The following is a 120,332-nucleotide window of genomic DNA, read 5'->3' on the forward strand; positions in this document are numbered from 1 at the left end:
GTTTTTGTTGTTGTAAGCAATTCCTCCTCTCAGCTTTGTGTCAATGAGGAGATAGGTTTATTTAGTCAGTAATTTCCACTGCAGAAAAGCTTGAGCCCAGATTGCCCAGCAAAAGCAATATGTTCTGTTTTATTTTTATATTACATTATATTTATTTTAATTGCAGTCTCCATCTGGTCAAAGATAGCACTAGGCATGGCAGTTGAAGAAAAGAAACAAAGAGATGTCTAACCATGATAATAGCTGAGATTATTATTTAAAAAATTGTCCAGGGGTGCTACAACCTCTGGGCATGAGGCAAAAAAAAACAATAACCTTCATTCAGAGAGCTCTAGAAAGATGCTGGAGAGTGCGGTGCAGAGAAGTGGACTAAACCCGGACTCCTGGGTCCCCTGAGTGGCACCGGGTGGACTCTCGCATCCAGCCCACACCTGGAGCAAGTTCTGGGACAGCATGGGCCACGGCGTGAAGTGATACCCGTAACCCCTAAGCTAGCTTGAGCTCTCATTATTTCCAGAGCAGTTTCAGCAGGACATTAACACACAGTTTCAACCACATTTTATTAATAAACTTTAGAACAGACCCCATGGGAGGGGTCATTTTTTCCTCATATCAGATGTTTTGTAAAACTCTGCTGACAATTGGAGGTCTCCCAGAGGAAGCTTTATATATGCCTTATATTATGTCAATGATTTAGTGTGTAGAAACTAAATCCTAAAATTGGATGCTTGCAGTGACTGGCGGGCACTCAGCTTCCAGGTTAGGATGCTATTATGAAGGGTTATTGGAGATGCTTAACCTTTATTCTTGCTGTTAGGTCTGAACAAATGACCTGAAACCTATATGATTTTATTAACCAGTGTCATCCCCAATAAATTCAATTAAAAAAAAAGAAATACCTGTAAAAAGAATGGGAAAGGGGTGGGCTGGAAGATTGATTTAGTAAAGATTACCTAAATTAATTTAGCTGGGGATAGACAATCTGGACAAGGTGAGTATATACTTGATTTCCTTATATTGAATCAAAAGAATATTTATTTTTAAAAAGTCTGAACAAATGATGGGACTCAAGGGGCGGGTTTACACAGGAAAGTTTGCCAAAAATGAGTGGGTGGTGACATTTCCCTGACTATAATCCATTCCTTCTCCTCCTCCTCCTCCTTGCAGTCTATCACTTAGGACAGTTTATGTTTCAGAAAACAGAAACCCATTTGAAAACTGACTTAATCAAATAATGGAATTCGTTGGCTCGCATACTGATAGATGCAGGGGTGCGTGGCTTTCTGTGTGGTTTGCTGCAGATGCAGCAGGGGTTCCGTTGATGTAAAAGCCCTTTTCCCACCTTTGGTGTCAGACCTTTCCTTCAGGCGGGTCCCAGGCTCGGGTTCCAGGCATGGTGTCACAGCTCTGAGCACCACTCTCTTTCTCCACGCCAGTCAGAAAAGGAGAAGGCGTATTTCCTAGTCTCTAATTAAGCCAAGAAAGCATTTGTCCCTGAAACCTTAAGGAAAAAATCTCCTTGTATTTTATTGGTCCAATTTGGGCACTTACTCACCTCTAAGCCTGTCCTTGTGCCCGGGAAATGGTGGATGGCCTTTGCAGATTAGCTGAAACTTATCAGAGCTCACCCCTGGAACAGAGTGGGGTCATTTCCATTGGGAGTGGGGCTTTTCCCCAAAGGAAATCTGGGACGTTATCATCACAGAAGAGGAGGAAATGGATACAGGCAGTCAAATCCCAGGTACCTACTATAATATTCAGAGCCATAATGAGTACCGCTGCCCATTCCCTGCCCTAAGTGAGCCCTTTCACCTGACAGTTATTACTCTTGATGCCAATTTCAACATATTTTCCAGAATAATGAAAGAATACATACAACAATAAGAGGCAGAAAAGGACAACTGGTATTCATCAGGTGGGAACTCTGTGTCCTGTGAGGTCTGACCGGAATTGTTCTTGACAGAGCATGCTACAACAAGGAGGAAGGATTTAATAATTAGAATCAAGGCTGTCCCAGACACAGCTGATGCTCCACCCTCTTACCAGGCACTGGGGCCTTTCCCCAGCTGCTGTGAGTGTGGACTGCTAACAGCTTCCATTCATCCCATTCTCCAGGGGATTTGCTATTGGCTGATGAGATCTGCTTTGCCCAGGGAGTTGGCCCTGACTCCCTCCCTTCCCACCCAGCCAATCACTGACTAATGAAATACAAAAGTCCCACCCCCTTTCCTAAAGCTAAGACAAAGCTGTGTTGCTCCCTACGCGTCTGGCCAAGGTTGGACATTAGCTGCGACCACGTCCTCATTCGGCTCTGTCCCCTCCTTCTGATTCCCTCACTCCCTATGGCTTCTTCCTGAAGAGCAGCCCCTCGATAAATTACACCACCCAATCTGTGACTCAGGCTCTGGTTCTAGAGAACTTGACTTAACCCAGGGACCGCTGGGTACAGAACAGGAGAAAACAAAGCACAAACTTACAAACACATGGGAGTTTAGAGCCTTGGTTCAAGGTGGGTTTGGTGAACTAATGGGCTATAAGAATTAGAAGGTGCTTGAAATAATCAGGACTTCACTGTCTCTACGTTACAGATACACCCACCCCCAACACTGAAGTGACTTAACTGCAAAAGGAAGGATGTGTTACAAAGAACTGCGGTGCCACTGTGGACCCAAGGGCTGCCAGCCAGCCTCAGTGGAAGGCCACCCACCGTATCGAGAGGAGTCTCTCCTCTGCTCCGTTTCATCTCTGTACCTCTTTCATCGTTTTCTGCTCCTCTCCCCAGCCACGTGGGAGGAAAACACAGTCACTCCAGAGCTCTGAACATTTCTCTGTTGTGTCCTGGAGTGTGGACTGGACTCCAGTGTCCCAGTGTTTTGTTCCAAGAGAAGAAATTTGATTGGGCCACCTGTATCACATAAGCCCTGACCAATCAATTGTATCCAGGAAGCAAAGGCTTGGGGTGGAAGTAGCACTGTGCAGACACATCCTAGAAGCCTGTCTTGCGGTCACATGCAAGAGAAGAGACACTTCTCTAAGAAAGGCCATTGGTCAGACAATATTACAGGTTTAGACTACGCTAAGGAGAGTAGCATGCCCAGAGGGTATCATTTCATGAACTCTACCACCCTGAAGATGATTTCTAGCTCTGTCCTAATCACAACAGTTATTAATGATGGAGGCAGTGGACTGATTGAATTTAGGGGACACTTCCAGCTGGGAGGGATAGCTAATACTTAAGTGATGAAACAGGGATATTGACAGAGTTTGGTAGATTTAAATAGTGCCCCAAACAATAAGATTATAGGCAAGGGGATAAATAAAGAATCTTGAATGAAGTTAATGACTTATTTTTTTGTTAATAATAAGATGGGAGAAACATGACTTGACAGTGGTTAATAAAAAAATAGAACCTAGGAATCCTAGTGGACCCTGAGCTGGTTGTAGCATGACTGGGCTCCTGACAAAGGTTTCACCGTCTCAGGCCACACTTAGCAGAACTGACTCACAGCAGAGCAGGCGCCCGGGCTGTGGGAGAAAGCAGACCCTGTTGTGCTCTGCACTTGTCGGAGGTGCGTTCGATTCCAGGCTCCATACTTGGCGGCCTTTGAAACCCAAACTCAAAAAGTTGGAGGAATGCATATTTGTTTAGCGCCTACCACTTACTAGACACTATAGACAGATTTTAAAATGCATCCCCCAGATTAGATAGGTCATCTGGAAATATCATCTTATGAGAAATGGAACCAAGAATGTTCTGACCCAAGGAGAGAAGATTTCTGGAAGTGACAGGATAGCTGGGTTCAGATATTCAGTAGGTCATCATAGAGAAGAAGAAATAAGTCTTGTCTTTGCTATTCAAGAGTGTAAAGAAGCACAGGAAGTGCTGAGTGGAGAAAGGCAGAGACAAGTTTGTGCTGGAAAGGAAGGAGGCTGCTAACGTTTAGGGATGTGCTATGTGAAGGAATAGGCTTTCTTCTCAAAAGCCTTCAGTCCCTTCATGTGTCCGAGACTAAAGACTATCAATTATAACGCTGGCTACCATTTATTGAATACACTCATCCCTTGGTATCTGTGGGGATTGGTTCCAAGATCCTCCTCAGATACCAAATCTGCAGATGTTCAAGTTCCTTGTGTAAAATGGTATAGTACGTATAACCTACACTTGCCCTCCATATCCTTTAAATCATCCTTAGATTGTCTGTAATACCTAATACAATGTAAATTTTACATAAATAGTTATACTGTATTATTCAGGGAACAATGGGAAAAAAAAGTATGTACACTTCAGTGCAGAGGCAACCGCTGTAGGCTTAATTACACAGGGTCAGTGTTTGGTTTTTACAGATCGTTTGTTTGTTGTTTTTACAGAGTTCCACTGCTAAAATATTAGAGTTTGGACCAGATAATTTTAGGTGTTATTTTAGTCCTGCACATTGAAGCTTAAAAAGCAACAGCAGAAGAAAACACTGTAGATCTGAGAGCGGTCTCAGTGCAAACATTGGCACCGGCAGGAACCGCAGAAAACCCTGGGTCAGTAATATGTTTGTGTAAAAGATGCCTCAATACCTTCCCCACCGACCTGCCGGCCCCGGCCTGAGAAAGTCATATCTGACTTCTAGAGGTTCAACAGCGGCAGGCTGGCACAGCCTGGAACTGTGCAGTCTGGGTTTTCCCCGTGAACCTCACCAACTTTCTGTCTGGGATGGAAGAGAGAGAACATTGTCCCACGCGCCTGCTGAATTTGAAGGAGGTGCTTTTTACGTTTGTGCCGTTTCTATACAAGGGAGACACCGTTTTTGGTGAGTAATTTGTGCAATTCTGGCAGCGCCTCCTCCATCTTCCTGGCTGGTATTTGCAAGTATAAATATGGTTAATGATATACCATTCCTGCCAGATGGTCAACAGGAACTACATGGATTCAGATATGGGAGCATCAGACAAATGCTTGATTCCTTTGACTGAGACTCAAACATCAAGCTACTTTTAGAAACGAATTTACTTCTGAGGATTCATCACCATGAGAGAAGTGCACAGAAGTGACCAGTGCAGGAAAATGAAACAAGAATGAGCTCAGCCCAGGCCACACGCTCTTCTCCCCAGGGGAGGTAACTGGCCTCTCGCCTGTCAGGGCTGGTCCAGGTCTGAGGACTCCGCTCGTGTGCTCTGTCTGGGATACCTGTTAGCAGGAAGGCTGCAGAGAGGTAACGTGCATTTCCTCTGCAATCTTCCCCATGTTGACTTATTTTGTGTATAGAACTGTACTGCCTCAGTGGAACTGCCGAGAAGCTTTCCCCGATCATTTTCACAGCCTCCACGGTCACCACTGCATTTCTCTTGTAAAGCCACCCTTTGCGGTGGGCTGAGCGTTCTGTCTGGTGATGCCCAGAGGTGTCACTCCTTTCCTTTCACTCCTCAGTGTGCACACTGAGTCTCCACAGCACGTGCCCACCCATTTGGAGGCTGGTCCTCCCAGCCTCTCTCCCCGCCTCTGTCACTCGATTATTGATAGTGCTCCTTGAGCGGTCACCACCCACACTGGCCCGTCTAGTTCCACACTCTGAACACTTTCTCGCTCTACAAGACGGCCACTTCTTCCCACTTGCCCAGAAAGCAGCCGGCTCTTGCTCAGAAGGGCTGGTCTCTTGAAAGAACATCATCCTAACCTTCAGAACTAAATTTTATGGGTGAGTTTTTTTGTTTGCTTGTTTGTTTTCTAACTGTTAAAGCATCACTTGGCTGTGGTGAAGGCAGATGTACTTCAAGGGCTATAAGCAAAGTGTAGAAACACGACTGTGTGTGTTTATTGCCTACTCCTTACAGGCTCCAAGCGAGAATCACTTAGAGTTAGGCAAGGGGGTAGAATACTGAGAGAGTTTTATGGAAGAAAGGATTTGCAGAGGATATGGAACAGAGTTCCAGTGGAAGAGGGTTAAGGAAGAAAACCACAACTCGTTTTCTACAAAGATTAAAGGGAGCCACTTGCGGACTCTGGAGGAGTTCAAAGACGTTTAAAGGCTGGCCTCCCTTTCTTTGAGTATCATTTTCCTTTGCGCAGGTTTTCCAAGCAATCCACCTGGCTGACCTTGCGGCTCCGTCATCCACGTGGAGGTCTCTGGCAAAGTCCAAGGAGCTATAAACACAAAAGTATAAATAAGAACTCTGGGAATAGAGCGTCAGCTCCCAAGCTATGAACACATTCGGTAAATTCTGCAACATTACTGAAAAGCCCTGGCAGGCCTCCTGGCCCTGACCTTGCTGGGTCTGATCATCGCTGTAAATGCACCTGTGTAACCAGCAGCCCAGTCAACAGCCTCGTCCAGGGGAAAGATATCTGCCCACCTTCTCTTCATTCCTCTGTCCCTAGGTCTGTCCTGAGACGTCACTGTCAGGCCTTGGGAATTACAGTATCTCGCTGCCTTATTAGTAGTGCAATCAGCACGAATGCATATCTTGTGTGTTTGTGTGTGTGTGCATGTCACACAGTGATTCTGCCCATAGCCAGCATTTTCCTTTCTCCTGTCCCCACCCCCTGCCCCACAGGGCCATCCCCGCGCTGCCTGGAATCCAGGTCCAGCCTTGGAAACAGCCGCGCATCTCAGGGCAGAGGCTGCTCGGCTACACTCTTCATCTTGAGCAAGGACACCTTTCATTTCAAGAAAGGGAAGACGTTTTATATCCCCCTGAATTCGAATAATGAAATATTTTTTGTAAACCTGGAAATTAAAGTGTAGACAATACATGTCCTTTGATTTCCTTTTACTAATCCTCAGAGGTGAACCCGGGAACAGTTGTCACTATGGCTCCTGGCCCGGAGGCACTGAAACTCGACCGATAGCAACACCAAGCGGGGCGGTCTGGAGTCTTTAAGGGTTCCCTCCCACTTCCTCCAACCCTCCATCTACTGCCGCCTCTTTTACCCTGTCTATAGTGACTTTGAGGGCGGTAAGAAGCATTTTGAGGTGACACTCGAGCAGCTGTGTGGTCTGGAATGTATTATAATATTATGTCTCAATTACAATAGTCTTTGGTTGGTGCGGGTGGCAAGCAGAGCCCGGTGCAGCCTAGGAGCGCACTGCCATCTCCTGGAAAGCCCTCAACACACGAGGCCTGCCGTCATGGCTCCTCCAGGGTCCCCAGTTGGAAAACAAAGCCTTGGGCACGGCCTGTCTTTCGCACCAAATATCTGCATGCACAGAGCCATCTTTACCTGCCCCTCCCAACTGGAATGTGCCAATTCCTGCAGGGATCGAAAAGGTGTTGCAATTGGCATCTTAATTAAAAACAAGTAACTAGGTTGGGGAGGCCACTGGTGCTGAGTCTCCTGCCTTCTGCTCCCAAGGTTGGCAACAGACGCTGCTTCCTATAAATGAGCGCCTGGCGCTGGGAAAATCCTGCCCTCGGGATCTTCGGAAGAAGCTGTGGCCTTATTTACACCGTTAAGGACGGTATCAGGGACCTTGAGGCAGAAGTCACCTGCTCAGGCTGAGCCTCAGAGAGGGGACAGCCCCGAGTTCTTCAGCCCCTTTGCTCCGTAGCAATTGTTTATTGAGATCCCACCTTATAGGCGAGCTGGGATAACTAATGACATATATTCAGACAGCACTGGTTCCACAGGAAAACCCATATGAGTTTCTTCTGTTTAAACACATGGCCTAGGCAGGCCTGTCTTTAGCACCAAATACCTTCTCCTGCTACTTCCAGCTGGAATGTGCCTTCGAGGCACAGTGGGTTTTCTAAAGCACAGCTTTACTGGTTAGGGTGGGTTCATGGTCAGGCTTTGGCTAGAGCAAAATGCATTCGGGAAGATACCTGTCCCATCATGGACAAGAATGGGTTATCGGATTTCTCTACCGACAGCTTTCCTTTGAAATACCAGATACATGATTGATGGTCTGCATAAAGATACATAAGAAAATATTCACGCTAACTGACTTCACTGGCTTCAGTTAATTAACTGGATTGCTTAAATTCAACCAGTGCCCCTCTAAATCAGTGGTTCTTATCTTTTGGAAGACATTTTGAAAAAAATCTAAAAACTGACATATTGTTTCCCCAAAAGAGTGCATACAGGTGGTAGGGTGTGATTTAATAGAGTCTGTGGGGCTTCATTGCCACCATTGCCAAAGCCAAAGCGATCTACATAACACTCACTTAAAGATGACTTTTCAGCTAGACTTCTTTGTAAGCCTAGGTTTAGAGCTTTGGGCCTCTGGCTACCTTGGGCAGAGGTAGGACCCACTGGAATGTTTGCAAATGAGCTGACCCTTGGGTTTTACCAACAAGGTATGGCCAAGGGTATTTCCCCTTCCCTTCCATTTGCTGGTCTCATATTGCAAGCGGGTTTAAATGTTCATCCATTGAAAATCCCAGATCCACAAGGGCACACATCTGAACAGCTCTGATAACACCTTGCTTTAGCCTGGTTCCAGGAAAACAAAGCTCAGTCAAGGGTTCTGCCACTGCACCTGTCCGGACGTATTCTTTGTCTTTGCCCCTGGGGAGCAACGCTAATGAAAGTGATTTGGAAACACAGCCTTCCACATGGCACGAAAATCAGACATCACCTCTTCTGACAAGTCACAGGCGTAGCCCTGCAACCCTCTCGGGGCACTCCAGTGTCTGAATCAAGGTGCAACCCTCATGGTGCAAAAGTGAGATCAATTGCACGAACTACATTAAAATAGTAAAATACAGGATTGAGTCTGGGCATCTAACCCATCGCTTGAGCCTTTGGCCCCTTATTTCATTTGTATCATCAGCTCCTGGAAGGAAGCCTGTTGTCCTCCCTTCCGAATCTGTTGGCAGAGGCTGTGCGGCCACATGTGCAGTTTCTGATTGGAGCTTCCAAAGAAGTTTTCACCCTCCAGCTTTTCTTCTGTCTGGGGACTCACGCTTGTTTCTTTCTCTGAAAGTGATGGGAATGGCCGAGACTCATATTTATAGAGGTTTTTTTGGCGGGGGGGATTTCATCAGTTTAAACCTCATCTTTTCCCAGTTAGCAGATGGGAACACTGAAGCACACATAGATGAAAATAATGAACACAAACCTGGCACATAGTAGTAATAATAACAGGTAAGTACTGATTGGTTCTTGTGTATCACATCATGTACATTATCTCATTTACTCTCAACAACCCTATAAAAAGGTACAGTTATGATCCCTTCTTTTCAGGTTATTTGACACAAAATTTGCAAGTTGAAAGAAGATCCAGTTAGTTAATGCTGCAATAATGCTGTGTAACAAACAACCACAAACTCTCAGGGGCGTACCACAGTGAGCACACTTAGGCCATGGGTCCCTGGGCTTGCAGGAGGCTGGCTGATTCAGCTAGGGCGGTCCTGTTCCGTGTGTCTTCCATCCTTCTTGGACCAGTGGGCTAGGTAGCACACGTTCTTCCCATGGTGGTGGCAGAGAGGAAAACAGCAAAGTAAAACACAGGAGGCTACTTAAGTCTTAGGCTAGGAACTAGCTCAGGGACACTTCCACCTGTATAAAAATTAGCTAAAGCAAGTCACATGGGTAAGCCCAAAGTCAAGCATGAAACCACGTCAAAGTGAATGTAAGGAAGGGTGAAGAACTAGAATCCAAAGTAGGTAAGAGGCAGAGCTGGAATTTGAACAGAGGCAGCCTGGCTTTAAAACCCACGTTCTTAAGTACATTCTATCATGGAGACTTAACAAAGGGCCACTCTTGTTACCTTAAAAACTCAGCTGTCCTCCAAACACTGGGTGGATTAATGTAGACAAACAAATGAGAATAGGAGAGGGAAACTATTAATAAGATGACATGATAGAAGAAGAAATTAGACAGGGAAAAAAGTAACTGTGGCAATAAATCATGATTAACCAATGTTCACTGTTTACAGAATACTTTGCTCGTATTTTAGGTCACCATTTCAGAGCGCATGAGCAGAATATCCCACTTTATCCTCTGAGCATCGGTATTGTCATGTGTCCAGTGTTTTGGGACTCAAAGTCACTTTCAAGTAGTAGTTTGGGCAATGTACCCCTTTGTAGTGGTGTGCCTAACTTTAGATAGGTCAGGGTCACTTGGAGAGGGTGCAGGGACCCTGCACATCCGGGTCTTATCTTCCAAGGAGCAGCAGATCTGTTGATGTGGCCCGTGTATCTGTGTTTTAAAATGCTTTCCAGGTGTGGATACACTGAACAAAGGGATGATTCACATCCGGGGTAGGACAGAATGGGGCTGTATGAGATTTCATCGTGCTACTCAGAAGGGTGTGCAATTTTAAAACTTGTGAATTATTTATTTCTGGAATTTTCCACTCAATATTTTTGGACTGCGGTTGACTGCAGGTAACTGAAACAGTAGAAAGCAAAACCACATACAAGGTGGGGGCGGCGACTGCTGTACTTCCTAAATTTTCAAGAGCATCAAATTACCTAGGGATTCTGTTAAACCTAAGCTCTGATGCCCAAGAATTTGAATTTTAAACAAGTTTTCACATAAGAACGATGTTACTGGTCCGTGAATAACACTGGCCAGTCGGGGCCTAGAGGAGAAAAGAAGAAGCGCTCAGGAGCGCTCAGGAGTGCAGGGAAATGGGGGTCAGGGCCAGAGGAGCCCCTCCAGACCCGCCACCCACGTCTCCCGCCAGATCAGACACAAGTCTGTGTTTATCTGATTTCACAGATCGCACTGGAAGGACAATTTTTATTTGAAATAAGAATTCTGCTGCAAAACAAGTCTTTGAAGCAACCGCATTACAGAAAGCAGTCAACCTTTTAAGTGATAGACTTGCAAACCTAATTATAAAATAAATGTCATAGGGTAAATTAGCATACGTGCCGGGAAAAGCTGGTGGATATTATATATTTTTTTAACTCCTATGAAGCTTTACCAAGTTTCCATGTTGAATGAAATTTTGAAACACTGGATTGGAATGAAGGTTGTGACCAGAGCCCCGATTTAAAGTCAGAAAACAAACCCTAAGTTGGGACTGACTCTTCAACGTGACAACTTTGCATTTTCTCCTTCCTGTCTGAAACTAGATGGCTCCTTGTTTTTTTCATACTGGCCCCCTTCCGGCCCCATGGACCTGAAAGGCCATTTTCAGCACTGGTCTGTTAGACCTTTCCAGGTGGAAATGAAACAAAGGTGACTTCAGACACATTCTCATGACCTAGTCACCCCACAGTTCTCCTACTCAGCCGCTCAGTAACGTCAACCATCCTTTTTAAACACCATGTTCAAAGAGACCTCACGTGGACTCTTTGTGAACACCTGTAATTTCTATCCCTTTGTTTTCATTTCTATGGCCACCAACTCAAGTCTATTCAATTTGTATCTTCAACTTAAGTATATTTTCTGAACTGTTTGCCTCAGATTTGTCCCCTTCAACTTTCCAATTCTAACTCATCTTTCCAGTCTAATCTTTACACAACACGTATTTATTTACTCTCCCTATGCAAAAACATGGGTTCTCCCGCTGACTCTAGGGATGATGTCCAAACTCCTGTCTCACATTCAGGACCTTTAACCACCTGATTCCAGCTTGACTTTCTACCTCAACTTCTTAGGATCCTCCACCTAGTCAACCGGGCTTTGTTTTCTGGGGGGACAGGGGTCAATCCCATGAATAGACACTACTCTTTGCCTCCTTTGTGTTTCTGTGCTTGCTTCTGCACCACCTATGTAAAGAGAAAAGACCCTTTTCAACCTTTGATTTGCATCATTATTTTAGGGCTGGCTTGCACAAATGTAGTTTTAGAAAAAAATTCTCAGAAAAAGAACTTACTAAGGGCTCCATGGGAAAAGGAATATACAGGTAAGAAAGGAGATAATATACTTCCCATTTAAGCTCTTTGGAGCTTTACTATTATTATTATTATTATTATTATTATTATTATTTTAAATAAACGACTCCTGGGAAAGAAAGAAAATTCATTTTTCAGGGTAGCTAAGAAAAGACTATGCTTGGTTGCAGCAGAGTGGAAAACTGTTATAAGTGGCTATTATTTTCTCGTAGTCTTTTCATAACACCAAATACTTTAAAGTTTACAAGTCTGTAAAGGCTCATCTTTTTTACTGTGTTTCAGTAGAAACCAAACTGGAAATGCATGTGTTTTCCTAAAGTAAAAGTCTGATCTGGAACAGGATACCTCATGTTCTGGAATAATAACGTCTTCCAGGGAAGAATACGTCTGTCCATATGACATTGTGATCCCTAGGCACATTCTGAAAGGTAAAGCACAGCACTAGTTGTATTAAAGATCATTTTAGAATATCAAGAATTTCCTAAATACTGTGTTTTGAAAATAATTCCCAAAGGACGTTATCTTCCACTGGGCTCCCTAGATGTAGACCCAGAAGTAAGGATTCATGTACAAATGGTTCATTCAGGAGGTGCTCCCAAGAGACATCGGTGAGGGAGTGGGGGGCCCTGGGACAGGGAAAAGGGGAAGCCACACACGGCTGCAACCTCAGTGGCAGCGCTTTGGAGGGTAACTTCAACCTTATCCCATGGGATCTCTGGAACACGAGCTGCACTTCAGAGTTTTCCCCAACTCACTGCAAAGGGACTGGGCTTCCCTACTCCTGGACCCATCAGTTACCATCCAGACAGCAGCCGGGGTTTCTGGTGGTGGCCACAGGCAAGGCATGTGCAGTCAGCCAAGGGCGGTCATTAGAGAGACAGAGTCGCATATGTGTGAGCTGTGGGAGGCTGAAAACATGTCAAGGACAGAGAGAGGCGACAGAAGCGGCCTGAAAGATCTGGATGAAGCACAGGCAGTGGGCACCAGACAGCGCTTCTGACCTCCTAGAACCAGAGGATTTCTCTCCCAAGAATTTATCTGACCAAGCAATAGTGATTAAGAACAGAATGACCGTGGGCATGCTGTTCACTTTCTCTTTGTTTCAGCTCCTTCACCAAATAAGTAAAAATACCTAACCCAGGGTTCTTAGGAGTATTACACAAGGTAATATACATACAAGTATTTTGATCACTACCTATAGTAATGGAAACTAATAAGGATTAATTTTAGGGTTTTTAAAACTCATGTTTAGGATCACAGTTTTAACAGTTAGGCAGTAGGCTTTTTTATTGCCATAATAAATTTATGCCTGATTCAAATTATCTGCAGAAGGTGAGAATAACACTGGGGTGCTATGAAGAACATCGTTTCCGGAACATCAAGAGATTGGTAGACTGCATAAGAAAAGGAAGGGAAGTAGGAGCTTGGTCATACATAGTGGAAACAAAAAAAAACACCTCATTTTGACACTAATGTAGAAAAAAGTTGGATCTACGAGCTTGGATACCATTTGAATTCATCATTTTGCATCATTTTAAACTCTAAATTTGCCTATAAGTCAAGAAGATCTAGATCTTTTATAGGACTAGCTATGAAGAAAAGCACCGGCAGAGTTTGGTGGAAGGAAAGAAATAGTAATGGAAAATGCAGTATATTCAAACTTTCTAAAAAAATTAAAGGCATCAGAGTCACCTTTATTCGCACTGAGATAATATTATGTTGACCCGTATAAAATCACCAATACTTGGACATTTTTGAACTATGAAAATAGCAATTTCATCTGATTCAACCTAATCCATAAAGCCTGTTGGGAGACAGTGTCTTATGGGCCTCTCTTGCTCTCACACTTGCTGCTGGTAATGCTAAAATACAAGCAAGGTCCTGGCCACTCTTTACGGGGCCCATTTCTCAGAGTTGCATTTATAGCCAGGAAGGAACTGTGAGTGATGAGGAAATGTCTCCTTGGACCAGGCTTGCTTACTGCTTGCTGTAAAAACAGTGATGCCCTTGAGCCCAGTGTTTCTCTCCTGTAACACAATTCGCTGCTTTTGCAGGTACTACCTGGGCTCTCACATCACCTGCTTGGAGCTTGGGAGCAAGGGGACTCAATGTAAACACCCTGACGCTTGTGCTGAGTACTGGACTATGAGTAATAATGCCCTTTGTCTCTGACTCAGGGGTTGCATACCCATGGAACAGCAATGAACTAACTTCTTAGCTTTAAAGTAGGGTAAAGTCAAATCTCAGACCGCAAAAAGCTACAACATAGAATAATCTCAAATTGTTTTAGCTGTATTGTTGTGAAATTTTCCCAAACTATTGCCATTGAAGACCAGGAAGTGGAAAACATCCTTAAAAAAAAGATCAGTGTGGCCATTCATCATCACCTATCTATCTTTGTCCTTAGCTCCTTTCCCAGAAAATTTAAAAAACACGTCATGGTCCATGGTCTTCCATACTCTTTGAGCCATGTGAACCCCCCTGAGAAAGTTATGATCGTGTCTTAGACTCTTGGAAGAAGCTGTGTGGGAGGTTTCATGTAAGCTAACCACTTGCCTTCCTATCTGTTCCCTCCAACTTCATTCGGCCATGGGCTCAATCTTTAGACATGAGTTAAGTTTTGTAAGTCAGCACTCCTATAGTACTCAGAGGCCAAGTTGTTGGGATACTGCCTTAGAAACCAAAACACAGGCTAGATTCAGGCTCATAACCTGGCTCCATAGGCACAGCTCCCCGCTTTCTTCTTCAAAATGACCTCGGTGGCCATGTCCCTTTTCTCCCCTCCTAGGCCTGCCATTGCTGAAACCCGCCCCTTGTCTCCTGACAATGCTACTGTTGTGGAGTTGGCATTTTTATGTAAATAGCTGCTCTCTGATTCATTAAGCCTCATTGCCTCTGACATTTTCCTTTTTGACCCTTATCAGCCGCACTTGGGCAAAATGCAAAGAAATAGAAAGAACAAAGAAAGGCAATAAAAGGGTTACAACCAAGGAGTGTATTGTGTCCGTGACCAACAAGGAAACTTGGAAATGGGTGACTGAACACCCAAGGATGCCCTGTCACTCAATCAGCGCTACAACATTTGTTCAAAGCCTGACGAGTGCTTAGCACCATTTCAAGGTGTCACATGGAGATACATAGAAAATGACAGTCATAGATGCTACTTTAAGAACACTTGCAGTTTAATAGACAAGATAGCACAATTAAATGCCTGTAGACATGTAAGCATATAATTTGGCCCTTGCTTACCTCTCTAATTACTCCTTATTTCTGTTCATAGCACCTGTCACAAGCTGTGCTGTTTAGCTTATTTACCTGTGTTCCGGATTACTATGGCCCCCTGAGCTGAGATTTGCCTGATAGGCAACACTGTGTCCATTCCAATTGTTTATGGCCAGCACCTCCGGTCTCACCCCCTAAACTCACCTGAATAGAAGTTCCAAGAGGACGGGGGCTATGTCTGCCTCATTCAGCATTGTAACCCCAGAGCTTAGCAAAATCTACATAATAGATTGTCCAAAAAATATTTGCACAAATAAGCAAATAAATAAAATCAGCAAGATATATAGAGATTATACAACTTATCTTCTGATTGCTGCTACTAACTCAGTAACACAAAATTAAGTGCAAACCTGGTTCAAAGGCATAACAAAATTTTCAAAGAATTTAAATAGGAAAAAAAATCTCCCAACCCCAGGACAGCTTCCCTAAAACTGACTGTGGGTGCAGATGTGAGCACAGCCAAGATCAGCCACGCTGGTCCTAACTGACTGATGGATGCATGAGTCTTTGAACTTTAGAGAGGTTAGGTTTGCAGCATTATGGCAGCAATAACTAATATTATACTCTTCAAAAGTAATAAAAAATTACTTATCAGCAAAACAAACATTACAATTCAAACACGATTTATCTTTATTGAAATGGTATTTTTATTTACATTATTTATTTCCTCTATGACCACAGAGAAACACCTTCTCTGCAAGCACATCATGCCGTCGGGGCTGAGCAGGCCTGGGAGGGGTGGACTCAGAAAAGAGACATGAAGGCCACTAGCAGGCTCAGCGCCACAGTGGTAGACGTCACCCTCCCAGCGCTGTTCGAGTGCCAGTATTTGGCATACACGTCATCCAGGATGGAAAGCACAGCCTCCATGGTCTCCTCGCAGGTGTCCTGAATCTGATCTTCAGGCAGAACAAACTGATATGTACCATTGTCCCTCAGCTCAAAGGTGTATGCGAAGGGGATCCCAATGTCCTTAGCCCAGTCTCTTGAAGACCCTGAGAGGGCATCTACCAATGAAACCATGAAGGCAGAGTTAGAAATTGTATAGTGAAAGCACAGATTTCTGTCAGCCATCCCAGGAGTACAGGTTCAATCCAGAGAAATAAACAACTCCTTCATGTGAGGGTCTCACGGCTAGCTGTCTCCTCCCTCTCCTTGATGTGAAGCCTCTGGAGGGTGGGAATGGCTCTTGTCTGGCCTCCCTGTCTCCCTCCGCCAGGCCCCTCTACCCCCACAGCTCTGAGGATTATGCCTGGCACATAGCAGAGGTTTAGGCAAAGTTTCTCAGCTGAATCAAAGGCTGGAAAATCTAATATTTTAAGACAAGAGTAAACTGACATATAAAGGAACAGAAACAAAATGGCCATCAGGAAAAATATCATGTAAATACTATCTAGGTGGTCATCTGGTGGGTGGGGGAAATGGTGATAGGTGTTGAGGAAAAGGAGTGTGCACTTCTTCCAACTAAGTTATGTCTTTTCTTTTTCTTTTTTGGATCTTTTCTCCAGGCCCCACCTGCTCTGCTTGATGAGCCTGATGGGTTCTTTGGGAACTGAATCAACAGACCAAAGCTCATTGGAAAACGTCCTTCACATTAACCCTTGTGCCTTCTCCCTGCCAGCTCTTTTTAACTGAAGCCAGAGGGAGTTCTGGTCTTAGCCAGTGTACTAATTTTTTTCTTTGAGCTCACACCTTATCCCTGGAGAGCATAATTCTGGATTCGCACAGACTCCCTTTTATCTACGGCCATTTTGATTTGTAAAACTTCCTGTTGATCCTGGGAACTCTCTTCTCCCTTTCCTGCCTGCCCCCCTCCCCAAAGTCCACTGACTTCTTTGGTGCCTTGGATACTATTGAAGAGGTGAAAAAAAGATACTTACATAAAATATCTGCACTCGCTCCAACTCTATAATTGGTTCCATGCTTTGCTTTCAGTGCATTTGCTGCCTTCTGTCCAACTTGGATCTGGAGGTGGGAAATGCAGAGACAGATATCTGGTGTTAAAAATAAAACCAGCAATCCAGAGGGACTGGTATTTTGTCCAAATCCATCTTAGGAGTTCCAGACCAGCTTTCGCACTTCCTGTTGCACATCTATACCAAGGTAGCCCGCTGGTACTTCAGACTCAACACACTCAAGCCCAGTAAGTGCGGGATTTTCACATTTCTGGCTTATCATGTTCCTCCAGAAAATGAAAAATCATCTTTGATTCTTCTTCTTTCAAATAGTTAGCAAGTTGTAGTTCCAGAGCTGTCACCCTATTTCAGTCTCATCACCTCTGAAATGGACTATTGTCACCTTCTAAGGTGGTGGGTTACAGCCCTGGCCTGTGTACAGGAGGAGGGAGCCTGGGGTGGGATATGAGGCTGATATGGGAAGAATTCAAATGGAAAGAATCTGAGCCCCTAAAACATTAGAATTCTTACAGCTATTCCAATTTCCGAGCTGTTTAGAACAAGGCTATATATAGTTATGTTTCCCCTGCACAGTGATTGCCAAGTTGTCTGTCACACAGCACAATATTTATCATGATTTCTACACATGTATGGTTTTGTAAATACATAGAGATTAATTACCAGACTCAGTGGTTGTAAATAACACTAGAAATGGAAACCTCCTTGCAGAGTTCGCTCGACTGTGTCTTTGTGCGCTCTATCGAAGCTCACCCCCAGAACTAAAACCACTGCTGGCTGGCTTCAGTTAGGTTCAGACCAGGCGGGATCATTTTTACACTGTCTTTGTGTTGAAAATTCTTAAAATGACTGTTTATGCTAACTCTTTAGTACCTGAGACTGTAAGAGACACCGAATTAAAGAATCTTTCTCAATTCAGTTTGCCAGTTGCTGCCTATAATGCTAAAAGTTTGTCTGTCATAGAACAAACACTTCAAAAATTTATATGGAATTATAAACGACCCCGAATAGCTGCTGCAGTTTTAAGAAAGAAGAGTAAAGTAGGAGGGATCACAATACCCGACACTAAACTATACTACAAGGCCACTGTAATCAAAACAGCCTGGTACTGGCATAAAAACAGGCACATGGACCAATGGAACAGAACAGAGAGCCCAGAAATAACCCCAAGTCTCTATGGTCAATTAATATTTGACAAAGGAGGCAGCAACATTAAATGGAATAAAAATAGCCTCTTCAACAAATGGTGTTGGGAGAACTGGACAGCCACGTGCAAAAAAAATGAAACTTGAGCACCAACTTACACCATATACAAAAATAAATTCAAGGTGGATAAAAGACTTAAATATAAAACGTGACACCATTAAAGTCCTAGAGGAGAACGTAGGTAGGAAAATCTCAGATATTTCACGAAGAAACTTTCTTACTGACGTGTCCCCTAGAGCAAGGGACATAAAGGAAAGAATAAACAAATGGGATTTCATCAAAATTAAAAGCTTCTACACAGCTAAAGAAAACAGTATCAAAATTGAAAGAGAACCAACTGTATGGGAAAACATATTTTCCAATGATACCTCAGACAAGGGTTTAATCTCCAAAATATATAAAGAACTTACATGATTGCACTCTAAGAAGACAAGGAATCCAATTAAAAAGTGGGCAAAGGACTTGAACAGACACTTCTCCAAGGAGGACATACAGAAAATCCAAAGACACATGAAACGATGTTCAATATCGCTAGTTATCAGAGAGATGCAAATTAAAACCACAATGAGATACCACTTCACACCAGACAGAATGGCCATCATAAACAAAGCAACAAACAACAAGTGTTGGAGAGGTTGTGGAGAAAAGGGGACCCTAGTGCATTGCTGGTGGGACTGCAGACTGGTACAACCACTATGGAAAGCAGTATGGAACTTCCTCAGAAAACTAAAAATGGATCTGCCTTTTGACCCAGCAATTCCACTGCTGGGACTCTATCCTAAGAACACTAAAACACCAATTCAAAAGAACCTATGCATCCCAATGTTCATAGCAGCACAATTTACAATAGCTAGATGCTGGAAGCAACCAAGATACCCATCAGTAAATGAATGGATCAAAAAACTATGGTACATTTACACAATGGAATTCTATGCAGCAGAAAGAAAGAAGGAGCTCCTATCCTTTGCAACAGCGTGGATGGAGCTGGAAAACATTATGCTTAGCGAAACAAGCCAGTCAGTGAAAGACAAATACCATATGATCTCACCTTTAACAGGAACCTAAATAACAAAACAAAGAAACAAGCAAAATATAACCAAAGTCACTGAAATAGAGGACAGGCTGACGGTGACCAGAGGGGAGAGAAGAGGGAATTTAAGGGGACAGTGGGAAGGGTTCACAGGAACAAACTTAAAGGACACATGGTCATAAGCTAAGGGGAGGGTGGTAATTGGAGGGAAGTGGGGAGGGTGGGAGGGGGGACTAGATTGGGAGTAAAAAGGAGAAAACTGTATTTGAACAATGATTAAAAAAAAAGTTTGTCTGTCATTCCCATTTTAGTTACCTTCCAATAACTTCCAATAATGGTGACGTCACAGCTCCAGGCCTCTCCTGCCTTCTTGCCCCCTCTGGCCTGTGGCCAGCAGCCTCTACCCAGATGGCCAATTAGCAGCAGAAGACTCTCTAACCTTTCGATCTTGCAAAATGGTCACATAGTATCTGTTTTGCTGAACCAAGAAAGGAATGAAATTCCCTAGAAAAATACTGGAATATTTGGGACTCTTTTTTCTGCTAGTGGAGAGCCCGTCTAATCAAAGATCTACAGTGGCCTGTCTTTGGTGGTTCATGTATGTTTGTCACAGATCCCATTAAGTAGGAAGTAAACATCCGTGACAAATATCACAAACCGAAGAATAAGGAGGGTTCTGGGTCTGTCAGCTGAAATCTCTGTCTCTGCAGACTTTTTAAATGAAGAAATGGAACCCAGGGCTAAGAAATGGGGGGGAACTAGGACACAGTGCAATGAGCATCAAGACTGATGACGGTTCCCGGAAGGTGTAAACACCCCCTGAGCCAGTGCGAGGTGGTCTGAGGAATGTAACCCCTGGAGTCTGAAGGTATCGGTTCCAGCCTCGGTTCCTCCATTCGCTGTCCACAGGAGCTCTGGTGATGTAGAAAACTCAAGGTCTCGATTTCTACATCTCCAAAGGGAGCTTGTTGTATTGTCATGAGGGTCAGATGACATAATGACTGTAAAACCCTCTTGTAAATTACAAAGTCCAAGGCAAATATTAGTTATTTCACATAGCTTGCAAAATGATCACGTAGTACAAATGTCCAAAAACTTTGCAAGAGGGTGAGGGTACCACTACATATTTTTGACTACTGGGGAAAAGACCACCCTCAGGAAATCTCTGTGGTGCTTTTCAGTTTTGTGCCCAGACGTGTGTTTTATGGGCCCCGCTCCAGTGGAAGAGGGGCAGGATGGGCCAGAGAACCCGTGGGTCCCAGTCCTCTGTGACCTTAATTAAGAACAGAATAAGGTCAGTCTCCATCCATCCCAGCAGGTGTTGATAATGAAGAGTTTCTTTTAAAAAATAAAAGCATAAAATAACAAGTGATGGTCAGAATGTGGAAAAATTGGACCCCTTGCGCACTGTTGGAAATTAAAAGATGGTGCAACTGCCATCAAAAACAGTTTGGTGGTTCCTTGAAAAATTAAAAATAGAATGGCCATACGATGCATCCACTTTTGCTTATATACTCAAAAGAATTAAAAGTGGGATCTCGGGAGATAGTGTACACGTATGTTCACAGAAGCATTTTTTGAAATGGCCAAAAGGTGGGAACAAGTCAAATGCCCACTGATAGATAACAAAGGAAATGTGCTCTCTACATACAATGTAAGATTATTTACCCTTAAAATAGAAGGAACTTCGGATACGATACAACATGAATGGACCTTGAGAACCTTATGCTGAGTGAGATGAACCAGTCATGAAAAGACAGCTGCTGTGTGGTCCCACTGACATGAGGCATCGAGAGTGGCCGAACTCATAGAAAGAGAAAGCAGAATGGCTATTTCCAGAGGCAGGGGGACAGGGATTGTGGTTTAGTGGGTATAGAGTTTCCATTATGCAAGATAAAAAAGTCTCAAAGATTGGTTGCATAATAATGTGAATATTCTGAACAGTCTGCTTAAGAGTAGTTGAGAAGGTAAATTTTATGTTATATATGTTTTACTACAATTAAAAGTTTAAAAAGTATTTTTTTTAAAGACACAAATATTACAACCCTAAATTTACTCTCTCTTTGACGTGTGCCTGCTGCTCTCCGGTTCACACAAGGGCAGGGAGCCTGGTCATTTCAGCAACTCTGCCCACGATGGGCAAGCTAAACACAGCTTCAGGGGAAGGACCCGGATGAGATGAGGGTCACTTTTCCTGTCCGGCCTTGGGTTTCACTGGCATTTCCCCTTACAAATACTCCTAGCAAATACTAGAGGCAGCGTTTGGAAGAAAATAAAGCATTGTGTTTAGCAGAGAAGAGAGCAGATATGATTTAGCCGTGTTATATTAGATATGCCGATTTCCACTAACAGCTGGCAGGTTCTTTAACGCACGGTTCAAAAGCTATAATTGCTGAACGGAGCTTCAAGAGAATTTACAAAAATGAGAGCACGTTCCTGCAGATTATTAACATAATCATCTCATTTATATTATAGATGAATACCTAAGATGTCTCCCAACTTGACATTTTATGAAACAGGTAGTTAATTAATGTAGGTAAAGCAGCATTTAACCTGCAACCTTCCCAGCAGGTGGCTGGCAAGGTGCAAAAAGTGGGAGAAATACAAAGGAAGAACTGAGAACAAAAGCAGGGCTGAGGCCAAAAATCTGGGGAATGGAAATCAGGGAAAGGAAAGCTGGGACCCTATTGAGCCTTCCCTAAAGCCTCGGGTGCTCTGGTCTTACCAGCTCCTCGTGGTTACTGGATTTATTTTTTGTGTAGCCATAAGGCGTGAGAATGAGCTGCCCATAAGAGTGTATGGTCAGGAAGCAGAGAACGTCCTCTTTCTTGCTCTCTATGAGGCCGGAGACAGCTTTCGTCTCAGGTTCCGACACGGGGCCGGCCCCGCAGAATGTTTCATCGAGGCAGTTTTTAGATGCGCCGATACCTGGAACACACAGGAAGCGGCAGAGAAGGCACCATGATCTCAGTGGGGGACTGACACAGGGGAGGGAGTCATCCTCACTCAAGGCCACTGGGGGTGGGGCTGGGGCTTAACCTCGCTTGTCTTGAAGTTAGTTCTGGATACGTGAGTCAACTTGGGTCCTCATTCGAGGAGGAACTCAGATAGGCAGAAGGGCTGATGTTCGGGTTTAGAAATGAACTCCAGGGCTTCCATGGCCCAGGAAGGAAGGTGTAAAATGGAATGGCATTTTCAGTCATCGTTAACTTGAGCTTGTGGTGGGCCATGAAACAAATAGCTGGGAACCAGTTCTCAGGCTCCTAATGTCAGACTCCAACAAAGTCTTCCTGGCCTCAGTGTCTCTATCGCTGTCTTACTGGTTTGAGTCTCCTTAGAGCTCTTTTGCGAGTGCTGAAGTCACCTCTCCTCCTCACCAATAATAGAGAGCCCGCCAGCTGAGCCCCTGGTTACACGCTGGGCCTGTGGTCAGCCCCTCCTAAGCGGCATCTCATTGAATCCCCACAACAACCTCCTGGGAAGATGGTATCACTCTGGGCCCATCTTTTAAATGAGAGAAAACAAAAATGGGGAAGTGAAGTAATTTTTCCAAGATTCACACAGCCTGTATATCTGAATTTTAACCCTTGCTATCTGGTTTTTAACCAGACCATTCTTAGCCATTCCTACTGCTTCATTTCCTTCCAGTTCCCTGCGCACATTGAGGACAAGACTGTGTTTGCCGTGTTCACCTCTGCTCCCCTGCTGTGAAATAGCGTGCAGGGAGAATTCTCTGCTTTTTCTTCTTTTTGTGATAATTCATATATTTCAGGACAAAGTGATGCATTTCAAACATGTTCACATTGGCTTAGGTCTTCTTGGCCCTAGCTGAGCCAGCCTCCCTTGAAGAGACTCCTGCACTTGCGTGTTGCTGCTTTTTAATACCATCCCTTTAGAGGGAACACACAGGCCAGGAACCCCAGCCAGCTGTACAAAATTAGATGTTTATTTTCAAAAGTTGTATCTCTGGTAATTCACCTCTTTTCTGGCTTTTCAGGTCCATGTTCCCCCCACCCCCCATCAATTTATCTACTAAACTTGTACTTACTACACCAGGATGAGTTGAAATTTCGATTGAGATCTGTCCCAAAACACGCACCATCATCATGGGATGAACGGGACTTCCTCCAAAGCCGGTCCTGCGCAGGGGAACACAGGGGGGTCGCCATTCTAAGTTCTCATAAATCACAATGTTAGGAGTGATGGGTGGTCCTCAGGTATAAAAAGTCATTCCTAGGATTGTCTAGAAGAACTTGCCCTTAACACGATGAACGTTATGCATGCACTTTTTAGTCTTGCAGACAGTCTACCAACCCCCAGTCACAGAAGCAATGTAAACCCTCATACTGGGGGAAGTAGTCTGGCTTTTTTTCTCGAGCAGATTAGCAGTGCCTGGTGGATGTGATCAGGGAAAGCTTCAGAGAACCATTTTTTAGGTCCAAGTGATACAGGATGAAAGGGAAATAGCTTGGCAGATGGAACGAGGCTGTTCCAGATGCACCAGGGACAGTCTCTGCACCACTCTGGAAGCAGAAGACTGATGCGTGGAGATGAGGATAAAGACAGGTTTCGCCAGACATGTGCAGAGGGAGGGACTGCATTTGCGTGCTGGGCAAAAGGCTGTTGCAGAGCTAGGGGGTCCCATGAAGGGCCTTGGGTGAGGGGGAGTGTTGGGGGAGGGGGAAGAATGCATACTCTCTAGAAACACGGGCTCTTATTTGTTGGGTTACATGATTTAGAAACACTCATGAGGGGGAATTGTTTGCTAAATGAAAAGCTTTAGGAGATGTGTGCTCCCTATGTGAATGATCACAATGACAAACGAAGGCTGGGTTTGTACGTATCCATCATGTGGGTCCCTAGTGCTCCTGGGGGTGGACATGGGGAGATGTAGGAATTTTACATGCATATATTCCTGAGCAGGTGGCAGGCAACCCACAGACTTTAAGGAGATGCAGTTGGAGAAAACATGTCTGTCTGGAAAGCTGGGAACATGTCAAAAACAAAATCAGACACAAATGTGCTGGACTTCAACTCTAAAAAAGGCCTCTTCAATACTGAGCTTCAATTGTTGGCTTAAATATGTTAGGCTGAGCTTTATCCCAAACAGGGTTTCTTTTTTTACGTGACCACAAAACGTTTTATAGCTGCGATGACTGAGGTCAGGAAAAATGAACTGCAGTCAAGATCTAGTCTATGAAGTCATCCCAGAACCAAGTTCAATGTACTCACAGTTGTCCAAGTATAAATATAGCCATCTATGTTAAGAACCGGAAGCACATAGAAGTCCAGGTACGTAAGGAGCCTTCTTATCCTTGAGTTGTCTCGATAGTTTTGTAGAATCTGGACATTTAAGAGAGAACCAGTTGGAATCATCCTGGGAAGAGGTCTTTTCTCGCCTTAATTTTTAAATGATTTCATTTCCTCCTCAGGAATGACCATAGCCTCCACTCTCCATCCCCCACCCTCCAACCCACCTCAGGTGCCTCTTGTTTGGGGTGCTGATCCTCAAACTTCAGGATGCATCAAAATCTCCTGGAGGACTTGTTATAGTACAAATTGCCTGGCTCCAGCCCCTCCCCCCCAACTCCCCCACCCCTAATTCACTAGGTCTGAGGTGGTGAGGCGGAGCCTGACAACTGGCATTTCTAACAAGATCCCAATTACATTGATGCTTCCAGGAACCACTTGAGAACTACTCTTTGTGGGTTCAGTTCCTTATGTTTGGGTTTCTGAAAGGACTGACACACAAAAATATTTGACTTTTGAAGGTTCTTTGTTCCCTCAAGGGAAGGAGATAGGTCATTTGCAAAAATTCATTGTGCTATGTATTTTCCATATGGTAATCTCTTAATCCACACAACAGACCTCTGAAGTGGCCATTTTCTACTCCTTTTACAAATGAAAAACTAGGGCTCTTAGTGTCAGAAAATTTGCTCAAGACTATTTGAAAGAGGCGGAGCCAGGGTTCACTCATCTCTGACCTCCAAGACGTATTTTCTTTTACATTGGGATATGGTTGTCTTCCACTAAAAATAATTTTGAAAGCACTGGGAAGAGATCAGAATACCTCACAGCTCAGTGAAGATACTTATTAATTCCATTTCCCTTGGGGAGGAGGAGTAGCTCAGTAGAGAGTTACCATGCCAACATGTCAATGAAGCAGCCTTCCTCCACGACCAAGACGTGGCAGGTGATTTGTGGTTAACCATTACGAGGAAGCTGAAGACACTTACTTCTTTCACAAACCACTGGCAGAAAGCAGGGGCAATCCATTCCCTGGCGTGAATTCCACAGTCCATCCAAATGATCTTCTTGGTGTTGTCGGATGGTTGGCTGATCTGGAGGGAACATCTGTGCTCCGTTACCAAGCACACACTTATTATTGTAAGCCACTGTGTAAAGTTATCAGGCTTTTTCTTTCCCTAGAGGTCCCTTCCTTACTCCACTGGGTGGTTTCAAGCATGAGGCAAGGATGCTGGCAGAGATACACACCAATATGACCCTCCCTCAGCTACTCTTGTTCTCCTATGAGTGATCCCAGCTGTTGTGCTTAGGACCACAGGCTGACTCCCCATGCCCCCACCAAAAGCCACGTAGGGAAACTGGAGACTGGGTTATCCCCACAGCTATGCTATTATTTGGCTGTGTGACCTTGTATAAGTTACTTCACTTCTCTGGGTCTTGGTTTCCTTAACCACACCATGAAAGAACTGAAAAATGAATGGGCTGTGATTGAGGCATGAGTGGGAGATTTTCCCTGACACAGTCTGCCCTCTCTCATCTCTGTGTGAACAGCGGAGGCACCCAGACCTCACAGAGCCAGCCGCTCAGTCAAAATGTCTAAGGTCCTGTCCAGCTCCATCATTCATGATTCTAAGTTCCTCAGTCTCAGTGGGAAGGAGGGAGGCCCAGCGTGGAGGCAACAAAGGTATAAACTCTTCTGTTTCCGGGCCTTTCTGTTTTTAAGCCCAGCTATTCCCAGTTCTCTTTACTCGAGACCTTGATTTCACCCAGATGATTAACATATAACCCTTTGCAAGTTTTGAATTTTAAAAGCCCATTTGGGGGGTAGAAAAGGCAGGGGTGTTTTCTTGTTTGTGTGTGTGTTGGTATTTTTGCACCGCCTCTTTTAACTTTGTCTACATTTCTACTCGAGCCCCTGAATAGCAAACAAATACCATGGGAGAGGGAGACCCCTCTTGCCCAGAAACGCAATTCTCAGCCTTTTCATTCACCTTCAAATAATACATGGGCCGAGTCTCGTAGGTCATTCCTAGGAAATGCTGTGTCACCACATCTGGGTACTTCTCGCTTATCTGGCTCATCCACTGATAGATCTGAAATAGCCAGGGAAGACCGCAGTTATCCATCAGAAGATTGTTTGCTCGCCTCTAATTAAGATAACTGCTTCTTTCATTAAGATAATGAACTCTGTACTCTTTGCTCTGTGTTACAACAGCTGTGTGCTAAACAAGCTAGAACACAAAACCAGTGAATTATTACCGCCCCCCCCCCCCCCCATTTTCTCTACAGATCGACTCTGCCGTAAGTCTTAGGACACCTTGTCTATCTTTACAGAGAAGTTACTGAGAATTAACAATTTCCACTGATCACACTTCAGAAACATTACACAATACATCCTTCAAAAGGCCACCAGACTTAGCTTCCATGTGACACCCAGTCATGCCAGAAATTTAATGAAGGCTTGTTTTATGGGATCTTCTTCCATCTTTATGAATCTCAACAATATTTTTTGCTAACGTCCGTGGTTCCAAGTTTAGAAAAAAGGTGGGTAAGCCCTTCATAGAATATGCCAACAGACGCTTAAATCAAGCTCCAGTCAATCATTTTGATTAAACCGGGCAGACCCGAATGGATGCTGATTTAATTGCAAGGCTCACACCAGGCTTAGAAAAGAAGGGTCTTACATTTTTGCCCGCAAGTCAGTAATGTGGGGCTCTGAGAGAGTGGCTGGGATGAGGGAGTTCACGAACATAAGACATCACACAGTGGTCAGGATGTGATGGGATGCCTGCCATACCTTCAAATCTTTCTTGTACTATTTGAAAAAAAATTCTGGAAAATATTAACATGTTCCCAAATATTGAGAATAACTGGTAAATCCTGTTTGGAGGGCAACGTGTACATTTATATAAATAATTTAGATGTGTATACTCTTTAAACCAGCAATTCTATTTTAAAAAATGTTCACTTCAAATAGTTTTGCATAATGTCACACATGCACCCACTCACACCTACTTATTTGCATAGATAGTACTTAATTTAATTTTTTATTGTAATTAGTTCTAGAAATCACCAAACATATCTTAGTAGCAATACAAATATTTCTTTGAAAGAATTGTTTTTCCCTTAAGAACTGCTGAGGCTGTCTCTTGCATGCATCCCACAAGAAATATCACATTTTCCGTGAAATGTGATTGAGTCAGAAGGTTTCTCCTCCCCGCCTCACACACCCATGTACACACTGGCCGTGCCCTGCTTAAACTGGCTAAGAACTTGATAAACAAGAGTAAAGGTTAATTCCGGTCCATGTTCACACTAGCATGACCGGTTAGGGTGTTCTTTTCTTCTTTGTGTTGTTGGTTTGCATTTTTTTATTTCATAGCACCAGCATCTGTAGCTCCAGTGGTGCTGGTCAGGGGTAGGAAGGGTAATGTTTGGGAATTCTTGACCTCAGTGACTAGGCAGATCTCCACCTCATATTTTGAGCCTCCCCGGTGGGCGGATAGTAACAGTGAACCGTCCCCACACGGTCTACAGTAAGTGACGCCCACCACCACCCCTCACCATGTATTCTCCCTCACCTCCTCCATGCGGTGGTACTTGTTATAAGAATAGGTCTCCAGGCTCCTCCATGGAGTCACTGTCGTGTCCACAAGCTTTTGTGTCTGCTGCACCAGTGATCTGCAAAGGCAGGAAGGCAGATGAAAGGCCGGGAAGAAACTGGGGTGTCAGGAGGATGGGAAGGTGGATGTAGACGGTAGCGGAAAGCCGTATGCATGACACCTAGAGGATAAAAGCCATTTATCTCCTTTAGGTGAATACTCTTCTCCCAGGTTATTCTTTTTTTTTCTGAAGATTTTGTTACACAGACTAAATTACACTTTTATTATAACCCAGAAAAGAGGCATAAAACATTTATCAGTCCATGTGTAAGAATGTTGTCTCTCTGATTTGGACTACAAAGAGCAAAACGAATATTTACATTGTAAGGTCACTAGGAAATGATTTCACTGCGTCTTTGGAATGGGAGAGGAGAGGGGACAGCCAATGAGAAGGACATCCTTTCCGCCCTCCCTTCTTCCTCATTCCTCACACCAGTGTCCTGCCTGTCACGCCCTGCCGGGAGGTGAGATCACGGGAGATGCTGTCACAACAGGGCTGGGACCAGCCGTGGTCATTGTCAGAGCAGCCCTGTTCCCTCCTTCGTTAGGTCAGCGAATGCTTGGGCCTCTCCTTATCCCAGTTCCCTTCTCGGTGGTGGGAAATGGGTACATGGAGGAGCAGGGCTGGGGGGCTGCAAGATGTATGAGTGTGTTGTCTCCTGAGCCCGTGTTGAATGACTGTATCCATGTCCCATGCAAAAAAAAGTGAACAGTCTGGAATTTGAATGAAAACCTCTGATATTAAAACTGCTGATCTCTTTCACATGAAGTCAAACACAACACTTAACCCGCACACATCTGGGTACTCAGCTCAGGCAGCGTTTAAACCATGTCCTTAGTGAAGGCAGATCCCTGTTTCGGTGCAGTTTCTCAGGTGCTGCCGAATGCAGGGAGAGAAGGAGGGAAAAGTAGCTCATCTGCTAACGTATCACTAGCCCCATGTCACCGATCAAATGAAAAGATTATTATACTTTGGGTATTCTTTTAGAATAAGAATTCATAAAATGTCTAACAGAGAAAATGATCCTTTAGGGTACATTATTAATACATACTGAAGATCAAAGATTGATGAAATTTTGATGTGTGCAAAAGCAAAATAAAACCCTAATGAATATTGAGGCAACCTTTGTGTTTTACATACTTCGTAAGAAATCGTTTCATAAGTATTTCATGACAGCAAAATATTTTCAAAAATTTTTCCCCTGCTTACAAAATGAACATGCATATATCAGAAAGTTTAAAAAGTACAGAGAGGAGAAAATAGGAAAGAGAAAGGAGATCATCAATAATCTCACCTTCCTGAGTTGACCACTGTTGGTATTTTGGCCTATTTCCTGTCAGTCTTTTGTCTGTGCATATTTTTTTTCTTAAACAGTACAGATTATATCTATATTTAATTGTGTATTAACTCCTTTATATTCTGTATTCTACCAGAGACATTTCGTCAAAGCCATAAAAACTCTTTATAAACATTATATTTAATGACTAATATTTAATTGTAAGTATATATTATATAGTATCATTTATTTAAATATTATCACCTGTGCTGGATATTAAAGCTATTTTCCTTTTTCATCTTTGGGGTTTATTTGTTGTGTTTTTTCTTTTTCTATTTTAAATAATTCTGGACTTAATTACTTTTTGCATAAATCTTTATACTCACTTCTGATTATTTCCTTGAGTTATATTCCAGGAAGAAGAATTAGTAAGTTAAAGAGAATGAACACTTTCAAGGCATCTGACTCATCCTGCTAAGTCCCAAATGATTCTACAAAATTACACTGTAATTGGGAGTAGGCAATATATATGAGTCCACTTTACGAGAAAGATTACAAAACTTGTGATCTCTCTTAGCTGATTTTCTCCACTATTGTTACACAACTCCTAGTGAGTAAACAATATAAAAATGACAGCTAATTTACATTTTGAGTCGGTAAGAGCCATATAAAAGTGAACATTATTGTATATCAGTAAGTGGTAATAAAATGAAAACAGCCCATTAGGATCAGGGCTAGCAGGTGGGGAGAGTTCTCGTCAGGCGCAGTCACAGGGCTCTCCAATGGACGCCGTCTTCATGGAGTTCCACTGCCTGAGCTGAATCGCTTCTGCGATTTAACCTGGGCACGGCGGTCATTATTTTAAATAAAAGTTTCAATGCATCTTCATTGTAGAACTTGCAAAATGAAGAATAGTCAGTTGAGGGAAAGGAAAAAAATCACCAACAAAGATACCAATTACCACGTTGGTACATAGTTTTTCTTGTATGTGTGCCATTTCTAAGTGTGCCATTACATTTTGTATCCCGCATCTTTCCTTTAGCACAAAACATGTATTTTCCCATGCTATTAAAATCTTATCATAATCATTATTTTAAAGGATGAATAATATTCCATTAATATATATGTCAGTATTTACACAACCTAATATGGTACTTTTAGGTTGTTTCCAAACATTGTAATATTTAATACAATATTTATGTCATCAATGAGGCTGCATCTCAGTGCATAGATTCTTTCCATGATTTTATTTATTTTTTTAGTCTAGATTTCCAGAAACAGGAATACTAGGTCAAAAAATGTGTAAGTTTTAAGACTCTTGATATTTTTAAAGAGGATGATATTTTTTTCCAATCAAAGCCTTTTGCACACTATAGGAGTCTTTGTCTCTAGTTTACAAATGAATAGTTTTATCAGGGAAGATAAATGTAGTATTTGTATAAAACCAAGTAAACTAATGGGAAAAACTAAGAAGGTGATGTTCAAACAGGTTTTGACATCACAAAAAAGTCCTGGGCTTTCTTTACGTATCTGACATCAGACCATCTGTGAAGCTAAGGGCATGTTCAGGTCACACAGGGGTGTGGGCAAAAAATCTTGCTCTGTGAGAGCAGTTAATTGCAAGATTCTTTTAACCTGAAGAAAAAGAGGAAATACTTTGTAACTACATATGCTTGATGAGATGTATCAAATGAGCAAAATATTGAGTTACGTATGAACAAGAGAAGAGAAACTTTATATGGTAACTACACTATACACAGAGAGAGACACATATTCAGAGTTTTAAGTAATAATTCATTATGAATACGGAAAGAACACAAAAATTGGCAAATGACATGAACGTGCAACTGATAAACTAGTAAAATGAGTAATAAACAAGACAAAATGCTTAACCTTATTAGAAATCAGCAAAATGCAAAATAAGTCATCTGTTGGTATTTTTCACTTACTAAATTGGCAAACACGTAACATTTATACACTGTCTTTGGAAGTATAGACGGACACGCCTTTTCTAGAGGGCAATTTGGCAATGTGCAGGAAGATTCTTAAAATTTTTTCAGTTCCTGGCCTAGCAATTACAATTTTCACCACTTATATTAAGAAAATGATCAAAACTTTGCAAGAAATATTACTGTAGCTGGATGCTTATCATGGTATTATTTGTGAAAATGACAAAGTAGAAATCAAATAAATGCCCCTTCAAGTAACAATAATGTGTCATAAATGAATTATCAATGTCATAGAAAAAGTTTTATCACATAATTTAACTGGAAATTTTTGGCCAGAGTACTATATACATAATTAGCTGGCTAGGTAGCTATTTAGAAATGTTAACAGTAATGGCCTCTTTGTGATATTATTTGGTGTTTTTAGATACTTTAAGCATTTTTTCTTGATAATTAGAATAATGCGATTTACTAATAAGAAACAATATAAATGAGGGACAGAATTTTTACTGTAATTTCCTTTTTCAATCACAAAACATGACACTTCTATTGGTATTTATCATATATGGTGGCAGAAAATGTTTATTACTCATCTATTCAAAGATTATTTGAGTAACGTTTAATGATAAGAGTTCAGTGATCTTCCTTGTTCTCATCCTACAGTAGTGTGTGGGGATAAGAATAGAGGAACCCCCCCCCCCCTGCATTTATCTTGAGAAAACTTTTCCATTTGGACAATGTAAATCATGACAGTCAGCCCCTCTTCCCACTTCCCACTCACCTATGATGTCCCAGCCCGCTATGGACCAGCATCCCCAAGAGGCAAAGGGTCCCAAGCAGAGGCTTCATTCTTCTGCAGACAGGGCCAGGGAGTCCTGGGCCTGTCCTGCAGGTCCATGGATGAAGTGTCTCTGGGAACGCACCCAGGGGTTGGCTCCCGCAATAAAGATAAGATAAGCCAATCAGTGGATGTCTCAGCAGAATCACACGTGAGCAGTGGCTTCCTTAACTCCATCATGTCCTCAAACAGCTTTTCTACCATTGGATTCTACCATTTGATTTTTCACTTCTCCTATAAAACCGAACTTACACAAGCCCTTGGCTCCACCAGAAACGAGTTCCTTCTCTGTTTCCAGGAATCCACATCACCTGTACTCAGGAGCTGACCACTCCCACTGTTCGCTCCACAAGTTCGCTGGACATAATAGGTCATGTGTCTTCTGCTCTGGTCATGGTGAATATGATTATTATTCAAGATCTCAATTCCCCTCTGAATCTAAGACTTCACTTGGGATCAAATGCCTTCTCTTGTTCGGAGAGACCACATCACCAGCTTTTCAAACAAAACCATGCATCTCCAAATAGGTGCAGTGAAAACTTTTAAAATCCTTTCTCATGTGGATTTTCCCGCATGCTCCTCCCACATGAAGGACTCTCTCAGACAACCCACCACATAGTCGGACAAACCCAGGATATCCCTGAATCCCAAACCAGCAAAAGGAAAGGCTCAGGTTAGAATTACTGCTGAAAGTCTAACTGACCAATACAAAAGTTGGTGCAGAGAAGGCAAGGATTTGAACAGAGTCCTTGGCATTTGATGGTCCAGTCTAAATTCTTTGCCCTATAATCATTCATTCATTCATTCATCTATCCACTCATCCTACAAAAATGCAATGGGTACTTACTCTATACCAGGCACTTGTACGAAGATGAATACATACTAAGATGAATGAGGCAAACAGAATCTCAGCTGTGATGAAACTCACAGTAGAGTGAACAATAAACAACTATACAAAAAATAATATAATTTTAAGTAGAAGGAATCAAATTAAGGTGTTAGGGGGTGTTTGTGGGCGAGAATATATTGAGATAGAGTGGTCTCTCCTGACTATGATGATTTTTTATTTAAGTTCTAAATGATGTAATTAAAGCAAAAGGTTGTAGAAAAAGAGTTGTCGGCAAAGGGGGAAGCATCTGTAGGAATCCTAGGAAAGAAATGAGCTTAACGTGATCAAGGAACTGGAAGAAAGCCAGTGTTTGAGTGAAGTGGGAGCAAGAGACAGAGTGATGAAAGATGAACCCAGGGAGAGAGACAAGAGCCAGATCTTACAGAAGCCATGGGTCCTAGTCCAGACTTTGGATTTTACTCTAGGACATCAGTGAAAAGGTTTTGGATTTGTATTTTAAAGGATTATGCTGGATGCTAGATAGAGAGAAGACAAGAGAAGGACAAGAATGGAAACAGAAAGACCAACTGGGCGCTGGCTGTTGTGGCTCAGTAGATTGAGCGCCAGCCTATGAACTAAAGGGTCACCGGTTCAATTCCCAGTCAGGGCACATGCCTGAGTTGTGGGCCAGGTCCCCAGTGGGGGGCACATGAGAGGCAACCACACATTGATGTTTCTTTCCCTCTCCGTTTCCCTCCCTTCCCCTCAGTTTAAAAATAAATAAATATGCCCTGGCTGGTGTGGCTCAGTGGATTCAGCACCAGCCTGTGAACCACAGGGTCACTGGTTCAATTCCCAGTCAGGGCACATGCCTGGGTTGCAGACCTGGTCCCCAGTAGGGGGAGTGTGAAAGGCAACCACACATTGATGTTTCTCTCCCTCCCTCTCTTTCTTCTTCCCTTCCCCTCTTTAAAAATAAATTAAATGTTTAAAAAAATACAAATAAATAAATATAATCTTTTTTTTTTAAAAAGACCAGCTGGGAAGATAACATTCCAGGGGAGAGATGATGGAGATTCAGGCCAACCAGTCATGGTGAAATGTTGAGACTTGGTCACATTGAGAATTTATTTTAGACGTGGGCACAATGAATTTGCTTGTGGAATGAATATGAAATGTGAGGAAACTAGGAAACTCGAGAACACCTCCTAGATTTGGGGGCCAAGAAATTGAGTGAATCGTGGTGACATTTTATGAAATGGGGAAAATCGAGGGGTAAATAGGCTTAAGCGCATGAAAAGTCAGGAATTCTCTTGAGCCATGATAAGGTTGAGATGCTTATCAGACACCCAGAGGATTGTCGTGAGGACAGCCACAACAGCAGGCTGGCTCTCAGAGGGAAGCGGAGCAAGGTGCATAAATGTGTGACTTCAGCACATAAGAGATGATGTTCAAAGCCACACGGAGCTTATCTGGCATGTGAGCTCATTTAGAAGGAAAGAACAAAGGCTGGTCCCTGAGTCGTTCTAATGTGTAGAGGTCTTGGCGGAAGAGAGGAATGAGCCACGGAAACTGAGAAAGAGCAGCCAGTGAGGTAGGTGGGGAGACGAGAGACTGTTGTGCCCCAGAAGCTGAGTGAGAAAAGCATTTGAAGAAAGTGAGAGTTACCAGCGGGATGAAATGACCCAAAGTTGAGTCAGATGACTGATAACTAGCGATCTCAACTGGCCACAGTACAGAGGTCCCTGGAGACCTCGAAAGCAGCAGTTGAAGTCAGCATGCATGTGGCATGTGGCAGGTGGCAGGTGGCATGTGGCAGGGACGGAAGCCTGACTGGAGCTGGTTAATGAAGGAAAGGGAAGTGAGAGAGTGGAGGCAGTGAGGGTAGAAGACCTTGTCAGCATGAGTTAATGACATTTCAAAGGGAACTGCATCACTATGATCTTCCATTGTCCTCTTGGGATACTGTCATTTGGAAATCTTGAACTTGCATTATGACGATGTTCAGAACAGGGGTAAGATGCAACACACACGACACTCTTCCTTTTAACCAAGTTTTGGGACAGAGCAGCCCCCTCACTATTCTTAACTATGAAGCAAGGGTTTTAATGGAGCCGAGGGCTCCACAGAAGATGAATGGAACACAGGAGTTGAGGGTGTTTTCTTTTCATTCTCCTGCTCATGAATGGGACCAAGACAGACTCAGAGCAAAGGGGAGGGTGGGTAGTTTAAATAAAAAGCAAGACTACAATAGGCTTCCCTCTCAACAGATATGTAATCCCATGTAGCTATTCTGAAGAAAAAGAACATAAATAAAAATAAATATGTGCAAATGCACAGTCAAATAATACATACAAATTGTTAGTAGAAAGCTGCAAATCATTTTTTAAATATGTTGTGAGGACATTTGGCATTACAACACAGGATTTTTCTAACAGTCACTGATAATTGGATATTCTTCAATCCCCATGTCCAATTTCACTATAATACATGGTCTCCTGCCAGCCCACCGTCCAAAGATTATCTTTCCGCAGCCTTATGGAATGCGAGCAGTAACCCGGAGAACTCGGGGCCAGTGAACTGGAACCATGAGCTCCTCACTAACAAGGGTGAATTATTATCACATCATTCCTGGTGATTAGATTATTCCTTATCATTGTGTTTTATAGCTTTCTAGTTAGTCATCTCAACACAATTTATTCACAATAATAGTGTTTTTTATTATTGCTGTTTTATAGTTCCTATAGCAGTAAAATTTATTCTCAACCCTATTACTACAATAATCAACTACTAATGGAATTCTTGTTTTTATTTGATTGTGTTTTAAAGCCATAACAATAAAATTTACTCCCCAAAATATTACTGCAAGTTTTACGTTCTCTCAGCTACTTGAGAGAATGCTGCAAACACATGTGGTTCTTTGAGCCACATGAGAGAAGGCTTGCCAACATGTAAATATTGTTCTAGGGGGGAAAAAGGGAATTGGTTCCCATTAAGGTGAGACCCATGTTTTTTGCTAGAGTAGGTAATAGGATGAAAGAAATAAATGGGCCTTAGAGACTGCTGATTTAGAGGAAGATTAAATTCTAATTGGCAGGAATATTTGTTTGAAAAATCAACCTCTTTTAATTACCTGCCAAGCCCTAGACAATTCCACCATCTTTATCCTCCAAAATAATGTGCTCTCAAAATGATGCCCATGATTCCTCATGGCCAGTTGCCATATTAGTTGGAGAGAGGCTGCTGTGAAACATTACTAAAGGCCAGGGTCATTTTGAAACTAAACAGTTTCAGGGACTTCAGAGTTGGAAGGCACACAGCCAAACCAGCTCACCATCTCTGCTGCTCCTTAGCTGTTCGCACTGACCCTGAACCCAAGGACATTGCAATAAACTTCATCACCTGCCATGTACCTTTATACCTCGAACACTGAGTCAAAGAGCTGGGACATGAATTACAATCCTTCTAGGGGAGCAAAGTGCCAACAGAACTCAAGGAAGAGATGTGTCAGACAGCAGAAATTCGGGTGTGGTGAAGAACGTGGCCTCAGATGTATAACAGGTTGACTTAAGATCACAGGCATGGATGGCAGCAGACTGGGTGGAGATATAAGCTGATTGTCACTCAGAGATCATGGCTTGTGTAGCAGAACAGTCAAAATTTTGATTTGGTTTCTCAGGCAATACAGGTTTTTGTTCTGACAGAAAGAAGCTCCAGAGATTGCAGCTACTATCTAAGGCAATAAATGAGTGGATCTCTGGATGCATGGATGGATGCATGAATCTCCGTCTTGTTCCTGTCAGATGGCACAAACCCATTGGCTAGAGCTAGCCTCTCGCATACACAGGTAGGCGCTTAGCTTCCTGCGACCATCTGCTCCCTTTGCTGAGCTGTGGCAGCTGGGGCAGTGCGCCCACTGAGATCTGCTTTCAGGAAAGAAACTGATGACATTCTTTCTCTGGCTGTTGGTGCCTTCAGGATCTGACTCAATATTCAAGCTGAGACTAGGGGCTACCTAGACGTCCCCTAATGACTGAGGACGGAATTGGTCGAGCACAAGGACTCATCACTGTACCTTGGCAGGATTCTTCTCTGAGCAACCTTCTTGGACCTGCACCACGGTCTGAGGTTCTTCCTACCCAGTCCTCTTCTCCCCACTCCCTTTAACAGGTGTCAAGCCCCATGTCACGGTCTGAAGGTCCCCTTTGCCTCCTCTATCTTCCTCTCCCTTTCATCTTTCACAAAGACTACCCCCTGTAAGTCTCTTCCACTTCCAAAGCCATCTCAGCATCTGCTACTCGACAATCCAACCAACACACCAACTAGAGTCCAGAACCAATGAAAATAAGTAAATAGGGTGAATATGGTTGGCTTCAAGTCAGACGGATCTTTCTGGACTTTGTGGATAATTAGATGTGAAAAACAAAAATTACTTTGGAAGAACAGGGGTAATCCTACATGTCCAGGACTTATCAGTTTCCAAAACACAGCTGGGTTTCGAACTATAGAAAAATCACACACTAGCTAAATAGCATGCCATGCTAGTTGGCTTTTAAAAAAAAAGTGTCTTCTATCTGTTTGTTTGCCCTGCCTAGCATGTTCATAGTATGTCAGGGTCCTCAACCTTTTGTAGAGATGATAAACTTTGCTGGTTTTATTTATTTTTTGGGGGGTGCAGAAGTATCTTCTATTTATAATAGATCATCAAAGACGAAAGAGGAACAGGGAAGAAATACATGCTCTCTATCACCAGGAGTGCGAGTGGGAGGAGACTGGAGGGGTACCAGAGAGGAGCTTCGATTTCCTCCAGAAACCCCAGCGACCTGCCTGCAGTGGGGAGGCGGGCATAGAGCCAAGGCGTTGGAAGGGAATTAACTTGGGAATTAGCCCTTTGGATACTCTTCCCTCTCTTCCAGTTGGATAACCTCTAGTTTTCAAAGAGAACACTTCTGATTCATCACCCTATGAAAACTTGGTAAAGAGAATTATCATTCTGAGGCTCTGCTTCTATCAATCCCTCAAAGACATTTCAAGGGAAGGCAAAGGATCAGGAACAACCTAAGTGCCTGTCAGCAGATGACTGGATAAGGAAGATATGTGGATGCATGTTATTCAACCACAAGCAAGAAGGACGTCTGCCACTTGTCACAACGTGGATAGGCCCTGAGGGTATTATGCTAAATGAGGTAAGTCGGAGAGAGAAAGAGAATGATCTCACTTATATGTGGAATCTATGAACCAAACTCCAAGAAACAGAGAGTAGAAGGATGATTACCAGGGGGTGGGGGTGGGGATATTGGGGAGATGTTGGTCAAAAGAATAAACTTCCAGTTAAAAAACGAATAAGTTCTGGGGGGCTAATGTACACCATGGGGATTATAGTTGATGATACTGTGTTCTATAAAGCTGCTAAGAGAATAGATCTGGAGTGTTTTCACCACACCAAAAAATAAAAATAAAAAAGGCAATTATGTGACATGATAGAGGTGCCATGTGACAATCATCTTACAATATACACATGTATCAAATCAACACATTGTTCACCATAAACTTACACAACGTTGTATGTAAGTTATATACATATATATGTCAGCTGGATAAAACTGGAAAAGTATGTAAAGGAAAGAAAATGCAATTAGAACAGGCTTCCTTCTCTGGATTTTGCCTGGTTTCCTTGCCCTACACCTTCTCATTTCTGAGTACTATATTTAGCAAGATCATTGTAGATTATTACAGTCATTGTCAGAACCCTGGTGCAATATCAGGTGGACCAAGTGCAGAGCGCAGGGTTAGAAATAGAAGCCTTGGGTTCCAATTCTGGTCCCAGCATGTACCAGCCATGTGATTTGGGGCAACCCTCACCTGTCCTTCAAAAGCAGTTACACCTGCCTGGCCTCCCACCTGTGGAGCATATTGAGTGAAATCATGTATGTGAAATCCCTCTGAAGAGTGTAAAAAACATCACAAATATATGGTATAATTACCACTGACACTAATAACAAGGATCTGTAACTAGATTATAGTTCTCCACAGGATTATTACTTTCAGGTGTACAGCAACGTGGTCCTATTGGCTTTTACTAGCATTTCCTCAGCACTCAGGAGGAATGCCCCGTTCCTACTGCATTTGCCCTCCTCTCAGCCCGGGGCCTCCCTCTCTGAGAGGACTGGCTCTCTCTCCATTCGTCAGAATGATGGTAGAAACTTTGTTTTGGTGGCCGCATTGATTCCCAATCCCTAGAACAGAGCCTGGCACATAGTAGATATGTGGTAAGTATATGGTGAATGAGTGAGCACTCTATGCATAATTATACCATGTAAGAGTGGCATTAGAAACTCTCCACAAACCATCTATTCCTAATCCACAACTTTCCCTCATTTTTTTTAGCTGCAAGTGACAGAAGCACCTCGGGCAAATCAGTTCATCTCTCTGAGCCTTTTGCCTCTTCCTCTATAAACTGAGGATGAAAATACTTCCCTTATGAGGCTACTAGGAGGGGTACAATAAGTCAACAAGTACATGTAAATTGCATAGCATAGTAGGTCACTAACTTGGTTTCATTCTAGAGTCACCTGGTGAGTTTTTCCTGCACCTCCCCAGACCAATTACATTACAACTTCTGACCAGGAGGCCTGGACATCAGCATTTTTATCTTGCCACAGTTGAGTCTAATGGGCACTCAGGTTTTCGAAACTCCAGCACCCATTGCCTGTTATCTTGGGGATGCCAAATAAAATTGAGCCTTGATTGTTATTTTTCTAACCCAGGCTCCGTCAAAGTGCAGATCTCTCTGAGCAGGCCGTGCTGAGGCCCACCATGTCTTACCTCAGGTTGTGTCTTACCTCTCAAAGCAAGTTCTGTCTTCATCTCCTCTGGGCTGTCTGAAGTACTAGCTCTGAGGTCATAGCTCTTCTCTGAAACTACTTCAGCCCTGATCTCCTCTCCATCTGAAGTCACTGTTACACTTCCTATGTCTTGCTCCGTCCTTTAACATTTAGTTTGCAAGCATTTTGTGTCTGTCAGGTTGGCCTATCTCCCCCGCCTCCAGCCCAGTGCTGGGGATTCCCAACAACAGACACTGGAAAAGGATAATTTTTTTAAAAACACAAAATCAAGATTTTACATAAAATGAGTACAAGTCAAAGATTTTCTTTTAATGCACTGATTAATGAGAGATCCAATTAGATGTCACAACCAGTTCAAACAAGAATTCAAAGTCCTATATATAGGTGACAAGGAATGTTGAAATGAATTTATGAAAACATGCAAAGTTCATCACTTATATTCCACTGAACATCATTCATCTGTATTTCTATGGACTAGAGTCATTTGGATTATTACTTATTTTCTACAATGTACAAAATTGTCAAACAGATCCAAGACAACGAAAGACAGAGGTTACCCTGAGTAGTGCTCTAGACATTGTTGAGACTTTCCATTGCTGATGACCTGTAATGTTTGTGGTCCATTACTTAGCCCTTCACAATTTTTTCTGACAACGCTCCGTGTATTTCTGGTCTACTGATTATTGGGACAGATAGAAGGGCTAAATGAAAGCCAAGTAAGAAGCTTCGCTTAGTTAGGAATTTGAGTGAGATAAATTCAGCTAATGGTACCTTCAAATAACTGTAACCAAGGTGAAGCCTGAAACCAAACTTTATCTGCAGTAGCTCTGACTTTTGAGACATCTGCACACATTTTTACTGATAAGGAGGTCAAACTTCTAGTGTTGCTTGGAAAGTCATCATCACCAAGCGTGCAAGCTGGGCAGGAAAGGAAGTGTGAACTAAGGAGCTCATTCAAGTCTGTGAAAGGGATGGAGAAACATTACAGAAGGAACTCATGATCTAACAGAAAGTTCTTTAGGTACTTGCTTATGTAATACCTCGGGTCACTTTCCCATTGACGCTGAATGGTGGTTACTTTCATCCCTGCTTTTGCCATGAAGGAACTGAAATTCCAACGGGCAATGGGATTTGCCCAACCAAGGGAAGGGATTTGAACCAGACCCATCTTGGCCAATATCCATCCTCTTTCCCATAGTTTAAGGTTGCAGATTAAGCTAGTTAATTTATGTTACATCCAAGAACCTCCCAAACTTCCTTCTTTCTGAAGCTGTAGTTTTACTCTGGGAAGGTTTCGATTTATTCTGGGAGATTCAGCAACGACATGACATTTTATTTTGGTCACCAATTTCACCAATATTTTACAAATTGCTTTTAAATATCTGAATATTTTACAGCTGTACCTCTAACTTCCTCCATTTTTTATGAAGCTAAATTATTCTAAATGTAATCACTTTCCGCAGGCATTGTGCAAGTGCAGGAAAAGGTATTATAAAGTACCCAAAACCTGGTAGGTGGTGATGCTAGAGTTGAGCACGTGGATTGAAGATCTGTGTGTTGCCTTATTTCTAAGAGTCTGATTAGCAGATCAAGCACAGTTGCGCGGTGAGGGAAGCTCAGCCTCAAAGCCTTCTTTGGGGAGCACATGTGACAGGAGCCCTTCGCTGGAGAAGTGGACCTGGTTCCCAACACTGCTGTTAAACTTGGGTGTTTCTTCTACGTCTTTAAAACCAAGTACCCAAGTCAGAGGGAAAACTGCAATTTTACTTCTGAACTCTGTTCACGACTTTTCCCCAGCAATGAGAGCGCTGCTAATAATTGATACCTTGTTTCACAACTGACGGCTTCACAGCATCCACGCTTTCTTGCCGCACTCAGTCGCTGTGCGGGATTGTGTTGAAATGGCGCAGCTCACTTAGTCTCATGCGATGTAGCATTCGACTGGGGAAACCTGGCTGGGGTACACGGATTCTTAAAATTGATAATAACAAAATAAATATGGCCTGTTGGTTGTTACAGATATACATGGATGTTAAGACTGACTTAGTTTTCTAAAACCCATTTAGTCAACAGCGTTCATTCTAAAATGTATTAGTATCAGTCTAATGTTATTCACCAGTCACTTAAATTTTTTTTTAAATTGTTCAGTTACAGTTGTCTCCATTTCTTCCCCCCATTACTCTCCCCTGCTCTACTCCCTCCCCTTCCCCACCATCCATTTTCAATCTTCACCACCCTCACCCCATCGTCTTTGCCATGGGTCCTTTATACCTGTTCCTTGACGTGACCCTTCCCTTTCTTTCCCACGTTATGCCCTCCCCCTCCCCCCTGGTCACTGTCATTTTGTTCTTTATTCCCATGTCTCTGGTTCTATTTTGCTCACTTGTTTGTTTTGTTAATTAGGTTCCACTTATAGGTGAGATCATATGGTATTCGTCTTTTACCACCTGGCTTATTTCAGTGATACAAGTATTTAGGGGTATATTTCCTCAGAGCTTGCCAAAGTAGAATTCATAGGTCTATACCGTATTTTTTGGACTATAAGATGCACTTTTTTACCACATTTTTGCTTCAAAAATTTTCCCCCTATTTTCCTTTTCTAAAACCTAGGTGTGTCTTAGAGCCCCAAAAATACAGTAATTCCTTTGTGGAAAATTGAACTAATTTGTACATGACGAGACTTCTGTGACAGTCTCCTAAAGTATCTACCTGCAGCCACTCTTTCTCCCCTCCAATCTGTTCTCTACCCTGATCCCAGAGAAAGCTTCCCAGATCCCAACATTGCTCATGTCTTCCCATGAATTCACATTGGTTGAAAGGTTAGGACAATCTCCTTGTCATTCCCTACAGGAGCCGTGTGGTCTGACCCTCCCATATAACCCTGCCCCAGTCTAGATCAGGGCCACTCTCCCCTTCGTACTGCAACTCATTCCTTTTTCCAGGAGATTCCCCTGGCCCCTCCCACTCCTAACCAGGTTACATCTTCCTGTTATATGCTTTCCTACTAGCACCAATCAAGGGTCCCATACAGCACTAATTAAGGCTGCAATTTTATGTTCATTGATGTGATGATTTGGTTATGGTCCATCTCTGACTTTAAACTATAAGCTCCACGAAAGCAGGGATCTGCCTCTTTCTGTTCATCACTGTATTCCCAGTGCCCAGCACAACTTTGGGCCCAAGAGGGATGCCCAGTAATTGCTGAATTCATAACTGTGTGAATAGTCACCAGTTATACACAAATGCAGTGGTAGCCCCTACAGTTTTATCTGTTTATTTGCTCGTTTGGTTTTTTTGAGCTTTTTTGTTGTTGCTGTTGCTGGGTTTAGAAGATCACATCTTAAAAATGGGAGGGAAGAGGCATAAACTGAGCAAGACCTTTGTAGAATATTTTCACATGATCTCATCTAATCCTCCTAATCTTTGAGGTACAATAGATATTATTTTTCTGATTTTACAGAGATGAATCTGAGACTTAGAGATATTACACAAGACACCACAAGGAAACAGCAGAGTGAACCCAGGTTTGCTTTTAACCGCTGGACTTGGCACTGGAGACCTTGCTCAGTCATCAGGCTGGGAAGTCATCTCCCGCGTGATCTTTGAAGCCAACATTAACATGCATTTCTCCAATCACTGCTACTGATAAAAAGTTTCCACATGTGATCAATTATTGTTTGTGGTTAAGCCATAAGTTTCCTTTGCCAATTATTGATGCAGGGAACAAATAGCCACAAGTCCTCCAGTTCCCTGATTTCACAGGTTTGGTAGTGCCCTTCCTCCCCACGTGGACTCTGAGATTGATCATGTGACTCTTTTGGCCATGGAACAGTAGCCAATATGATGCAAGCAGACACAAGAAAAGCACTAGTATATGGTGGTTTGCCCTCCGGTTGCACTTGGAACTTTCCTGCCACACATGAGCAAACCCTGATGAGACTTTCAGATGGTGAGAGCAGGTGCCCCCAGTGCTCCAGCCAACAGCTAGCCGGCCCGCAGAGGCAGGACCACCTAAAGGGCCCCAGACGCCTGGGTAAGCTGGCAGAGAACAGCAGGAGGACCACTGAGCCAGGCAAATTCCCAATCCAGGGACTCGTGTACTAAAGGGGTGGTCATCACTTTAAGCCACTACATTTTGAATACTGATTTTATAAATATATCGTTTCTTTATTTTTAGTAGTAAGTTTCTATTATATGTTGATCCTATAATTTTCTCATTCTGAGAGAAATGTGTCATATTTCTTAGATTTATTCTATCAAATTATGTAAGATGTGTAATTTAACAGACACATAACTCTTCTTCACAGGTGGAAGGAATGCACTCTTTGGCTTTCTTTTAATTTTGACACCATTTAACCCACTAATTCATTTGGAATTTAATGAAATTTTAAGAATGAGGCATGACTTAATTATTTTTCTCCACATTAATATCCAATAGTGACATTCTTTATCATTTAATAACTCCTTTTTCAACTGTTATATTACTTCTTGATTTCCAGGTATTAATTTCATATAACAATATTGGCCATATTCTCTGAAATTGCTATGGCATTCGGTGATCTTTTCTTTATATAATTTAATACCATATTTTATTACAAATTTATCATTAATTAATATAAAATATATAGGATATGAAGTTTATAAAAGTTGTTTACTTACAGCATTATAATTAATGGAGGCTCTTTATGCTCCACAGATAGTTCCTCTCTGCTGCATTTCCATTGCCTTCGCACCTTCTGCCTGGCTCCTCCACAGAAGAAGCTCTGCTTTCTCTTCTAGCTATTTGTGTCATTCTGATCACTCTCTTTCTGACATAAACTCTTTGAGAGCAGAAATAATATATATTTCCCCTTTGTTCAGTGTTTTCCACAGAGATGTTCAGTCCCTACTTGTTATAGTGATGTGAATTATCCCAGCAGACGTGAGTCCTTAATGCATCTTCTTGAACCTGTGGGTGTTCCTTATTCGTGAAGTTTCCAAAACTATACAAACCTCTTTTTGTCCTGCCTGGTATTATCTAAATGGAATATCTGCAAAATAGAAAGGAGAACTCTTGAGTAGCTCAAGAAAAAAAGAACCTATTAAAACAGGCACCTAAATTTAACTGATTGGGATGTCAATGGAAATAGGTTCTAGGTTCTAATTGTTAGCAAATAAATGAATGCAAGACTTGTTTTCAGGTCCGTACCCCCTGCTGGACAATACCCAGGCCCAGGGCATGCAAAAATAATTTGGGTATGGTCCCTGCTTTTGAAACCAAGATGATAAGAGTATCAAAACTATGAGAGCTGGACATCTCATTTCAACTAGTTTAAAGAAAAAATGACTGTAAGAATTTAATGTCAGCATAATCATTAAAAAAATCTCATTTTAATACCTGTTCCCTTTCCCCATGCAGAAATCTGTTTTTCAAGTACAATCTATTTGCTATTGAAGGTTTTCTCTTCCTCCTTCTTCTTGATGATGGGAGGTCCCTGCCAGATTGTGAGGAATGCACTGAGAAGTAGAACTTTCAGGCCAGAAGCACATGTGGACTTGCCAAGGTCACGACTCAGCTCTACCTCAACCCTAATGCTCCCCACAAACACTCCACTCCCATGGCCTCACCCCAAATTGTTTCCCCATTATGGCATGAGCCACCTCTCAAATCCTACCCAGTCCCACCCTCACGAGGCATTGTGTCAATAAGGCTCCTGCCAGCACCCTTAACATCTTTACCACATGCTACACCCAACCCCGCAAACCTTCGAGTCACTCTGGACTATTTATTTCATCTACCTCCTTTCCTTCTCTACCCTGTCTTCTGAAAGCCACGGAAGAAGTCTCACAACTGCCATATGGTTGATGCTTATTCAAAGAGTGTTTATTGAGCACTTACTGTCACCGAAAACAGTAAAGGACACTATACAAGACTCAGAAGAATACAACAGTAAACACTTCTCTAAATGCCCCTTCATGGAGAATAGTACTATTCCTGGTGGAATATCCCCAAAGGAAGTTATTAGTAAGACTACTATAATTTAAAAATGATTCATCATACTTCTTCTTGATTTCTTAGCAACTGTAGAGGGGATGTTGTTGCCTCTGACAAGGTGATCATGCTTTGAGAAGCACTGAGTAGCACTGAGTAGGAAATATCACAAGAGTAAGCAGTTACTAGAGTTGGCCGGTGTAAAGAACTGTTGGGCAGTGTTGACCTACGAGATGAGCTGGGTTAGAGCTGGACGGAGCACTGGGATAGAGGCCTGCACAAGGGCAAAGGCTGACCATGGGGCTTGAAATCAGGAGCTCATGGATGGCAGGGCTTAAGGACAATTGGTGTGGAGTATCTGCCGGAGAGTCATGAAAAAGACAGCTTTTGCTCTCCTTCTACTTAGTGGATGCATGCCTTTCGTTCCTAAATTATTGCTTAGACAAAGAAAGTCACTTGATCTTCCTTTTTTTCCTTTTGGTAGACATAAAATACTTAAATAAAACAGGATTTTACTCTTCCTTTTCTTCTCCTTGTATGTCCATACATTTTGCCATTACTAATGAGCACATCCATTCAAGGTAGTGGATACTTGATACATCTGAGCGGGCAATTTAATGCTTAAGAAAAGGAAGATCCCCCGGGGGTGGAGGGGGATGTGCATCATCAGTCTGAACACATGAAAGATGTATGTTGAAAAATCAAGGCCCATGCCCAAATGTTCAGTATGTTTTTTTGTCTTAAATCCATTCCCGCACAAGAAATATGATTCCAACTAAGTTGAAGACTATTCTTAAGAAATGTGAAAGTTGCCAACTAGTGATGGAGCTGCTAGAATTCTTTTCCCAATACTTCAACGTATTTCTTGGACGGGAAAGTAAGAGCAAATCCGAGCTTCTTTGGAAGCATGCTCAGACTCGGCAGTAGTGATATCAGGCAGTGTCTCATACATGGAGGCCTGTATGAAAGACAGGGCACAGGTGATGCAAACACAGAGCCACCAGAAGGGCAGCCGAGTAGAGCATATCTGACCTTGATGGGACATTGGAGTCGTGGTGTGAGCCTTACCAATCCATCAGACCTGCTTGGTAACCTAACCATAAGGAATGACAGTGTCCTCGCTGAAGTGACGAATGCCCAAGAACACAGCACGCTGCCCTTTCTGTGCTCTATGAGGGCTGTGACGGCTCTCACCCTCTGTGATGCGGGTCTTCTCCACAGACTGCTCCAGACCGCCCATTTTTAGAAGCACCAACAGCTTCAAGAAAAGTTTCTAAAAATCAGAGACTATACATCTGTACATATTGAAATGATAGAATCTTTCTTAATTGCAGAAGAATGCAAGAAATTAGGCATAGAAGTTCATTCTTCTTACTTTTAATTCCAAGTTTCTAACAGTCAACGGCACTTTCAAAGTGAGTTCTCTATGCTCATTTCTACCTAGATAATAAAGTGAATCATTTACCAAATGTGCCCATTTTCAGCCAGACTGACATCTATTTCAACAATATTTTATTTTCAGTTTTGTTTCCCACCCCCAGGGAGTGGGAGCAAGTACTCTTTAGGTAGAATGTGTGTGTGTGTGTGTACGTTTTTTTTTTAAGTTTCTTTAATGAGTCTCATGGACAATTCTAGAAGGCCCACAATGGCACCTATTTTCTGTGCAATGCAATTTGTAGCCTTTCTTTTCACTGAAAGATATCTAGAATGATCTAACTTTACCGACTGAATAAATGCGTCTGCGCACTCACCCTGGGCTGGGCCCAGTTCTCGGGCTGCACTTCCTAAGTCAAGCCTCAGGTCGCCTGTGTGTGTGGTCCCCAGTTTCCTTTCCAGCTCCTTAAACCTGACAGCGCATAATTAGAGTTCTGTTCCTTTGGTTCAAAACAACCAGAGGCTTTGTTCCTTGTTAAAAAAAATGCAAACAGTACTGAACAAATAACACGGTCATTTTAATTTTTCTGCCATTTAACCCAGGAGTATGAATGCTTTCCAAGAAATGGGTTTTGATTAGGGGAGGGAGAAGAACCCCAGGATCTGAAGGGTGGGGAGAAAAACAGGCAGGTCTGGAACAATGGGGACTCTTCAGCTTCCTTTCACTTCTCTCCTTCTCAGTGTTGCTTCTCCAAGTGTGGTCCCTTAGCAAATGCTATTGAAATCACATACAGATTACAAAACATAAGAGACAAGTAGAAAATCTATGTGTGATTCACTGCTACCAGTACCACTCCCATAAACCTAGTATTTTGTTAGTTTCTCCGTTAAGCATTTGTAGAATGCCTACTATGTGCCAGTCACTGTGCCAGGTACTAGAGACACATGAAAATAAAACACACATCTCTTTCCCAGAGTTTATGTTTTCGTGGAAAAATAGATGTGGAAAGTAGTCATTTCAATATATTTTTTAATATAAACATATCTATATTTCTATCTGGAGAGCAGGACAGAATTGTGGCATCTAACCCAGTCTGAGGGGGAAGGGTGGTCTATGAAAAAAAAACAAGCAGAAATTAGCCAGGAGAAAGGGTTGTAAGGTCAAGAGTGAGAATATCATTTGATGCAGAGGGAGCAACCCATACAAAGCCCTAACAGTGGGAATGGGTATCAAAAAATGAGAATATATTGGTCTCTGCCCCTGATTCCTGCCAATCCTGGGTCTTTGACCTAAGTTTCTGAAATAGAGCCCCAACACCCTTGTAATCTCCTGAGCTGCAGAGGTCCTAGGAGTATCTTCTGTCCCAACATTTGATCTTTGACCCTGATTCCTGGCATAGAGCTCCTAAATTTTTTAAGTAATTTATTAAGTAATGGGGGTGATGGGAGCATTGTACACAGGGCTCTAAATCTCTTAGAATTTCTTGGGTTATAGAGCATCTTTTGTTCTAATGAAGCAACTCTCGCTGAGCTCCCAAATGAGGACTGGTCACCAGGAAGACCACGCCATGATTAGAAACTTGGAACTTCCAGGCCCACTTCCCATCCTCTGGGGAGGGGCTGAGACGGACTTAATCATGGGTCATGTCTACGTGATGGAACCTCCTTAATAATTCGATAAAATACAAGCTATGCTTCAACCCTTCTGTATGCACAGAGACTTTTTTAGAACTTGATGATCATAATAGACCCACTCTGCAAAAAAAAAAACCTACTTACTTTATCATTTTGAGGTCTAAAGGAGAAATTGAAAGCTACTTTCTTACTCAGAGGGAAGGCTGTTGTTACCTCTTTTCTCCTTAATTCCTACTACTTTCCAGTCTTCTTGGGCACCTGGAAGGTCTTCATCTTTTCTAGTGACAGCTCATCTCTATTTCTAGAGAATTGTAATAAAAACCCAGCTGAGTTCTGCCTGCTTGGCCCCAACCATGGAAGGGTCTTCGCTCCTAAATTCCCTCTTCTTGCCTCACCCCTTTGAATGCAGAAGGCCCCGTGTACAGAGACAAGGTGAGTGAGGCCACAGGTACACACACCCTCTCACACAGTAAGTCCACCCTACTGCAGGCCATAACACCACACAGACAAACACCACTCCTCCTTTCGTGGGGAGGGGCCACAACAATAAAACCATTTCTTCCTCTTACCTCACACAGACTGGAAATGTCTCTTTTATTGGCCAGGAAGAATAAGGAGCGAGGCAGAGAATGTTTCCTCCATAGGTCCCCACCCTCCAGAAGAGTCCTCCCAGTGACTCGGGCAACAAGAAGAATAGGGCTGTAGGCACACAGTGGGCACTGTCAGCTGCGCCCCCTACCGCCGCCGGACGAGGCGCCTGAGTGAGCAGCGGAAGGCAGGTAATGGAAATAATGTTGGCAGCTGCCTGAGCCTCTGCTAGCCCAGCCAAGGAAGCAGGGGCTGTAAAATCAAAAGGTAACGAAACAGTTGAGTGAACAGCAGATGTCTAGGGACCCTATCCATTTCCTATACGGTTCCCTGGGATTTAGGATTTGGAAATAAAGTTTTGTCCCCCCTCCTCTCGTAGATAAGATGGTGGATCTTGACAATACTCAGGAGGAAGCAGCTGCATCTTTTGGCAACCATTTAGAAGAAAAGAAGAGATATATGAAATATTACTGCAAGAATATATGGGAGAAATTTGAGTAGACAGCCAAGGAAAGAGTGAAAAGTGGAAAACAGGAAATTCAGGAGATCTCCATATGATGTGGTTTCTCAAAGATGGTGTATTAAAAAAAAAAAACTGTCAGAGAGCAAGGAGAGAGGGATCGAAGCAAAAGGCTTGGAACAGTGAGCACCAAATTGAGGAAAAACTTTCCTGAGAGACACTTAAAAAGTAATCAGAGAAACAAGCTAAGGAGCCAGAAAGGGCAGTTTGTCTGGAGCTTAAAATGGAAAGAATCACAAGGAAATTCCCCTACTATATCAAAGTCTCAATGGACCGAGAAATCTGCTGTGCTAACAGCTCTGAACCAATTGCTTTGCATGAGATCTGGACTAGTCCAAATGACTTTGTCAAACTTCAATTTCCCATTTAAACACAGAACAAATAATAATTTCAAGGTGTAGATAGCATTAGAGCGATCAAGCTGACTCATTGCAAAGAAGCCAAGTGAGTTTATACACTCAAGAGTTCTCTTCTGTGACTCTGTGAAAGGCAGGCTTAGCTGCTTCTGCAAACACCTCTCCCCCTCTGCCCTTCTCACCTTCAAAGCCCGCTTTCCTTCCTCTCATGGCTCACTCCTGGAAGAGCGCTGTGTCACCGCTTCATCCTTCTCCCTTCCCTGGCCTATCCACCAGCAGAGCCCATATGGCCACAGAGAAGTAATCGCTGTATCAATTTAAAGCTTTCTGTGACTTTAGCAAACTCTTGGTTTTAGACTTAAGCCTTTAGACTTTAAGACTATTTATCCTACTTAAATAAAAGGTGCATCATTATTTATTTATTTATTTATTTTTTAATCATTAAAAAAATTATTTTATTGTTGTTCAATTATAGTTGTCTGCATTTGCCCCCCCACCACTATTTTTAGATAATCAAGTGGTGCACTTGGCTGAAGGCAACCCTAAAAGCTGTCATTCAGATCTGAAACTAAAGTCAATTCAAATCCCAGCTATCAGTCATTAGCATTCAGGGCTAAGGTATTAGCATTGAACAATGACCAAGAAAGGGATCATTTAATCAAGTCTTAAATATCTAAATTTCTAAGTCATGCCATTGGAAATAGAGCTTCCTCTGTCAATCGGCCGGGTAGAAGGATGGAGAGGAGCATTGATCAAAATATTCTGAACTGTTTCTGAAAGCAATAGAAAGAAACTAAAATTTAATGGAGTCTTAAGTAATTCAATTCCAGAAACTCTGCTGACCGGTGTTGTGTACTTTATCTCACTGTGGCACTGGGATCGCTACTTTCATTTTCAAGGCACATAAACTTAAAATCGAAGAGGTTATGTCAGTCATTCAGGTTCACACAACTGTTACGTGGCGAATTTAGAATCCATGCTCCAGGCTATTTAATTCTAAACTCACTTTCATTTCATTTTTCAGGAGTTACCTCTTAAAAGTTATCTTGATAGATTTTTTTTTCTTCTTTGGGCCACAGCTTCTGGTGACATCTCATTTGACCTCCTAGAGAGAAATCAATGAAGAGACTTGTAAACGTGGAAAAACACAATTAAATCCAATGGACAACATGTTTAAGACACTCTCGTAGGTTCTGAGGGCAGAGAGCAGAGAATTGGGAACATGTGACATGGCTCCAAGCCTTTGTAACATCGTTTTCCCCAGTGAAATCCTTTCTGAGCCTTCCTTCCTAAAACTGAGGGCTCCTTCCACGGGGGGTCCTCAGTTGTACCAGGAGAATCTTCTACCACAGCACCTGTAATGACTCACTCTACTTTGAACCTGTTTAACAAAGTAGAATCCAGCAGCTGACCCTCCTTAGAAGGCTGGAGGAGGGGAAAAATTCGTTAACATTCACCGTCCCCCCTGTATTTGACTGTCAGCCCCTGGAGGGCAGGAGATGCATCTGGGCCCCGTGTTTAGCACAGGGTTTAGAGCAGGGCAAGCGTTCAGAACGAATAACTAAATGAATGAATGAAGTTAAGTAATTCAATCAAGTATCACAGAGAAATAGATAAACCACTGAATAAGCAACAAGACAGGTTACACTAAAAGTCAATTCAGCTGATAAGATTTTTCCAAATGAGGGTTTTCAGCTGAAAAAGGAGAACGCTAAACAAACCAATAAGTGTTGAAACATCAAAGCGAAGAAGCAACAAAAAAATACGTAGTATAACATTATCCTTTTCCCTTTATCAGGTCCTCTTCTAAAAGTGTCCTGTGGACTTCATAATGTATTCTGCCCATCGCTCTACAATCTCGAACTGCTGGCGAGATACGCAGTGCTCGCTGCAATGCTTAGCTATGCCCCAGTCTGTTCCCTTCAGCTTCCCTTCTATTATCCTGCTTCATGTCCAATGACGCTGCATATGGTGTATGCCTCATCGAAGGAATTAAATGCCTTGTTTTGTTCAGAGGAATGTTTATGACTTCCATTTATCGCGTTCCTACTATGGGTCAGGCACCCGCAAGATCCCTGATAGACCTCTTATTTAATCTTCGCAGCAGTTGTAATGGAGTGGCTGTTCGGTTTCCACAGTTTATAGATGAGATTGCTGGGTAATCTCCCAGATGCTCCAGCATCTGCCTCTTTTAAGTTTGGCTATTGCCTACCAGGCGTGTCCAACCTTTTGGCATCTCTGGGCCACACTGGAGGAAGAAGAGTTGTCTTGGGCCACACATTAAATACATTGCAACATATACTCACAGAAAAATCCATAATGTTTTAAGTAAATGTATGATTTTGTGTAGGCCGTATTCACAGCCATCCTGGGCCGCATGCGGCCTACTGGCCATGGGTTGGACACCCCCCATAGACACTCCTTTGGGCCTGTTTATTAGATTGAATAAGGCAAAAAAAAATAGTAAAGCTCCTTAGCACAGATGCTCAAAATTAAATAACAGATGTTGTCACAGGTTGTCATCTTTCCATGTGATATGGGAAAGACCACCTAGCAATTTACATATTCTAGAAGTAAGCAAACAACACTGTGTGTGCATCGGGAAGTCTATCATTCTACGTGCTCAGCCATCGAGTGCAGCACACCAAGCTAGGGCTTCCGTGGCACACTCAGAGACGAAACCCCCAAATGGGGAACTGAAGTTCAGCAGCCTTAGAATTATTTTGCAGGAATGAAAAGATATCAAATGCCACAAAAAATTTTTCATTCTCAGAGAAAAAAGACCCCTCTAAGCCGTCCTCAAGGGGCCAAGCTGCAACTCAGGTATGCCGCTCCCCCCAGCTCAGCTCCTTTTAGAAGGACTATTGGCCACAGGGACAGCTGGGAAGAAAGACCAGGCTGATGTGCAGGCACACTATATGGGGGCCGGGGGGTAGTTTCTGTGTCAGAGAAACCCGTCTTGTTACCAGCAGCATAATAGGCAGCACTGTATCCATAATAATCTCAAGAGGAAGCACTGCCGCCTCACAGTTGCAAATGCTTTACCCAAATGCGGGCATGTAAATAACTACAATAAGTAGAGTCAAACACACAGCCTCCAGGGAAGGAATTCATAAGCACTGTGCAAAGTGGTTTATAAATGTCATGTTATTACTTCTTAAAATGGGTTAGGCAGGTGTTTATCCATGCTCTTTTATGGAAGAAAATGCTTTCATGTCCTCCCATCTTTCTCTTGTAGACTGGAAATGGTTACAGGCTGTCTCCAAAGGACAAAGCGAATGTGTGGGAGCACCTGGCACGTCAGAGCTGGACGGGGCCTCAGAGTTTAGCTCGCGCTGCCATCACCGCGCTGTGACCAGGAGAACAGGGAACTTGCCCCAGGACACGTCCTGGACACATCAATAGATGAATTTGGCCTAAAACTCAGGTCTGCCTGCTCTCCATCCAGAGTGATTTTTATAATGCCCTGGGGAAAACAAGGTTAGTTCAGGAAGCAAGAGTCAGGGTGTCGTGAAATGACTTAGAATGCTAATACCAAGTTGATAATGCCACAGTATTTTTAAGAAAATATAAAGGTCTTTATGTAAATAATACAGATTTTAAAAATAAAAACTATATAAAAAAACAAATGAATAGATGAAAAATGAAACGATTCTCTTATCCCCCAAAGACAATCACTGATTAAAAGTTGGTATCCGTGGGCTGGGAACCAAAGTGTCCTAGGTTCGATTCCCAGCCAGGGTACATGCCTGGGTTGCAGGACATAACCCCCAGCAACTGCACATTGATGTTTCCCTCTCTCTCTCTCTCTCTCCCCCCACCCCCCCCCCTGCCTCCCTTCCCTCTCTAAAAATAAATAAATAAAATCTTAAAAAAAAAGTTGGTATCCACTCTGGACATTTCTGTGCTTCTGTGTGCTCACATATTGACCCTCTCCCACACATGGCCCACACCACAGAACACGGCCTGGCAGCCTGCTTAACACTCCATTCCCAAACACGTTTTTAAGTAGATACAGCTTCACCTATGCTATTTTTTAATGTATTGACCTTAAAGAGAGAGGGGAAGGGGGAGGGGAAGAGAGAGGGAGAGAGAAAAAACATCAATTTTGTTGCTTCACATTTTTATGCATGCATTGGTTGCTTCATGTACGTGCCCTGACCGGAGATCCGACTTCAACCTCACCATACGGGGACGGCGCTCTACATGCCTGAGTACCCAGCCAGGGCCTCTGGTCTGTGCTGTGTTCCATGGCGTTTCACAGTATGGTGGTTCTGTACTTTTTTAAGCCAGTTTCCTAATGTGAGATTTTTGACTTGCTTTTTCACTACTAGAAGCCATAGAAACATGGTGTGGTGGCCAAAGGGGCTTAGCCCACTTGCAGTTACCTGTGTCTCCGAGCCATTCCCTCAGCCAGCAATGCTCCTCCCTTCACAGGGGCTGTTCAGTGCCTTTGGGAAGAGACACATCAACGATGTGCTATGAACACGTGCTAGTTGCTTCAGCTGTTATTTCATTATATAGGATGTTGTTATTACTAACGATTCTCCCACAAAAAATATTTCTTAGCTAAATTTTTGTGCCCATCCTGAATTATGTCCTGATAGTGAGTCTTAGAAATTGTATTACTAATTCAAAAAATATTTACAATTTTTCATACTTATTTGAAAATTGCCCTCCTAAAAGACTACGCCACTTTAGTTTCCCACGAAAAGAAACAGGGGTGCTTGTTGTCCCACCCCTTCTCCCAGCTGGCCTTCGGATGTTTTTTAAATAATCTTTGCCAAAGTGAGTAGTTAGAAAGATATGTCACCAGCATTGTAATTTGAGAAGTTAAACAGTTTTAATCTGTGTTTTGGCCATTAATCTCTTCTTCTCCCTCCTTCTTCTTGTTGGACTTATCTCAATTTCAATTTGATATCTCTGAAATTGGTTATGAAGTCCATTTAGCAGCTGCTTTAGCATTTTGGGTAAAAAAATAAAGACCTTTAGACTTTATAAGCACCATGAGGACAGGGACTTGGACTGTTTTCCTCACTGTCATCACTGTCCATGATGCCTGGCTGCTAAATATTCCCATTGACATTGAAGGGATGACTGACTGAATGGATGGGTGATGGACAGGTGGATGGGTGATGGATGCATGGGTGAGTGATGGATGCATGATGGGGGATGGATGGATGGATGGAGGGGTGGAAGACCACAAGAACAGTTCTCTCCAGCAGCCCTGTAGCAAGTGCCATGGTCCTCAGATGTGCCCAGTATTCTCCTCAGTCCTTTTAGAGAAAGATTCCCAAACTAGGGCTAACATCTCTAATGAATCTCACTACCAGAAATTCCTTCTCATTGTGAGAATTTTCTTATGAGGTTGTGTATATCACCAAGCATGCTGGTCACTCAAATTCACTTTATCTGAAGAGGAGAGCCTGAGTAAACAGTAAGTAGTCATCAAATAATGATATTGCCTTTGATTTTCTTCGATAAATCTGTACTGCTCACCTACCAAGTGAGGGAAGTAGGCTCTGGGAGAAACAAATAAAAATTAGGAACACAGATAGGAACAAGAGGATGGTGTCCTACCCTCAAGGACAGGTGTTCAATTGGATGTTACAGGAGCTGGGAAGGTAAGTAAGTGTAGCAACACAGCCTCAGCTGAGGGTGCAGGCATATGACCTTGATCTAATGAGGGCGGTTACTGCCCAGCTCTCCAATTGCTGCCATCCCAAAAATGTGGGTTTAAAGTTGCCAGAAGCAGGAATATTACAAAAAATCCCCTGATGGAATGTTGGTTTATGGAGGTCCAACAAAGGATTAGATCTGGCCCATGTGGGCAGTTTTGCAACCTCTGCCCAGGATGCTGACAACTGATAGAGAATACAACATCGATGCCATAAAAGAGGGGCACAGGTGGTTAAAGGAAGGAAATCCTGGGGAGTGAGCAGTGATTGTGGATGAGGTAGTTGCAGACAGAGATAAGGCATGAAACTCATTTTGTAAGACAGTGTTCAGATAGGCCAAAAGGACCATTGAATGAACATCGAGTGAATCTTTCAGTCTTTCAAAAGCTACAACCACCAAAAGACTGGTGTACAGGGAATGGAGGCAGGGTCAGGGCAGATCACTGTTAAGCCAAGTTGGTATATAACTTGTTGTGAATAAAGGACCTGGTGGATTCAACAAGACACTAGAGAGCTACAGTTTGGGCAAGATGGCAAGCCCACGTCTCTTGAGGACAGAGACCGCTCCAGTTTCCACGGTGTTCCAGATGTAGCTGCTATCCATTTTCCCCCTGAAAGTTACCCAGGATACCACAGTTCTAGGCACCCACAAGCGGGCATGCCATGGCAGCCTCAACCTGCCTTACAAAAATGAGAAGGCTCGTGAACCTGACATTGCAGAATTTATACACAGAGACTCCCATTTTCCAAGCTACTGCCCATCTTCTTTCTCTTTAAACAGCAAACTCATGTATGATGTTCTATTTTTCCATTTGAAAATGCCCCAGCTGAACACTTGCATGGTTACCATGGCAACTATCAGGTAGCATCGTCTTGTGCCTGAAGCTGAGACTGCCAGCAAGAAAGCCAATACAGTAGTATATTGTTTCTTCCTGGACTAATCTTTTAAACTGTAGCCTATAGTGTTCCCATAATATATTCGATCAGAAGCTTGAGTGGTTTATTGAATTTAATGCACCATGGCTCTCCTTTGACTGAGCAATCCATTCGGTCTCGGACCTTCATTTTGAATTTCCTCCTTGGCAATGAAAAGTTCAGGGCCTACTGCAGTGCGTGTTTTGTGATTCCTAAGTTTCTAAGAAAGAAACTGGATTTGCACACACAAATAGTCTCTGTCGTTTCAATCTCACACTAGTTGAAGAGTTATTCATCTCATTTTGACTGGACCCCAGTGGGCTATTTGCCAAACATCTGATTTCTAGATACTGTCTATATCTCCAGGGGAGAGCTAATACATTTCTGTGATTGGTGAACACAGTAAGGAGGCAAGAAGTAAAAGCCAGCTGTTTCAGCCAAATAGTGGCTATCAATTCCAAGTCCTCCAAGGTGCCCCCTCCCTCTTTGTCCCAACAGCGTGTTCATGCCTCCTGGGCTCCCTGGGTGAGAGGGAGGTGAGACAAGCTGAGGACGGAGGTGCATTCACTGTGCAAAGGGGCAACCCAGTGGAACACTGTGCATGGGAGTGTTCTCTGCGGTCCATCAAATCAGAGGCTCAGTTGTTCCGGAGTAGACTAAAGACTACTAGAGAACAGGGGGTTTCAATGAGTTGCTGTGCACTTGTGATTGGACCTTTAAATGTTTGAGAGGAGTGTGGCTGAGCATTGGGATCCCTCTGTGGCCTCTGTGTCTCTGAGTGTGAAACCACCCAGGACAGGTCTAGACTGCCTAAGTCAGAGCTTGGTATGCATTCTAAGTTTTTAGTTGAAAATTTAACTTTTTCTAACAATGTCATTAATAGTCATATCAAACTACTGACTAGTTATAAAATATTTAATATTAGGCTTTTCATTGAATGGATATTAGCTGCATACTGTCTCTATTTGATTTATTAATATCAGACCTTAGGCACCCATACTCTCACCATTGTCCCAAGCATGAACCCCTTTGGTAACTTATTTATCTATGCATTTACTTACTTATTAATAACTTATGAACACCCATGAGCCCATCATCTTCTATTCACAATTCTAGATGGTGTCGAGTGGTACGAAGATGAAGGGATGGGTCACTCCTTTCAAGAAAGCTCTAGTTTAATGTGATGGGCTGGTAACACCTCCCAAAGGCACATCCAAATCTTATTTCACCATATTTAGAAATAAGGGTCTTTGCAGGTGTAATGAAGGTAAGGAGTAGAGATGAGTAGATTATCCCGGATTCTCCAGATGGACCCCAAATGCCATCCCCAGGGTCCTTATAAGAGGGAGACCAAGGTCTGACACACTTAGACGAAGAGAAGGCAACGGAAAGAGAGACACAGAGGTGCAAGTGACAGAGGTGCAAGTGATGTGGCTGCAAGACAATGCACACCATGAAACTCCAGCAGGCATCAAAACCTGAAAGGGGCATGGGGCAAATTCTCCCCTAGAGTCTCCAGAGGAAGTTCGCTCCTGCCCACACCTGGACTTCAGACTCCTGGTCTGCAGGACTGCAAGAGAATACGTTTCTGTTGTTTTAAGACACCCAGGTTGTGGTAATTTGTTACAGCAGCCACAGGAATCTAATACATTTGATATGATAATGAGGCAGGCAGTAAGCAGCGGCAGTGGCAGCCACCATAATAACTGGGGCTTCCTGAACACCTTCTTTATGCTAAGCACTTCATGTGCATTATTTCTTTTAATTCTGCAATCAATACTGTCAAGCAAGTGCTATAATCACCTCCATTTAATATATGAGGTAATTGAAGATCATTGTGTTAGAAAACTTTCTCAAGGTCCTATACTTAGTGGCATTCAAGAGATTCAGGTACTAAGAACTGAAGAGTACACCCTCTGACTCATCCCTCATGTGATTTAAAAAAATGCACACACACCCTGAACTCTAAGGTACAGATCGCCCATGTGTGCTGAAATGAAAACAACTTCCTCCTAGATTTTCTAATAGAAAATCTCTGGATAATTTAATTGAAGTTTCACTTCTCTCCTATTCTTTGAGCCACAATTTTACTGGTACTCTAAGCCATGCCTCACCTGCAGAACAAAACTGCTAGGTATGCCTGATGCGGAAATGTGTAAAATGCCTTCAGGAAATGTGCACTGGACCAGTTTTGCTGAAGCGCCGCTGTTTACATTAGAGGGTCAGTGGGGGCGGGAAATAGAACTTCAGTTGGAGCCAGATTGCACAGGACAAGAAAAACCCAATCAAAGGGATCTGGAGTTGACCTTGTGATTGGAAGCTGGTGGGGGTGACTAAGAAAAGATTGCTGGACTAGTAATAGGGCTCGCTGGTGACCTTTAAATTCATAGTGTTTGGGGTGAGGTGATGGCAGATTGCAGGGACTTGAGGAAGAACTGGGCAGTGTGGAAACGGAAGCAGGTGAGATAAGCTCCTCATTGGAGGTGCCTGGCAGAGGAAGAAAGGAGACAAACAGAATGGCAGTGGGTGGGCATCAGCAGGTGAAGTGAAGCTCTTCCCTGCGGGAGAGACCCGGTGGGTGCAGGGATGAAGGGGACAGGAAAGGCAGCCAGCGATGTCTTCCGGCCCCAGAGTGAAAGCAGGGGCTCTTCCTAGTTCCTAGAAAGCAAATGGATTAAAGTCAGTTCTGTCATTCCAAAGAGTGTTCCAAGGAGGCGCTGGAGTGTGTGAGGGTCCTGTGGAGACCCCAAAGTTCAATTTCAGAGACCCTTATGCTTTCAATGCTTTGATAATGTCTGCTTTTTGATGCGGGGGTGGTTGGCATGATTCAATACCTTCATTCAAAAAATATTTTACTAATATTTAAATTACCTGAGAATAAAAAGTGTTTCCTTCTCACCCTGGCCTAGCACAGAGGGCATGTTTAATAAATGTGAGCTGAAGGAATAAATAGCATCAAGTGGCGTGACTCTGTCTTTTGAGTTCTCTGACCTTGAGTCAATTACCAAGGCAGAGAATAGTATCGAAGTCCCAGAGTCATCACGAGCATTAGCAGAGAGAGTGGGTGTAGAGCATACAGCGTGGTGGCTGACACATTCATAAAGGTGCTGTCAAGTTGCCCAGAGCATGTTTTGAGAAGCCATATAGCAGAGTGGTCAGGACAGAAACTGAGTCAAGCACACTTGACTTCCAACCTAGTTCACCTGCTTGCTGTTGACGGCCATGGGCAATGAACTCCTCTAAAGCGAGTCGTTCACTTATAAAATGTGGATAATAATATTTACTTTAATAAGGATGTTGTGAGGAATAAATGAGATAGTATACCAGGTGGGGCAATGGTAGGTTTATAGTTATGAGTATGGGAAACACACAGTTTATTTTTGCATTATTATTTATTAATTATGGTCTTATTCTCCATACAAACAATTGTAAACCTACTTTTGCCCCGCCCTGTATGTAGAGCTGGCCTCTCTTTTTTACACTAATAGGCAAATTTTAAATACCATCCCACTTTTAAATGAAAAAAGAAAATTGAAATCTCCAGTAAAAACTGGATGTGTTCTCACAATTTTTAAAATGAACACTGCTCTGGTTTCTTCTCTACTTCCCATCATTTAAATGGTAAGTTGAAACTATGTTGCAAATGTTGAAACTGTTAAAAAAGTGTTCCCAACTCTTCTATATGGAATGGGGGAGAACTTTACGTTACATGTGCACATAATGAGGTAAAACTCCGTGGCGTTCCTTCCTCCAGCCTCTCTCCGGTTGGTTTCAATTCTTTAAGGTATATAAAACTATTCCAGTACTTCAAGGCATATAAAACTAAAAAGGTTCACACATTCTGTACCCCAGATGATGTGAGATGAATGGGAAGGTTAGCGAGTCAGATTTGACAAGATTTTAGAAAGTTGATTCTCACAGTTCACACAGCCTCCGAGTGTCAGTTCATAATATCACATCTTGATGATTAGCGAAGACATGAACGTGAAAATATAACCATTAGATATGACACTTCAGGGTCTGAAATCCCAAGAGATTCTACTTGATCAAAAGTGGCCCATGTGGAAGCTTTCAAAACCTGAAATTCATTTGAACACACTACAACTCTTCTCACACATACTAATATCAGCTAAATAAACCTGATGCCAGGACATGGAGACGGTCAGAGGAAGCACCGTGGTTCAGTGCTCTACGTGGTAAATTGGGAACAGCCATGCGCTCTAACCTCCCTCCACGCATGTACAGAGTGCAAAATGATGGAGTGCTTGTGAGACTTGGAGATGACTAAAACAAGGCCTTGACATATAGGAAGGAGCTCAAGGTCCAAACGGGGGATCAGATATGTAAGCGTTCAATATAAGTGCTGTAATAGAGAGGCAAACAGTGGTCACGGGAGTGTGCTGTTCCCAGAGAATGAAGCTCTTAAACTGGATTGACAGATTTAGCAAATCTGCCCCAAATGAGAAATTGAGGTCCTGATACTCTAGTGTACTGAAAATCTATTAAAAACAGATTTTAAAAATAAATCTATTTAAAAATTAGTCAGATAACCTATTATTTATTTGATCTACACTGCTCTCAAATATCAATTTGAGTGGAGAATTGTTATGTTTGTTTCTCATAGGTAGGGACACTAGTTACAAGATAAATTAATTTAGAGACAGCAAAAGGCAACAAGAAAATAAATCTATCAAGAATTACCAGAAGACTAATGTTACTGGAATGGAGGGAAGAATCAGTTAAATGATCATTTCAAAGGGGTCAGTACATTTATTTTTTATAAAGATTTTATTTATTTATTTTTTAGAGAGGGAAGGAAGGGAGAAAGAGAGAGAGAAGCATCAATGTGTGGTTGCTGGGGGTCATGGCCTGCAACCCAGGCATGTACCCTGGCTGGGAACTGAACCTGCGACACTTTGGTTCACAGACTGCGCTCAATCCACTGAGCTATGCCAGCCAGGGCAGTACATTTATTTTTAAAAGATTAACATTTAGAGGTATTGTTAAAGCCTTTGAATCGAGAAGTTCAGAAGTGGGGTTAGTCCTGCCTCAGACTTGATATGTCTGGACGAGTCACGGCCCTTGGGGTCAGTTTCCTAAGCCTATAAAATTGGGGGTTTGTATTAGTCAGAACTCTTTTGTATGTAAGTGAAAGAAGTCCAATTCGAACTGGCTCAGTTTTTAAAAAGGAGGAACTTCCTGGGTGGCGTAGCTCAGTGGATTAAGCGAGGGCTGCGAACCAAAGTGTCGCAGGTTCAATTTCCAGTCAGGCCACATACCTGGGTTGCAGGCCACGGCCCCCAGCAACCTCTCCCTCTCTCTCTCTCTCTTTTTCTCCCTCCCTTCCCTCTCTAAAAATAAATAAATAACATCTTTTTAAAAAAGGAGGAACTTTATTGGTTTAGATAACTGAAATGGGCACACCAACTTCGGGTTAGGTGGATCTAGGGTATTTAAATGATGTACAAGAACACCATTGCTCTCCATCTATTAGTTCTGATTTTTATTGTGTTGGCTGCCTCCTCAGGCATGTCCTCCCTCTGTGATGCCAAGATTGCTCCGCATATCGCCAGGTTCACTTCCTAAATACTTCAAGCCCAGTGGAAAAGCTTTTGCCTTTTACCATAGTTTTCCACCCCAACCCCACCTAAAAAAGTCTCAGACTTGAATTTCAATGGATTTGATTGACCTCAGTCACACCCCTAAGCCACACAGTGTGTAAACGGGGAGTGCAGTGTTTTCCTTGGCCAGACCCAGGTAAATGCCCTCCTCTTAAGCCAGCAGTGGAGAAAGGGAAAATGGATTTTGGAAAACCCAAGACAACAGATATCCACTAGAGGGTGAAACACATTGCCTCTAAGGCCTCTTCCAGACCTTACAGGTCTAAAATTTTCTCTGGAAACTTTCCCTTTGTTATGTAAAGAAGTTGTTACCAAAAAAGGTCCAGGGGTTTGCCCAAGCTTCCCAGCTAGTGATGACAGAAGCAGAACTCTGGTCTCTTAACTGGTAATCCTATATTCTACACCTTTCCCAGGGTTCTAACTTTAGGAATCACAGTGAACTCAACAGAGAATGATCCACAGTGTGAACCTTACCACTTCAGGCATGTATCATAATGAAGATCATTTCCTGTATTTCTTCTGAAGGTGCCAGTGGGAACCTCTGATAACTTACCACAGGTATAGCAGAAGGCTTCTGCATTGCCCAAGCTGGTTGGTGGGTTGGTGGATGCTACGTGAACATGCTATGCACAGCACCTACTTCTAGTCCAGCTGAAAATGCCTTGGGTTCTCATTTGTAATGTCTAAGAACACTTGTAGTTACCATAGCAACAGTCTAGAGGCAACTCCTTGTGTCTAGAGATTAGAATGTGAAAAACAAGTGTTCTTTCTTTTTTCTTTTCTTGGATCTAGATTAGCCCTGCGCATGGACACAGGCATGGGTGATTTTTCTTTTTGAGCTTTTCAGATAGTAATGTGCAGCCAATGTTAGGAGCTCCTGCTAGAGCTCCTAAATTTGACAAGAATCTTTAAATTCTTGTTAAGACAGTTTTGGCTGAGAGTTCAAATAGTTCGTTCAACCCCATTCTTCCCGTGTCATTTCAGGAACTCTCAGCGTGCACCCAGTGACTTATTTAAAATGGCATTTTATTTCCCCTTCTCAAAGGAAAGAATCCTGTCCACTCTGGCACATTACGTGATTTCTGGCTTTCCAAGGTGCAAACTCATGAATATTCTTAATTAGAACTGTGGATTCTTGATCTCTTTCAAATTGGGCTATGTTGGAATCTAATTGCAGCAAGGGACTAAAAACATCTGGTCGAACAGCCATGATCTGTGGTTTTGAACATACCCTATGAATGACCAGCAGAGTGGTGCGTCACTGGGCTTGCTGGTACGCTGCGGAGACGTGGGGGAGGAAGGAAGCCAAGCAGGTAATGACCTCTCAATTAAGTTTTCCAAAGGGCTCAGATGATGAACTGGCTCCAGGCAAAGTCAACTCCTCAATTGCAAATATAAGCAACAACATAAAGCAGGCACACCTGCCATCCCAATAATTCAGGGATGGTGAAAAGAAACATCTCATTTTTTTTACGTTAGCAGGCTGTCCAGTGTTTGGCAGCTCTTTTCTAAATGGTTTTCTCTTCCTTCCTTCATCAGCGTGGAGCTTGAAATAAGTTCTATTTAGTTTCATATTATTGGCTTGATTTATGTCAAAATATTGTACTGGTTCTGACCTAGGCAGCGATAGACACCTTCAAGGGAATGTGGCTTGATATTTGAAATATGGTCCTTGAAAATAGAGTGGAAAATATGTAGTAGAAAAATTCTGCCTTATTTTTGAGAATTTAAAAGTTATGTGGAGTATTTTGGTAAACAATAATGGAAAATTTATTCAGTAAATATTTATGGAACATATACTGTTTGCAAACTCTTTAGATATAACAATGAATGTTCTTGGGATGTTTACAATCTACAAGAGGAGAAGAAAGAGCTGTTAATAACTACAAGGCTAGGCTATATGTGATGAAGAATGACAGTATTTCAAAACAGGTGGGCTTTGTACTTAGCATGGAAAACCAAGTCAGGTAAAAGGAGCAGCAGAAGCAAAAACTCGTAAAGGACAATGGGGAAAGAGGGGTGGGAGATGAGATTCATTGAGTGTCTACAGGGTGAGATCAGGTTTCAGATTTATTTTGACATGTTATCACATTTAATTCTTGGAATAATCCTATGAAGTTATTCCCAGATAATATCCAGATAAATAGACTGAGATCCTGAAATGCTAAATCATTTCCTCAAGATCATTCAGGCAGTCACTGGTGATACTGGAATTTAATATTCATGTTCATGGAAAAAATGACCAGTTTGGCTAAACTGAAAGATCTGGGGAAAAAAGGTTGGAATCTAGTCAGTGAAAGCCAGATCACACAAGGCTAGAATGTCAGGCTGACAAGTTTAAAGTCAACTCCACAGGTAACAAGAATCATTCACACTCTAACTTAAAACTCAGCCAGCTTACCCGTGCCTTGAGATCTTTGACTAGAGCCTATTGCCACAACCCGTGGCTGCAAAAAGCCCTGAGCACATTTCCCATGCTTCCTTATGTTCATTTCCTCATGTCCCATCATCTTCACGCTCCTGCACCATGTACATCTATCTAGATAGGACTCAAGCTCTTCCCTGGGCTTCTGCAAAAATCCACTTCCTTCAAACATTATACAAGCTTGGGAACATTCTAAAGTTGAATGGGGGTCCCAAAGAAAGATTACATCAAGGAGAGAGATATCTCCTGCTATCCTCAGGGTCCATGTCTTCTATTTCTTCACTCCTGGCTTTGTTTTTCTACCCCCTTTCCTTACGACACAAGCAAGAAGCTGCTCTGATCCTCTCTCTCAGGGCAGTTCCACTCATGCCCTTGGATGGGTGCTTGGTGCTTTGTCTTCTCTCCCAGTACCTCGAAGGTATTTCTTCTAAACAAAAGCAGGGTTCTCCTGGGAAAGAGTTTTAGTGGGAGAGGTGGATGGGGTCCGGGAAGGCCTGGAAGCAGGGAGCGGTGCGGTGGAGGCCTGTGCTGGAGGGCAGCAGGAGCCCGTCTGACCTCGCCCAGATGTCGGCAGCAGGCTGGAGGAACAAAGGGTAAACATAAGACATTGGGGAAAAGAAACTATTCTTCAAATGACAGGAAGGAGAGCTTTTCTATTTTGCAGATTCTTTCCCACCGTGAAAGCTATCTAAGTCCTAATTGAGATTTATGGTATTTTAATCCTCCTCGTCAAAAGGCTTTAATTCTAAGTTTTGGACATAAGGCAGTATTCTCTCCAGTTAGAAAATAGAATATCAGCAGGTGGTCTCAGAAAAGAATTCTCCCAACATGCTGTGCACTGTGTCAGGAAAATTTTTTCATGCCACTAGATTTTTTTATAAAAAAAATCATGATGTAGTTTCCAGATATTTAAACTTTTATTTCCATTTAGTTCACTTTGAAAAGCAGCAGATTAGCTAGAGCAGGAGATTGTCTGTGATCAGCCGGCAGCAGAGGACACCGCCACAGCGAGAGGGCAGGGACCTCGAGCCATCCGTCTTTTCAGCAGGCACACACCAATGGTCCTTGCCTGCCATATGTTCCAGACAATTCTTTTATTTCCTTTTAGGTATTTGACCCCCCATTGAATGGAGGCATTGATCAAAGTTGAAGCTGGAGAGTGACTGATAGAATAGCTTCAGTTTGCAGTAAATCAAATGTCAAAAAAGAGTCAGAAGTAAAATTCGTGATGTTTAATTCCTATTCCTGAGTCTCTTGGCTTATGTGAACATGATGTTGCCTAATAATCTTGTTCTTTCTTTCTTTCTTTCTTTCTTTCTTTCTTTCTTTCTTTCTTTCTTTCTTTTTCTTTCTTTCTTTCCTTCTCTTTCTTTCTTTCCATATACACAGCCAAGAACTTCTAAAATGAGAAAGAAATTTTTTTTGACTTGTACTGACCTGAGAGATGGAACTCCTTAAGTAAAAGACGGTAATTTGAAATAAAGCTCCCTGTGTCTATTTCCAAAGAATTATGACTTGGAAGGTTCATGTGAGGTGAAGGAGAACAAGAAGAAATAGACATCCAGTTGAGATGTTGTGCCAAACATCTGGAGGGGAGAATGAGAGCATTCTGGGAAAACAGATGGAGGGGAGCTTGGCCAGATGAAATTAAAGGCAATGCCGCTCAGCATCTGATTAGCCCAGGGAATTCGACTCAAGAGGAAAATATCTATAAAACCTGTACCTTAAGTAATCTTTCAAAATAAAAACACTGAAAAAAAAATTAGAGTGCTTATCAGGCCTTGAGGTTTACTTTGAAGGTTTTAATTTACTAATTACGGTGTGCATTGGTCTGTTTTCTTTTTTAATTACAGACGAGACCCCAACTGATAACCAAAAGGCTTATAGATAAAGACCTACATGAAAAATTATTTCTGTGCAATTTTAATTAACCTACTGAAATTTCTTTTGACAAAATCAGGGCCTAAATCAAGCATTTGTGGGTATGAGTTAAATATCTGAGTTTTTCGAGGGAAGCTGATAATGCCTCTTTGGGAATTGGCTTAACTTCTGGAAGAAAGAGCTTCCTTTCATGTGTGGACAGTTTATCCACTAGCTGTATTAAACAAGGCTGAGGGCTCACAAGCTTCACAAATGTTCATGAAAATGTTTAAGATCTGATCTCTAAATAGTTATTGGACCCAAAATAACTGAACTCTAGAATGGAAATTAATAATCACATCAAAAATATCTAATAATATCAAAAGCAAAATTAAAAGATGGCTTCGCATTTGTACAACAAAACTCTCTGTTGCAGTCAATGGGACAAAGGTGACATGAGCCCTCCAAAACACAGGTGCCCAGACCTATAGGGGCCCGCCCATAGGCCCGCTATGGGAGAGGCGCATCCCCTGCTAGTAAGAGAGCACACACAGCCTTTCACTATACGTTCTTTTTGTAGCTCAAAAGGAAAGGGGCACCTTTTCCTTTAATGTCCAAATAAAAGGGTTTGAGTTCCCAGCCCAGGAACTAGAGGAGGCATGGCATCCACGGCATTCCCCGCAGGTCTATTGCCCTTCTTGATCCCTGGGAGGGGAGGGGAGAGGCTCAGAGCAAGCCAGCCCAAGGTGTGCCTCAGTGGTCTGCAGATTACTTAGAGCTAACGGCAATTTGAGCTTCAGGCTCTAGAGAAACTTTTCTCCACCCTCCCTCCCCACCACCTCCCTACCCTTGAACTCCCTACAAGAACTTGAATCAGGGGCCTTGCCCATAAGAAGAAATGATCAGAGACAACTTCTGTTGACCTATCCTTAGGGCAGGGAAAACTTCTGTTTACTAAAAATCTGCTCTTATCATCTTCCAATGCTCCCCGAAGCCACCGAGATGCGTTACTGCATTACCTCACCCTTAGCCCAGGGTGTCTTATACAGCGTGGGACAAAAGTAGGTCTACAGTTGTTCCTATGGAGAATAAGACAATTGACAAATGTTTCACATACTCACAACTGTAACCTACTTTTGCCCCACCCTGCATACCTCAATCCCCCTTTATCCCTCTGAACCCCTCCTGCATGTGGGGTCCCTGACTCTCTTGTATAGGCGGGCTTCCCATACAAATGTATGCATTAAACTTGGTTATTTTGTCTTATGTCTATTTCATTACTGGACCAGCCAGAAGAGCCTGGAGGGTAGAGGAAAGTCTGTTCCTCTTCCACACCCTCTTACTTCCCCTCCTCCTGTGACTATTCCCCCCTTCCCGTGCTCTGTTCAGCCACATTTCTCCTCATCTCTTCTCAGGTACACCACCACCCAAAAGCCAGTGTCAAGAGGATATTGAACTTGTAATTCCTCATCCATCCCCCAGAAATACTGTACAGCACTTCCTTGCCTTAGGCCCAGCCCGTCACTACAATGCTGGGGCCCACTGTCCCCAGCAATATTCCAATTTTCCAACTCTCCTTCTTTCCCAATTTCCCTCACTCCCTGCCTACCAGAGAGAAAAATGAGCATTCCTGATACTGACTATCTAGCTCATTTACTTGGTACTTTCTTTTGCATACCTAATGATAACCATTATTGGACTCTCCTGGCAAAAACATTTTTTGCCTATAGTTAAATTCTGCCACATCCTTGAAATGTGGAAGCGGCTAAGTAATTTTCCTTTCATTTGGATAGCAATCTCTACTTTCCACTAACACTTCTAAAGAAGACCCACATGCTCAATGTAATAAATGGCATATGTTTCGGCAAGCCTTATTTCCCCTGAATTTTTTTTGGCTAAGGCTTTGAAAAAAGGGGGTCCCTGGAGAGTCCAGTCCTTTGTTGCTTAACAGAGGAGACAGAGTACAAAGAGCCAGGAAACCCAGCTTTTGCTTCCATGAATCAACACATTTCAACTCAAAGCACCGACTGAGTCCATGGCAGGTAGGGAGTTCAGGAGTGGACTGTGCGGTAGCGGCGATCGCCGTTGGAGTTGTTAAATAAAAGGAGACAGACATAGGAATGAGGAGCCAGCAAATCTCCCAGGGGCAAGGGAGTGTGTTAGCTGGGCCTTGAGAGAGGAAAATCATTTCCCAGGAATGCTAGGGAACCATTTTCTATGGTTTCATTCAAATATGGACACTCTGACTGAGAACGTGGGCTGAAAAGTCTAGTTTGTCTAGATGAAGTAGTTTAAAGGACAAAGGCACAACATTAGTTTCCTCCACAAAGAACGAAGAACATGTTCACTTGTTTTCACCAAATTTACTAAGCTACTAATGGACTTAGATTCTCTTTGATTCTGATTTGGGTTCGGTGTATAATTTTTTCCCATTTAAGCAGTGATGACCATTTACAATCTGCTGTGGACAAGTACTGTGCTAGGTGATAGGAACAGACATGAAAGAACAAACACAATAAGACATAGCCTCTCTGGTAGCCAAGGGAGGGACAAATCAGTTGCAGAGAGAGAATTGCCAAACTGTGCAGTAAGGAGCATAGGAGGGATGGGCAGGGAGAGCCATGGACACAGAGGCTGACCAACTCTCTCCCTGGATGTTGTGAATGGTTCTAAGAGAAGGGGACACCTGAACTCCTTCTTGAAGGATGAGAGGGAACTGCTGGGGAGCAGGAGGCAGATGGCGCAAAGGCATAGAACACAGGGCGTTGAAGCTGCTGCATGGAGGGCCCGCTGAAGAGGGTGCTGGAGAGGCTGGGCCATGTGTGTGGGAGTCTCGGGTCCTAAGGAGATGCTGGGGATTTCACTAAGACGATGGGGACTGGTCAAGGTCAAGGGGGCAAAAGATGTGGTGAGACAGACTGAGTGAGCAGGGACTCTGTCTGTACCCAACCCCCCTCCCACTGAAGAGCCAGGCTTCTTGAATGTTGGGTGGATTGGGGTTCCACATTATATGTCATTGGGGGGAAAAGAAAGCCAGGGCTTGGGGGGGATCAGGTAATGATGAAAAGCAGGAAAATGATAATTGTCTATGTATAATCTACAAAGACAATTCCAGTTTTAGTTACAAAGTAAACCAACAAGGAGGTTATAGCAATGGTTTAGGCAAGAGATGATGAAACCTTGAACAAAGGCACAACACAGATTACAAACAAAATGTAGCCATTAAAAGATTTCCAAATGCACTTCTGAGCATTTTGTGAGGTAGAGAAATGTTCCAGAGATCTAAGATTACATTGGGTAAAGAGAGAAAATTGAATAGTACATAAAACAACTTAGTCATTTCACCTTGTGGTATCAGCTCTGTATCTGCCCTATCTTCCTACAATCTCAACAGCATTCCTGATGGATTAGAGATAATTCTAGATCATGGCAGTGTCTGTTGCTTTGGGATTTCCCCAGTTTAATCCAAAGGAATCAGCATTATAGCAGAATATGTGTTTATACACATTCTTGTCTTGTGTCTTCATAATATGCACTGGCTTAGAAACGTTTGAGTTACTGCCCCTGCCATAAACCAGAGATGGCAAGAAAAAAAAGAGAGAGAGAGAGCATAAGAAAGAAGGTGGCTGTGGAGGGAGGAATGGGGGTGGGAGGGAGAGAGAAAGGGGGGGAGGGAGGGAGAGAGAAAGAGATTCTGTCTCCTTTTGAAGCATCTTTAAGCATCCTTAAGACAAGCTGTGGCATTCCTCTATGTGATGACAGTCCTCTATTTGACTCTAACCCCACCTTCCAAGGGTGGTTGGCATTTGTATTAACCACTATGTTGGGATAACTTCGATTCCTTTTAAATGGCAGGCAAAATCCAGAATGTGGCAGTCATGAAACTCCCATTCTGCTCGAACGGAATCAGTATGGCCACCCCAGGAGCCGGGGCTGTAAGTCCTCTGCAAAATTGTCAAGGAGGTTCTATTTTTGGCCCCCAGTCTGCTTTGGCAGGGATGAGAAAAATCGGGCCAGAAGCACACGAAAAAGAGTTGAGGGCATCTGTAATATCCACGAAAGGTACACGGAAGGCACTTGCATATGTCAGATGGAGGAGAAAACTTGAAACAAAAGGAAAATCTGGAGGCAGATTATTTAACATTCATTTATGCACTCATTCGACAAATATTTGCTGAGTGCCTACTTGGTGCAAAGCACTGCACAGGGTGATCTTATGGAGGATATAAATATTAAACAGGCTCAGCTCTTGCCTTTACAATCAAGTGGGGAGGTAAGGCATGCACATATTTATTATTTAGTGGTGTTGTGTAAACGTTTGAGGTGGGAATCTGACGGCTAAAAGGCTATACTAGTCATGCTGCCGAGAGAGAAGATGGAAACCAACCCAGCCCACAGAACCGTCTGCCAGCAGCATGGTGTCAGCCTCTTGGCCTTTCTGTAAACCAGCAGCACGTAGGTTCGGTGCTGCGATCCAGACCCTAAGGAAATGCAGTTACCTGAGACCTCCCTCCCTCAGAGGTAGCAGCGGGGCCATGAATGACCCCGAAAATCCTGTATTCTACAACAGAGGATTTCAACACTCTAAAATGGGTCAGATCAGAATTTCAGGGAGACAGTGTGCCCCCATGGCTTTGCACAGAAGCTCTGGACGCAAAATGATGGGTTTGCTTTGAAAGCACGGTCATGGGTTTGCAACTTGCCTCTTGGTTTTTTTGACAATGAACCTCTCTCTCTTTTTTCCTTTGTAACATGTCAGTTGAGAGGATTCTCTGAAATAATGTGTTCTGAAATAGAGTATTCAAAAAACAGACACTGGTGATACAAAGGATGTCCGACAAACAGACATTGAAGTTGTCGTGGTCATTTTGTGTGCCAAGAATTCCGTATTTCCGTACCAGGTTTCAGTCCTACCGGCTGTTCTCCATTCCTCCTTGTGTCTTAGGTGATACCAGGTTAACCCATTTCATTGTTCTCATCCTCATTTTTTAAACTGTTGTGCTAAAATGCACATGGCATACAATTGACCAGTTTAACCATTTTCAAGTGCACAGTTTGGTGGCATTAAATGCATTCACATAGCTATACCGCCATCACCACCATCGGTCTACTGAACTTTCTCTTCTTCCCAAACTCCAACTCTGTGCCCATTACACACCAGTTCTCCAGTCCCCCTCTCCCCAGCCCCTGGCAGCCACCACTCTACTTTCTGTCTCCATGAATGTGACTACTCTAGGTACCTTGTATGAGTGGAAGCAAACAATTTTAGTCCTCTTGTGGCTTATTTCACTTAGTATACTATCTTTAAGGTTTATCCATGTTGTATCACATGTGAGAATTTCATTCCTTTTTAAGGCTGAATAATATTCCTTTGAATGTATATATCACATTATGTTTATCTATTTATCCACTGATGGATATTTGGGTTATCTTCACCTTTTGCCTATTGGGAATAATGTTGCTATGAACATCAGTGTATAAATATCTGTTCAATCCTTCCTCATTTTTTAAAAACAGTGTCTTAAAAATATTATGCTGTATGTGTAAAATATCCTCTTATCCCTCTGAGTGACAATATGAAATGATGGAGTAGTTTCTCTTTAAACTATTCTATGATCATGGTGGAGATATAAGAAAAGTTATTTTATTTTAGGCCTATGGAATATTCTTCAATAAATCTCTATAATCATAAAGCAAGTGTCCTTATAACCAGCATCTGTTTTGTCAGTACAAATTGACTATATTTTTTTTAAAAAACTACCAAATATAAAAAAAAACTGGAAAATATACTGTTGTCGAACTTTTGAAAAGTATTATGTTTTTCCTATAAGTAAGTAAGGCATATAGAAATAAAGATTAGCCAACAATAGTCTATGGGCTAAAATCCAGCCCACTGCCTGGTTTTTTTATGGCCTGCAAACAGGTTTCTAATGGCTGAAAAAGTTATAAGAAGAATACTACTCCTCAACATATGAAAACTATACAAAATCCATGTTTCCCTGTCCATAAAGTTTTATTGGAACCCAATCACGTTCATTCATTTATATATTGTCAATGGCTGCTTTTGAGCTACAGTGGCAGAGGTAAGTAGCTGTGATAGCTCTCAAATCCTGAATATTTATGATCTAACCCTTTATAGAAAAAAAATTGCCAACCGCTGATATACATATTGATTTAATTTCACTCCCTCATTTATAGTTTAAAAAAACCAAGGCCCAGAGAAGTGTCATGTCAGGCTAGAGACCTTGAAGTTTAAAGCAACGAAAAGGAGTTCAGTTGTTTCAGCTCCACACCTTGAGATTCTAAACCAGTGCACCCCTGGGTCTCAGCGCACCGGCTCACCTACAGATGCTGACCACGGGCTAGAACCGTCACTGCTTCATGCTAGGAATGCAAGAAAGTCTGTCTCTGTTCTTAATTTTCTCCGCAGAATTCTATGAATAAAGAGATATATGTTCAGTTAACTTCTTTACAAGGGTCACATCGGTTCATATCTTTGTGTTTGACGTCTGTCATTAATTTCATAAGCACTGTTTCATACGATGAAATACTTCCCATGCTCTGGGGATGAGGACTAAATGACTCAGCATGTCATAAGTCTCTTCTTGGCTTCGACTTACCTCCCCTGTTTTCTTTCCCCACCCTTGCCTTTCTCTTTTCTCTCTTTGTCCTCCACGCGCATAGGAACGCCACCAGCTCTCAGTACCCACTGCACATGTATCTCAGCTCCATACATCGTTGTTCACACTGTCCTTGCCCAGGAAGACACGAATCTCCTCATCTGCCCGGCGAGGTCCTCTTCCTTCTACAGTCCAAACGCCTCTCCCTGGGAGTGGCCTCCCCAGTTCCCACAATAGGCAGGAGCAACGACTCTTTCTTTCCCTGTGGATGCCAGTCAAAATTATTTGCGGAACACTGGATTAAAACACCTGCATTTATTATGGGAATAGACAAGGAGTGATTTCTGTAGTTTAGCAGACAGTATGACATCAAAGGGGAAGGTTCATAGACATTTCTCAGCTTTTAATTCACTGAGACATGAATCAATGTTATTTGCTCATCAAAATTCACAGAAGCTTATACTATTTCCATGTGTTCTTACAGCAGTTTTTATATATAGATATTATAACTACAATTTCTGAGTCATATGCTTTACACTAATATGTACAACGCATTATGTTTTGAAGATGAAATATTTCCTAGTGTTCACTCTGAAAGCAAATTCTGCAAACTAGAAAAATGATCTCAGAGCCTCATTTTGATTGGTCTTTGCCCAATAAAGTCTTGACTGAATTGAATTCTATGCTTGAATTTTTTTCATTCAAACTGATAAGACCTTGGTGTTGACATGTATCAACTCAGTTCATAAAAAGCTTCCTGAAGACGAGATGACGTACAGTGTAGACTACAGGGTGTTTGGTGTGAACTGCAGATTGAGATCTTGATGTTGCATAATAAATTAAGTTATTATAGTGGCGTGAAGAAAAATATAGTAGTGTGCTCAATGGGCCCTTTGGATCGTTTCTACCATCATTTCATTACTGCCTTGTTGATTTTCTTTCTCTTGCTTGGAGTGCATTGACCGTGGGTGCTATGGACTCTCCACTGCCATCTTTAGAACTGTCAACCATATTTCAGCACTTCTGCAATTTTCTCTGAAGATATTGTAGATGTAAAAAAAAAAAAAACTGACTTCCTGTCAGAAAACTTGGGTCTAAATCTTTATTCCCATCACGGGCTATTATTTTGACCAAGTCAATTTCTCTTGGGACTATTTCCTTATTGGTAAAATAATGATATAAATTCCTACTCCCAGTTTGTTTTTTGAAAATTAAATTACATGATTTTTTTTTAAGTTGACACGCCAGTTAGGAATAGGTACTTAGTCAGAGGGTAATTCATGCTAACCCCTCCTGCCAGATGCTCGCCTGTGGCTGACAAAGCGTTATCTGCACTGTGTCGGGACCAACTCTGCTCTTGAGGAGCTTGCGTCCACCTCTCAGCGCGGCAGTAGAGACACAAACACGCAAACACAAATTGTGCTGTGTGCCACAAGGAATGGATAAGCTGCCCCATGAGAGAGAAAATGCCTCCAAGAAGGTCACATGTAAGCTTTAGTAGCCATAGGCTGAAAAGGCATCAGCCATGGAAGGGAGGTGGGATCCAAGATGATTAAAGAGTAACCAAAGCCAAACTCCAGTGAGGCCAGAAAGACACTGGTCCCTGTGGCAGAAGAGGTGTCCAATCCCCTCACATATGCCACACGTAGAGGAAGGGCTTGCATGCACGCTGGCTCTTTCTACATGGGACCCATGGTAGTGGGGAGTGTTAGAAATCCTGAAACTTCATGCAGCATGCTGCCCATGCCCAGCAGTATTAGGAATTACATGTGAAGAAGGTTCTTACCCATTTTCTGTAGCATTAATATTGAGAGGACAGAATCTATGTTCCTGAGGCAACCCCAAATCAGAGCTCTGTTTCAGACACAAGTCTTGTTCAGCACAAAACTTTTGTATATTCAGTCATTCATTCACAAACATTGATTGTGGGCCACACAGTCTGTATGCCTGACACTGGAGAAAGATGAAGATGGAATCCATGCATTGTGGGAGCTCAAAGCCAAGCCCAAGAATAGAGAAACAAACCAAAAAACAGAAGAGTCCAGTGGAACATATCACAACACGAAGGAGAAAATGAGCACAAAGTATGATGCAGGCACAGAAGAGGGGACTTGCTCAGACTAGAGGGGACAGCAGTGGGAGGGAGATTCCCCAGGGCAGCCATGTTTAGTAATAATAGGACAAGGCATGAGAGAGCACAGTCTTTGGGGATGGTGTAGATGGTTCCACACAGGTGGAGCAAAACTGATGCGGACACCGGCCCACAGTGTCCACGGCGTTATGGATGAGACGAGACATTCACATGGACTACTGAGTCCTGTGGAGGAAAAGAGACAACGTGGCTACTCTCTCAAGGGGAGAGTGCCTCAGAGCGGCCTGGCCACCCTCTCAAGAGGAGAGTGTGACGACCCTTGCCTTGACGGGTTGTTATTGGCTTTCAATTTGCACAGGATTACAGGTAAAGCTCATTAATCATTGTCAGGCTGTAGGGATCAAACAATAGATAGCATATAAAGAACTACGAGGGCTTATTCTGAGTCAGGGTCTGTTAGCAAAAGGGCTACAAAACTTTGGCAAACAAACTCATTTCCTGCTCAGACCCTTATCATTTAATGGAGAGCATTCTCAGCAAAGCAGGTTTCACAGGATTTTATATATTCTTTCTTAGGCCTGATCACCCAGGGACCTGCCCTTTCTAGCACAGGACTGTACCGCCCTCCATCATTGTTTCAGGCTTAAGTCAGGCAGGGGAAGTAAAGCAGCTGAGAGATTAGGAGACTTCTCACAGACAGAATCAGGACTCAGGATATGTCAAAGCCGAGGGACGAGGGCCCATCACCCCCTTTTGCTATGGCCCCCCAAGTCCTTCCCCCAGGGACTTGCCTGTCTTAGGTCATTCCTCCCTTGAGGAATCTTACCTGTCATTGGCTAACCAATTAAGCATTGGGGGTCAGGGAGGGTGAAGTAACAGGAGCAGAGGCAGCACCCCTGCCAGGGAGATAAGCTTTGTCTCCTTAGTGGCTTATGGTCCCAAGGTCACTCACTCAGCCTTAGCCATTGTGGGGGGGCGGGGGGGTGACAGCTTCTGAAACCAGGTAGGGTGGTTCCCAACATAAAACCTTTATGTTTTAGGAGAAAAAGGAGACAAAAAACAGACCTTTAGAGATGGCCTCATCTGCACTTCTAAGGGTTTGGGATTATGTCCTAAAGGTTATAAATTACTAATAAATGGTTCTAAAAAGAGAAGTGATACATCTCTTTTGCATCCATGAGAAAATGTTATTAAATGTTTACATTGAAATGTTTGAGTTCCTACATACACATATAAATCGTAGCTGAAGCTCAGTGAATTAGAAACTTTGTTTTCGGAAGGGACTTTGTTCTTCTACAGTAATTAGCAGGCATTTTGACTGCTCTCTCATATTTTGGGACCTGTGGGTATTAGCTTCTCTCTCTGAAGGTAAATCTAAATCTAAAAGTAAAGTTTCAACTTAAAATGAAGACATTATTTATTCTGGTCTAAATTATGATAGAGTTGTACATCTGAAGGCTGTAAAGGAAATTCAGAAAAGAAGACATTCCTAAGTGCAGTGGGGTCATCAGGCTTCACTCTGGCAAAGGCCTGGGTAACGGGAAGATATTATTACCCTGTGTAATGGGTGGGGTGGGGCGTGAGGGAGGTACTTTCAGAACACATGTAGGAATTAGACCATCAACACGGAGACCCCAGGAAGAACCATGCAGGCAGACCTGTTTGAGTGCCTGCAGTTCATCACCCTGGGGGACTCAGCACTCCTCTAAACTCCAGGTCCCTTTTGTTTCCATTCATCCCCTTTCCCTGAGGCAGAAGTTAATTGACTCTCCACTGGTTGGAGATCAGCATCTTTTTGCCTTGGCTTCTGCCTCTTCTACCACAACCAAACAACCCTCTCTGCTGTTGTCACTGTTTAGAGAAATGCTTACCAATCGGTTCTGCTCATTTCTAACTGCCTCATAACTCTGGTCTCATGACATTTCTCTGTGCGTGAGCTCCTAGTCCTGCTACCATCTCTGCTGTTGTTACAAAAGGCAGAGTCTATTTGGAGGGAATTGCTCACTGTCATTGACCTCGATGGGCAAAGCCCTGTGTTGGGGCATGTCACAAACTACTGGTCAGTCTGTATTCTGGATACCGTGGTGTTTCTCCTGGTCCAATCAGTGGGGCCCAGGCCATAGGACAGATAAGGTAGAATATGAAATTCCTCCACATGGGAAATTAATTGGGCTGTTCCTTAATCAGGGCCTGCGAGCTGGAGCGTTCCCTTCAACTCTGAGATTGAGACAGACATTATATTATTCTGTTTGCTACAATGGCAACTGTCCACCCTAAAGTAGTTCTATGGCAGCTTCAGAGTCAAAAATACACAGCAGGAGGACAGTATGGAACCAATGGTTGCTTCAGGGGAAGGGGTGGGATGGATGTTATTACCACATTTTTGTTCCCTTGCAAGGCTCTCTGAGCACTGAAAACAACGTGAATTGGTCTATGTTTCTCTCTGGCTTCAAGTCTCTCCAACCTTTTCCATTGGCTCAGAATAACATCTACCTTCCCTCCTGATGGCCAATCAGGGGCTGCCTGATCCAACCCCTGCCTCCTCTTCAGCCCCACCCAGGAATTTTTTTCCCACTCACTCACCAAGCTTCCACGATCCCAGCCTTACTTCTGTTACTCCATTCTACTCTTTCTTCAGTTCAGAGTATGTGTGCCTGCTGTTCCCTCTACCTGGAACTCTCTGCCTTCAGCTCCCACAGATTGGACTCCTCATTTTTCAGGTCCCAACTTACGTATCACCTCCCCAAAGAGATCTTCCCTGACCAACTGCATCAGAAACTCGGCGTGGGCACAACACTCACTGAACTTCGAGAACCACTGTCTAAGAGAGCACAGGGAAAGAATTATAGTACGAGAGAGAGACTCTGGGTTCCAAAGGCCTATCACAACACTACGAATTGATTCAGATCCATAAATATCCCAACTTATGCATTGTTTATGTGATAAGTGCTATAAAGGACGCAATGAACCCCGAGGTTCACAAACACTTTTTCTTTATTTATTAAACAGGACAGCAGCTGTGGCCACGTGGAGTTGAGATAAGACGGTCAGAGAAGGCGCCCCGTGTTCCCGAATCTGCCTTGAGTTGAGAAGTGAATCAGGAAGTATATGAGGATCTGGGGGAGGGTGGTCCGAGAATAGAGCCTGCAGCAGAAAAGAGCTCGGGCTGTGAGGAGCAGGAAGGAGACCAGTGTGTCTGGAGCCCAGGGCCAGGGACGGGGGAAGGGAGAAAGGTGAGTGTGGGGAATGAGGCCTGGGCCTGACTCCAGGTGGCCGTGGTGAGCGGTCTGGGCTTCATTCCCCTTGCGGTGGGCAGCACCCATGTATTTTAAGCAGTCAGTGACATGAAGGGACTCTCAGTTTTAAAAGACCACTGTGGAGGCTGTGTGAGGGTACAGATGTAACTGGGAATATTAAGAACACGCTAATGAGGTTGCTTTACCTCCTCGATAAGCAGATACTTAACCAAATCCTGTAACACCGGTGAGGTACACAAATACTGTCACTTGCCCCACTTGGTGAATGAGACAACTGAGACACAGAGAGGTCAATCTCTTTTTTGAAATGGGACAGCTGGTAAGTGGCAGAGCCAGGACTCAAACCCAGACAGCATGAGTTCAGTCTGGGCTCATAACCGCCAGGTTAAAATAGGCATATTATTCCTGCCTTTTCTCCTGACAAAGGACGGCTTTGAGCTTAAAATAGTATGCTCTAGTAAAGTGCTTTGAATATTAAGAAGGGTGCTATGTGAATTTAACAATGCCTTTAAATTATATAAATATAACTCATTAGACAAAGTATAATGAATTGGCTCCTAATCTTCTGTATATTGCAGTTAAAAGCAGCACTAATATTTGCAGCAAGAAAAAAATTAGCACATTCATTAAGTAGAGTCCTGCTTACACTTTACTCATTAACTTTAATCATCTATGAAATGCTTGAACTAAACTAACCTGTCAGCTCCAGATCATTACGGCCTGTCTGCACAAGAGAACGCTTTCATTTTTAGGGCATGCTTTCATTTTACAGACTAACAAAGGACCCACCTCAGTCATGCTTTTCCCTCCCTGGTACTTGTAATCAAGATATTCAATATTATTTACACTAAGAAATCATTATCCTTCACAATAGCGTCATACGTGGGATCCGAATTAAAGGCTGCATTTATTTCCCTTCGTTTTTTTCCAAATGTTACATCTCTTGTTTGGCCTTTAAATAACAATATACGTTCTTAAACAGAAAATATCATTACTTTTAAGGTGGTCCAAATTTTATGTCTAAGTCAACACAGAGAACACCACGGGACACGGGGTGACCAGGAAAACTTAGAAAAGTCATTCTCAATCCTTTGCAGTATGACAGACACCTTGAGACTCTGAGTACACTATGGACCTCCTCCCAAGAAAAAGGCACACGCACACATTGCAAGAGGCTCACAAAACTCTTGAAGTGTATCCTTTGCTTACCCGGAGCTCCAGGATAAGAACGTGTGCTTTAATTTAACTTGACTGTTTAGTAGCAACTAAAGTTTATCCCTAGTTCATGATAAAAGCCCTTCTTTGAAGAAGAACACTGACTAATAAGCATAGCAGGGAGAAGAAAAGTAGAAAACTCACCATTGGGAAAATTAGAATATGGAGTTTGTATTAGTGCGCTTTAGGATATTATTGGGGTTATTTTTCAGGTGATGTAGTAGCATTTAGCATGCAGGAGAATACATTTATCTAGGAGAGATGTTTGCTAAAGTACTTAATTTTAAAGCGTCTTGATGACTATAATTAATACTGAAAAGGTTCGACAAGATAGACAGATGATATAGATATAGACAGACAGACAGACAAAGAGACATGCATTTGGGACTGACTTGTGTCCTCCCCTCAAATTCATATGTTGCAACCCTAATCACCAGAGTGACTGTAATGAGAGATGGCTTTTAAAGAAGAAATTAGGGTTAAATGATGTTTCAAGAATGGAGCCTTAATCAAATTGGACTGGTGTCCTCATAACAGGAGGAAGAGGCAGGAGGAGTGTGCATGCATGGAGAAAAGACCACGTGAGGACACGGCGAGCTGGCAGCACTGTGCAAGCAAGCTGCCCGGCCTCAAGAGGAAACACACCTGACAGCACTTTGATCTTGGACACCAGGCTCCAGAACTGTGCGGACATGTGTTTCTGCTGCTTGTCACCCGTACTATAGTATTTCGTGTGACACTTCTAGCAAACTAAGATAGATAGTCAGGTAGATAGGCAGGTAAGTATGTAGAGAGATGGATAGAGTAGATAGATTAAATATGGGAAATAACAATTGTAGAAACCAGGTGATAGGTATATGGTTTCTATTTGACCAAAATTTATGACTGTTTGAAATTTTCTTTTTTTTGTAAAGATTTTATTTCTTTATTTTAGAGAAAGGGAGGGGGAAAGAGAGGGAGAGAAACATCAATGTGTGGTTGCCTCTCACGCACCCCCAGCTGGGGACCCATCCCACAACCTAAGCATGTGTCCTGACTGGGAATCGTACCACCGACCCTTCGGTTTGCAGGTGGGCGCTCAATCCACTGTGTCACGCCAGCCAGGGCTGAAATTTTCTTAATAAAATTTTGGAGAGGAAACATTCTTGTTTCTGAGCATTTGGGTATTGGAAAGGAAAGAATTAATGTCATTTTAAAATCTAGGAGAGTAAACTAGGGTTTACATTGATATTCTAAAATAAAACCTGATTAATACTAATATTGACTCATTGGATAAAAGGAATTTTAATGCACAGCTAGAATATATAAGAAAAGCTGAATAAATAGAGAGTTATTCTACATTTCTGCATGGAAAAACTATTGTAAAGATATCAATTTTCTACAAATCTATATATAGATTCAATGTAATTCCAATCAAAATCTCAACTAGACTTTTTATGTATCTTGGAAAGCTCATTCTAAAATTTATATTGAAGACCAAGATTTCCAATAACAAAAAGGAAAGAAATATTAGTACCTGCAAAAAAAATGAAACCAGATCACCAACTTACACCATACAGCAGAATAAACTCAAAATGGATAAAAGACTTAAATATAAATTGTGACACCATTAAAATCTTAGAGGAAAACATAGGCAGGAAAATTTCAGATATCCCATATAGCAATATTTTTGCAAGTGTATCTCCTAGGGCAAGGGAAATAAAAGAAAAAACAAACAAATGGGACTACATCAAATTAAAAAGCTTTGGCAAAGCTAAAGAAACCATCAGCAAAATGAAAAGGGAACCAACTGTATGGGAGAACATATTTGCCAGTGATACATCAGACAAGGGTTTGATCTCCAAAGTATATAAGGAACTCATGCAACTCAACACCAGGAAGACAAACATTCCAATTTAAAAAATGGGCAAAGGACCTGAATAGACACGTCTCCAGGAAGGACATACAGATGGCCCATAGACGTATAAAAAAATGCTCAACACTAGTGGTGACATCATTAGTCATCAGAGAGATGCAAATTAAAAGCACAATGAGATATCACCTCACACCTGTCAGACTGGCCATCATTAATAAACCAATAAACAAGTGCTGGCAAAACTGTGGAGAAAAGGGAACCCTAGTACACTGTTGGTGGGAATGCAGACTGGTGCAGCCACTGTGGAAAACAGTATGGAATTTCCTCAAAGAATTAAAAATGGAACTGCCTTTTCACTCAGTGATACCACTGCTGGGAATATATCCTAAGAATCCCAAATCACCAATTCAAAAGAATTTATGCACCACAATGTTCATAGCAGTGCTATATACTATAGACAAATGCTGGAAGCAACCTAAGTGCCCATCAGTAAATGAGTGTATCAAAAACCCTGTGGTACATTCACACAGTGGAATACTACACAGCAGAAAAAAAGAAGTCCTGCTTTTTGCAACAGCATGGATGGAACTGGAGACTATTATGCTAAGTAAAATAATCCAGGCAGTGAAAAACACACACCATATAATCTCACCTATAAGAGGAATCTAATGAACAAATTAAACAAATGAACAAAATAGAACCACAGGCACAGAAACATGGAAAAGACTAACGGAGTCCAGAGGGGAGAAGGAGTGAGGAGGGGAATAATGGTGGAAAGAAGGGGAGGGACTAGTCAAAGAACATGCGTGAATGACCCACAGACATGAACACCAGCGTGGGAATTGACTATGGGTGCTGGGGGGATGGGCAGAGAAGGGCAAAGGGGGAAAAGTTGAGACAACTGTAATAGAATAACATTTTTTTAAAAGGAAAGTGAAGGAAGGAAGAGAGAGAGAGAAAGGAAAGAAGGAAGGAAGGAAACAAAAAACTTCTATATAAAAAGAAGGAGGAAAAACGGTTGGACGACTTGTAGCAGATACTAAACTCTGGTTATGAAAATAACATGATATGGTATTGCTGTGGGATAAAAAAAAATTAAACAAAAATACAAAGAGAGAACAAAGAGAGGGACTAGAAACTGACCCACACATGTGTGGAAACTTGACATATCATAAAAGGGACTCTACATAGTACTAAGGAAAAGAGGTTTTCTGGTGCTTGGACATTAGCTAAGTATGTGAAAAGATAGAACTATAGTCCTCTCACAATATAACCAAAAACTCTGTTTAATTCAGGTTAAAGTTTCAAATACAACTTTTTCTTTATAGACTTAGGGAAGAAGTTACTTCAACATAACCCATAAACAAACAAGCAAGCCATAAAGAAAAACATTGACACTTTTGACTACACCAGAGTGAAAAACTTCTGACATTTGAGGACACTGTTTAACACATGGAAATAATTCACTCACTGGTAGAAGACATTTACAACTTATACAGTGAACAGAGGATTAGTATGCAGTACATTTAGAACTCCGAAAAGTAAAAAAGGACCAACGAGCGAATGGGCAAAGGCATGAACAAGCATTTCATTGAAGAGGAAACATGAAGAGTCAATGGACATGTGAAACATTGTCCCCTCATTAGAAATCAAGGAAATACAGATTGAAATCACAAAAATATGTCATTTATACTTACCAGATTACCAGAACATGTGAAGTCATGCAGACCTACACGTTGGCACGAATGTGGGCCATCAGCAACACTTACACACAGCTGATGGGAACGTACATCGGATCATCCACATATGCAATAAAGTAAAAAATGCATATACCCTGCAGTCCAACAGTTTAATTTTAAGCAGATGTCATAAAAGAAGGCATTCACGTGTGCACCTAGGACACATGCAAGAATGTACTAACAACGTTGTTCATAATAACCCAAAACTAGAAACAACCTCTGTGATCACTATGGCACTGAATAAATATCTGTATCTATACAGGTAGATAGGTAGGTGGATAGACAGATAGATATTCCTTAATACTTTAGTTTGTATTTCCTGTTAAGGATATTCTCATTATGTAACCACTGTATAGCACAGTTATAATGTCAGGAGATTTTAAAAGGATACAATATTTTTACCTGATTTTCAATTTCTAATTTAATCTTCCATCTATCATCAACTTATCCTAGTGTTTTGATGATGCATCTTTTTTTCAGTAAAGGGCCCAATCTAGGATCATGCATTACATTTAGTTATAATATTGCTTTAGTCTCCTTTAATCCGTAAAAATTTCTCAAATTTTTCTTTCTTTGTCTTTCATGACATTGACATTTTAAAAAATACCGGACAATTATTTAACAGAATATTCTCAGTTTATCAGACTTTGTAAATTAAACCTGCTTTTGAGTGATAGTTGTAAAGGCTTTTTCTACATCCGCATTATAAAGGAATTTATCCATGTCTCCTGATCATTTGTAGTTTTATATTTCATGTTTACATCTTCAGTTCATTTGGAGTTTATTCTTGTGTGTAGTGTGAGTAGTGAATCTAATTTTATCTTTTTCCAAGTGGCTATCTACTATACTCAACACTATTTGGTTAAAGAAATCTTTGCCCCAATAATTGGAGATATTACCCATGTCATATACTAGATTTCTACATGTGAGTGGTTTATTTATGAACTTTCCATTCTGTTCCATTGTTCTGTCTATGCATGCACCAGTGCCTTACTATTTTAATTACAGAGGTTTCGGAGCATGTTTGATACCTGGTAGAATTGTTTTTTCTTATACTTCTTCCTTTTCGGTGTTTTCTAGCTATTCTATGTGTTTACTTTTCTTTATTAATTTTAGAATTAACCTGTCCAATTGCAAAAAAGAGCTTGTTGATATTGGTGTTTTATTAGAATTGCATTAAATTTATAAATTAACTTAGGGAGAAGTAGCATCTTGATTCTGTTGAGATATCCTAAGTAAAACAAGAGATGCCTTTCCAGTTGCTCAAATCTACTTTTGTTTTTTGAACACTTTTGATCTATATAAAAAATGGCATTTTAATATGGTTAAACCTAATAAACAAAGAAGATTTATCATGTCTTTAGATAGGAGACTCAATATAATGAAGATGCCATTTCTTTCTAACTTAGTGCATACATTTAATAAAATTCAAGGCACAGCCCCAGCAGCAATTTTATTACCCTTAATAATAATTTCAAAACTCATTTGGAAAAATAAAAAGTCAAAGAAGGTAAGAAAGTGAGGACGGATAGAGATTTGCCCTGTTAGAAACCAAGAGTTCCCATAAAGCCTAAATAATGAAGGCAGGGTGGCACTGGTGCTTGGGTGGACAAGCGGATCAAAGGAAGAAAATAAAGAGCCCAACATCAGCATCATGGTGTAGTAATCGGGATAAGCTACAGTAACAAATTAGCCCTAAAATCTTCAAGGCTCAGCACTTAACAGTTTACTTCTTGCTCACGCAGAGCCTGCTGTTAGCACGGGTGACTACAGGGTGATTTACCAATCCAGGCAGCTCTGTCTTCTGGCTCTGCCATCCCAGCACACGCTCTTCAGGAGAGAGGAAAGACTGATCAAGGATTTTGCAGTCTCATCCCGGAACTGACACACATGGCTTCTGCTCACAGGTCACTGACCATCACCAGTCATGTGGCCCCACTGAGCTAGAGACAAGCTGGGAGGTAGAGTCTTGTTGTATCCAGGGAGGATGGGATAATCAGATAAACGGTGAGCATTTGTAGTGTCTTCCTTATCCTGAACTTGGCACATGAGGGAGATGACATTATAGATGAGAGAAAGAAAAAGAAATATGCAAAAGCTGGCAATGGATAAATTGGTTTTCATATAGAAAAATATATTAAATTAGATTCCTATCTCATACTATGCCCAAGCATTCCAAATGGATTAAAGGTTTTTTACGTATGAAAAACAAAACTCCAGTGTTTTTGGTAGAAATTAGAAGGTACTGTCTTTACTTAGTTTAATAAGAAAAGATTTCCTTAACAAGACAACAAGCATGAATTATAAAAGAAAGAGCTGATGAATTTGACTAGGAACAAAAGACAGGACAATGTTTAAAAATAAAGCATAGACTTGAAGAAGATATTTGCGTTATATAACAATAGACTGTATTAAGAAATTTAAATAACTCCCTCAAATGAATACGAAAAATAAATATTTTAAAAAACACAAAAAATGGTGAATCATATGAATGGGCAATTTTACTTCTGGATACAAAATGTCTATTGTTGGTATTAGAGAAAAATTAGAAACAACCAGAATGTTCAAGGCAAGAGAAATAGATGAGTGAACTATGGTACAGCTCATAAAATGAAATTCTAAGCCAGTTAAAATGAAGGTCTAGGCCCTGACTGGTGTGGCTCAGTGGATTAAGCCCTGGCCTGCAAACCAAGGGACTGTTGTTTCGATTCCTGGTCAGGTCACATGCCTGGGCTGCAGGCTGGGTCCCCATTTGGGGGGCACATGAGAGGCAACCACACATTGCTGTTTCTTAAAAAAAAAGAAAGAAAGAAAGAAAATGAAGGTTTAGGTACTTTTGCATGTATATGGATAGGAGTTAGAAAACATGAGATTAAATAAAAAAGCAAGTTGTAGACTATGCATAATAATGATGACACTTATTCTGTATGTTTTGAATAGATATCTGTATCTCTGAGTTCTGTCCAGAAGTATCCAGACATGTAATATGAAAAAGAGATTTTATTGAAGAAGATACAAGTACAAGAAATATTGTACATGGGACAATGGCTCCTCAGTCCTCTTCAGAGTAGGCACCTTGGGGCCTCACACAGTTCTCCCAGTCACCATCAGCTGCCCTGTTGTATTTTTCTGAATCTCATCAGTGGTCTGAAATCTCTTCCCTTTCAAAGGTGACTTTAGTTTTGGGAAAAGCCAGAAGTCACAGGGCACCAAGTCTGGGCTTTGGGGAGCTGAATCACCTGGGTGATTCGATAGATCTCCAGAAAACTCTGCACAAGACGGGCTATATGAGCAGGCGCATTGTTGAGATGAAGCTGCCAATCGCCAGTTGCCCATAACTGCAACCTTCTGAATGATCTGAATAGTTTCCACAGAGGAATGTTTAAGCTTAATGAAAAATTTGATGCAGATTTGTTGCTCTACTCGCTCAGTCATTTTGAATGTGACAGCCACATAGTACATGAGCTCATTCAGGAGCCCCCACTGACTAGTACAGTGAAGTCAGCATTGTTCACACATGTGCATTCCAGTCCACTCTCCTTGGCTGCCAGGTTATGACAATGTCGTGCAAACCAGTCTGTTACATTAACAATGGTTGGACTTTTTTGGGACATACATCATATTATGTATGTTGTTTATTCATACACATACATCTAATTGAATATGAAATCATGAAAAGGAAGAACACCCATCAACTTCAAAATAAGGGTTTCCCTTGAGGAGGGAGGAAAATGGGCATGGAAATGCCCATTCTGAATTCTACCAGGTAGAGTGTTTTGTTTTACTAAGTATTAGAGCTTTTAGTAAATTTTGGTAGTAACTCTATTAGACTGTTCTCTATACTTTCATGCATGTTAGATACATTTCTTAATAAGGTAAAATAAAAGAAAGCAGAACATGATTTGTTAAAATGTCCTCTATTTAATCAAGTCAGAGCTCCCTAATTAGTCAGGATGAATGCACAGACACTGTATCCACAGGAATTCATGGACACTGTGTTCATCTGTCCGGGACACAACTAAATTGGAAGCAGGAAACTTGAGCTCGTCTCTCTTAGACCAGGTCTTTTTTTTTCCCACTGGCTTCCTCTTGAGGATACAGCAAATGTTACTGTGTTGGTAAGAACAGATCCTCCTGGACACGGAGGACCTTCAGAGGTGCGTTTATGTTTGCAGGCCACAGGGATACAATTTAGTCCACAGAAGCAATAATTTAAATAAAAGCACCCCAGACCCTGCGCAGAGTAAGCAGTCTCACAAACAGCCCTGCTCTGTGGTTACACACGTGCATGTGTCCGTCACATTACTGCTGATAAGATGCTTTGAATTTCTGAGGGAAAAAATGGTAAAATATTATTTAACATACTTTTCTATTTTGGGATATCCAGGGCATTTTAATAGCTGCCATAATTTTGCCTACACTGTAAAGTCACCCATATATCATTCATGAGGCTCCCAGACATCTGTTTCTTGCATTAGGTAATTAGTTTAGACCAACTTATGGCGAATGACATATCCAGTTGGCCATCTGCTTCCATAACATAGCTCCCTTTCAGGACATGGCTCTTGTTCTCTGTCCTACCGTCAGGATTCATGGCAGAGGTATGTCACCCAAAGTTCCACCTCTACTCTCTGATCGTTTATATCTTAACTCTCCTATAAGATTTACAGACCAGACCCACAACTAACGCAAGGAAGATTGAGTTTTAGAGAGATTTAGTAGATGCAATCAAATCCCTTTAAAAAGAGACTGGTCAAATGGTTACAAATGGATGTTTTTATATGTGATGTGGTTTTCCTAAATCAACAAATCTCATTACACATTATTCATCACTATAACAGTGACAACTGAGAGCACTGCTCTAAAGCAGCTCTGAAGTGTCACGGCCAATGTCTGGCATTTCTTCCAGGGAAGAACACTGGTTCTCAGGATAGTGCCATGACACCAGCTTTGAAATCATCTTGAATTTCCTATTACGTTCAAAGCTGCCTCACATGTGCTGCTATAAGCAGCCTTTCTGGCTCCTTGTTCTGTCAGCCTTGTTCAAGTGCATTTTCATGCTATTCGCAAGGGGTTACTTTATTGAAAAAGACCAAATAGGAAAGGGGGAAGTGAGAGACAGAGAAAGAGAGTCTTGTTATTTCCCAGAAGATTTGAATTAGAGAATGCAGTGTGTGTGTGTGTGTGTGTGTGTGTGTGTGTGTGTGTGAGAGAGAGAGAGAGAGAGACAGAGACCGAGACAGAGAGAGAGAATCTGAGCCTTGGTTTTCCATTATAATGTCCAAAAATCACTTTATGGTGGCATTATTCTTGTGCTCAATTGACATATTACTGCTGCTACCTTACCAAGAAATATGGGTGAAGAATTCATCCCAATTTCCACTTGTCTGTGTTTTCTAACTTCTTTACAGTGAGCCCATATTAATTTTATAAGCAGAAGAAAGAGGCACTTGAATTCAAAAATGTTTTAGGGCTTGCCAAAATGTTGTGATTTCATCAGATAATTTTCTTTCTTTCTTATCCAGTTCTACCACTCACAGATGTGAAATGTGATAGGAGCTGGGAATTGCTTTATATCTGTTGCTTTGCAGCAAATTTGAAGTAACTATGTCATACTAGCTGCAAATTTATTATTCTGTCCGTGTGGTTACTAGGAGATTACAGCACTCAACTGGCCAATGTTAACAAGCAGCAAAGAACAAGTAAACACCATTTGCTCTGCTGATATTTTCATAGGCTTCCTTTGCTGTAAGGTCTCTTGACACCATAGCATGATGTATATGCAAATAGCACTGAAGTAGTTAAATAACAATATAATGTAAGTGGACCGATAATTAGATCTCCACAAATTTAATATACTATGAGACTCAGCTAAAATAAGGAATGAAAGAGTAAAATGTGGTTTTATCTACTAGAGGAGACCAGGCTGAACAGATAAATCTATAGGTTTAGAAGGTCAATAATCATAAACTCACATTCATGTGTACTATGTCACATTTTTTTCTTCAAGCCTTTACTCAAATTTTACCTCTCCCCTGAGGCTTCTTCCTGTTATTTCTAGAATATTCTCACCTTCCCTGGAGTTTTCCATAATTTGTGTCTTGTATTATAACACTCACCACTGCTTCACACTGCATTATCCCCTTCCTGAGGCACACAATTGCGTGCGTGTCAACGTTCTGGAAACTGATATAACTTACGTGTATAGTTAATGTGGTGCTACTATTTTTCCATTCTCTTGCCCTGCTGCATCCCCCAGTCAGCTCTCGTTAAACCAGTGCAAGGATTTTCCATTGACTCAGCCCGGGAATAGCCTTGCCACCCACTCACCTGGAGAACAGGTAGCACCTCTGTTGACTCTTACACTCTCTGAAAATACAGATTACAGTGCTTACAGGACAGAGACCTGGGGGAGCTGACATTAATAGCCTCGGACTCTCTTAGACTGAGAGAAAGAGGAATTTTGAAGAGGTGACCACCCTCAGGAGGGAGTTTTAGATTTATACAATTGGAGTGCCATCCAACGATTTTTCCTTCATCTCTCCCACTTTACATTAGTGTTCTCCGCCTCAATCTCAGACGGTTCTATGATATTATATTTGTCTATATAGCAGTAAGCAACTCAGATTTTACATATTTTATGTGTGTGACTTAAAGTTCAAAGCCCTAACTTGCTTTCCTTTCTCCAGTGGACACCGTGCTAAGCCATGCAGAGACTGTTCTTCGTTAAAGAGGACCACCTGACCTGAGCTCACATCTTCTTCCTGGGAGCAGGCTACATCCAGCGACTGGTCAGAGATGTAAGGACCAGGCTCCTGCCCCTGTTTGGGATGACAGTGCAGACCCACTCCAGCTCCAGAGCAAACCATGGGTCTGGCAGGCTCTTGGCCATGAATGCATCACAGCCCAGTTTCTTCCTCTGATGACCCCTGGTTCCTTCTCCTTCCCACAAGAGTCTAGCTGGAGGTCACTGCCTCCCAGGGAACCTGATCTGTGATTGCTGGTGTGTCAGGAATGGTCTGAAATAATGATTTAAATATAAGATTTTGGAGCTGAATCATCCACAGGCCAGTTAATAACAATAACCCTTATCCCTGATGGTGGAGCATGGGTAGGCCCTGACACATGGCGATGTTTTCCCTGATGGGGAACTGGGATGGTACACTAGTGCCATGGAATATTTAGCAGATCTGGTGTGTGAGGTATCTGAGAAACAAGGAGAAAATAGAAATGAGGGTAATTCATCTCCAATTAAAGACTAAGAGTGAAAGTTTAAGCCTGCTTTGCGGCATATCAAGCGGCCCTCGTCTCCTGCCACTGGAGGGCAGCTCACGTTGAAGACCTAGCGCAAGGCGCATAAGAACAACAGAAGCCCAACTCCCAGTAATTCAAATCCCTGTCAGGTCTTCTATGCCAAGGTCAAGGCCCTGATTAGGAAAGAATGGGACCTTGAGACATAAGATGGGGTTATCTAAGTTGATTTGCACAATAATCTTTGAGTCTGCAGATTCCCCTGAGCCTTCTGTAGAAAGACCCATGCCTTTCTATTAACGGCTAATGTCCCTCTTTGATGGAAGACAAGACAGAGGGACTCTGCCTTTGTGAAATAATATGAACCCTACTCAGGATCTGCCCTGACCCCCCCTTCTCATCACTCAAGCAACGAGATTTACGTCACAACAAAATTTGGCCTGGGAAGTGCTGGGCAGCCTAAGGGAGGAAAGGAGTCATGGGGCAAAGGAGCTACGGCATATATACTACTTGACAAAACAATAAGGAATGCACAGGTATGAGAGGCAGCAGCCTTGCTGGGCTGCTCAGTGGTGGCCAACTTCTGTAGATCGTGCCTGACAGTAGGAGAGGTCATTATAGTAGTGAGCTCCCTGGCAGCAAAGGAGATCACTGGATCTCAAAATGATAAAGGAGGTGGAGGGAGTGGTGCTTAGTTACCTGAAGACAAGTGGGTGCAATTATTGCAATGAGTAGCAAGGAAAGAGAGACAGTCAAAGCGGATCTGACCTTTAGAAAGCTATAGGGATGCTTTAAAGAACAAGTCACCCCAAGATGACAGATAGAAGTAGGGGTTATAGTTTATTCCATTTAACTTCCACTTCTAAGTGCCTCATGGGGAAAGAGGGCCACTAGAATCTCAAATGAGCCACTCCTAGGCCATACATGAAACCGGGAGATCCAGATGTCTCAAGAGGTGGACTGAAGTAGGTGCTGCATTGTACCACCTAGGTCACCCTATTCAGTACTGAAGCACTTCTCCCACCAGCCACTCTGAGGGTTGGCAACTGACAGCTGGTAACTGAGTCCCTCCCTAGAGACTGCCCTCTTCTGAGAGAGCCATCTCACCCAGCTGGAACCCCCACATGCCTTCCCTCACCTTGGGAGTATCTACAGGCAATGACTGGTCAGGGAAGAAATATAAAGCCCCATCTCCCTCACCCTACTTTGGACAAATATGCAGAGCTATACTGTAGGTCCAAAGCTCTCCTTGGAATTACCTGAGGCCTTTTTCATAGATGTTTCATGGCCCAACTTTTCCTTCTGCCATATCTTTCCTCTTCCACTTGGGTGCTGATTCCAAGATCATGCCTCAATAAATTTTCTGCATGCACCCCTCTGCCCCAAAGTCTGTGTTCACAGGCCTTGACATACAGCACTCCCCCTCTCACATCTGACATCAGCAGTTTTGGAATACGTGTTTTTGGACTTGCTAGACCAGAAAGACCTGGAGAAAAAAAATATATATCTCCCATATTTCACCCCATACCTACAAAGCCACAGTCTTCACCATGCACCCCAGCAATGTGTATTATTTAAAGCTCTCTGGATGATTCTGATGTGTGACCTAATGTAAGACCTGCTGCTACATCAAGAACTCAGGCTCAAACCAGCCTGTGATGGATATCTTGCCATCTTCCTGTTCCAGCTTATTACAGAATGGAGAAGGCAAAATGGTCAAAGGTTTGATACCAGCTAAATAAAATGTGGAGAATTAGTGTACAAAGTTCTCAGGAGTGACTGGTATAATTTTGACTATGAGTCACCGTGACTGTTGCAACTCATCCCATGTCCTCCTTTCCCCAAGAAGCTCGGGACAGGCTTCGCAGCCAGCCTCTGGCTTTCCAGAGGACTCTATCATCTGTCGTTCCAAATGTTAACCTCATCCCTGGCTGTCTCTTATTTTTGCAATCCAATTGCCCTTTCACCTCAATTTCCTCATCTATTTCTTCTTATATTTATATTTCACATATTGCTATAAGCACCTCAAGTGCATTTTTTTTTTTTTGGTGAATGTGGAGAATTAATTAAATGCAGAAGGAGAGAGAGGATGGAAAGGGGAAAGACGAAAAGCATTACGCTGGTGCTAGGAACAGAGGCAGTAGTGGGTGGGCAGGGCTTGAATTCCTCAGAATATAGATTATCACAAGCTGCTTTTATCCAGACCATTATTTTAGAATGAGAAATCACCGCTGAGCACTTTTTGTCCTTATCATGGGACAGGTTCATTGGCAATAAACATACCAAGGTGAAAGCGTGAGAAGAATGGTAGGATGAATTTAGCTATGATTGTTCGGGCCCCACTGCCCCAATGGAAGGTTCAACTTTCGGTGTGTGTCCACAGACGCTAAGAGGGCCCCCCACTTGGCATGGGTCTTTCAGACCCAGGGCACATGAGGCAGCCAGTCGGGTGAAGAAGGTGCAGAGGGCAGGACTGAGAGGTATGTTTAGAAATCACTCTTACCGTGCCCCTCAGAATGGTAGAATGATATTTATTATAACTTTAAATAGTTAAATTCCCATCTGATTTTGTTCTTTTTCTACCCAGTAGCCCCTCTGTGTTTTATATTAAGATTCTGTGTCATGGGAGGGGAAGTGAAAAGCTTTCTCCAAAACAAATCCGGAATAGAAACCTAATAATGATTTTTTCTTCTGGGCTGGATAAATGTCCTCAATGAAAGTGCCAACAAATCTGACATTATGTCCCTGATTATAAGCTTTTTCTCTCCTTCTGCAGTTGCCTGGAAGAACAGAACTGCAGTTTCCAAATGTATATGAATTTTAGAAATACAGCGTACACACGTTGAACTTCATTTTTTCTCCTCTGGAGGGTAGATGATCATGATTAATAGCAATTCCACTTGAGGGACTTCTGGGCCACTTGGCCCCCTAAGGAAAAATGAGAAAATAAAATCAAGCTAAAATGCATTTGTCTTCATTTCAAGAGCATGCATTTTTCGCCTCTCTTTATTTAATGGTGTGTTCTATCAGTCACTGACTGGTGTTGCCTAATATTCTTGTGCTTCCTAGGTGCTTACAGTGGCCCTGTCACATTCCAGCACTTGTCCCTGGACTAAGCTTGTCGTCCAACCTGGCTTCCTACCCTCAGGGGGCTTCCTGCCCCCCAGTCATTTAGAGACATCTGCCTTAAAGAGAGAAGCAAATAAGTGCCCCTTGGTCCATACCAAAACGTGGGATAAACTTCAAAGGATCTTGCTTCAACCCATAAAGGTGCTTGACTTTATATAAATGCCACCATAGTCTGGTGTTGGAACTCTATAAATACTTATGAGAGCTGAAAAAATCTGAATCTGGGAGGGTATTTGGGCAAGAAATAAGATCCTTCCTTAAGTACAAGTCACTTTTGAGAAAATTGGCCAACATTCACCTGCCTTATCTGGAAAGAGAAGTACAATCTCGCTTTTGCATGATGTTTTACTGTTTATCATGAACTTTTACAGTGCTATTCATGCAGTCTAATAATAAAACTATAAAAGGGACAGAACTAGTGTTGTGATTTTCTTTATTCAAACCTTACCTTGCCTCACTCGCAGACATTTAAAGCCTCCTGGTCTCTGCCATTTATGAATTTATATTTAAGATATACAAAAGATATTCATTGGTCTGCCTAACAGAGCTGCGAAAACATCATCATCACATCCTTTTGGACAGGATGAGCACTTCTAGGCCTCAGCTCCTTCGTTTTAAATGTAAGGGGTTGGTATCATAGGACTGCTTAGCATCCACATAGTCCAAATTCTCAACTGGTGAATAAAAAGCCCTAACCAAAGCACAGACCTGGAGCAGGCAGCAGTGGGAAGCAATGACCACAACATGCACAAGATGTAGGAAATTCTCCCATAAACACAGAAGAGCAGTGTCTACTGGACAGGAAACTGTAATGGAAAATAAGCTCCATGGTAAAGAGAGACAGCATGTGGTCTAGGCTGTTAGTGATGCTACGCAGACCATCTGGTTTGGATGATCTGTCCATAAAATCTATAATGGTGATGGATTAAATCAGGTATATGAGGATATGTAGGGAGGGCAGGAATGAATCCAACTGGGGGATGACTAAAGAAGATTATGCATTTCAAGATTGAACAGACATCAGTACAGAAGATCTGTTACTAATAATAAGATCTGCCTTCTGTGACAATGGTGGAAAATTCCATTTTTCCATTTATCTTACTGGTTTCCCTTGTTAGCCTCTGTGCTGGCTTTTCCTCTTCTACAACACCCTCTAGGCCCAGCTGTACCCCAGGGATCAGTCCCAGGGCCTGTACTTGTCTCTCCCTCCCATCTGTCCATAGGTAATCTCATCTAGTCTAGTGACTTTAAACGGCAGCTACACTTACATTTATACCTATAGATCCAATTGCCCCACTGAGTTCCAGTTTAGTATCCAATGGCCAATTAAGTATCTCAAACTTATCTTGACCAAATTACATGCATGATCTCCTCTCTATCTCCAAACCCCACCAACCCAAATATCCTTCTTCCCCCAGCCTCCCAGCAAATGGCACCACTTTCCATTAGTTGCTTAAACCCAAAATCTATTCATCGTCCATGACTCTTTTTCTCTCAAACATGTTAAGAACTCAAGTCTGCAAATCTCGTCAGTCTCTGCCTTTCAGCATAGCTTGATTCATCTGTTTTTCTCCATCTCCACTGCTATCGTAACCCAAGTTGCCATCATCTCCTCTATGGAATGCTGTAGCAGAAGATACAGTTCCTCTGGTTGCCACACACAGTATCCAGTGTAGACACCTGACCATAGCTAGGTCAATCAGATTCCCTCCCTCAGGAATTTAAATCTTAACCAGGACACATAGAAGTCACCCTCTACCATTCCTTATTTTAGGAAGCTAGTTGGAGATGAGTCACAACAATGTTATCACCAGGAGGTGTCAACCCAAGGGTTCCTGGACCCAAGATTCTGTAGCTTTCTTGGGTATTCTTCCTCCAAATCATCATTTAGCTTTTCCTTTGATTTGGGGAGCCACCCAGTGTATCTCCCTAGGGAAGGGCACAGTGAAAAGTTTCCCTTGGGGGCCCCTGAAGAATTCACAAGTGAGCTCTAAATGGATCTTTGCCCTGACAGATAACACAAAAACTCTCTTGGAACAGCATAGTCCAGATGTTAGTGAACCCAGACTGTCCTGTTTTATTCACTATCATATCCTTAATGCCCCGTACAATGCCTCACCAACACTACGATACATTAACAAAATATTTCTTAAGTGAATGAATGAATGAATGTTAGCCAGACAAAGTAGGAAAGAAGAAAGAGAGTTCAAGACATAAAAAGTAACATGGTAAGTTAAAGAAACTAAAAAAAAACTATGAAATAAAATAATAGTGTGCATGTGACCTAAAGAGCCAGGGAGGGGATGGCTAAAGATAAAGTAAGAGTGGACAGATCATGAACAATTACAAGTCGAATAAAAGTGTAAATGGAGAATAAAAGGGTACATCTTTTAAAAAATTTAAGTGGGGGAGAAAAAGATAAAGTTTACATCCAAAAAGGACACTCTGGCTACAATATGGAGGTTTGGGTTGGAGAGGTGGAGGACTAGGGATGGAGAGACCAGTTTGGAATGTATTAAAGTAAACTAGTCAAGAGATATTGGTGGCTAGCCTAGGGTAGCAATGTCGTGTCACAGTATTTTGAGAGGGACTTTTGAGAGGTAAGATAATGGTGATGAAGAGCTCGCAGGCAAGGATGATGTCCTGGCTGGTGTGCCCGCTGGGTGGAGATGCCATTGAGTATAAACTAGGGAACACAGGGAAGGAGCAGGTGTCAAGGGAATGGTGAGGAACTGAGTCGTGGACACGATGAGTTTAGGTTTCTCATCATGAAACTTTGCATCATGTCCTGCTACCGCACATGCAGATGTAGAGGTCCAGGAAGCCTCTGGATGTGGGTCTGTGGCTAAGGAGAAATCTGTCAGCTAAAGATGTGGGTTAAGCAAGATGTAACTGAAGATGTGCAAGCAAAGCAGATCATGTAGCAAGGTAATGTAGGGTGAGAAGAAGAAAGGCCCAGGGCAAAACCCCGAGGAGAGGAACGCCAACACCGAAGGACTGGCAGGAGAAGAAGCACCTGCCAAGAATATTGGAAAGAGCGTCTTGAGAAATGGGAGACACAGAATGTTTTAGTAGACAAAAATGGGGACTATTTCAAGAAAAATCAAAGGAGTCGAAAGCTGCTCTGAGATTAAGTGAGATAAGGACCTCAGGCTTGAGTGGCATTTAGCAACGAGCACATCACTAGGACTTGCTGAGAATAATTTCAATAAGGAAACAGAAAGGATGGTGGGGGAGAAAAATGGGGAAGTGAAGGCTGCATCTCTTAGGAGTTTGTCCTTGAAGGAGAGGAGGGAGAAGACAATTGTTGGAGAGAGATCTGAAACTGTGGAAGGGTTTGAATGTTCAAATGCAAGCATGTGAATATCCTTAAAAGTGAAGGAAAGGCTCTGAGTGGTGTGGCTCAGTTGGTTGGGCATCTTCCCACAAAGCGAAAGGTTGAAGTTTGAATACCTGTCAGGGCACATGCCTGGCTTGCAGGTTTGGTCCCTGGGTGCGGTGCGCACGAGAAGCAAGGAATCAATGTTTCTCTTTCTCTCTCCCTCCCTCCCTTCCCCTCTCTCCCTGCTTTCCCCCTTCTTTAAAAATAAATAAATAAAATCTTTTATAAATAAATAAAAGGGAAGGGAAGGAGACAATATGGGGAAAGAGGGTAACAAACAGAACATGGCACTGGAAGTGAACAAGATCCTAAACGCTGCCAGACACCCCCCTATATTTCCCCCGTCAACTCTCTCTCATGTGTTCCATGTAGCCCTTTCAAACTGTTCTCCTCTCCCAAAATTCCTGACCTCCCTGCCCTGCCTCATTATCAGAAAAGGTGGTTCCCCATACTTCATCGAGAAAATGGAGCTATCAAACCAGAGCTCCCTGGGCTTTCTGTATCCACACCCACGTTTTCTTCCGTTCATCCCCACAGGCTGAAAGAGGTTTTCCAACTACCACTGAGGGCTATTGCCCCTCTTGCCTTCCCCTCATCCATTCACTTAATATTCCAAGCAGCCCCTACTTTGTGCCGCATATGCACATGAGACACAAGGTTGGAGACATAGTCTTCCCCCCAGGAAGTTCAGAGCCTGTTGTTGAGAAAGATAGGTATTTTATTATTTACTATAAAATAAATAATATTGCTAGTGCTGTGGTAGCAGCGTGAAGAGCATCATGAATGGCCCCCAGTGGCTCTTTCAGGCTCTCAGATAAGAAAACCTGGTGTCTCCTAAACTTCTGAAACCCAGGCCTTCTCAATTCACCAGTCCCAACCTGTCAAGTAACCTCATGGTAGCCCTGCAGAGAAACACCACATAACATTGTAGAAAAAAACAAAAACCCCCCATTTTTGAGGTACATTTGACTTAATGGAAAAAAACTTTCTATTTTGAAATACAAATGCATTCAGCATATTTTCTTTAAGTGCTAAATAGACAAAGCACCCTATTCAATTTCAAGTGTTGTTATTTATTTCTTGGTAGCAGATCTTAATTGCCATGTGCCAGGAACGAGACTGGGGAACAATACAGGAAAATCCTCAACATATATTCAGGCTTCCCTTGGTAAATGTGATAGACAATTTAATTACCAGCGTATTGGGATTAATGTGCATTCATGTATGAATAACTGAAATGTATGAAATATTCAATTCGTATCCGCTGAAACTTAACATTTGATATATGTCGTTTCCAATGGTTTCTCTCTCAGCAATGAAGAGTCACCACCTGGCCATCATCTGTAAGATACAAGGACCCCTCCCCAAACACCCCTTAGAATGAAATTCACTCTAGAGAGTGAGATCAGTCACTAAAACAGATCAAAGGGACTGTGTGGCAGAGATTATCACAGGCCCTCCAATATCACTATTTTCCTCATTCATTTTTTAGTATTAGAAAACTCATTGAGTTTTAGCTGGGCACTCAGCCACTCAAACAGAGACTTTATTTTCCAGATTCCCTGGATAGTAGGTGTGGTTATGTGATGATGCTCTGGCCAATGGGATGAGAAACTTCTGGGAAGTTTCTTAAAGGGAAGCTGGTTGCCCTCAATTCCCTCTTTCCCTGTTCCCTGGTGCTGGAAAGAGGATCTGATGCTTCTGGCCTGGCTTTGACCCTGCAGCTCAGGACAACAGTCCAAGGGAAGGCAGAGCCCCAGGGTGGAAGAACCCAGTGACTACGAGAACTTCTAGAGGATCTAAGCCATCACCCAGCTGGAGTCTAGAGAAAGCACCTGAGACAAGGCCAGCGACTGAGTGTGACTTACTTACCTACAGCACACTAGTCTTCTGAGTTCCTGTTACATTCAATGCCAGAGAAGCAGTTAATGATTTCCATCAAGGTGTTTAAGGGAGAAAAAGGACCAGGTAAAGGGATACTTTGCCTATTGCTGCCACATTCCAACAACCCATCAATACAGACAGAAGTCCAGCAGTGAAGGATTTTGTAAGCAAAAATTACACCGAACAATTACGGGGGAAAAGCCCTCTGTGTACACGGAATGGTCAGCAATGCGCTATTATTTGTTCTCAGAGTTATTAGCATTGCACTCCCACACATGGCCACAGCTTGTTATTTTTCCCAGTGGCATCCTCCACATTCTTCGCTATTATCCACTGAATATTATACTAAGTGCATATTGAAATATAATTTTTTCTGAAACAAAGCTTCTGTCGCTAAAATGATACACCCGCACATTTTCATTTTGTACGAGTTGGGGTTCGTCATGGATTATAAACCCAATAAACAAACATCCTTCTGTTGCCTCATTGACAGTTATACAATATCTCCTCTCTCTTACCTGCTGAGTTTTATGGAAACTATTTCAACAGAGTAGACATTTATCATCGCAAGAGAAACTCCCATTTAGACATTAACTACCTTAGCTTTATTAGAAACTCATTTTCTGCAGATGTCCAGGCATGATTTGCTCCTTTTTATCAGGAAATAAATAATATCAGGTAATAGCTTCCTGTAGCAGAGGTTACATCTTTATTATACCCAGGGAAATAGATATCAACCAGTCAGAGAATTGCCAGATGGCTTACTCTTCTTATCAATAAAATTTAATTTCCACTAAGCCAATTCTAACCAAGCTTATTTCTAAATAGGAAAGCAGACATTTAAGGTTCTTATAAGAAGCAGCAAATATGCCATGAGAGTCTCAAATTAGCACTAACACAGATCCCGAGCCAGAAGCCAAGGCGTCTTCCCCGGCACTAACCCAATCATTCATTAGGCCCTATTGGTTCTAACCCATGTTATTACCTGAGCGTGTCTGCTCATCCTATGTCCAGTGCCACCCCACAATTCAGCCCTCTCATCTCATACCTGGTCTGCCAAAACAACTGAGTCCTGCCTGCCCCATCCTTCTTCATCCTCACCATCACGACGGTCTTTCAAAATAGAAGCTCATTCCGTGTAGGATAGAACAAAATGTCTAAATGTGGTTTTACATTCTGCTTGATGGCTCCCTTGCGTGGTTTCCTGCCTCAGTTGCTGCCTCCTTCCAGGCTCTATTCGTTACCCCTGAACACTGAGTTCCATTTACATGCTAACGACGGGCAGCACCCTCAAACAAACCAAGGTCATGTCTACCTCTATTTCCTTGCAAACATTGTTCCTTTGCTAGAATGCCCTTCCCTCTGCCCTCCCAATTCCACTCTATCCCAAACTAAGGAGCTAACTGCTGCTGTCCTTCACACGACCTTCCTCATGAAGATTCTCATGGTCCTTCAAGACAAAACTAGGGACCTTTCTTATATGCGTCCCCAGCACCTGAGTGAATTTTGATAAACTTTACTGACAATCAGCAACATTGGTAATATTAACTGGTTAGTCTGATGGGATCCTGCACAGATGATACATTTGGGGGGAGTGGGTTATCGGGCACAGTTATGACTCTGATTTCTGATTCTGACACACATACCCCAAGCCCACTGAACCTGACAGTCACCAATATTGCTAAGTGCCTCTATTAGGAACTGCAATGCACTGCTCCTATCAGACGACAGAAATAACAAAGGCTTTAAAAATAGACAGTTATTGCTTTCTCACAGAAAGAAAAGTCAAAAGACAGTCAGTCCTGGGCTGGTATCACAGCAAATTTCTGTTTGGCTCCTCCACCATCTTCAGTTCATGACTTCCATTCTCAAAGCTGCAAAATATCTCTGGGTCTCTAGACATCCCACCTGCGTTCCAAATGAGGGAGAGGCAAAAGTGGGGGGTCAAGGGGGACTCTCCTTGATTCCTTACCTTGCCTTCAGCTTATAGCACAGGGCGACCCCTCTACACACGCACAAAAAGCATTGCAAAAAGGAGTCTTTTAGTTGCGCACACTGGCGTCTCCGAGAACATCTCATTTAGAAAGAGGGGAAAAGCAAATAGTGGGTTTAAATAAGCTAGCCGTTTATTCCACATTCAGAGCAGTTTTATAATCCATTCTTTAAGTTAATAATTGTTATGCTTTATAAATTCAAATTTCATGTAATCTAAATAGCAATTGTTTGGCAAAAAGAATCACAGCAGGAACTTTTAAAGCAGCACACTTCAAGTATGAAAGAGGCATACAAAATTCAAATCGCCTACAATCTTTCAGGCGCACATCTCTGGGGCAGAGGAAGCGATACCCTCATGCAGAGAGCTCACTTATTCACTCGTATGGTATCCATAATGAACTATGAATGAGCAGCATTAAATATATTACCTTGTGTGCACCTCACTTTTTGAAGCAGGATGATCATTCCCACTTTGTGGATTAAAACATGGGGGCACATAGGAATTCAGGGGCATTGCCTGTCAGTGCCAGCACCGGCATGGGCGCCCGGGTCTGTCGGGTGCCCTGTGCTGTGTTACAACTTCTGCACAAGCCTCCCCCTTCACTCGGACTAATGATTCAGCCCAAGAACAGAATTTCCCTCTCACTGTGTTTGCAACATTAAGATTGAAGCGTATGTGTGTGAATAACTGAAATGTGTGAAATATTCAAATGGTATCAGTTTAAATATGACACCCAATAACTGAGCCCATGCTGGCTTAGCCTTAATGGAATGTATCAGGCGTTTTATGTGTTTAAGCATTTAAGCGCATGATGAGGAATGTAATTAGTTTACTCAGGGTCATTAAGCTAGAAGGGTCTGGACAGATCGTCTAGAATCACTTTCCTTATTTCGAGAGGAGAAAACCATGCTAAGTAAATGGGTGACAGTCACACACCCCGGGCGCTGTGCTACTGCCCTGGAGAGAGGCAACCTCCAGCGCTGATCATTTCTAGGTTCTCTGCTTCTGCAGCGTCCTCCAGCCTTCTCTCCCCCAAATCTTACAGCCAGAGGCCCCTATTGCATAGATCTATTTTAGTGGGTGGATGTAAATCAGAGGCTTATGCCTGGTTTCAAAGTCCAGCTTAAACTCCATGGCATCCTTAAGGCACTTCATGATTTTCCTAATGAGAATGAGTCCTTTTGATTTTTACTCATTCTGTTTGCTGGTGTCCCATTCTGGATTATAAACCCTTTCAGGCCTTACTTTTATAGCTTCCAAGCCTGTAGTTTACTATTTTGTCTGTATTAGGCATTCAACGTGTATTTAATAAATGAATGAAAAATCTAATAGTTCGTAAGCATTTCTTTAATTTAGGTATTTTCATCAAAACGTGTGTCGCCCTAGATTTGAAAATAAACGGAACTGTGCTCATCCCTCTGCATCAGTACTTTCCACATTGGACTGGTTTTTTTTTTCTGTTTACCCATTTAGAGTATCCCCCAGTACGCCACAAGGTCTGCACAAATAGGATTTTTTCCCTTTGCTCCCTTCCCTTCCCTTCCCCCAAGTCCAGCACCATGTTTGACACAGAGCCAACACTCAAGCACCCAATGAATGGCAGATAAATAAGTGACTCTCCTCCTCCATTTCACAGACACCCGTCAGATGCTTGCAGTTTTGACCCAAGTCTTTCAGAAGCATGAACCCACAAGAAGCAAATAACTCAGTTATTGCATTCTTCCACAGAAATTGTTGTAGAATATGCGAGAACATCAAGTGGGCAGACATACACCACGTCTGAGGAAAAATGAAAGTGTGGTTGCTAAGAAGAAAAAATATGAGGGTGAAGTCTCTAAAGCGATCCCATTGACTGTTCCCACGACAGTCCTGCCTCCCAATCACAATACTTTAATGGAATACAACAATAAGCAGCCTTGGCTCGTGTCTCTGGGATGGTTGATTAGGCAACTCTGCTGATTTTGCCTGGGCTTGGCAGGGGAGTTCTCTTGCTCTCAGTTGCACACTCTCACATATAGAAAGAGGCATATTGATGGATGGGGGGTCAGCTGGCATTCAGCTGACATAGAATGTCATTGGCTGCAATGACCGGGCTAATTCACCACTGTCCCAAGTGTCTCTAACCACCTATCAGGCTAGGACAGACACTCTCGTGGAATGAAGAGGCTCGTAAGAATGAGAATAAGCCCAATGGCACAAGTGCTTTCGAGCCTGTGGTGACATCACGCTTTCCAACAGCTCATCGGCCACAGCAAGTTTTACGGTGAGCCCCTCGCCACCTCGCTTCCGTGCAGGGCAGACAGGCCCTGGCACTGCTTCAGAGTGTGGGGATCCCGTCTCCGAGGAGGATGTCACCAGGAGCTCCCACTGTCCTCTCCGGGTCCTTGAAGCCTTACCTCCTGAGAGGCAAGTCCTGGGCTTCAGGAATTAGTGCATTTTGACAAGATATTTCTTTTTAAAAAATTAATACTAATGAAGTAAGGTTTCCTATAATTAAGAGCACATTAAAGCAAGGCCCTTGGGAAGTAAAACCCAGTCCCAGTGGCAGCTGCCCAGGTAGGGGCTCCACCTCGAAGGACCCACTCAAATTGGTTAGAGTGTGACTGTCAGAAAACAGAAAGTCAACACAGAACTTCACGCAGGCCGACATTTGATCCAGACGCTCTGGGTTTCAACAGTTCTCTCTGTTCTAGCAACTCCTGTTTAGCCCTCTTTTAGATGGGGTAAGTACTACGATTACTAACCCTACAAATAACAAGAATGGTAGGAAAGCATGTAGTTACCATTTATTTGTGCTTGCTGTGTATGGCAGGTGAAAGAATGATCTCCATCCCACTTCCAAAGATGTCCTAATCCTCGGAAACCATAAACGTTCGGAAACCATTGCTTTGTTACAATGGCACAGGAGAATTAAGGCTGCAGACAGAATTAAGGTTTCTAATCAACTGACTTTAAAAGAGGAAGATTATCCTGGATTTTCTGCTTGGGCATAACATAACCACAAAGGCCCTTAAAAGCAGTAGCAGGAGGCGGAAAAGTCCTCATGAGAGTGATGAGATGTGAAAAAGACACAACCAGCCATTGCAGGCTTTGAAGATAGAGGGATGGGGTCCCGGAGCTGAGGAATGCAGGCGCCTCCAGAAGCTGGAAAAGGCAGAAAGGAAGGCAGCTTGCCAACACCTTGATTTTTATCTTGAGACCTACCTGGACTTCTGACTTCTAGCACCATAAGTTAGTAAGTATATATTCTAAGACATTAAGTTCGGGGTGATGTGTTCCAGCAACAATAGGGAACTCGTACACTGTGCCAAACTTCGGGCAAAGTGTTTTATGTCCAATTATCTCTAATTCTGACAAACAATGCAAGAAAAGCACAATCACCCCATTTATATAAAGGGAGAAACCGAGGTTCTAGGTGGTAAGGGACTTGCTAAGGTGTCAGTCAGTAAAGTGAGGGGCTGAAATGCAGTCTGGGTCTACTTGGCTCCCAAACCCCTGTCTCTTCTCTAGTCAGGACTGACCACGTGACATCAAACCCCGAACAACCTCAGCTCCGTGTCCAGATAAGCATTACTCGGACTCGGCTGTGAGACTGGCTCCACAGAAACAGAACAACGCACACACAGTCAATTACCACTTAAAAATAGCTCCCTGTCCAAATGGCCAAATTAAAGTATTATTTTAGTCTAATTGGTCCTCATCTATTCACTACATAGGATTCTTCGGACGGAAGTGTAGAGGGGCCAAGGGGTGACTTGTGAATGGGGCCTAAAAGCCTGGCGGAAAGCACTGCGAATCAATGAGCAAGCTAGTGCTTTGGCCTGGCTTGCTATGGTTGGGTTGGAAATGCTTTTTGTTTTCACTTTTATCATTAATTACTGTGGATAATGCTCTTTCTTGTTATTTTCATAATTAATTACCAAATGTTGCTAGTAGCCAGCAACTTTTCCTACATTGCTTAAACACACGGAGAAAAGAAATCAGAACCATAACTGGAGTGTGTGTTCACGGATTACTAAAATACTCACATAAGAATTACACACTAATTCAACTACAACAAAAAAATTTACACTGAAGAGCTTATTATATACTATTCCTTCCCTTTTTGAGAAACACTTTAGCAGAAGCCTAGCATGGTTACCATGGCAACTATAATGCAAAATTGTCAGTAACTTTATGAATTGCAAATTCCTCTAAGGGTGTTGGGGATTTTTTTCCTACTTCCATTTTTAACCATCTCATATGCATTATTCCAGCAATATGTTAAACAAGGTTTTTGAGAACTCATGCATCATTCTGAAACAAGCCATGTTTTAAACTCTCAAATTCCATTATTCTAACAAGATCAGGCTAAACAGAGAACACCCGATTTACTGAATTTTAAATTGTCCATTGTTTTAAAGTGAGTTCTTAACACATTTACCACCTGCACCTTTTCCGAAGAGGAGCCAGTGAGACAAATAAATGAAATCACTGTTTTCTTCATCATTGTCTGAATCTCTCTGAACATGGACAAAGGGAGTAGCCCCAGGTTAAAATGAAAACCAAACAAAACCCCTCAATCCCACCAGGTGATGTTTTCTCCAAGTGACTTCCACTGTATTTTCATTAAGCCTTTAGTTGAAGGAAGGGTCGATTTTCAGTGTTTTCCTTTCTCAATCCCATCTTCTCTCATGATCACATGACAATGAGCCAGAGAAGGTCCCCGCTAACCAGTTTCCCCAGCATAGATGGTATGCCTTGGGAGGCCAGGAACTTGCAAGGTGGCCCAAACTATCCTACGACCGTGTGGGTGCCTTTTAATTTACAAGTGCTTGTAAAGAGAGGTGGGTTACCCTAATAACCACAACTGGTTCAGGGGCTAGATGGCCATTTCCTAGCTAGGTGACTTTGGATATGTCACTTATGCTCCATGGGCTTCAACTTTCTCATCTATAACACAGGGATCTTTATTATTGCCCATCCATTTCACGAGTCTGTTGCAAGGGTCACATGAGACAATGCATTGGCAAGTTACTTTGTCCTAGTAAAATAGTACTATTGAGTCTTCTGAAAATTCCTTTCAGATTATCAATACTACAAATCTCCAAAATATGAATATTCTTTATTTTCAGGATTTGGTACCAAGAAGACAGGCGCTGATTCATGGTTGGTGTGTCTCGGGGTTTAGAACATAAATTGAAATAAAGACAGGAACAGAGTAGAACTGAATCCTTATTTTATGAAGGAAGACCTAAACTATTGCCTCTTCTCAGTTTCCAGTTGGGGAGACCTACATACTTGCAAAACTGCACAGCAAACGACCGCATGCAAGGCGCACCTCTAAGGCCGGTGTCCACCCGTGTGTGCTCAACGAGCTCAGGGAGCAAGGGCATTTTGAGAAGACAAGAGAGTCTCCTGGTTTGCTCCTTTCTGTGATGTTTCATAGCAAATTCCTGGGGTCAGGAGATCCATAGTTGTTTTTCTCTCCTTGGACAGTAGCCTCAACAAAGATGTAAGCATGGCAGGAAGCCTGATAGACATAAAATGATCACATGCAGAGTAATCAGAGAAGTATGGTGGAGAAGCTCCGAAAGACTGAAACCCTGCTTTATTTCCAAGTCCTTTCTGTTTATTCATTTATTCCTTTATTGGTGCGCTCAGCAAACAGTTACTGAAAGCCAACTCTACTGTGCTCAGAAAAATAAAGGAAAGCATCAGACATGTTTTCACTCATGAAGAGCTCTCTGATTTACTGGAGGGAGATTATACGCCCCTCCCTTCTAGTCCTGACTGCATCTAAGGGCTATGGGAACACAGAAACGGCAAAGACTAACCACAAATGGGGCAGCAACGTCCCAGGGAGTGTGTGGTTTGAGCTGCGCCGATTAGGAGATCTCCAGATGGAGACGAGGTGGCAGGGATTGTGCAGAGCAGAGGGCACGAGGAAAGGCTCCGAATGGTGAGACTGGAATGTCGGCGACGGGCTCCGAATGAGCAGAGCATGCCAAAAACAGGGACTAATGGCCAAAGAACCTTGAAAAATGGGTTCAGGGTTCAACTCACCAAGATGCTGTGTGTGTGTAAGCAATGAGGAGACCTGAACATTTTAAATAAGGGAGAGGATCTGGGTTTTAGGCAGGCCCCTTAAAGAGTAGTGGAGTCGACCAAAACAAGTGCAAGGGGTCAAAGTCACTGACATATCATCCAACACAGCGGACCTGAAACCCTGTGGCTTCAAGGGCATGGGACACCTGCAAGAGGAAGGCAGAATCCACCCAACTCCACAACTCCCTGAAGAGTGAGGAGAAGCTGGAAAACGATCAGCATTACCTCAGAAGGTGAGCGCACAGATTACGCAGTATTCCTACCTTCCCCAGCTTGGCCATCATACAAAAATGTGGTCGATTCCCTTCACTCCGAGTAACTCACACCAGATGCTGAGGCCCTTGTGCTCTTCCACAGCTTCAGCCCCCAGGATCATTTCTTTCCAGAGGTCAGGCATATGGAGCTCATTAAATCCCATACACCAACATCTTAACTGTGTAAAACTTTATGTTTGCAGCGCAATTTAACGTTGAACTTGATTTACGAAGCATCACGTATTTTTAGTCGTGGGATGACAGACTGCTCCTCTGTGAGCATAAGACATGGTTTGGGCCAATAAGGAAGACCTTTGACCGGAAGCTGGAATTGGAAATCTGGGCTTATGCTAATCATCTGTAAAGGGCCTCACGTCTTAGAGAAGGTCCAGCTGACCACCCTGTTCTGCAGATGAGGAAACCGAGACCCAGGGAGTTAAATGAGAGGCTGGGAACTGGGTCTCCTGGTGTTCAGTCCTATGACCTTTCTTCTCTTTCCCCTTTCTCCCTGAAGTTCAAAATACAAAAAAAAAAAAAAAAAATAGAAAAGAAAAAAAGAGGAAAGAGCCTTTCTCAGACATGATGAAATCCCTTCAAATGTGAAAAAAATTACCCATGTATAATGTATTGGCACCTTTATCTCCTAGCACAAAAATGAGAGAAAAATCTATGACATTTGCTTGAAAATTATTTGCTTTCTGTTTGCTTAGCATAAAGTTATGTAGTACATCGCACATGGCTCTGGAGTCAGATCTGGAAGGTTAAACAACTCGTTCAAAGCCACTTGGCCGGTAAGGGTAAGTCGAGGTTCCTTCATCTGTAAAATGGGCACAATAATATATAACTCAAAGTTGAGTGTTTTATTTAATTAACCGTTGAGAGAAATGCTTAAAAGACAGTGGCTATTATCATATTTTAGATATTTGGATTTGGAATCTATTAAAAATAGATTCCCTGGGAGACTCACCATGTATTGTTTCCCATGATGATGTCATTGTTCAAAATATGTAGTGCATTTTTCTTTTGGAACTGCCTTCAGAACTGGTTTTTGCATTTTAGGAGGAAAGTATCCCTTTATGCCTCTATTCTGTCCAGAAGCAGTGTAACTGAGTGTTATCCATCTCACCACGGTTAGCTGTGGAGCACCTTTGTCCATGTTTGAAAACAAAGACAAAAGCCCAAGTGTTGCCATGACTGAGGATATTTAAAAGAATTTGCTTCCTCTAGTCAGGGGGTGGGGGGACACATTTCCTACTTACTGGGTCAGGCCCAGAAACCCAGGGAAAGTCCTAAGTTACAGACCGGAACTCGGGTCCAGAGTTGAGAAGACAGAAAACAGGGGCGTTGATGACACAAGGTCAGCCCTTGGGAGGCTAGAATTTTCTGGAACTTTTGAGAGAGAAATACTGCCTCTCGTAAAAAATTACACATGGATTCTCACGGGCAGAAAAGACCACTGCAGTGCCGGTGATGTTTGATTCTCACTTGGTGTGAGGGCTGGAGGGAGAAGGCTTGTGAGGGCCCTGAGCATGTGTGCCCTCGAAAGCAAAGCAGCCTGTGAAAAATACAGGAGGAGCCTGGGCTATTCCCACCCTCACACGAAATGAGAATTAACTTACCCCCCCACCCGTCCCCTTCCCCCTAAGCCAGCCACACACACACACACACACACACACACAGTAGCCTCCCTGCCCCCAAAATTTTCAATATAGGGTTAGCATCTTGCCTCAAACAATGTGCACCTCAAATGTGTTCCCTCTTTGCGTTGTTATCATTATAACGCTATCATTACAATGCTGGTTAATCACGAATAAAACAATAAACGACGAAAAGCCTCCTTTCCCTGGTGAGCATGAATAATTGCAGATGAATGCACCTTGTTTGGGCCCCTCGCCATGTAACGTTATACGCTCTTATAAGCAGTACTGGAGGATGTTTTATTGCAAGAGATAACTTTTCTAATTGTCATGCTTATTCCCTTCAGGCTCCAACCTCATCCTGAAGGCCCAACAAAGTCACCTAGAGGGAGCTGGCAGCTCTAGCCTGCAGTCATAACCCTAAAGTGAAAATGAGAAACCAAGCAGAAGAGGGCAGGGGTGTCTCTTTACCCGCTGCTGGGGGCGAAGGAGCGAGGAAAAGAAATCCCGGGGCTCCTCCGACAATGTAGCCTGCACGTGGAAGGCTTTTCCCAGGGGAAGTGCAGCAGGCTGGACGCAGCTGGATTCTGTTCCCTGCCTGCCCACCATCCCTCACACAGCCAGGATCCCCCAGGCATATACTGGAGCATTTTTTGGCCCCACTGGGCTATGAGAATAGCCTCGTATCAGGGTATTAAGAAGTCTATCTACTGATATATTCTTGGAACAGTCATCTCTCACCCAGTTTAAGGGTCACTTCTCTGGGCTCAGTCTCTTCCTCAGCTGTTGATCTACCTTGTCCTTCTTGTCACTCATTCCCTGTGCTGTGGCCTGGTGCTGTGGGGACAGGATGGGGGCGTGGGACAAGGAGTAAAGGGGACAGATCTATTCACCGGTGACCTTGTCTTCTGTGAAGATGCTTTTTGTGTATGAGATGTGCAAATACTGGCTCCTTCTCCCATGAAGGACCTATGGGGGTTCATAAGAGACCCCCGTCTACTCACCCCCCTCCCACTAGCTGCAGCTCTGACACCACAGTGTCTCTGCCCCGGCCCCCCACAGTCCCCCCTCCACCCCCCAACCCCACACAACGCACTCTCAGCCTGTCTGAGCAGACCCCACACGGCCTCTTTTTGCAGGTTTGGTAGGAGCCAGTCCTCTAGGGTGGTGCCTTTCAGGACAGCTCAGACTTGCCACCTGCTTCGGCATCCGCTTAATCCACGAGAGACCTTGAGCGTTGGTGTCCTCTGCGTCCCGGGCAAAGCCTGGCAGCCTGGAGCCCTCTTGCTCTGCCCTCTACTTTTGCTCTGCAGTCAGAAGCAGCTCTAGGAGGCTGCCTGCCTTTGGGCTGTTCCACGCAAGAGGCAGGATCCTGTCTCCAGGCCCCAAATGTTCAAACAGTTCACATCAAGCTCTCAAAACACTTTTGAGTTGAGGTTTCTGAGTGTCTTCGCTCCGTGAATCGTGGTTCTATATCTCTGAGTGAACAATGACTCCAATCCAGTAGACCACCCTCCCCTCCCCCCCAGGGATGGGGCTACCCCCCTACCCTTCCTCCATACACTGGCCGCCCTGCATGGCAGGTGGCTCTAGCTAGAATTACATACAGATCATGTTTATCTTGAGACTATATCAGCCTTTGACTCAACTAAAAATTTCAAGCATAGCATCCTTCTCTGTCATCATTTTAGGCAATCTGTGGAGATAAATTTATGATTTCATATCTATAGCACATTCAGTATGGATTTTAAGGTTAATTTAAATATATAATTCTCACATGTACAAGTTTATACTCATAAACAGTATTTCCACAATACTCAAGTCAAAGATGGTTCCTATATATACAGCAAAATTCTTCTCTGATGAATTCAATATAGTCCTGAAAATTTTATCAACCACACATAGTGCATGGTACCGAATACATTCACAAATTCTTATGAAATGAATGAGTAGGTGGATGGATGGATAGATGGAGGAATGAGATATTTTTATTTTTTATTTTATTTTTATTTTTTAATATATCTTTTTTAAAGAATTTATTTACTTATTTTTAGAGAAGGAAGGGAGGAAGAAAGAGAGAGAGAGAGAGAGAGAAACATCAATGTGCAGTTGCTGGGGACCGTGGCCTGCAACCCAGGCAGGTGCCCTGACTGGGAATCGAACATGCGATGCTTTGGTTCGCAGCCCACACTCACTCCACTGAGCTACGCCAGCCAGGCGGGATGAGATATTTTTAAAGCACCAAATCTAGGAAGGGAGTATGGAATTGGAGATGGATTTGGTTTCTTGTTCTTCAGTATAATACTTGTGACCTTGAAAAATGCCGTTTAACCTCCCTGTATCTCAATTTCCTCTTCTGTAAATAGATCTAATAATCCCTGAGACCTGCTGTGAGCATCAGATGGGATCATCTTGGAACTCTATCACTACCTGCTACCCTTAGCAGAGAGGTGTTAGTGGGGTGGGGGCAGAGGCGCTGCTGCCCTGAACAATTTCCACATTTCTGTGACTCCCATATACTACCTGCAAAATGGACATTGAAGGACTTTTCTCCAAGTTTCCTTGGAAGGCAGTGTATACGGGGCATATAGGAGATCATTTGATTTTAAGCAGCAGACCTAACCAGCTGCACAATCGTGGACAGTCACGAAAATCTCTGTGCTACAAATGATCATGACTTCATAGGGCGGCTGTGAGAATCAAATGTCTTAAAGTAGGACACTGCCTAGTACACAGACAACAGTACTCACACTATACAATTATGAGAGTCAACAGTGTCCTGTGAGTTTCCAGGGGAAAGTACCATGGGGTTACCTCTCCCTTTATTGCCTAGATTCAGTCATTTCTGAATAAGCTTAGTTGCTATGGTTACCTTCCAAAGACACCACATTTGAAAATGTGTTGGGAGATGCGGATTGATGGCAGAAGGCTTTAGTGGAGGACACAAAGCAACTTCAGCAACAGACATTTTAATACATGTGAACTCTTTCCCTTGGAAACCAAAGCCACACTTTTGCCAAAATGGAAATGAACTCAGGACACGGAGTTTCAGAAGTTCCGTGTTTGGCCAGCCTCCTGCCCCCATCACTAGGACCTCAAAGACAGGTACACCTGGCCCTGCACCAACTCCTGAGCATCTCAGTTTCCTCCCGCAGGAGGATCTGGCCATCTGAAGGATGTCGGTTGCCAGACAGAATTCATCAGATTCACTTCCCAGATGCTATCGCTTCTGATGCCGAAAGAAAAATAGGTTGCCCAGAAATGGAGGTTGGAAAGGACGAGTGTAGCTGAGAAATGCACAGTGACACGCAAAACAATAAAGGACTATTCTTGTTAAACTCATTAGCATATATATTTGACTATTCCAGGCGTCCTTACATCCCTCCAATCCCATTCTCAGTCCCTGGAGGGGCTAGCACTAATATCCCAGGCTAAACTGTCCCCCACAGCAGTGTTATAAATGGTATTCGATCTGTCAAAATCAGTCATGGCTCCAACAGCGAAGGAATAAAAGTTGGCCCGAACCCGCTTCCTGTTTCCAACTACAGCAAACCCAATACCCGATGGGGCCTCACGGGCAAGAGTATTGTATACTCAGTCGTACTCAAAAGACTCTTTCTTCCTGGTCACTTTTTCCCAGACGTCCCAGGGAGCTGTCCTGCTCTTATTTGAAATTCAAACCAGAGGGAAGTCACCTCTAAAAATACTGGTTCCCACCTGCATTTTTACGATGATGCAGCGCCACCTAGCGGACATTTTCAGTCATTTCTCAGTATTCCTACTATAAAATACCTTTAAAAATGTTGCAGTGTCCCACCCCGCTAAACCACCAACTCCCTGTATCAACCTGAGAAAGCTATAGAAGCATCTCTGCAATGAATCTTTTAAAGATTCCGCTCCAGATCTACCCTCAGCTGAAAACCCTGGCTAATCAGCTTATTACACAGTGTCCGCTGCCAAAGCGGACATTGTGGTTCACATGTACAACCATCCCGGAAATCTTGCTTTACTATTGTAAGAACTACCAATTACTAAGCACCTACTACACAACAAGGCATAAATACTCATTTCTAACATACGCAATAGTCATTCAAATGGGATAGTAGCACCCAGATTTTACAGATGCAGAAACCAAGGCTCTGGGATGTTGAGACTTACCCAAGATTTCAGAAGAGGGCTGTCTTAGTTTTTCCACTGTAGAATGCTCTCTCTCTACCCTAGGTTGTGCCTCTATAGAAATGAGGCTACTCATTTTAATGACAGTAAGTCAGAAGATTCAAATAAGTATTGTCTTTAGAAGAAGCCACTTTTAAGTCTATACTGGCGTTCCAAGGACTAAGGCTCCTAACAGTTCTGAGTGTTGGCTGTGGGTACTTCCTGCCAAGCCGTGAGCTCCACAGCACAGCCCTGCACTTCAGATGCACATGGCATGTTCAACGGGAACGTGGTGGAGAGGCCACAGTGTTGAGCGGTCTGATTTCTTCAGGCTCCTTCTCTGCAGATTTTGATTCAGAATACCTGGGACTGGGCCAGGAATTTGTAGCTTCGAGCATGCAAGTGACTCTAATCACAGGAAAGTTTTAGAAACACTGGTGTCATCATACACACACTAGCAAGAGGGTCAGAAGGACTTAGGCTTCCTATCCAGCTCTGTCTGTTTTTTCTGATTGTGCCTCCCTAGCAAAGTCATTTAATGCCTCTGAATATGTTTCCTCCTCTATAAAATGGACATTAATATTTATTAATAGCCACAAAACTGTTGTGGTGAGGACTGGATGAGATTATGGGTGTGAAATGCTAGTACAGTGCCTGGCATATAGTAATAAATGGTCATTACTATTGTCACTTCATCACCCCCTCAGTTCATCAGGTTTGCCCTCCGCTGGTTTTTGCTATTTCCAAAAACAAAATACATGATGAAAGGGTCTGAGGACATGTAAATATACTACAGTAACATGTACTTATTTTAAAAATAAACAACTAAAGATTCTTAGAAGAAGAGAAGATAGATAACAGATAAATAGTTAGATACAGAGATATAATCTTTAGAATAAAATATATTCCAGAAATGAGAAACTAATATTTAAAACAGTTTGACACTTAAGAGAATAACAAGTTTCTTGGGAGAAAAAACACCAGCACATTGACAGAAAAGGTGGAAGCAACCCAAATGCTCATGGGTGAATGAATGAATGAATACAAAAATGTGGTACACACATTCAACAGGATATTATTCAGCTTTCAAAAAGGAGGAACTCCTGTCATGCGCTACGACATGGTTGAACCTGGGGGTCATTATGCTAAGTGAGATAAGTCATCGCACGAAAGGGCAGATACTGTGTGATTCCGCCGACGCGAGGCCCCTAGAGCAGTCAAATTCACGGAGACAGAAAGTCAGTGGTGGCTGCCAGGCTGGCGGGAGCGGACAGGGAGCGGCTGTTTGATGCCAGCGATTTCAGGTTTGTGAGATGCACAGAGCTCTGGGAGTGGGCGCCGGCGTTGGCCGTGTGACAACGTGAGTGTGCTCCATACACTGAACTGAAGACGGTGAATTTTATGTGTATTTTCATCACGCCCTGTAATTTCTAAACAGAGAACTCCCATGGATATCAAAATCACAGGTAAAGGTGAGTTTGAGCGATGTCCCACTTGGTTTGTGCTCTGAGGACAAAGAGCCTTGTGATAGCCCGCGGCTTAGAAATCTGTGCAGTCCGCCCTTTTCAAAAATGAGCAAGTAAATTCAGAAGCATTTTCCATCCACATTCCCCCAAATGTGACCAGCACTGCCTCGGTCGCCTCTGCTTTTCTTTAAAGCTATGTGTCTCCTGAAGATCACCCCCAAAATACTGGACAAAAGCGGGGGCGGGTACTGGAACCCCGTTCTGCTTGAACTCGCCTGGCCTGGGGCAGCGCGTGGGGAAAACCGGCTGCGACACGGAGCACCCTCAGGAAACACGGAGGGAGAGGCCCGCGCACCCTCAAAACACTGCGCCCCGTGCAGAGTCCTGCGCTGGGCAGCTGGGTGGACAGTGGCATCAAAGGCACTGCCTGTGCATGGGACTCTGTGGGACCCCGTCTCAATGACGGCCCGCGGCGGGGGCGGGGCAGCAGCCCCGCGTGCAGCTTCCCTTGAGCCTCCACCTGGTGTAGAGGGCATCGCCCCTCCGTTTCCACTCTTCCACTGACTTTCTTGGAGGCTGGCATTTGATAAGTGTAATGAAATATTTTCCGATGAGTGTAAGCCACATCGAAGCACTTCAAAGTTTCCAAAATAGGAAAGCACTGGCTTTTCGTCAAACTTAAAAGTTATGACAAAATGGAAGTCTTTGTATATTTAATAAATTCCATGTATTTCTCCACTCACTGCATTTTTTATTCCTAGTAAAAATCAGAATAGATTTTCTGAGACAATTGGGCAAAGGTTTGATGCTATTCTCCTTTCTCTCTTCAGGACGATGTGGGTCTTGGTGTAAAGAAATTGCGTGAGTTAGAACTGGCAGAGTTGCAAAATGGGGAAGTGCAGTGAAAATTGGGTGCAAGGAGATCAGGTAGAAAAATAAAGGCAGGTGGGCTGGCTTTGTTCTTCACCTGCCAGAAAGGTTTTACTGCCGTCTGGATGAGGTTCATGTAAAACCAGCTGATGGTGTGCACAGCTGTGCCTCACGGTTCTTAGTAACATGATGTGAGTTTCTACAACTCTTTGGCGATAAATTCAGAAAGTTTTAGAGAAAGTGATCCTATTTTTTGGCTCCACAACACAGGCAGATGATAGATAGATAGATGATAGATAGATAGATAGATAGATAGGCAGGCAGACAGGTAGGAAGATAGGTAGACAAATGTAGGTTATCTTCAACAATCAGTGGCCCAATAACAGAAACCCTGTGGTTTAAACACAGTGTGCTGGGATGTGAACTTCTGGGCATCCACAGAAGCTCCTGCTCTCCTGGCCTTTGGAAGGACTGCAGAAGCAGCCTATAGTCTGGCATCCAGAGACGACTCTCAGACCACCAGCGCAGAACTGGCTGTCCCGCAGAGCAGCTATTTCTGCTAATAGCCTGGAAGCCGGAAAGTCGTGACGATGCTGCCTAGCAGCTGGTTCCAGAGCCACGTTGCCTTAGCCAGAATCGCCACTCGCAAAACAAATGCTCCATGTCCCACCACACCACACCCAGGGACTTCTGTTATTGCTCTTCCAGAAAAACCAAATGCTCCATGATGGATGGCAGAATAGAAAAATATGGTCTCCATCTCAACTGGCCTTCTTAATCTCAAGTGCACACATCTGCTTGGAGGAAGCTCGGTCACATCTGGAATTCAAGCTGTAAGGGGGCTTGGGAAATGTAGAGACTTCAATTTCCCGGCCCACCATTGAGCCAAAGCACAATCATGTGCCACAAATGGGTTGTGAGTGTGTCAAGAGATACCTATCTCCTCAGCCTTCTGGGTAGCCACAACAGGCTGGGCAGCCACAGCCCTCTTGGCCAGGAACCTCCTCACCTAGCAGTCCCCAGGAAGTAACTCAGAGTGGGATCTGAGGGTTTACACCTCAGCTCCTACTGAGAAGGACTATGGGAATCATCTGACCTCTGCTGCTCTGCCGTGATGTGTTATGTGAAGCCCAGAAGGTACCCAGTCACCTGGGCAGCTACTTAAGAAGCCTGCTACTGAGCCCCGGACCATCAGGAAGAGGGACAGTCTGGCTGCTGAATAATTTCATGATGAGGTGTGGTCAGCTGGGGCTTGGGGAAGGCCAGCTCCTCACACGTGGAGCTCCAGGTAGCGGCCCAGATCTCTGTCTTATGTTTGCTTATATCTGTTTGCTTAGAGACAGCCAAGCTCTTACAATACAACACACACTACAAATTAGAACTTCATCATTATTTGAAAATATTTCCTTGATACAAAAAATTTCATTTGCCTTTGAGAAACCACTTGCACTATCACAAACAATATCAACATCATATTTGTCGACGACAAAACAAGGAGGGTTGTAGGGCTGTAAATGCAATGTTCAATTTTTGAATGGTTTTAAAAGTAGCATAAAATTGTTTTATCAGCTACTAATGTGTCAGCTACCTGTCAATGGTGACTACCAAGAATATGAGCCCTGACCAGTGTGGCTCAGTTGGTCGAGCATCGTCCTGCAAAGTGCAAAGTTGCTGGTTCGATTCCTGTTCAGGGCATGCGTCTGGGCTGGGGCCAGTCCCCGGCTGAGGCCCAGGCAAGAGGTAACCAATCGATGTGTCTCTCTCACACACTGATATTTCTCTCTTTCTCTCTCCATACTCCTCTCTCTAAAAATAAACAAATAAAATCTTTTAAAAAAACTAAAAAAATAATTTGGAGACCTCATCATTAAACTGTCTTGATCAAGAATTGCACATTAGCCATTTCAAGCATATCCCTTGATATTTAATACTTATGTCTAGAAAGCAAGATCAAGCTTCTCATTAAGGAATTTTTTAATGTATTTGGTAATTTTATACAAAATTAATATTTACGATATTCTCTTACACTTTGTTATTTAGCCAATTTTAGCTATCATATCATATAAAAATATAATGTGTTGTTCTACTAAGCTCCAAATTAATATTTAAAATACTCTCCAGCTTGGTGCCGTGAAAACACCATCATTTTCTGTGTGCACCACGACATATAAGAAGTAGGGCTTGGATGCAGTAGAGTGGACCAACTTGCAAGACATAACACAGAATCACATACACAACAAGCTATCATAGCAAATCTAAGCAAATTATTTACATCTCTACTTGTCCATTAACATTCTAAGCAGAGGATAAGGCTCTTGGCTCCTTTCCTTTTAAAATTAGGCTGTCAGCCCTGGCTGCTATGGTTCAGTGGATTGAGTGCTAGCCTGCAAACCAAAGGGTCGCCAGTTCAATTCCCAGTCAGGGCACATGCCTGGGTTGCTAGCCAGGTCCCCAGCTGGGGGTGCAGGAGAGGTAACCACACACAGATGTTTCTCTCCCTTCCTTCCCCTCTCTCTAAAAATAAATAAAATCTTTAAAAAAATAAAATTATCAGAATTTAATTACATGCACCATCCACCACCGCTATTGTTCCAGCTCATAAAAAACCCGAAGTAATTTTCAGATCACACATGTTCTCCCTTTGCGTGTTGCCAGATGTGTCCGTCCTTCTCTGCACAGCTCCGAAAACCCAACCCCACAGCCCTGCTCTCGCTGACCTCCTCTAATCTCCTGCTTTGGGCCTGATCACACATCAGGCTGCCTTCTGACACACAATAATGACATCTATCTGGTAAGCAACCGGAGAGGCTCTCTGGCTTAACTTCTTTACACCTGCTCCCCACCCCACCCCGCAGTTGTGCATGCTCATTAACCTCTTAGAGGTTTCCCTAATTGCTAAAATGCTGTTCAGGGGGTCAAACATTAGAAATGATTTGTTTTCCAATTTTAAGTGTAATATATAGTAGTCATTCTTGAAAATATGAAAAATAAAATGTAAAGGAAGTTAAAATCACTTGCAATTCTATTTTTTCGGAAATCCCACTCTCTACATTTTCACCCCTTCCTTTTCATGCCCCTCTACACACTTTTTAAACTGCACTTTCTACAAACAAACTGTGAATCCTAGTAGTTAGTGTTTGCTTTTCCATTTGATACGACTGCAGTTTTCCCGTGTCATTAAGTAAATCATGGCACATCCAGATTATGTTTTACAAATATTAAAATTATTTCTTAGAACACTGCTTTTCAAATTTTAATGAGCATACAAATCACCTGGGATATTATTAAAACACAGGTTCTGGATCAGCAGGTCTGAGATGGGTCCCAAGATGCTGCATTGCTAGCGTCTGTCCAGGACGAGACAGATACTGCTGGTCTGTGGACTACACTCTGCAGCATGGGCTTAGAAGACAGACACATGCCATTAGTGATGAACATTTCAATAGTTTTCAGTGTCTTATGTGGTGAAATGCCATCAATGGAGTAGTAAGAACCCTTTCACAGAATGTAGGAATAATACAAATATTTATCAGGTTATACTATGCATGCAAACAGGCACAAAGATGATTAAAAATCTCATTATTGGTCAATGTTAATAGATATCAGTATTTTCAAGACACTGGATGCACACAGACAAAGGACATTCCATAGGGACAGAAGGTAGATCGGTGGTTTCCGGGGAGCAAAAGGCAAAGAGGGAGGAAATTTTAGGAATGGTGTATTTGATTATTGTCTTGACTGTGGTGATCTCCGCACACACACACACACACACAGGGTCCCGCAGAAGGAACACCTGCTTGAGTGTGGTTGGTAGGGTAATAATATGGGTGTAATAATTTACAGTTTTAATTTGAACACTTCACCTAACATGCCACATGGTGTACATGAATGTAATATTGTTAGGTTACAGAATTACATGCTTATGATTTTGCAATAAAGAGGGGCGTTATTTGTGCCACATCATCTATCTATCTATAAAATTGGTAAAAACTTATCAAATTGTATACTTTAAATACTTGCAGTTGATGACTATACTTCAATAAAGCTGTTTTTTGAAAAGAGGAGAAAAGCCACCGAGGGTGACCCAGCAGGGCCGTGCTAATTCACGTCCCGCCAGCGGCATGTGTGGGTGCCTGCCATGTCCCAAATCTGCTGGCACTGCCGCTCTTAAAGAAAAAAAAAACCCTGCTAGTTTGAAAGGCAAAATTACCTCATGTTTGAATGTGCATGTCTTTGATTACTAGTAGACTGAAAGTTTTTTCATGTTGATCAGCTCTTTGCTCATTTATCTTTGGCAATGCGTTTCTCATCGACTGTAGGGGCTCTTTACTTAGGCATGTCATGCATGTGTCACTTGTTTCTCCCGTGACATTTACCTTCGTGTGCACTTGATGTAATTATAATATAAATTGACATTTTCAACAAGGTCCAGAATTTAAAATATTCAACACTGCTCTAAATGTGCATAAACAAAAAAAACTTATTAAAGTAAAAAGATAGAATTACACCCCCAAAAATGTAATTCTTCTCCAGTCACTTAATTTCTTTCACACGGTGATGACTCAGTGTACAACTACAAGCGAGCTGCATACATAATCAATTAATATCTTTCATAGTCAGTCTTTTGGTTGGTTAACAAAGTAAAAC

At 42.7% G+C, this 120,332-nt stretch overlaps 1 protein-coding gene and 2 long non-coding RNA genes across 3 annotated transcripts; all 3 read right to left on the reverse strand.

The window, feature by feature from the left end:
* Positions 1 to 15,730: 15,730 nt before the first annotated feature.
* Positions 15,731 to 32,401, reverse strand: CPO (carboxypeptidase O). Its single transcript, XM_028510102.2, has 9 exons — positions 32,123 to 32,401; positions 28,038 to 28,137; positions 26,448 to 26,549; positions 25,446 to 25,550; positions 24,442 to 24,552; positions 23,258 to 23,348; positions 21,935 to 22,137; positions 16,941 to 17,025; positions 15,731 to 16,067 (listed from the first exon to the last, which is right to left on the reverse strand). The coding sequence occupies exons 1-9, from the start codon at positions 32,188 to 32,190 to the stop codon at positions 15,805 to 15,807; spliced, it is 1,128 nt and encodes a 375-aa protein (XP_028365903.1). The 5' UTR covers positions 32,191 to 32,401; the 3' UTR covers positions 15,731 to 15,804.
* An 8,100-nt stretch (positions 32,402 to 40,501) lies between these two features.
* Positions 40,502 to 45,144, reverse strand: LOC118499860. Its single transcript, XR_004902407.1, has 3 exons — positions 44,513 to 45,144; positions 41,679 to 41,808; positions 40,502 to 40,813 (listed from the first exon to the last, which is right to left on the reverse strand). It is a non-coding gene; the product is annotated as an uncharacterized LOC118499860 (long non-coding RNA).
* Positions 45,145 to 64,563: 19,419 nt separating this feature from the next.
* LOC118499861 lies at positions 64,564 to 66,560 on the reverse strand. The gene is made up of 2 exons (XR_004902408.1): positions 66,374 to 66,560; positions 64,564 to 65,514 (listed from the first exon to the last, which is right to left on the reverse strand). It is a non-coding gene; the product is annotated as an uncharacterized LOC118499861 (long non-coding RNA).
* Between the last annotated feature and the right edge of the window lie 53,772 nt (positions 66,561 to 120,332).

The sequence above is a fragment of the Phyllostomus discolor genome, chromosome 4 (assembly GCF_004126475.2).
Source record: "Phyllostomus discolor isolate MPI-MPIP mPhyDis1 chromosome 4, mPhyDis1.pri.v3, whole genome shotgun sequence".
Taxonomy (NCBI): Eukaryota; Metazoa; Chordata; class Mammalia; order Chiroptera; family Phyllostomidae; genus Phyllostomus; species Phyllostomus discolor.

Bases quoted from the DNA above. Each gene is read 5' to 3' on its own strand.
- CPO (XM_028510102.2), bottom strand. From the start codon at position 32,190: ATGAAGCCTCTGCTTGGGACCCTTTGCCTCTTGGGGATGCTGGTCCAT. The intron at 22,138-23,257 runs GTAAGTACAAGT...TGTGTGTTCCAG, and splicing joins TTTCAACTCATCCTGGTGTA to GTATCGGCGCATCTAAAAAC. The intron at 17,026-21,934 runs GTAAGACCAGAG...TCCCACCTCCAG, and splicing joins CCAGTAACCACGAGGAGCTG to ATCCAAGTTGGACAGAAGGC.